The 144,179-nt window shown below is 41.3% G+C and overlaps 1 protein-coding gene across 3 annotated transcripts; it reads right to left on the bottom strand.

The window, feature by feature from the left end:
* Positions 1–49,461: 49,461 nt before the first annotated feature.
* BCAT1 (branched chain amino acid transaminase 1) lies at positions 49,462–142,875 on the bottom strand. 3 transcript variants are annotated; one of them, XR_008556631.1, is made up of 12 exons: positions 109,112–109,331; positions 107,944–108,015; positions 99,975–100,175; positions 89,929–90,039; positions 86,356–86,475; positions 76,067–76,230; positions 72,399–72,541; positions 65,977–66,062; positions 63,177–63,317; positions 58,905–58,979; positions 50,421–50,522; positions 49,462–49,991 (listed from the first exon to the last, which is right to left on the bottom strand). XR_008556631.1 is itself a non-coding variant. In XM_028144042.2 (11 exons), the coding sequence occupies exons 1-11, from the start codon at positions 142,761–142,763 to the stop codon at positions 50,481–50,483; spliced, it is 1,203 nt and encodes a 400-aa protein (XP_027999843.2). In that variant the 5' UTR covers positions 142,764–142,875; the 3' UTR covers positions 49,462–50,480. The 3 variants fall into 3 exon arrangements, 2 of the variants coding, with proteins under 2 accessions (XP_027999843.2, XP_027999842.2); XM_028144042.2 differs by lacking the exon at positions 109,112–109,331 and adding an exon at positions 142,716–142,875 and having other exon boundaries at positions 49,462–50,522; XM_028144041.2 differs by having other exon boundaries at positions 49,462–50,522.
* Between the last annotated feature and the right edge of the window lie 1,304 nt (positions 142,876–144,179).

Here is a 144,179-nt window from a genome sequence, read left to right as displayed (position 1 = left end):
TAACCTTTAAGACACATGCTGAATTATTTGCAGCTAAATTGAAAAAAGGAAAACCACAATAGCTTTACAGGCAAGATTCCTGTTTTTATATATTAGTTTTGTGTCTTTGGGCCACTTCTCTCACTTTTTTCTCCTATAAATTTAGGAAAATGAAATAAATATATTGCCCAGGATTAGGGGGAAGATTAAATAAGATAGATATGTATAATTGATCCTCATTGTGAATTTCCTACTTGCTAAAATTTATTTGTAACCCCAAAATCAGTTCTTTAGTGCTTTTGTGCTGATTTACAGATAAGCACAGAGCAGCCAAAAAATTGAGTCACCTGACACATGTGTTCCCAACTGAGTTCCAACAAGGTGACACTGGGCTTTTTTTTCTGTTCTCATACTCCAAACAAGTGTCTTTTTCATGGTATATTTAATGCCATGCTTTTTGCATTTTTGTGTTTTTGTTGATGATTTCACTATAATGCCCCCAAGCATAGTGCTGACATGTTGTATAGTGTTCCTATGCACAAGATGGCTATGATGTACCTTACAAAGAAAATGCATGTATTAGATAAGCTTTACTCAGGCATGAATGATAGCATTAGTAACCTTGAGTTCAATGTTAACGAATCAATAATACAATAGTAATGTCTTTAAACAGAAACACACATAAAATGTTGTGACCAGGGGCTTATAGGAACCTTACCTTGTATTTGCCAAAGGTGCAGTTGGTCAGTATTTACTAATTCAGTGTTCATGGCAACTTTATAAAATGTAACTACCACAAATAAAAAGAATCAAGTGTATATAAAAGGCTTAGGCTCATGCCTTTCTTAGAGCAAGTGCTCCACAAATGTTTTCTTCTCTGCCTTTAAGCATTAGAGATCAGACCCAAACCCTGCTCTTCAGACTCATTCTCTGGGTTCTTTATTCCTGACATAGCTCTCCAGACTGTGAGTACATTGTAATGTGTGTAACACACTAATTGATCAAATAGACTTTCATCTAGATGTAGATTTCCCAACTTCCAGTGGATTTTTGTTTATCTGGGGTTACCCTGCTAATCAGAAAGTGTACTAGGCTTGGAATTAAAGAGTCTGGGCCAAGCTACAGCTCTTCTATGAGATGTGTGACCCATGGTCACGTCTCAAGCACCTAGATGTTCTCATTGACTACTACATAAAAAATATAGAATGACTTTGTTCCATTGTAGGAGCTAAAGGTGAGAAATTAATATAATCTGGAGAAGCTAAGGGAACAGTTGAAAAACAAGTTTAAAGCTCTCGTCTCTTCTTATGGAACCATTGTCTGTCCCCACCACGCTGGAGAACTCCTAGGCAAGCTGCATATCTCCCTTTATAATTTCTAAATCCACATTTATTTGAGCTTCTTAATGGGTAAGCCAGAACTACTCAACACCTCAGGATAAACATGCTTTCTGGATCATTAATTTTACTAGAATGTTCATTGAGAAAAATATATTACAATATAATTTATTCAGCTATGGCTCAATAGTTCTACATGGAAGATGAAGTACATCCTTTTGGTGCCCTGCAGTATATCTTCTCCACTTGCCTCAGATTTCAGTAAAGGACAGTTCTCTTGCAAACCAACAGCATCCAAGCCTGAGCACCCAAGAGGCCTCTTAATATTCTGTCTCAAGCCCTTTCCCCAAGCCTTAGGAGCTCAATCAAGCTGCAAGTATGGAAGACCCACAGTGCAGTGTAGTGAATCCCCTGGGGAAAATCTACAACTAATGAGGGATAAGTGCCCACGTCCCTGTCCCAAAGGAACAGTTCTGAGGAATTATGCACATGGTTCCTCAGAGGGTTGAGCTCCAGTTGCCTGCAAGAGGAAGCAGCTCAGTGACGCATCCTATATTGGCTTTTCTCCTTCCTGCCTTTCTCACGCTTCCTACTCTCACCTTCCCAATAAACTACCTGCACCCATGTCCTTATCTCAGGCTCTCCTTCAGGGCTTATGGGGAGCCATTTGGCTGGAAGAATGGACTTGAGCTACATTTGCTCAACAGATATTTGATATAGACTTGAAAGCATAATTCTAAGAAATAAAAGATGTACTAAGAAGTAAAAGATTAAAATACTTCTCTCATAGTAGGTACTTTAGACCATGCTCTAAAGGCCAACCCATTCTTTTCTCTGATTAAGAATCTTGAGTGGAAAATAATAAACCAATTCCAATCTTAATCTTTAATACTCCCCACTCACATAACCAATCAGGAGTGACTATATCTGAATGCCACTGCCAAGGTCTACAGAACTGCTGTTTAGCAGGTGGGCTTGGGATGTTTAAGTGTTTATCTTACTCACTATGAGGCTCAAGGGAACCATATCATAAGAAAAGTCTGCCCTACTTCTCAGGCAAAAGAAAATGGAAGGCTGATTCAATAACCTGGATAACTGTGGCTATATAAGCCACACAAACATAAAAGGAACTTCCTTACAAATCTGGTCAGAAAGCTATATACACTTGGTATGATGCTCTGCTCTGGAGGATTTCAGGAACCATTGCTTAAAAAACATCCATCATGATTAAGACTCTTCCTAAACATAAAAAATATTCACTTCATCCCAATTGGATAAATACATGTATTTTGACACCCTTTCCCTTGCTGGTCATTTGTCCTTGGGAATGGTGGCATAAACATTGTTGCTGCTATTTCAACATAAAACTGAAGAAAGGAAGTGAACAAAAGGAAATTAGTGGCTGGTTTTTAACTTTTAGGCATGTGATTGAATTCCAAGTTATACCTATTAAGCTATTATTCAGGATGCCAGGTTCTCTGATTAAGCATCTTTCAACTGACATTACAATCTGCATTGCATACAGAAGGGTCTTCTCAAAGTTTTATAAAATGCAAGTAAGAACTTTGGCAGGGAGCTCTAAATTGCATTTGCCCTATTGAAGTTCAAGCAAAGCTGCACTGTTTGTACAAGACTTCCATCCTCATCCTCACTGGCTTGGATTTTGTTTTCTTTGGAGAGGGGTGACAAATAAACAAAACTCTCTATCAAAAGCAACGAGGAAGTCACAGTTTACAATTATATTCTCTTTTAAAAATTTAACATCATTACTTTTATTCCTTATATAGCCAGCGATGTGTCCACCCCTGCATCCTTTGAATGTGGAAATCTTAATGGCCTCATATTGGCCTCTGGCAACAAATTAATGGTCCAGTTATGAACATATTGTATGTAAATGAAAACTAGAGTGTTTGCCCCCTCATCTTTTAAAATACAGGGACCCAAACCCTGCTTTTGATGAAAAGTGAAAGCACAGCCATACTAACTGCTACTTATCCATCAGTTTCTCCCAGCATGCCCTGATTTCATGCAGTGCCCAAGCAGTGACCCTTTCCAAACCTGGAGGATGGAATAGAACTGGTGACATGATAAAACCCTACTGATTCACATATATGCTATGTTCTACTACTTTGATTCCATCATCAGAAACCATGGGTCCTGGGCATCAACTATAACTGACTTGTGTAAGAAGAATTACGTAAGTCATATTGACTTTATTTTTCCTTCTTTAAAATGAAAGAGAAGACATCAGAAACTTTCGTGCTTATGCAAGAATATCTCATTCATATTTATATACACCTGAACATAAACCTGTTTCTTTGTGAGTGAATGCAGTTTGAAAATGATAATGTTTCATGTAAATGTCCTTATAATTTTGTTTCTAGAACTCTTCAACTGCCTGTTGGTGGTTGTGTGTTAAAGTTTTTTGCAAGCCTACTTGATGTGAATTGATCTGTAGCTTATACTCATTATATATTATCACCCTTTGCTAAAATCAGCCCAGAGTTTTCTAGGTCCAGCCACTGAGGGAGCCATTAGGGTATGCAGTCCTGGAGCAAAGTGACACATTATGTGGTAAATAAAATGTAGAATTTAACACTGAATTCAGTAACTCATTTATTACTCAAACATTTACTCAGCACCTATTATGTGATCCACACTATATATTCCCTGGGAATTCAAAAGTAATGAAAATAACTAAGAACCTATAGTCCAGTGAGCAAGGTGGGTAAACAGTTATAATCAAAGAGAGAAAGGCTAGCATAGGTTGCACAGAAGGCTAGAAAGATGAATTGACAGATGATGAGGCAGTTGTATTTTATAGTTCCATGAAAAAGTGAACTTGATTTGCATTGCTTCAAGTCCACATGGCCTTCCTCAGAAATATCTTCTCAGAAAATTAAGAAAATTCAATGAGAATTTCTACCTTTTGATACTCAGATGCCCTAGTGTAAGGAAGGGGAGGAAAGTGATTGATTTATGCTCCCATCGCTGCTTGATGGCCATCATCATGGTCTGAGTCAACTCTGAAGCATAACTCACAGTTCTTATCTCGGCAGCTGCACACAGGGCTCTGACTGCTCACACGGGGATGCAAACAGATGATGGAAATCGCTAACAGAAATGTAGGCAAGATGAGCTTGCTATTACTTTAGATTTATTCCCTCTCCCCCTTTTTTTGGCAAGTTCTAAGAAGGATGGACTATAGGCTCCTTATTATGCAGAAATAGCATTTGAGAAAGACTAGAAGGAAGGAAAAAAGAGAAAAGGGAAGGAAGAAAGGGAGGAAAGAAGAAAGGGGACAGGAAGAAATAAAGGCATGAAAGATAGCCATAGTATTTGGAATAAGAAAAATGTTTTTCCTGCTATAGAAAAATAACCACAAGTCACACAACATCAGTTAATGCCGAGAGTAAAGAAATTTTGGGAAATAAATGCTAGCCCACAGTCCTTTCACAAATTGTCTTTATCACTGGATAGTCAGCCATCTATTTTTAAACAGACTGGGTCATTATCACCTTGCCTGCCTGTCTATCCATTAGCAAAAGCTGTGTTAATTTTTCTGGGACCAATTCTGGTGTGTGAAGCATACTAGCCCCACTGGAAAATAATTGAGTCTTTGGAAGCAAATGCCTAACGACCACAGCATGTAGTTCTCCAATTCTACAGAGTACAGATCACATGAATGATGGACATCATACACCATCACATGGACACTTCATAGGGATTAAGGAGGTTCAAAGATTATCTCTGAAGTCCCTTTTAGCAGAGAGAATAACACTTTGTATCTTGGGTCCAGAGTCCCTTCTTAGACATCTCTGGGCTCATAGCATTTCTTTACTATAATCAATCAAAAAATAAATAAATAAAAGGGCATTAACATGTTCTAAGAAGGGAGATTCTCACTCTTAAAATAAGAGACAGGTCTCCTTTCTCTGCTTAATACTTATTGAATGTTTCCCAAGACTTTCAATTTGCTTCAACTCTCTCGTTTTTGTCACAGAGATGAGTTAATACAGTTGTTAAGCACATCAAATAAGATAATTTGCCTGGAGGGAAATCACAGAAGAGCAGAATTGTCAAGAAACTATTTTGGAAGTTTACACTAAACGTTGCTTCTGTGCAGTTAAATAATAAAACTTAAAATGGTAACAACTTTGAGTATCTTCTTTAAATTGGTCTTTCACTTGGAATGTTGTCTCTAATTATGATAATAATGACATTTAATCATTTATTCAATACATATCTATTGAAGACCCACTATGTACAAATCACTGTTCTAGGCTCTGGGGAGAAAATGTAACAAACAACAAAACAAACAAAAATAAGCTCATAGATACAGACAACCTAATGGTGGTTACCAGAGAGGAGGGGGATAGGGGGAGGCAAAAGTGCGTAAAAGGGGTTAAATATATGGCAACGGAAAGAAACTAGACTTCAGGTGGTGAGCACACAATAGAGTATACAGGTGTTGAATTAAGATGTTGTACAAATTAAAATTACATAATGTTATTAACCAATGTTGCCCCAATAAATTAAAAAGATTGCCCTCCCATATGGAGTCTATATTTCATCAGAGAAGATAATAATGTATAAACAAACAATTATATAAGATGATTTCAAATATATATAAGTGCTAGAAAGATAATGATCTATAACAATGGGACAGAGAATGACTGAGTCAGTGTGGGGCACAGAGCCATTTCAGCGTGGTCACACAAGATCTCGGAACTGAGACAAGAGTGACAAAATGAAGGGAAATGTGCAAAGAACTAGGGTAAAAGTATTCCAGGCAGAGGGAACAGGAAGTACAAAGGACTTCAGACCGTTAATATGTTTGTATAGTTCTTTATATCTTAGAACACTTTCATATATATTGTTTCATTTGATCCTCACTACCTGTAGTACCTTGAAGTAAAGATACTACAGGTAATATTATTCTCACCCTCAAATAATAAATCACACATCCAATGGTGGATCAAACAAGGTCTTATGATGCCTCTGCTTCCTAACACATTACGATACTTCCTGTGTCTCAATGATTAGGAAGATTCTATAAGTCATCTGAGCAGGTGGTTTAATAATAGCTCCATTTTTTTCTTCCTTTCATGTAGGAAGTAGAGAAAGCTTGAACTCTGAGTCCAATGGAACTTTATTTGAGTTTCAGTCCTGCCTCAGTTACATATGCTACCTTCCTACCAGTTACCACAGATAGATCATCCACTTGCCTCTTAAAGCCAAACCCTCCCCTTGGACCCAGGATCCCAGTCCCTCTAGCCTACTAAGGACATAACTCCAGAAATTCTCCCTCTCTCTTGCATCATTACATTTTCTTTCTCTACGAGACCATCCTCATCAGCCTATTAATATGTGAGTATTTTTCCCATCAAAGACAAAGTTCTCCCTAACATGCCATCTCTTGGCTCCTCTCTTTTCTAATACTGTCGCCCCCCCCAACCCCCTTGTAAAGCTGTTCATACTTATAGTTACCAATTCTTTTATTCCTGTTCACTATATTCTCCATAGTCTGGTTGATCAGGATAAAAATGTTACCTCTCTCACAATGCTTATCCAATAAGACAGCAAGTCCAATTGGCTTTACCTTCAAAATATATCCAGACTCTAACCACTTTTTACCATGTCCGCTGCACCAATCCTAGTCCAAGCCACCATCATCTCTCGCCTGGATTACTAACAGTCTCCTAACAGGCCTGCCTGCTGCTGCAGTCTATACCCAGTGCAGCAGCCAGAAGGATCCTTTTCAAAAGTAAGCCAGATTGCTCACTCCTTGACTCAAAAATCTCCAGTGGCTCTTATCTTGCTAAGAGATAAATCAAAGTACTTACACTGACCTATGAGGCCCATGTGATCTGACCCCACCCCCAAGCCCTTTTGACCTTATTTCTTACTTCCCTCCCCTTGGGTCACCCAGCTCTTGCCTCACGGACTTCTAACCCCTGACTCATCTCCTAGAATGTGAGCTCCACAAAGTCTTTGTCTGTCAGGGGTCTTTGTCTGTATGGGTCACTCATGTATCCCAAGGGCCTGGAACAGTGCCTGCCACATGGTAGGCATTTAATGTGTATGTGTTGAATGGGTAGTCCACGCCCACCTGACATAAAGTTAGGTGCAGATTTGCTTGGTTTTCAGGTAATCTAATCTTATATAATAAGGGTAATATGCAAATTAACCCTCATGCCCTCACAAGATGGCTGCCTACAACCAGACCGGCAGGGGGATTAGTGAGGGACAACCAAACGACCGAACAAGCAGGCTGTGTGGGGAGACCAGGCCAACAGGGGGGTTAGTGAAGGATGACCAAACAACTGAACAGCAGGCTGAGTGGGGTGACCAGGCCAGCGGGGGACCGTGAGGGGTGACCAGGCCAGTGGGGGGGGGGAGTTGGGGGCCACCAGGCCAGCAGGGGGGGCAGTTGGGGGTGACCAGGCTGGCAGGGACGGGCAGTTAGGGGCAACCAGGCCAGCAGCGGGGAGGCAGTTAGGGGCGACCAGGCAGGCAGGCAGGCAGGTGAGCAGTTAGGAGCCAGCGGTCCCGGATTGTGAGAGGGATGTCTGACTGCCAGTTTAGGCCCGATCCCTAAACTGGCAGTTGGACATCCCCCAAGGGGTCCCAGATTGGAGAGGGTGCAAGCTGGACTGAGGGGACCGCACCGCCTCCCCCCCCCCCCCGTGCACAAATTTCGTGCACCGGGCCTCTAATTGGTATATATAATTCCATCAGATCATATCACAATGCCAATTACTGAATATAGTTCTCTCTTAAATAAATAAAACTACAAATTGTGAAACTCTATCTCCCTATGTTTCACACAGACTTAGCCATTTATTAATATCTCTCATATATTGAAAAGCTGTTTGGTTGGCTGTAACCTTAGTTTCAGAATCTGACCTCCACATTGAGGGAAATATTGCTTCCTATTGTCCAAATTATTGGTTCACCACTACTTAAATAGTTAGAAAATAACCTCAAAATAAGCAATTTATTCCTTCCCAAAGAATCAGAATCAAATCTACTACTGAGTTTCTTTTGGGATTAGTAAAAGCTGCCATGAGAATATTAGTATATAATGTATTTAACTCGTTCATATAAATTGAAAATGGCTCCTTATGAAATAGAAACAAAACAAATATTTCCTTTTAAAACACTTTGTGACTTAATAATTGAACTAGAACTTTCTCTGGATTAATCAAGAATCTTTCCATACACATCAGAGGTGATGATAATAACATATGGTGGTGATAATTTCACAATATATACATGAATTGAATCATTATATTCTACATGTGAAACTAATATAATATTACATATCAATTACATCACAATTTAAAAAAAAACACCAAAGGTGCTCCAATATAGCTAGAGCACCCATATTTGGAAAAGCTGCTCTACTGGCTGCTACCTTAGTTTAAATTATACAAATATATGGCAGGGGAAACATAACATCCTATATAATAAAGAGATAATATGCAAATTGACCATCACTCCAACACACAAGATGGCCACCCCCATGTGGTCAAAGATGGCTGTCCCCATGTGTACACAAAATGGCCACCACAAGATGGCTGGTAGAGGAGGGCAGTTGGGGAGAACCAGGCCTGCAGGGGAGGGCAGTTCAGGGGGACCAAGCCTGCAGGGGAAGGCAGTTGTGGGGGAACCAAGCTTGCAGGGGAGGGCAGTTGTGGGGGGACAGTCCTGCAGGGGAGGGAAGTTAGGGGTGACAAGGCCTGCAGGGGAGGGCAGTTGGTGGTGACCAGGATGGCAGGGGAGGGCAGTTGGGGGTGACCAGGCCTGCAGGGGAGGACAGTTAGGGGCAACCAGGCCTATAGGGGAGGACAGTTGGGGGGTAACAAGCCTGCAGGGGAGGGCAGTTGGGAGGGACCAGGCCTGCAGGGGAGGGCAGTTGGTGGTGACCAGGCCTACAGGGGAGGGCAGTTGGGGGTGACCAGGCCGGCAGGGGAGGGCAGTTACGGGCAACCAGGCTGGCAAGGGAGGGCAGTTGGGGGGGACCAGGCCTGCAGGGGAGGGCAGTTCAGGGGGACCAAACCTGCAGGGGAGGGCAGTTGTGGGGGGACAGTCCTGCAGGGGAGGGAACTTAGGGGTGACTGGGCCTGCAGGGGAGGGCAGTTGGGGGCAATCAGGCCTGCAGGGGAGGGCAGTTGGGGGCAACCAGGCCTGCAGGAGAGGGCAGTTAAGGGTGACCAGGCCAGTAGGGGAGGGCAGTTAGGGGCAATCGGGCCAGCAGGGGAGCAGTTAGTCATCAATCAGGTTGGCAGGGGAGTGGTTAGGGGGTGTTCAGGCTGGCAGACAGAAGCGGTTAGGGGCAATCAGGCAGGCAGGTGAGCGGTTGGGAGCCAGCAGTCCTGGATATTGAGAGGGACCCCAGATTGGAGAGGGTGCAGGCTGGGCTGAGGGACAACCCCTCTCAAGCATGAATTTCATGCACCGGGCCTCTAGTCCTATGTAATAAAAGGCTAATATGCAAATTACCCCCTCAACCGGGAGTTCGACCAGGAGTTTGACCAGGGGGTGGGGCAAACTGCCTGCAATCCCTCTCCTCAGAAGGCCCTGCCCCTGATAAGCCCCCCACCCGGCCAACCTCCTGCAGCCCCTCCCCCTAGCCAGACCCCACCCATGCACAAATTCGTGCACCAGGCCTCTAGTAGATAAATAAAACAATGGAGAAAGTAAAACATTTAAAATAATTAATTACATCTCTGGCTTTGATTTGAATAAAATTATTGTACTGAAGTCTCATAATTACTTCTTTTAACTCTATAACTGGAAACTTTATGGAAATTTTATAGGTTTTTTGCTTAACATTCATGAATTGAGTTCACAATATGAGTCTTTCCTGTATCTCCTGTCGCTTACATATCTTAGGTAAAAATAAATTTATTCTGAGAATGTATTTTACACTCTTCCAAAGTTCTTCTTGGACCTCTCAGAACTTTGAAATTTGGTTATTTGAAGTCTTAATACTTCCCCACACCCTTTTCCTTCTTTCTTAAAGAGAATTCAGTGAGGAGATTTCAAACCCTGGACACGTTCTACTGTCCTCTTCTGGAGCTTTTCTGTGGTATGTGATTCACAGCAGAATATTCAATCGCATCTGGGTGCAGGCTTCCTTAATTAGGCCTATTCCTGCAGGGTTTGCTTTGCTTTGTTTTAAGGAACAGAATTCTCGATTTTCCACAAAGCTTTACAGAGGTGGTTACAATTGGGGACTGAAACCCCAAAACTGATTGCCAAAGAACTCTTTTGGATTTCCTAGTCTTATCTCGGTTCAGTACAGTTCAGTTCAGTCTGACAGACATATATCCAACGTGTGGCCTGGTGCTAAGCATCTTACCAATAAGGCATAACCTAACCCTTTTTCAAATATATATTTTTATTGATTTCAGAGAGGAAAGGAGAGGGAGAGAGAAATAGAAACATCAATGATGAGAATCATTGATCAGCTGCCTCCTGCAAGCCCCACACTGGGGATCAAGCCTATAACCTGGGCAGGTGCCCTGACAAGGAATCAACTGTGACCTCCTGGTTCATAGGTTGATGCTCAACCATTGAGCCATGCCAGCCAGGCAGGCATGACCCTGCTTTTAATACAGTCAAGTGTAGGGGGGGACATAGGTGTTGGGTGCTCGGTAATACAAGCGAGGTGTGCTTGCCTAGCCCCTCAAATCAAGAAAACTTTCTGGACAAAATCATGCTGGGGCCAAACTTTCAGTACAAGTGAAGTATAAACCGGGCAAGACAAGGTGGAAAGGGCATTTACAAATTCCGACAATCCATTTTTACCAATTTGGACAGGAGGAAGGCTGGAACCTAACAATTAAAAGAGGCTTGGTTTAATTTTGCCTCCCGTTGAATAAGGTTCTTCATAAAATGTTAGTTGCCCTGGTCTAAATTTTGAGAGGAAAATGAATATATTCTGGATTAAGTCTGAATAAAAATTCAGTATAAAGACATTCAATTTGAAAATCAGTTTTAAAATTTTGACTGACTGTGGGAGATTTCTGAAGGAAGTATTCAGTTTGAGTTTTGCTTGGCAATATTGGAAGAAATCTAACTTTTTTATTTTAAGGACTGTATTCTGGTTTCTTCAATCCTTTGTTAGTTTGTCTCCATGCACCCACTGTGCTTGTTTCTATCACATGCGACTTTCCACATTAAAGCAAAGCTGTATTTGTTTAAAAAAAAAAAAAAAAAACCACACACACACACACACACAAACAACTTCTGGTTTTAAATTCCAGTTTTTATTCCATGTATACCCTGTTATAAAAAAGGTACAGATCATTGCTATTTTTGCCTAAATTTCTCCCTACAGAAATCCCTTTATTAAGAAATAAGAGTTAATGAAAAGAAAAGTAGGGCTACTGTTTATATGGCTGCAAATATCACTGGGAAAATATTTCATGTTTACATTTTGCTGAACTATTTATAGTGGAGACTCATACTACTGTAAAGCCCTCTTTTCCCCATATAATGGATATCTTTGTGCCTGAATTCTATATACTTATATGGTTTGCACTTTTATCCAGTATGACCACATTTCATTCCACATTACTTTGTCCTTCCAAGCCTCGCTATATTATAGCAACACCTTCTGGCAGAACAGAAACACTGAAAATCTAGTAAAATAAAACAGTGCCTAACAGGGTCTTAGCAGAAAACACAAGCAAAATGTCACTACTTAACAAATTTCTCATATCAATTATTAGGTTATTTTTCTATCCCCACTGGTGGTCTTGAAATCTCTCAATTTTAAGCATCTGAGTTTCTTCCGCTGAATTAATGCCTAATAGCTATTGCTGTAGTTTATAGTTTAACTCTTTACCATGGTGTATTCATAAATCTAAGTCTCCTAACATAAAACATTTCTTGCCTGAAGTACTGTATTGATAAATGAACTTTGGAGTCCCTCTGGTGGTCAGTCAAGTCAGTTTTAAATGAGATATTTCTTACAACCTCTCTTAACCACCAGCCTTACCCACCTGCCCTTTTATCTCTGTACCCCTACACCCAGCTACCCTATGCCAGCCCTACTCCTTGCCACACACAATAAGTATATTAATACAATGTGAATAACTTCTATAAATTCCTAATAGTGGGTTTTGAGAACATTTTGCCCATGACATTGGATTTACAACAAAATACTCTCACATTTTATGACACCGCTAGAAGTCAAAACTATTGCCAGTTCCCTGGTTCCTCCAATAGAAATCACAGCTCTGGCTTTTCCCTTACTTAAATAAATTTTAGAAATTCATCTTAATCTTTAAAGAATATCTTTCTTCATTTGCATGGCCCTTGATGACTTGCGTCTTCATTCAGTCACCAGACTGGGTTCCTTCCAACATTCCTTTAATTTCACTAAGATCCCAAGCAGAGAACAATTTTGCTCAGAGTAAACAGTATCTTTGGACAGTCACTGTGCAAATGTCTTTCCTTTGGCTCCTTTTTACCCACATGGGAGTGAAGTCTTCCTGGGACTGGCCCTTGAGCGATGAAGGAAGCTTTCAAATAGAAAAAGTCTTGAACTGTGCTTAGAGGAGATTAAGAAGTTATTTACCTAAACAGAAATGAGATGTCTCGTTGACACTACATGTTGTTCCCTTGCTGCTTGTGTCATTACCTGTGGTTCTAGTCAATGGTCTCAGAATTTCAGAGCATTCAGCATTCATTTCCTATGAGTTTGTGGTTATTCTGAGTGGATGTATATTGCCTGCCTTCACTCTCAGTTGAAAGAAATTCATTCATCTTTCAGGAATGTGTTTGCTTTTACTCAGAAAATGAGTATATTTAATTTACTGTTTAGAAGAGGAAAGGAATGAAAGTAGTTGACTGTATTGATACTGAGATCATCAAGACTCTTAAATCTTTCCAAACACATGGCTCCCTGAACACCTCTGAATTTACCCTCTTTCCCTCTTATTATGATAGATTTAATTAAGTACCAAAATGCCTCATTATGCATCACTAGTCATCAAATTTGATGTATCAACCACCCATCTTATTAGACAGGAGAATTCAGTGTACTACTTTGGTGAAAATATTATCATAGCACAGATCATGCTTTTTAAAATCATAATAATCAAATATCATAAACCCACATATACACACATTTTATATTATTAAAAATAGTCAAAGAGATAAAATGTCCACTAGAAGCTAAATATCGTGCATGTGTAGAGTCCGGCCGGATCAGGCTGGGCCTGTCTGGAGGAGATGGTGGGAGGTTGGCGAGCTGGCCTGGGTTACTGGGGGAAGGGGCCGCCGGTGATTGGCCGGCAGGCCCTGCCCCGAATGGGGTGGGGGTGCTGATGGGGAGGTCAGCAGCCTGGGGGAGGGGCCATTGGTGGTTGGCCAGCTGGCCCTGCCCCTGATTGGGGTGGGGGGGGAAGAGGGGGGCTGATCTGGGGTGGGACTCGGTGGGGGGAGGGGCTGCAGGAGGTTGACCACTGGGCCTGCTCCTTATTGGGGTGGGGGGTACGATCAGGGGTGGGCAGCCAGGGGAAGGGGCTGTAGGAGGTTGGTCTCCCAGCCCCGCCCCCTATTGGGGTGGGGGTGGTGCGATCAGGGGTGGGCCGGTTGGGAGGAGAGCCTATGGGGGTGGGACTTGCGGGGGGGGGGGGGGGGGGAGGGGATGTTTGGCTGGCGGCCTGCTCTTGATTGGGGTGGGAGAGTCCAATCAGTGGCAGGCCAGCAGGGGGGAGGGGTCACGAGGTTGGCCAGCCAGCCCCACCCCCTGATCGGGCAGGTTCGCTGGCCATAGTGGGCGTCATAGTGACTAGTCATTAGGGTCATTATGGCTGTTATGGTCACTGGCTTTTTATATATATAGATGGTGCATTTGTTCAAAGTCAGCACTAATAAATATAGTAAAAAAATTTGCAAGGAAAAGGATGAATGGCATCTGTCACTGCCTTTTCTTAATTGTTGCACCACAGCACATATGAATAAAAACAAACAACAGCAGCATAACTTATTTTGCAGACACTTTTTCCCTGTGGTTTCTGATCTCCAATTCACTTTCATATACTGTGCGGCCTCAGGGTGTTCAATGTTTTTGAAGGTGTGTTGGAATTCACACCTTCAATTTGAAGGTGTGTTTTAATATTTTTAAAGGGGTGTAAGCAATTCGATATAGCAAATAAAAGATATGTCCCATTGCTGTTTGGCTTTTTAATAAGTAGTTACTCTTGAATTATAGCAACCCAATCTCCAACATCCTGGTGTTTGTCACTACTTGGTGAAGGTTTTCTGAGTCTGAAACGATGTGAGTTGTAGACTTTTAGGAGTAACTGCTTCAATTGTTGTCATGTGGTCTTAATTACTTCCAATTGGAGGATCTGGCTGACAATACTAGAAACATGGATGCTTAGCACCATCTATTGTTCAAGAACAAAACAACTGGATGATAAATAAAGGGGAAAGTCATTCTCAAGATAGTACTTTTAAAGGGAGTTTGTATTAGTTTTCTATTACTGCTATAACAAATTATCACAAGCTTATTGGCTCAAAACAACACAAACTTATTATCTACAAGTTCTATAGGATAGAAATCTGCAACAGGTCTCACTGGGCTCCAATCAAGGTGTCAGCAGGACAGCATTCCTTCCTAGGGGAGAAGCTGCTTCCTTGCCCTTCCTAGCTTGTAGAGGACACAGCTTTTAAAGGTTATCCACATTCCTTGGTTCACCTTCAAAGCCAGCCATACTGCATTTATACAACCATTCTTCCATAATCACATCTCCCTCTGATTCTGACCTCAGCTGGGAAAGGTTCTCTGCTTTTAAGGACTCATGTCATTAGCTTGGGCCCACCCACCCAACCTAACCAGAATAATTTCCCCATCTCAAGGTTCTTAATGACATCTACAAATCCCCTTTTTCCATGTAGAGTAACATAAGCACAGATTGCAAGGATTAAAAACCAGATATCTTTGGGGAGTCATTATTCTGCCTACCCCAGGGTCTGAGAGTTAGAGCATTAATTAAAAATCTTGTGCAAATATCCCAAATTCAAGTCCTTGTTGGATGCAGGAAAGAGGAAGGCTGCAGCATTTGTCATTTTTATCATATTAGTTCTTATTAACTCAGGTTACAATTGTTAATTTTCTCTTACTAATGCATGGTAGGTATTTTTTAAATGGTCATCTCTTAAGAACCTTTTATGTTTAATTCCTTAGAGGAAGTATCAGTCATTATTTCTTATCTTTCAACACCCAACCTTTTTCCCTCACCCCACCCCACCCTTCAACTTGGTCAGCAATGCACATGTCACAGGTACACACACGTCTACAAACATTAACACGTTCAATAAATGTTGTTATTTTCTAATGTTTAATTTCTATTCTACTGAGGGGCTCTGATTTGAATGTCTCTTTTATAACATACAATATACCACCCTTATTCATGGATGATATAATCCAAGACTCTCAGTGGATGCCTGAAATTCATAGCAAGTACCAAACCATATACACACATATGCTCTTTTTTCCTATACAGACATGCCTATGATAAAGTTTAATTTGTAAATTAGGCTCAGTAAAAGATTAGAGCAATAACAAATAATAAAATAAAAAAATTATAACAATATCCTATATAATAAAAGGGTAATATGAAAATTGACCCTAATGGCGGAATGACCAGGAACGACCAGTCGCTATAATGTGCACTGACCACCAGAGAGGAGACACTCAATGCAGGAACTGCCCCCTGGTGGTCAGTGCACTCCCACAGGGGGAGCTCTGCTCAGCCACAAGCCAGGTTGACAGCTGCAAGCACAGCAGCAGTGGAGGGAGCCTGTCCTGCCTCCTCAGCAGTGCTAAGGATGTCCAACTGACAGCTTAGGCTGCTCCCCAGGCTGCCAGAGGGATGTCTGACTGCCAGCTTAGGCCCAATCCCCCGGAAAGTGGGCCTAAGCTGGCAGGTGGACATCCCGCAATGGGTCCCGGACTGCGAGAGGGTGCAGGCTGGGCTGAGGGATCACCCTCCCGGGTGCATGAATTTTTGTGCACTGGGCCTCTAGTACTGTAATAAAAGTTATGTGAATATGGTCTCTCAAATAGCACATGTACTCTACTCAAATTTTCTTGTAAGGAAAACCCTTTACGGCTTCTCTTTGGCGTATTCAAATTGCCAGCATCACTACTGTTATGTTCTGGGGCCATTATTGAGTAAAATAAAATAAGGATTACTTGAACACAAGCACTGTGATACCTAGACAGTAAATTTGATAACCTAGATGGCTACTAAATAACTAAAGGTTGGGGAGTATATGCAGTGTGGATACGTCCAGCAAAGAGATGCGTCACATCCAAGGTGGGATGGATCAAGATATCACGAGATTTCATCACACTAGTCAGAATGGTATGCAATTCAAACTTATGAACTGTCTATTTCTAAAATTTTCCATTTAATATTTTCGGACCATTTTTTACTATGGGGTACTAAAACTGCAGAAAGCGAAACTTCAGGTAAGGGGTGACTAACTATATAAATAACATTCTCAGCCACCTTACAACATTGAAATTATATTTGTGATTATTCTCATTTCTTTTCTCTAGTCATATTATTGATATGTTAGTGATAGACAGCTTTGATAATCAGTACTTAACATCCAGTGTTATTGTATTTATAGCAGTAAAACACACATATGAGCTACTGGACTGTCAGGATGCTGCAGGCATTCCATTGCTAATCTAGAAAAACAGGCAAAGGGCTGATGCTAATGGGATGGCCAACAGATTGACCATATCTTCCCTGACCAGGAGGCATTGGTAGCATTTGAAAACAGAAGGCACCTTTTGGCTGGCAACCTTATTTATAGTCCTCACACATCTATAACTGGTGCCCACCACTGTGAGATCTCTGGGTGAGGAACTACCTGGAAAATAGTTTGCTCTGGCCACATTCACTCTGAGATGTACTTGATGCTTCTCACTTCAGGATGGAAACCAGAGACATTTTGGAAAATAGCAGTATCTCTTTGTAATTTCTCCAATTTGGTGAAAAATAAAGGCACTGAGTTTTTGCAAGAACTTAAAACTATGACCAGCCTGGCTGGTGTGGCTCCGTGGTTGAATCAGTTTAAAAAAACAAACTATGAACAAATTCCTATGCACACTGCACATATCTTATTTTGAAGTAAAAAAACAAAACGGCAAAAATACCCGCATGTGGCCTGTGGGCCGTAGTTTGAGGACGCCTGGTATATATGTTGAGTGTATACAACTACTACTCCAAATAGTAGGCTTATTATACAAGCTAGAAATGTATTTCCCTGACATGTGATGGTCCTGTCATAGGTGGTCCTGGACTGCTGGGCTGTCAGCAACAGAGGCTCCTTCAATGTTCTGCTCTGGAATCCCTCAAGCAGTGGTTCCCAAACTCCCACCCCCTGAAATTCATTTTTGATTGACCCACAGTATAACCTGGGCACTGGAATTTTTATAAAGCTCCCTAGGTAATTCAAATGTGCAGAAAATGGATCTAACATTTCAGTAGGGCAGTTGACTATTTCAAAATGCTAAAACATGTCTTAAAGTCATCAACCCAAAATTTCCACTGTAAATTATGTGTTCTAAGGAAAAGTTTAAGAATGTGAACAAAGACTGAAATAAAGTGGTGTGCATCTCCAAGTTGTTTATGATAGCAATAAATTGGAAATAACCTATGGCAGAAACCGCTAGATATTCAGCAAAACCTGCTTCCCCTGCCTCCTGGACACAGCAGGATTACATTTCCCAGCCTCTTCTGCTGGTAGAGGTGATTATAGGATTGCATTCTGGGTGGTGGAATATGGACAGAAGTGATACAAACAGCTCTAAGTTTTAGTCCAAAAATGCCTCCTAAGTGATCCTCCATGCTCTCTTGCCCTGATGTTCATGAGATACAAAAATTCAGTGAAGAAACCCAAAGCTCTAAATTATGATAAAACTGCTAGGGGAAGGAGCCTGGATCCTTCCTGGAATGTCCCTGAGGAGAATATTCCCGACCAAGAACATACAGATTATGCATGCTTCATGTAAGGAAGAGATAAGCTTTTACTGGATAAGACACTGAGAATTTTAGTGTACAACAGTTGAAGTTGACCCTAATATAAAATTTAGATGCCAAATAATAAAGAAACTAGTCAAATAAACTTAAGTGAATTTCTTGCAACATAGACTTTCTTTGGATGACTTATTGACTGCAATCTGGGCAGTAGCCAAACCAGAATAGATATAAAAGCATGCATTTCCATTCTGCTTTATTATCATTGATTCTAATACCAGACTATTAGATTAATGCACTATTATTCATTTGACCACAATCATCTTTGTGTGGCTGAGTTGGGGTTGTTCAGTTTTACATCTTTGTTTTTGATACTATAAGAGGTAGCCCCACCCCTCAAAGAAAGTCTCCTGTAACTAAATCTTTTAAAAATTAAATGACATTCTGACCAGTGATTTGCCATGGAGTCATAGAATTGGAGAATTAAGATGAATCAAGGGTTGGTTAAACCAATCACTCAGATGGTTTGAATTCCAGCCACAACATTCAATCAAGGAGGCAACTGCCTTTTCCTTTAATACCTCTGATTATGGGTACTCAATGAAAATAGAAAAAAAGTAGCTTAGGGTTTTTGTGCCTGTTTTGCAGAACTAATAGAAAAGATAAAAAGAGGAAAGTAGGCAAGAAGACAAGCTGGCATTTATTGAATGTCTATTGACGAGGTCCTGGGTGTAGTACATCCATACATATTATTTCACTTCATCTTCACAACAACCCTGTAGGGTTGGTGTGCCCATTTCTCAGAAGACTTGAAGCTTGTTGAGTTGAAATAATTCATATATCTGCCAAGTTCATGTATCTGCCAAAGTGATAGATGCAGTGCTTACCCCACCAGAATATGCCACCTCCTGAACCTTGAAAGAGGAAAATAGGAAATGGCAGAGGATAAAAAAAAAATTGGTTAATGATTGGCGAGATTACATTTGACATTTGTTTCCCTGGAGGACTGGGCAAAATAGATCCCAGTAGGCACATGGCTTCTAGAGTAAGACTGCTGGGATTTACATCCAACTTCTTCTGTTTTCTAGTAGTGTAGCCTTGGAAAAGCTTCCTAACATCTCTAGGCCTCAGACTCCTTATCTGTATGTACATTGGGATAATGTGTAATAGCCACAACCTGTCATTATATTGAGGATGGTTTGAGATAATGCCCATAAAGTTCTTTGCATGATGATGTTTCACAGATGGTGGTGTTTGATGCACAGAGAAGGGGAGGGTGGCAATAGTAGCATCAGTTAAGATGCCGTTTTCTCAGAGAAGTATAAATAGATATGAATATGATATGAATGCACATTATAATTTTAAATTGCATATGTTTTATTTCAAGTCCATATAATTCTTATCAGGCAAAAATTCTGAAATATCCTGTGCTCTGTATGTGAACATGATGTTATTGGTGTATTCTCTTTGAAATACACCTCTAGCCATCATCATGAATTTGTACTTGGTATTTTCCACTCTTCTTCCTTAGACATTCCTTAGTTAATTCCTTAAAATAAGAACCTACAATCTTATGTATGCAGTTTATAATCATTAAACACTGGGGAGGGGGGAATAAAGTTTCCTTAAATAGCAGAAACCATTACTTAGGATAGTAACCTCAGCTTTCATGTACACTTGACTCAGGTTTTGAATATTATGTCAACATAATTAAATACTTCTTTTGGTTTCAGAACATATTAATATAAATAACAAACATAAACAAGGTCACATAGATATATGTTAATCTGTTCAAAGAAAACTGGGAAGTTTTCTTTGAGTGTTTTCATTTTGTAATTATATGCATGCAATGATTTCAGTGCCGAAAGAAAAGTGAAGGCGTGAATGTCTAATTGGGGTTATTGATAGTTCACTTCCAGTTGTCTCAGAATCAGGAGGAGATGGAATGCAACTTTGAAAGAAGTGTCCTGGTGAGCTGCAAAAGACAAGCAGAACTTCATGCTGGTGCTGAGGAATGAGACAGAAAGTTATATGGAACTGAGGAGAATTATTTGATTAGAGAATGGTAATGGGGGTGCGGGGGAAGCAGTGGATTCTTTTAGCAAATAAAATCCAGTGGAACCCTATTGTATGAACAAGCTAAAAATGGAGGTGCTCTGTTGAAGGTATGCAGAACATCATCTAATAAATATCTCCTCTGTTGAAACCTGGTCTCTTCAGACTACAGTTTGGAGATAAGTACCTACCTGAAAGCATAATAATCACCTGGGGATGCTTGTTGAAAATGCATATGTCCAGGTCTCAAACCCACAAATTCTGATTCAGTAGGTCTTTGTGAATGTGGGAATATTTATTACTGAAATACCCTCCTATGGATTGTGATGTCCAAAGAAGTTTGGAAAGTGTTAATCAAGCTCTTGAAGCTAAGGCTGTTTAAAAAAATTCTACAAATATTGTACCTCTTTGGGTATTTAACAAAGTCAAGCCATGTTAGAGAATGAAATAGATTTGATGCTCTATATTAGCCTCAATCAAATAATGGAGGCATTGGAAACAGTTAAAGTTATATAGATAACGGGTGACCAAAGCTTGGCCAGAGGGCTTGGCAAAAATGAAAAGGCAATACAAATGCCCTCAAAGAGAAAAGAGTATCATCTCATCTATCCTACACAGCAGTCACACCAAGTGGCTAAGCAGCATGGACTCCTCATTCAATTCCTCAGCATGAATTCTGCTCTTCCACTCAGCTGTTTGACCTTGGCCAAGTTATTTAATCAGGACACAAGGAAGTACAGGGATTACAGGAAAGCTTCCACCGTTGATCTGCATCCACCTGTGGCACCACACTGGATAACGCCCAGGAGGAGCCCAGAAGCCAAAGGGAGCCACCATGGATGATCTTGGCTGCCACAAGAATGATGGCTCTTCCTTTCTGTACTTTTAAAACCTTATGGAAATATCTGTCATTTAGCAGAATTTAAACCAGAAGCACATTGGAAAGGTTTCTGAGAAGTATATTTCTGGAATTCTCCTCTGAAGATGAAAATGTAGAAGGGACATGGGTGAAGCTACATTGCTAACAGACAATCCAGCATCCCCATGTTTCAATGTTTTCTGACTCTGCTCACCCGCCCACCATGTTCTCTCCTGCTCCTGGTACTCCTTAAGAGTCCAGAATTTGCCATAGCCAAATGTTGGTACGTTGCCAACTATAAATATGAATGCTACAGAAGTCTGGCAAGAATACATTTGAAACGCAAGAAATGCCATACTAACTTTATAAGAGCTTACTACATGACTTCTGTGAAGATGACCTGATTTCTCTCAGGGCTCGTGGGCACATAGTAATTTCCTCAGCTAACTGATACTAAATTCTTTTTATCTTCTCAGACAAAGAGAAGTCCATTTTGAGAAAATTTCATAGCAACACTGCCTTGGGCCACTTGAAATACATAAATCAATGGTTCCTTGACCATGTATAATTGGTACTAACTTAACTCACTCCTCTATGTCCTTCCCACCCTGCCCCAGCATTATGCAAATACACACAAAAACAGTAATGTTTGGAAATGAGAGAGAGATTATTATAACATAAGATTTTTATAGGTAAGTCCAGATCCTCATCTTCCTTAAGGCCATGTTCTAAAATAGAATTAAATTGACATCCTATTCCTTTTGGAAGAAGGCTGATGCACTTACTGATATAGAGTTCTATATAAGGAAATATCCAGGAACTCTCAAATCCATGTTAGAGTTCTACTTAGATAATTAGTTGGCAATTAAGTCCTCCTGGGAAATAAAAAAAATTCCCCAGAGTATAGACAAAAAATAAAACCATAAGAAATGATAAACGAAGCCATGTCCATATTAGAAAGAGATTCAAATATACTCAGGAACCTAAAGATACAAAGTGTCTATAAAGAAAACTTCCAAAATATGTTTCTTTCTAAATTTTTTCACGAAATATTTTAAAAATAGAAGACATTTCTAGAGACATGCACACACATGAGCCTGGCACTGAAACCACCAAAAAAAAAAATTTAATGTCATATGAGATTTTTTTTTCAAATTGCTACATTTAACTTTAAAATGACTAAAATAATACATCATACAATAAAGAGAGCACACCTATCTTAAAAACCAGCTAGTGAGAAAAGAATTCAGAAGGTATAATTCTTATTTGTAGCAACAGAAAGTATATGTTAATTTTTAAATGTTTAACTTCATGGAACAAGAAAAAATGGCAGCATTCTTCAATGAAATTCAAGGAATGCTGCTCCTTTGCCTTTAATCATTGCTTGCTACACAAAAGATTAGTGATGACATTTCTTTGGTTAAGTTGTCCTTGTTTCCATCCCAAAGGTTAATATTATCAAACTAGTGGCCCGATGCATGAATGAAGATTCGTGCAAGAATGGGCCTTCTTTCTCCTGGCTGCCAGCACTGCCTTTGCTTTGGCCGGGGCAGCCTTTCCACTCCGGCCCAGAGCCGCCTTTCTGCCTTCCCACGCTGCCCAGAGGCCTGTAGCAGCTGGGGTGGTGCAGAACGCCTGTGTCGTCACCATGGTGATGAGGCAGACATCCCACCCTGTGTTTGGTACCTACATATGCAAATTAACCCACCATATTTGTTGGGTTAATTTGCCTACTCACTCCTGATTGGCTGGTGGGCATTGCGAAGGTACAGTCAATTAGCATGTTACTCTTTTATTAGGTAGATCACTTGAGAAGTACAATCACACTCTTTTAGAATTTGCTTTTCCCCCTTCTTTTTCTACAAGTGTAGTGATAATATACAAGTTAGTGTATATATGTGAATTTACAGCTATAGTTTAGAGTATAGCTGGATCGATAACTTCCTAGAGTTTCTCACTTATTTCTCAGAATATTGTAAGATTATATATATATATATATATATATATATATATATATATATATTCATTCATTCATCAAAATTTAGCTAAAAAATAATCAACTATTGAATATTCTAAGTGAAATCTTATATATATACATATATATATCACAATATTTTGAGTTTAAATAATTCCTCTTCATTTCTATATCAATGTGACAATAGTTATTAGATTGAAAAGAACAAAATTAACATTTTTTGGAGACTAAAAGAAATCTCTAATCTTTCCTTAACAATAGTCAAATGGGTCCTATTTATTAAACTATCTCCAGAAATTAACCAATGCTTCTGGTTTATACTTAAAATATTTCTAAAATTCCCTCATGAACCAATTAACTCATTTTAAAAATGTAAGGCAAAATCAAGACAATTTAAAGACAGAGATCATACATTGATAAGCCTTGGACTTGTTCAATATCTGGTTTGCAAAAGTGAATCAAGAAAATAGTATAGGCCTTAGAAGATGCAGTGAGAGAAGAATGCTAAAGAGAAAATATTTTAATTTCCATAAGTTGACCCCTATATATCTCAACCACTCTCAACCATTCTCTCAACCCATTAGAGAAAATACTTTCTTTTTTAAATATTTATCCACAAAACTTGTGATTAATGGGCATTAGCAAACATTCTGTTCAAAAATTTACTCTAGCCTGGCTGGTGTGGCTCAGTGGTTGAGCATCGACCTATGAACCAGGAAGTCCCAGTCAGGGCACATGCCCAGGTTGTGGGCTGATCCCCAGTGTGGGGTATGCAGAAGGCAGTTGATCAAAGATTCTCTCTCATCACTGATGTTTCTATTTCTCTATCCCTCTTCTTTCCTTCCTGAAACCAATAAAAATATTTTTTTTAAAAAGAACTTACTCTCTTACTTCTCATTCAACCAAAGAATGTCCATCTAACATGAAATTACAAAATCACATTGATAAAACTAGATCGTTTGAACTTTTCTGTATTTACCAAAGGATGAAAAAAAATGCATCTATATTTAACTAGAAAGTTCTTATTTCCAACCTACAAAACTACCATCATATCAGTTTATCTTCAGTTCCCTATCAGGGTTGCAAAGTCAACATTGATACATATAGGAAATAGGCTGAACAAATCTTCCAATATTCTGAGGAAGTGAGGAATCTCTAGGAAATTATCAATCCAGCTATACTTCTAAACTATAGCTATAAATTTACATGGTCTAAGAAGCATTCCCAAATTAATCCTACCCATTTTTTTAAATATATTTTTTTACTGATTTCAGAAAGGAAGGGAGAGGTAGAAACAATCAACGATGAGGGAGAATCATTGATCGGCTGCCTCTTGCATGCCCCAACTCCCCTCCCCTCCTACCCCCCGGGGACCAAGCCTGCAAGCCAGGCATATGCCCCAACTAGGAATCGAACTGGAATTGAACCAGAATCAAACCGGTGGCCTCCTGGTTCCTGGGTTGAAGATCAATTGCTGCACCACACCCAGCTGGACAATCCTCCCAGTCTTAACAAGCTCAGGTATTATGTGACTTCCCCTACCAATCTTCCCCATATAAAATCTTAAGTTTCTTTAGAAAATGACTCATTTTCTGTTTACTAGGCTGTAAGAATTCTCAGGCACTTGCTGTGAATGAATAAAATTTAAAGATAGAAAAGGGGGTACTAAGGGAAGTCACTGATGAGGAGGAGTGAGAACAGACAGCAGGAGTAATATTCCTTTGTATTGAGTAGAAACAAATCAGAACTCACAGCTAATTTAAGCCAGGAAGAATAGGCCTACATGGCATTTAGAAAGTGAAAAAGTAATTGTGTCTCCCTAAGAAAAACAAAACCTATGCAAAGTCTGATGTCAAGAAAAATCCAGAGTGTTTCTGGCAGCCAAAATCAATGAGGACCTCTCTAATCACTGGAGACAAGTTTAAAACGTTAAGTGAAATGAGTAAGAGTTGAAAAGTGCATTTTATTAGGAAATGTATGTTCAAGCTACTCAAGCAATGAAAATTAGATTATTTTAGAAAAGCCAAAATAAGGAGAAGATAAAAGTGAAAGTAATGGGTTGCCTGGAAAGGCTGCAGAATAAAACATTAATTTAAACTCTATGGAAGAAGGTACAGAAACTATAATTTATAAAATATTCATCATCTTCTGCACATTTTAAAGAATGCAGATTTCTCTAGTAAAGAACTGATTTTTATGAGAGCAGATTTTGCTCTCTTAAGAGAACAAAATTACTCTTTTACCTTTAAAAAGCCCAAAATATCAAGTTGTGAGGTAAGCTATAGTATTAGTAAATATAGTACTTTTTAGTACCATGTTAAAAATTCAAGCATTTAGGAGCGTAACATCCAAAACCAAATCAAACTAATCTGGTAAGAATGACAATGCTACAAACAACACCTAGGAATTCACAGGTAAGACTGCCATACAGCTGTAACAAGTAAAGGAGAAATGAGAACAAGCAGTTCAACCCAAAGCCATGAAAGGGTCAATATTGAACACAGAGAGGAAAATTAATCCATATTGTTAGAACTATAAATGACACTATACTAGGTTCTATCTATCTATCTATCTATCTATCTATCATCTATCCATCCATCCATCTATCCATCCATCTATCTCTATATCTATCTACCTATCTATCTATTTATCTATCCATCCATCCATCTCTGTATCTCTGTATCTATCTATTTATCTATCCATCTATATGTTATAATCCAGGTATTTGCTTAGTTAACAAGTAATACTAAAGAAGGTGTGTGTACGTGTGTGGGGGGGGTGGGGGTGGGGGAGGGAGGCACTCAGATTAAATGCCCTATATAAGAGGATCTAAGAGAAAACTATAGAATGATTCCCCTAACTTTCAACTTCCAAAGGTAAGAGATTTACTTCAAAGAAGCTTATTTTTCTTAGCATAACTAATGCTGATATTATTGTTTGGCAATTTATCAAAAGCGTTTTTGCCTTAATACAGTCATAAGTTCCACCTTTTTCATTTTTCAGAGTAAAGTTTCATGTCCATTTACTCATAAGAAAAAAGATCTGTTATATAATTAAAAAGAAAATAACTGACTTTAAGCTTCAATGGGTTTCAAGGCAAAGTAAGCTAAGATTTACCAAAATAGCTTTAACCTTTGTGCCAGGAAAAATTTAAATCTGGAAAAACTAAACCAACTGGGACAATGCAAGTTGAAAAGAATAGTTGGGAAGATAGAAATTATCATATTTAAAGCGATATTAGATGTCAGTAGTTTTCTGGGTATTCTTCTCAACTAACAACCAGTTGATTGATAGAATGTGGAATCTGAAGAGGACCTGGAGATTATTTGTTAAAACCCCCACATCTTTTTTTTTTTTTTCCAAGAGGAGAATTTGGGACAATTCTCAGGGGGAGGAGGGGGACCACTGCAATGTAAAACACAATATTTTCAATAAGAATAAATGAGAAGTAATCCAGAATATATGGGTAAGGCTGCTGAAAGAAGCAATACTAACCAGGAGAAAAACTAAATTCAGTGGCTTGGGTTACTTTCAGATGATTTAATGACTTAATGTCCTATTTAGTGTATTAAAAATACTCCACAAGCGTTCAGAGCTACCACCATGGGGAGAGTGCGAATGGTACTGATCATAAATACCTGATCTGTAAAGCATACATTTAAAAACACAATTTATCATTTTAAGAGTAAGAATAGAAATCTACATATTTACTAGAGGCCGGTTGCACGATATTCATGCAAGAATAGGCCTTCCTTCCCCTGGCTTCACTCCCGGCCACCTGGGAGCCTGCAAGTCCTCTCTCCCAGATGCCCAGGAGCCTGCAAGTCCTCACTGCCGGCCAGAGCACCGCTCCTGTAGTCCCTCCATCGCCCCCCCTCCCTCTCATAGCAGGCATCCCGCCCCTCCTCGCCTGTATATGCAAATTAACCCGCCACCTTTATCGGGTTAATTTGCATGCTCACTCCTGATTGGCTGTGGGCGTAGTGGAGGTATGGTCAATTTACATGCTTGTCTATTATTAGGTAAGATACTCAGTAAAAATTCCCTGCAGGAGCTTATTCTCATATTTGAATTCAAAGAACTTTTAAAATTTTGGTTTAACATACCAGTTCTGGGAACACCACAAGCATGCTCATGCTGGTAATTTTCTGTCATAAGTGATTAAGGAGAGAGGAGCCTGGTTAACAAAAGCCCTTTCGAAGGAAAACAAATCATATGTTATTTCAATTCTTTGAAGCTGAAAGAGAGCAGTTTTTATCTAAAACTTCTAAGCAATGTGAATATCTTCAACAGGTGAAAAGGCATTCCCCAACCGTTCCTAGATGGAAAGGCACTCATCAGTTGTAAGAATTAGAAAGTTGGGCAATAAGGAAATTCCCAAGATATAGCTGTTTATGGGAACAAAATGTTTTACAAACAGGGTATGAAATGCCTCTGCTAAAGTGGAGTTGAAAGGAAGTTGCCTAATACATACAGGCCACCACTGTGTGGAGCAATAATGACTCATTCATTTTTCTTGCTGCAAATACATCTGTGGCATTTAAATCCAACGAAGCCGAATCCTCAGTAGAGCCTGTTGTTCTGTTTTAGATCTGGGCAGTTCATTTTGGGAGTGAGACTGCCCATGATGTATGATTAATCATCTCTTGTTGGGAATGTGTCTTGTAGAGCTGGTGACCCTCTCATCAAAAGACGTTTTGTTTGCTGTCTCGAAAGGCTTAGGTCTTGGGCAAAATAATGCCCTGCTGTGGCTTACTGAAATGTCTCTTCTGGAAATTTTGAGCGGACATGGAGAGTGAGGTGATGGTGATAACCCTAAAGTGAAAAATTATGATAGGAGGTTTCCTAATCACCAGTTTGAAGCACTGAGGCACTCAATTCATTTCTTTCTCCTTCTATAACCACCATACCTGGACCACTCCTAACAAAACTAAGGAAGAAAGTTCTCTGAGAACATTTAAGTCTCATTCCATATTCAAATTTCCCCAAAGGCCTTGACCACCGATGTGATCTGTGAACCCGCATCACTGCTGCTCCGTGTCTCACCGCCTTGCAAATCTTAACGACCCCTGTAAACCACCTCCACCTTCACTCCCATCGTTTTAAATTGAAATTGTTATGAAGGTCGTTGCAGATTCACAGGCTACATGTAAGCGATAACGCACAGGCCCCGCACATGGCGAGCCCCCGAGGGGGCGGACGAAGGCTCACCTGGCACGTGCAGCTTCGGAAACAGCTCGTTGGCCACATGCACGGCCCCACGTTTCCTAGGATGCCGTGGACGGCCAGGACAGAAGCCTCCAGTAGTTGGACGTGGTTTCACAGAGCTCCCGTCCAGCTGATGGAGCTGCTGCAGGAATGGGCGCTGAACAGCGGTCCTTGGAGCCCAAGCAGCGCACAGGCATCTGCTCCAGCACCTCCCACTTCTGCCCGCCCGCTGCTTCCGGGCGGGAACCGGCAGGAACCTGAACCACCACCTGTGCCCACGGGGTTCGCCTCCGGGCGCCAGGCAGCTGGTGGGGGAGGACACAGGCCCCAGGTGTTAGGTCTGACCATCACTGGACACCCCCTCTCCTGGGAACTGACCTTAGGCCGCTTCACAATGGACACTGCCTCTCGCTTAGACCACAGTCCACGTGCTACGACCATTATCCTTCCCCTCCCCACCTGCCCAGGATCGGACCCACCTGGCCAATGCTCCGCCCAGAGAAAGCCCTCCCAGAGTCCTTTGGCACGCCCGACTCCCGGCCCTGGGTGCTGGCGCCATTTTGGGGCTCCCCGCCGCCTGGTCTCCAGATGGCCTAAACCGTGGTGGGCAAACTGCGGCTCGCGAGCCACATGCGGCTCTTTGGCCCCTTGAGTGTGGCTCTTCCACAAAATACCACGGCCTGGGCGAGTCTATTTTGAAGAAGTGGCGTGAGAAGAAGTTTAAGTTTAAAAAAATTTGGCTCTCAAAAGGCATTTCAATCGTTGTACTGTTGATATTTGGCTCTGTTGACTAATGAGTTTGCCGACCACTGGTACATTTATAATCCCTCACCACTTTGGCCTCCTGCGTTCTTCCTTCGGGGACCCTAACAGCTGGCAAGAGTGGAAATAACGGCTCTGAGAAGGAAAGGGTCCTCGCTGGAAAGAAGCCGCCGCCCTCAGTCCCCCCCACCCCCCCGCCCCATGGCGACCGGAAACAAGGAGGCCCCGGCCCCACAGCCATGCCCTTTGGGAATATTCTATTTCATCTTCACCCCAAAAAAACAAAACTCTGTGTGACCCTGAAGGAAAAGGAAAAGCTCCCAAAGCACTTGAAGGCCCAGAGGCTGGTGATGCGGAGGCTGCCCCGCAGCCCGGGAGCCCACAGACGGGGCGGCCGGCCAGGCAGGGCCACAGCCAGAGCAGCAGAGCTGAGCGCTGTTCAGAGTTCTTTTTATGCCTAATCTCAATTAATGCTCATGTTAAGTCCTACTCTTCGCCCCTCCCCCCCTTTACAGTTGAGAGAGGCTAAGTGACTTGGCAATGGCAAAGCCGGGCCAGTTCACTTACCTGCCCACCACACGTGTCTCATTCTTTCAGAGCACCTCTCGGTACACAACTACAGCCTTACAGAACTAGACTGTGTCCTGAGGGGAGTGCGGCTGGGAACACAGTTTTAAAATAGCTACAAAAGCCATGGTGTCTTCTAGGGGATTTTTAGGGCAGTGATAAAGTCTAATAAAGACTATTAATTAAAAAAAAAATTTTAAGTCAATGACTCTTTCAGATGGACCCAACTAACAAAATAACTGAAAATACTTTCTCTTTAGAAATTTCCAAACTGTGGTCACTGAGCATTTGTACTTCACCAGCTGCCTCGCATTATCTGAAGTGGCAGGAAAATGGTGACAAAAACTCGGGCACTTAGCCGGTGCTCTGGGGACATATGTGGCTTTTTCCCCTTCCACACCGACCACCTCCACAGCTGAGCAGGGTGAGGGCAAACAGAGGAGAGTGTCTGTAATTCCCATCCAGGCCTGGGCCCTGTGGAATTTGAACATAAGCTTGCTGCCTTGTCACTTGAACATTAAATCTTACATGTGAAGATACTCTTCAAGGCAGAGGACTTCAACACGGTATCCCAAAATCTCTTTTCCATACTTTTTGGCAGCTCTAAAAGAAAATTTTGCTACTGCTTTCAAAAATATTGTTTTCCAGTTCTTGCGGAAATTCGCAACGGGAATATTATGTTTCATCTTTACCACAAGCAGAAATACTTACTTCTAATGGAATAATGTTAGACAGGAATATGGTGGAAAATATGATCTACACTTTCATATCAGGTAAGAATTTCATCCTGCGTCTAAAGAGCCTTGCACACCAAGGGCAATCAGGAAAATGGCCCAGGACTGCCCACTGCGGAACTTGCCCCTTTGACAAACATGCTATGCTCCCACACAAACTGTACCACCACACATTATCACACAAAACCAGAGACAAACGAATCTTAACAGCTATGTGGAGGAAGACATCTGAACACGCCTCACCCTCCTCTGCCCCAAATCACAATCCAATATTAACTCATAATCTTTTTCATCGGCTTTGGTAATTGTACCCTTTGAAGACAATCTATGAATATGCATATGGCCTTTAGGCACTTTAGTTGCCATCTCATCCAATTAACGGGTAATTAAAAAGGCTCTGTCTGAGTATCTTTTCCCCTTTCCTTTTATCGCCAAAGAGTGAGCAGAGTCTGTGAGGAGGATGTGCAGGAAGCAGTCCACATCAGTGACTGGTCAGGTGCATCAAAGGCAAACACAGCCAACTTCCTTCCTTCTCCAAATCCTTAGGTTTGGTGATAGCTATTCCCCAAGGTGCCGTGTGTTCAAAGAGTTATTTTCATGTAGAGTCTCATGGGCAGATCATTTTTAGAGCAAACAGGAAGCAAATCAAACTTATGACTAAATTAGAGGCCTGGTGCATGAATTCGTGCACAGGTGGGGTCCCTCAGCCTGGCCAGTGATCAGGGCCAATTGGGGCTGGCTGGGGGGAGGGACCACGGGAGGTTGGCCGGCTGTGGGAGGTTAGCTGTGGGAGTGCACTGATCACCAGGGGGCAGCTCCTGCATTGAGCATATGCCCCCTGGTGGTCAGTGCATGTCATAGCGACCAGTCGACTGGTCATTCAGTTAACTGGACATAACTGGACATTGCTTAGGCTTTTATATATATAGATTGGTAGTGTAACCAATAGATAGTGTAACCAGCTTTTTACATACTCATCAATGAGAGGAAATGGTATATCTAAGCTCAAGAAGTAGAACTTGATAGAATAATCAAATAAATATATTTCATGTGTTTTTTTATAACAATCAAGATGGGCTATGTTATGAATTAGCATATGATAATAAAGTGACCCTCAAATCTCAATAACTCCATCCAGTGTTATTTCTCATTCAGGCAACATGTCCAACATGGGTCAGCAGGGGTCTCTGCTTAATTTAGTCTCTCAGGGACCCAGGATGACAGAGGCCTCATGCTTCCATGATCACTGCAGCAGGAAAAAGGAAGTTTGCCATGAGCACCACCAATTAAATGTTTCCACATGGAAGTGACACAGGTCACTTCCACTCACAGCTTACTGGCTGGAGCAAGTCACTGGCCAAGCTTAACTTCAAAGGGTCAGGAAATTGCATTCTTAACCAGGCCTCCACAAGAGGAAAACCAGAATATTTGGGAATAGCTCTAATTATTACCATGCTGCCTATTCCCTGTGATTGACCCAGAGGAGATTAATAATTCAGTGCAGTTCGGTGAAGTTTGAGAATTTAGCATTGAGTGTTTCAACTATATGTGAGTGACCCCAAAAGTCTCTAATAATGTCAAGTGGGAGGTAGGTAGTTAGTCAATGAGTTAGTTTTGTGGTTCTCTACCTGTTTTCACATTTGCTGCAATTTCAGGAAGTGATAAAAACTGTATCTCTTTAAAGCATACTTAGTTGCCCCTTATAAAAATTTTTTATTGTTTTATCTACTAAAAAAAGTCTTTGTCTACCCTCTGAAGGGTTTGTTTTTTCCCCTTATAAATAATTAGAATCTGTTGACTTGTAGAGAACCAGGTTATAAACTTTGAAATAGCCCTGATTAACATATTTTCTTAGAGCTTTTAACCTCATTTGTAATTAATTTTAAAATAATGATATATACTCATCCTCTTTGTGGAAGAGATGGAGAATAAATAAAGAATATGAATTGGGGGAAAAATCTGTCACTGTTAAAAAAACAATAGTTTTCCTGGTTATGATATACTATGGTAATGCAAGATGTTACCACTGCAGGAAATGGGTGAGGGATATAAAGGATTCCTGTGAATTATTTCTTACAAGTGCATGTGAACCTATAATTATCTCAAAGTAAAAAAAAAAAAAAAATTAACCTACAATTAAAAAAACAACAACTACAATAGCCCCCAAAGATGGTTGACTGCTAGTACTAGTGCTTCAAGTCTTTTAAAAGGACTTGAAAATGCCAAGATTCTCTTTCAAACCAATAATTTAATGAAGAAATGCCCAATTTACCAAGCAATAGAAATCATGTGGCACAGACTTGCAACCACAGTCAATGAGTTAGTAAAAATAAAATATGGCCAAAAAAAAATGAATACATAAAGTGCATGCTCTTTCATTCCCTCCCTTCCTTTCTCCATGTCTCCCTTCCTTCCTCTCTTCCTTCCCCTTCCTTCCTTCCTTCCTTCCTTCCTTTCTTTCTTTCTTTCTCTCTCTCTCTCTCTCTCTTTCTTTCTTTCTTTCTCTCTCTCTCCCTGTTTCCCCTTTTCTTTCTTTTTTCCTTTTTTATTTTCTTTTAAAAGATACAATTAAGTCCCTCCTGTTGCTAAGGCCTAGGGTAAGTAATTGATAAATAACCCTGAAAAAGTGTCTGCCCACCTAGTGCTTATATTTTAATGGAAGAGACCATAATTCTGCAATTGTGGTGCCTGCTTTGAAGAAAACAAAGAATGCTAAGATGAGAATAATGGGGGTGAAGAGTCACTCTAGATAATGTGGATATCTGAGGAGATGAAGGAGAAGAAATGTGCTGTGAAGGGCAGGATGGGAGTATTCCCAGCAGAAGGAACAGCATGTGCACAAGGTCTTGGAAGGAGGTGGATCTGCAGCATTTGAGAACCTAGAAGTTGGCCAGTATGGCTGACAAGTGGTAAACAAGGACAAGGCAAGAGGTGATATTGAAAACATTGTGGGCAGAACACCAGTCTAATAATTCCAAATGTGTTATAGGTAACTGTCAGGTAGGAATGACATAATTACTGATGTTTGTTTTAAATTAAACAAATTCCTTATTAAACTAATGGAAGCTAAAGTTGTTCTTCTTTGTCTCTCTGCTGTATAAATCATTACTATTCCCCATATTCTTCCATATTCAATTTCTAATGAGAAAGCTAATGAACAGGGAAACTAAGCAAATACAAAATGGTAAAGTCAGAATCATAACTGTTGCTGCATATGCAAATAAAGTACGAGTGACAGGGAAAATCGATTTGATGATATACATAAGACAAAATATAAGTATATTGTGATTCTCAGGGCCAGCTATTACCACTGGGAAGGATACTCTGCTCCCTACATCTTTTCCATTGGTCAAAAATTCTGCTAAAGACTTATGCAATCTATTTTATTACTAGAGATTAGGCTTGAATTACAGTATCCCTTGCAGGGTTAACACTACAACATCCTACCTAATAAAAGAATAATATGCTAATTGACCATACCTTCTCTACGCCCACAGCCAATCAGGGGTGCTATGCAAATTAACTCAGCAAAGATGGCGGGGGGAGGGAGCAGCACCTGCTGCAGCTGTTGGGACCCAAGTCCCGATGGCGGACCGAGGCAGGCGGGGTGTGGGTCAGCACCTGCTGCCGCAGGTGGGCACTGTCCCAAGCCCTGATTGCAGACCCAAGCCCTGAGCATAGACCGGGGCAGGCGGGGCTTGGGTCAGCGCCTGCAGTGGGGGCTGGTTGAGTTCCCAATCACGGACCCAACCAGTGAGAGGCCCCAACTGCGGGTCCCAGTCCATCAGGGGTCGGGGGAGGCGGGGTGGGCAGCCCCAGGCCCTGCCTGCAAAGTCCCGTTCCATGTGGGGCCCGGGGAGGTGGGGTGAGCAGCGCCAGAGCCTGCCTGCAAAGTCCTGTTTCATCGGGGCCTGGGGAGTAGGGGCGGGCAGCACTAGGCCCCAACTGAGGGTCCAAGTCCAATCACAGGCCCAGGAAAGTGGGGTGAGCAGCTCCAGTCCCTACCTGCAAAGTCCTATATCATCAGGGGTCAAGGGAGGCTGGGCGAGCAGCGCTAGTCCCTGCCCGAAAAGTCCTGTTTCATAGGGGGCCTGGGGAGGCGGGGAGGGTAGCTTGAGACCCCAACCGTGGGGTCCAGGTCCATCAGGGACCCGGGAGGCGGGACAGGCAGTGCCAGGCCCTGCAGGAAAAGTTCCGTTCTGTTGGGGGTCCAGGGAGTCCAGGTGGGCAGCACGAGGCTTTTTAGGCTGCTGTAGGGCATGAGGGAAGGCCTATATTTCCTGCTGTTTCTAGCAACACAATTGTCTATTTATTGTGCCTGAATTCTTCTGCCCCCTTACAAGGACGCTAAATTCCCTTGGGGGTTGATTTTCAATGATAGCTGTTCATGGGAATTACTTGAGGAGTGTGTGTGTGTGTGTGTGCGTGCGTGTGCGTGTGTGTGTGTGTAAAATATTCCAAACAACAAGTCTACTCCTTCAGAAATTAGTGTTCCAATTCTATTCAATTTCCATAGATTCTGATTTTGCTGATTTGGAGAGTATCCAGCCAACAGTAAATTTTAAGTGTCCCTGAATGATTCTAACTTGTGGGTTAGAAGCCACTGCTTATGCTTATGCAAACACAAGAGCCAAATGCCAGGTAAAATACAGAAATCTCAATTGTACAGCTCAATAAATGTTTACCTATGTCTACACCCAGGTAGCCACCATCCAGAATGTTCTGTTGAATCTTTCTCCATTAGCAATAAAGGCAGAACCAGCTACTTATCTTGGAGAGAGGAAAAAGAGAAAACAAAGGAGAATGTGTGGGAATATGTAATAATACCTCAAAATAGTACCTCCCAATAATTTTATTTATCAGATTATAGGCTCTTACTCATCTGTGTTGTACTTATCGGCCATCAGTCAGACATCCCCAAGGGGTTCCAGATTGGAGAGGGTACAGGCCGGGCTGAAGGACTCTTCCCCCCGCCATGCACAAATTTTGTGCACCGGGCCACTAGTAAATTTATATTAAAGATTAAATGACTATTCTGAAGAGTGTTTATCTCCTAAAAGTGGAAAGGCAATTGCAATAGATGAGAGGACAGCCAGAGGATTAAAATTTATGGTAATACTTGGTTAAAGTTGTGAGGTGGATACATGGATGTTGAAGGTATTAATCTTTATAATATTTTGGATTTTATATATATTTCTTAATAGTTTATTCTTTTTAAGTAGAGTATTATTCTTAGATTCTCTCCTGAATAGTTCTTAAGCAAATTATCTACTTATATCACATCTTACTTATATCAGCAAATTGATTTTCCTTGTCACTGGTGCTTTATTTTTATATGTAGGGCTTTAGCAACAGTTCTAATTCTGACTTTTCCATTTTGTATTTGCTTAGCTTCCCTGTTCATTAGCTTTCTCATTGGAAATTGAATATTGAAGGATATGGAAATAATAATGATATAAACAGGACAATTAAGGAGAGGGGTGGGATGGAAAGAATCATGGAAAAGACTGAGTACAGTAAGGACAGGTTCTCAGAGGTAAGAAAGCCTAGAATGAGAAGGGACCTTTGGGGTCAAGCGATTGAATCCCTGTTTTCTGAGGAATCCATCTGTTCAAGGTTATATAGTCAGGGGCAGAGCTGGTGGAGGAGGTAGGGGTCAGAGTCTCAAGTCCAGCACTCCTGACTTCAGTCTGTTGCTCATCATTGCACTACAGCTTTCTTGAGCTTCCTTTGTGTTTTGGCACTAGAGACACCAAATTTCATTTAAGTGATAAAAGGAACATCCAGGGGTTAGAAGTAGACCTCAAAATGACATTTGTTGGTAAGCTGGAGAAAGTATCTTCAACAAGGATAATGAGGGGCATAGGGTCAACCACCATGGCTGAAAAGAAAATGGCTCTGAAGAAATCACTGTAGTTGGTTAATCAGAAAGAGTAAAGTGATGCCACAAATGAGCATCACATCAGGAAGTATAAAAAGAATGCCACTTAAAGGGACTATGTCCTCACCATTGACCAGAATGTTGCTGAAGCTCATTGTCCAGGCCCGAAATCTGAAGAGTGAGAGTAGCAAAGAGCTTTAAGAAGCTGAAAAGAATAGGAACAAAACTTAAAGAAAAAAAGAGAGAGAGACATAGAAAGGAGAATTAGAATTTCAGCTAGGAAAGTGAGAATTATTGATAACATTCTATCATATAGAAGCCTATTACATTGGGCAAAATTAGATTTTTCTTCTGTTTGTAGATGTCTGTCCATAGATAGAATACGAAAATATTTGTGACAACAAAAAGCTTTTAGACTTTAGAGAAAAACATTTTCTAACACTTTAAACATTAGAATGATCTCCTAAAAGGGCCAGGTGCTTCGCCTGTTCTGGTGATAGTTGAAAAGGAAAAAATTCCCATAACTCTGCTGGTTTAGAGGCAATCCAGACCAATGTAAGAATTGCTTCTGCTCTACAATACAACAAGAACCACATTTCTGGTGGAAGCTAAATCCAACTGACTTGACTCTCAGATTCCTAATTTCAGGTTCTAGAAAACTTATTACCTCAGAGCTGGAGAAGGATAACTCCTTGGGATCACTGGGGCCCAGCACCACATCTGAAGTACCTCCTGAGAATACTCAAGTACCACAGATTATCAGCCAACCAAGCGTCATTGGCACAGAACTTACTTTAATGTAAAAGGAAGCACTTATCTAAGTTCGTATTCCAAGAAACTGATAACAGCTGCAACTTGGCTGGGAATCTTGTTTATCTTTTTTATTGTATGTATATGCCCAGAGGCTCTCTAATAGCTCCAAATATAAAGAATAAATAGTGTGCAGGAATTCAGTAATTAAGAGTCTCCCGTTGTTTCCTGTGTGGCAATGTTCACAGAGACCACCATCATGGTGGTCTTACACAAGGCCGAGACAGAAAGGGAGTGCCAGGAGAAACCTCAGAAGGAATTAGCAATTTAGGAGGCAAATTTCATAATCAAACTTGCATATGTTAGGTTTTGAGCAAACTCAAGCCTACTAGTACCTTGAGTTCCATGATGTAAAGTCACTTCAACTTTGGAACAAATGCCTTCATTTATAAAATTGAACCTGCCTTTCAAAGCACTCGTTTCTAACCTCACCAAAGCTTCTTGGTACTATCTCCATTGTATGTGGCTCTGTTCAGCTGAAAAGTGTTTAGAGCCGTGCTTTCACATTGGAAAGTGCAGATGAGTTATCTTGTTAAAATGTGGATTTCTGATTCAGTGGTTGAGCATCAACCTATGAACCAGGAGATCACGGTTCAATTCCCGGTCAGGGTACATGCCTGGGTTGTGGGCTTGATTCCCAGTAGGGGGTGTGCAGGAGGCAGCAGATCAATGATCCTCTCTCATTATTGATGTTTCTATATCTCTCTGCTTCTCCCTTCCTCTCTGAAATCAATAAAAATATATTTTTTAAAATATATACTCTGAAAATAACTAGGCAAAGGGAGCTAGGGTGATTTTCAATGTCAAATGGTTATGCCTCAAGAGCAAGCTGGCAGACAAAAGCAGTGCCAAGCAAGTCTCCAGCCTGTGCAGGAGGTAGAAATCAGCCCAAATCACCATGTCCAAGGGGTTATGGCAAACAGATCTAATCAAGGCCATTTCAAAAAGGAAGAGTTGCAGTCTGGTTGAAAGGGTCCAGAAATAACCATAATGAACAAGAGTCAGTGATTTGTTCCAAAGGTGTCAATCTAGGTTGAAACTGGCTCCATCTATGTATGGGTGACCAGAGATAAAATCCAGGCTTGAGGTGTCTGGTCCCCAATCAAATGGACTGAGACAGTGAGCAGGGTGAGTATTAAAGTGAAGAATTGTACCTGGGCAGAAATCCAGTAAATTAGGATGGATGGACACACAGGTTGAGGGTTAGGGAGAAAGCTCAGTGGGATCACAACAGCTCATCCAAGAGACACTAGATGCTGGGATTAGGACAGCAATGCTAATTTCATGCCCCTGAACCTCAGCTGTTAATGCACTATCAGAGCTGTTTCCAATTAACTCATGAATTGGGTAAGATTGATCCTGAAGAAGAGAATTATTCAACATTTGGAATTAAGTGTACTTTGAGAAAGAAAGGTGTGGAGCTGCCAAATATTGTGTACCTACTAGATGCTAGCACGCTGCTGGGTGCTTAATGATACTGTACTTCTTATACATGATTAAAGTAGGTTTCTCTGGGAAAACAGAATGAATAAAATGCAATCCTTTGAAGAGTTACTAGTTATGTGGGAGAGTCAACCATTGACATAATTACAAGTTCTCACAGTCACCAAGATGAAAGGGGAAGTACAAAAGCAAAACTGTCTGTGGCCATTGTCCGCTTGACTGAATACAAGTCATTCAAATCAATGATTAGCAAGAAGACTAACTGTTGAATAGTATTGGGAGGAGGATTATTGCCATTAAAGAAAGCTTGCATTGAACTGCAGGAAACACCCTTGCATTAACCTCGTGATCATGACAAGAGCAAGCCCAAGAAAAATACTCTTCCTTCTCAGAGGAAGTATGACATCACCTTCTTCTCCCCAGAGAACAAATAAACTGGTGAGAACCTATTTTGGATGATCTCTGTCCCCATCACTTATCCTCATTTGGCTTCTTATTATCTTTTATATTCCCTTGTCAAATCTCATTGGAGAAGCAGACCAATTTATTCTCTTTACTTAGGAGTTAAATATATATATATATTTTGCAAAATATAACTTTAATATATGGGGGAGATAAATAAAAGTCCAAATGATTACAAAGATGATTCCTAAATTGAGTATGATAGTAAGTATGGATTTGAACCTGGTTGTCAGGCAGTGTGAAGTCAGCCCTACATTTAGTAAATCTATGAAACTGAATTTTATCAGGATGGCTGCTTACCTGACTAAATTACCCACCCCTCAAGTACACCAAAAAGGGAGTTCTTTCCACCTACTGTGGTCACATAGTATTTTCAAGGTATGCATTCAGGCCACAAACATTAAGCTAATGATATTTTATGGAGTGTAGTGGCCCAACACTCAGAAATATTTTTCTCATCAGTGCCTGAAATTTCACTGGTGATGTCTGAATTCATTTAGTTAGTGTGGGTTGTACAACTTTACCAGTCCTGGAATTCTTATTTTCTCTTAAGTACTATGCTTATAATTAGAGCAAATTATTGCTGATACCTTATATGATTAACCATTTTATGAACACTGGGTGTGCCTCAAGTTAAATATTTGATTCAAAAGGGAATAAGATTGCACATGATTTTCTTTCTTAGGAAGCCGTAAGTAAGAATATTGTTGTTGTATTAGGCTTCTATAAAGAAACAGAACCAATATATATAGAACTCATATATGTTATATGCTGTATATTTTATGTATATAATGTAGACCTTCCTTATATATTATACACAGTGTGGCAAAAGTAGGTTTACAGTTGTGAGTATGTGAAAGAGTTTATTCTTGAATTTTTATTTATAATTATATTATTTTCCAGGTGAACAACTGTAAGTCTTTTGCTCCAACCTGTATGACAAAGACCTTTGAAGAGCATAATCATGGGTTTCAATATAATAATTAATTAATTTAAATTATCTATATATATAAAAGCCTAATATGCAAAGTGTCCCCTTGGGAGTTTGACCGACCAGGAATTCAATTGCTTGCTATGACATGTGCTGACCACCAGGTAGCAGTGCAGAATGAAAGGAGGCCCCAGCCAGCAGCCGGTAGCCGGCAGCCAGCAGCCACTAGGGACCCTACCCATGTGCGAATTTTGTGCACTGGGCCTCTAGTATTAATATAACATATATATATCTGACAAACAGAAAGAACTGGTTCATGGAATTATGGGAGCTGGCAAATCCATTATTCATAAGGCAGGCTGACAGGCTGGAAATTAGATGAGATGTTTCTGTCTTGAGTCTGAAATCTACACCACAAGCCAAGAAGGCTGGTGACTCAGGCAAGGTTTCTATGTTACAATCTTAAGTCTGAATTCCTCCTTTTTTGGGAAATCTGTCTTAAGGCCCTCAACTGATTGGAATGAGACCCACCCTCATTATGGAGCGCAATCTGTCTTACTCAAATTCTATCAATTTAATTAATCACATCTGAAAAAATAGCTTCCAGTCCTGGCCTGTTGGCTCAGCTGGTTGCAGTGCCATTCTGTACAACAAAAGATTTTGGGTTCAATTCCCAGTCACAGCACACACCTATGTCGTGCATTCCTGGGCTGGGCACTTATGGGAGGCAACTGATCAATGTTTCTCTCTCTCTCTCTCTCTCTCTCTCTCTCTCTCTCTCTCGCTCTCTCTTAAAATCAATTAAAACACATATCCTTGGATGAGGATTTAAAAAAAAATACCTTCTGCATAGCAACATCTAGGCTAATGTTTGGTTGAACAACTGAGCACCATGGCCTAATCAAGTTGATGCATAAAATTAACCGTTACAGTTATATTCATGTGGTATATGAAACTTAACTCATATTTGTAAAAACTAAAAACATCTAATTACTTCTTAATAATTTTATCAATCATTGTTTAAACTAGACCTGGCTTTTACACCTGGGCTTGAGCTTCAGTAGATCACACATTTCTAGTTCTCCCCCCTCCCTGCCTCCCCTCCCCCTACCCAAGCACTTTGGGGAAGCTAGATTATGCCACTTGTCCTGTGGCAAATATTTGTGCTCTGGATGTAGGAACATTCACCATCTCCACCAGGCACAGAGGAAGGGGCTGATCACCACAGCATCTATTTGTGAGGTACCTATTTGCCCTGACTTTGGGTTCATTCACTTATCCTGTATAATAAAAGCCTACTATGCAAAGCAACCAAACGGCGGAATGACTGGTCGGCGGGGGGCAGGGCTGATGAGTGGGCAGCACCAGACCAGCCAAAGCAGATGCCAATGGGAAGAGGGAGGGGATGGCAATCAGGGGGCAGTGGTGACCAGTGGCAGTGAAGGGGCAATTGGGGGGCAGGGCTGAGTGGCCAGCCCTGCCCCCTGATCACCCCTCCAGTGGCCTCCTGCAGAGGGAGACCACCAGCGGCTGTGGCAGAGCAATGGGGGGTAAGGCCAGAGCTGCCCCCTGGTGGTCAGTGTGCTCCCACTTGGGGAGCGCCAGTCAGCCACAAGCTGGGCTGACAGCTGGTGAGCACAGGGACAGTGGCGGGAGCCTCTCCCACCTCCACAGCAGCACTAAGGATGTCCTACTGGACTAAGCCATCAGTTGGATATCCCCTGAGGGCTCCTGGACTGCAAGAGGGTGCAAGCCAGGCTGAGGGACCTTCCCCCCCACCCGTAAGTGCATGATTTTTGTGCACCAGGCCTCTAGTTTTGAATAAAATTCCATCAGTTTACACTTTACACATAAACTGTTATCAATTTTTTTATAATATTAACTCATTAATCCTTATCACCCATGAGATTGGTACTATTATGATCTCAAGTACAAGTAACTGATTCAAGATCATAGTGTCAATTGATGGCTCTTAACCATTTTCTTAATTATTAGACAAACTGAATAGCATCAGCTAAGCAGAAAAAAAATTTAAAGGTTGAAAATTCACCCTTGCCCCCAGCCCTCCCCCTCCCCACTTTTTTGCTTGTTAGTAAACCAATGTAGGAGAGACACATTCTACCATGAAGGAGACTGCTGTCTCACCTGATAAATCAGAGAAGCTCCAGTGAACATATGTCATCACCCTCAGGAATGACAAGTCTATCTTTGTCACTCTTGTGGGATTTGGGAGTTGACACTGTAAGAAACTTGACTAACAACCTTTTCCTGGGCCTTCCAAACTCTGCACGCAACTTCTTGACAAAGATCTTCATAAAGACCAATATTTTCCGTTTGACAGGGTTTGGAGAAGGTCTTTGAGCACTTTTACACTTTTACATCATTGATAGTAACTCCTTGAAAAACCTTAGGCTTTGCTGCACTTGCAATTACTGAGCCAAATCATTTTAAAAAATGAATATGAAATATGTGACCCTCAAATATACGGCTCTTGGCTTTATTCTCTCAAAGATATATGCGTATGAGGGCAATTTACACATACATGGTTTGAATAAAAGGGCACATAATTGATGTTCACTAAGTTTAGATCAAATACCTTTTACTTTATAGTGTCTTTTATTCTAAAGCTGGCTAGCCATATAGGAGTGTGTTGTATTTTCAACGAAGTAGATTAATTATAACAGTGAATGGGAAGAAGTGATCTATTCCCCTATTCTGTGCAAAATTACAAAGACAAAACTAAACTTCACTAAAGACAGATTCACACCTAAAAGAAAGGACAGGCCTAGCTGGTTTGGCTCAACAGATACAGCATCGGCCTACGGACTGAAGGGTCCCAGGTTCCATTCCAGTCAAGGGCACATGCCCGGGTTGCGGGCTCAATCCCTGGTAGGGGTCATGCAGTAGGCAGCTGATCAGTGATTCTCTCTCATCATTGATGTTTCTATCTCTCTCTCCCTCTCCCTTCCTCCCTGAAATCAATAAAAAAAATACATTAAAAAAGGGAAAATCTCCAATGCACATTGTATTTCTTATCCAAATGTTTGAAAATATGAGACACATTAATACTCTGCCCTGTTGTATGGTTTCAAGTCTTTCTGGTGTACTCAATTCTTTTCATTCCCTCAATGTCATTTTGGTTTTAAAAACACCACACTACATTTGCATCCCATCACCAAAAACCTTGGACCAGTATGAAAATGATAAGTAGGCATTATTATTTCATGCATCTAACATTGCCAATTTCAAGGGACTACACAAACAAGATTCCTTTAGGTTTTATTTATGACAGAGGCAATGCATAATTAAAGATCTGAAGAGGAATCTGCAACAATGAAGAATGTGTCTGTTGCCAGCAAAATACAATTATTCTAGGTCCTTTAGACATTACAAAGTTCTTTCACACCAGATGGTTCCTATGTAACAAAGCCATTTTGTAAGGTTTAATTGTGCTTCTACAAAACCTTCAAAGAATGAGGTCATTTCCTTTACCCCCTACATTTTCCACAATTCCATCATTACGCTTTTAGTGAGCTTAAGTCCTTTTAATATAACCTATAAACAATTTTTCATGAAAGCCAACTCTTATTTACAAAGTGTTTATTTCTTTTTACTTGGTTTTTTCTTAAAGAGAATTTCAAGACTCACTACACTAGACAAATTTGAGACTAGCAATGGCTATGGTTTTTCATTACAATCAAATTTAGATGTGAGAACATGTTCTAAAAATTCCATAGTTAAGCTGAGATTATCTTTCTCTATCTTTAAATTCTGATTTTAAAACTACTTCCTCAAACAACTTATTTTCTCTCAGCCACCATAACAAATAAGCACAAATTCTTCAGAACTGAGGGTTGGGCTCCATGTATTAGCTAGTTGAGTGCACTGGAGGGTCATTCATTCTCATAGATCAACATGGAAATAATTTATAGATGCAAACAGAGTAGTCCGCTTATTTTTAAGATAATCCAAAATCTGCTTGCAGCCATACTCTTAAGAGAATCCCTGCACTCTAAAAACTCATCAATGAAGGAGAAATTGAAGCAGGTATCTAAATTCCTTTCTTAACCCTGAGAATGACTTTCATGGCTACATGAAGTTAGCTTAAGGAAACTGCATGTTGTTGCACATTTTAGTTAAAAACTAAATGATAAGCAATTAATTTCTAAATCGGTAATATTTGCCAAGGAAAAGAGATAGTGGTAAATACTATTTCTAAGGAGGAAAAATAGTCAGTCTATTTCAGTCACAGTCTACTCCTGTCACTTATTTTTTTATTCAGCCTCAAGAAGCTTCACAGATCTTGGAATAAAATGATTGAAGAATGACCCAACAGATCTTGTAGAATATCCTATCTAATAAAGAGGGAATATGCTAATTGACACTCATGCTGTCACAAAGATGGCGCCCACAGCCAATAAGGAGGGAATATGCTAATTGACTGTGATGCCTTCAAAGATGGCGGCGCCCACAGCCACAAGATGGCGGTGCCCAGTCCCCTCAGCTCTGCCGGGGAGGCAGGCGCAGGGCGGCTCCACATGCCTGTCTCTGGAGTCCCCCAGGCCCCTCAGCCCCCGAGCTGTCCAGGGCCGCCCGAGGCTCAGGTAACCAAGGCCAGCTGAGGCTTGTGCTGCCGGCAGTGGCAGCAGCAGAGGTGTGATGGGGTGTCACCTTCCCCTGATCGCTGGGTCGCCTCCTGCCCCTGAGGGCTCCTGGACTGTGAAAGGGGATAGGCCAGGCTGAGGGACCCCCCCCACTCCAGTGCATGAATTTTCATGCACCGGGCCTCTAGTGCAATTATAAAACGAATTCTTACTCAAATAGGTAGTAATCTAAAGTGGTTTCCATGTGACAGAACTCTCATCTTATTACCTGATGGCAATGGCCTAATTCTAATATCTGTAATATCTGATGCACTGCCACTCTATTTGGTTACTTCCCAATTGGCACTATTTATATTTGCCACCTGTTGAAAGCTGAAGATCCCTATGGCTGGCAGAATAAGAAAAAAAGCTCCTTTGGAGAATGCAGAAGCAAGCTTGGTTCTTTTTTTCTCCTATCATTCTTTTCTTTCTCTACCTCCAGTTGTTCTTCCCCTGACATCTTCTCTAGATAAATGTTTCTCCATCATTCAATAATGGGTAATGAAGAACCTAGCCATTGTGATAGTGGATATGCAGGGAAATTTGTCAATGAAACTACATTTTAATTCATTCCCATACCACAACTAAGAGTTGATTCTTACCATCCCGACAGCAGATTCCATAAGTCAAACTCTAGTTTCAGGCCCTACTAACTGGATCTACACTGTGGTGAAAAATATATTTTCAGACAGAATAAGATTACTTAAAACTTCAATACTTGTACCCAGCAGATTTTAAAGACCACTTCATTTTCTAAGACTAAATTATATGCCTTTATCATTCATTAAATCAAATGTTTACGTATATCTGATTCCAAGAAATTATTTAACTACAAACATTACTTTTTCCTGTTGCTATGTTTCTTTACCAACCGCCACCCCCCCCCAAAAAAAAAAATATGAGAAGTCTCTTAATGTATGCTGAAGATGAAAAATAAATCACTTTCTTCTAACTCTGTAGATTTAAAAGAGCTTTTTGGCAAGGATGAAAATGAATCTCTTTGCAATAGTTTAAGTGGCCTTTCTTTTAGATCTCAAACTGTGAAAAATCATTATTAAAGATAGTTTCCCACCTGCTTTTTTCTGAGTAGCTGAACCCACTATTTTCAAGCTAACTTTCTAAACACTTTGATTCATAATAGACATTTAAAAAAATCACTGTAGGAACATTTTATTTGAGTATTATCTGACTTTAAGATCAGCAAAGATGCTGTAATTTGAAGTATTCCCTTGTTAGATGTACCATGACAACTCAACAATGTTCCAAAAGAATGCAGTTAACAAGTGGACTATAGGTTGGCAGTAAGTAGTAAACCAGGAGGAGGTAATTCACATCTCACAGGCAGTGGCTGAATGACCCCTAACTACCAACTAGACTGAGTAGTTCTGACTAGAGGAAAGAAAGGAATGGAGAAAACGATAATTATCCTTTAAAAATGAGATGAAAATATTTGTGATTTCTTGTTAACAGATGTGCCCTGGTTTTTGACCCCTTGTTATCTAGCTGCATTAAATGCTACATTTATACCTAAATTTTTGTTAAGTAGTGTATAAATAGCATGAGGGTAATATATGTATATATACCATTTATTTTCTAAAACTAACTTTCTAATCCCTATAGCAAGTTGTGTTAGATGTACATTTGTGAGAATTCAACCAACATTTATCAAATTAACTGATTAAATTAGCTGTAATCTCCATGATCCTTGTCAATTAATAGGTTATGATTATTGGGAAGCTGGTACCCTTTGTCACGTCTTTGGGGAAGATACCTGGAAAAGAAATAGCTGAACAAATTCTACTTGTAGCAAAGCAAAGTGAGAGGTGTTATCAAGTGTCCTCTAAAATTACTTGCCAGCATTACTATTTGTAACTTAGTTTTTTTTTGCAAATCCACATTACAAGGAAGAATTGTTTGATCATATTTAGAATCAGGACATGAAATAAGGGATCCTTACACTGTTCCTCTAACCCCTGTCTAAGCCTTTCACTTTAAGACATCCAATGAATATTTACGGCCCTAATATTTTCAATATCAGTCATTAAAAGTGAACAAATGCTATCATTTTCTGTTTAAAACACATTTTCCCGAATCATAAGGATAAACTGAACATATATTTTTAAAAAGAAATGTTTTTAAGAAATAAAGAATGGAGTGATTGCACAGAGTGGGAAAATAAATAAGCTGCTTTGGCAGCTGATTTCACAGCAAAAAGCCTTAAAGCAGAGTCCAAACTGCAGCTTCAAAAAAGGGTACCTACAATTACTTTGACTAAGATATTTATCAATTGCCTTCAAGTGCCCCAAACTGGTCTGATTTGAGAAAAGCAAGATTCCTTGCTTAGATACAACTATATCAAGCAACACAGCTGATATGGTGACGAACTTTAACCAGGGTGTATAACGTAGGCTGCCCGTATCTTCAAGGCATGCTGACATGACATGTCATATAGTTGACGTTATACTGCACTTTCTTGCTGCTACCTCTGACCTTTTTCTTTTCTTACAAAAATAAAACCTATATATATATATATATAAAACCCTAATATGCAAATAGAACAAGCGAACAACCGATCACTATGATGTGCACTGACAACCAGGGGGCGTGCATGGAACATGGTAGGCATCGGCCGCAGCAGGATGGGGGAACAGATGAGCAGGGGTGCCAGACCAAAGCAGGGCACTGGTCACTGTCATCAGGGTGAGCCTCTGGTGGTTACTGAAAATTCTTTGCTCCAGCATGCTGCAGTCCCACCCGGCACTCGCACCTGCTGCTGGCGCCTGGCACCGGCCCCAATCGCTTGGTGCCGTCAGCAGGTGTGAGCAGTGGCTGCCGGCCCTGATCACCCCTGAGGGCTTCTCCACCTCCCCCTGCTCCTGAGGGGCTATCAGAGCAGCAGCCACTGCTCACACCTGCTGCTGGTGCTGGCCCCAATTGCTCCACACTATCAGCAGGTGCGAGTGGCGGCAGCGGGAACAGGGCTGCAGGCAGAGAGGGGACAGGGGGCCGCAGGAGGAGGGGCCGGGTGGGGTGCGGAGGATGGGCCTGAGACCTGCCCCTGTGCCCACCGCAGCCTTGCGGCCCACAGTTCCTTTCAAGATGCATGAATTCATGCACTAGGCCTCTAGTAAAAAATAAAAAAACCTTTTGAGAAAAGAATAAAGGCTGTTTACCAGGAAGAAAAAACTCGATTCTCTAACAAATTTTCTTGGTCACTTTGTAGACTCTTGCTTTGGTGGACCACGAGTTAATCCTTAATAAATCACTATAACTTAGGACATTTCTAATAGCAACTATTTTTAGGAAATGCTCATGTTGTGTCTATGTTGGAATGCTTCCTTTTAAAATCTTGGTTTCTACTGATGTGCTTTGGAAAAAGCTTACAAACTTGGTCTGAAATGAAAAAAGAACCTGGGAAAATGTGGGAGGAAGAGAACATGCAAAATAAGTTAATCATTATCATTTCAAGTGCCACCAGTTCTGTTTATATTCATGTTCATGTGAATTGCTGAATCTCATTTGATCAACCAATTAAACATTAAATAGTTGCAGCCAATTATGCAAATATCAGCAACAATATTAATTTGTTGATCTTTTTGAGCGATTAGCCTTACATGTTCCTATGCTAAACTATCTTACTCCTTAAATGATCAATTAGTGTTACAATAACTAAGTCTTGAAGAATGGATAATTGCCTAGTTATAATGTGCCACTCTTGCTGTATTAATCCACTGCAATTAAATAAAATAGTACACAAGGAAAAAGGATGTGCAGATGTTCCCTTTAAATCTATTTCACAAATTAACATCAAGGTCAATTTCTTGTCTTATTACTTAAAGAGGAATGGCAGATTGTGTTTTCTGTTATATGAGACCTTCTGTGTCTTTAAATATATATTCTCAAACGTCACAAGTCTGATGGGAAGGGCTTAAAATGCTCTTAAATTTTGAGAAATCATACAGACGTAATGTCAAAACATTGTTCTCTAGCTTTTGTAATGGACATGTCTTGCCATACTAAATTTAGGGATGCAAAGTATAAAAAGCATTTATAGCAAACAAAGGATTTCCATTTCTCTTAGGAATGTGAGTCTGGTCATTTATGTGCTACTTGACAAGTTAAAATTACTGGGAAGTCTTTTCTAGAATACTGTATTAAAAATGAGGTCCCAGGCTAAATCCTTAGAGTGCTACGTGGGGAAGGAGTGTAGAGGACAGAAAAAACTCTTGAGGGTTGAAAAGAACACTCTCCCAAGACTTCAGATCAACAATTAAAAGCCCCCTAAGAGATATTTTTACCATTCTTTTTCATCTTATACTTCCCTAATTTTCATTTTACCATTCCTATCTAAAAAGACCCCATGGCCAAAAGTCTTGGGAAAGAATCAAAGTCCCATTTGCTATGTGCTGCTAAATGCCTTAAGGAAAAATTTTCAGTGCATCAAACTTTTAGAATGTTATTTTTCCTTGCTTTGAAAAGAGAATAAAATATGATCAGCAAGATGAAAAGTTATTAGTACCAAAGGAAACCAAAATAGAATGTCTGAGAGCTGACCTTCCAAGGGTAAATGTTTGCTATTTTACTTTTACTTTCCCCTAGATAACCAGGATACAATTTTAACTCAGAGTTCCTAAACGAGGAAAATATCATCTATAATTGCTCTCCCTGTGCCCTAACCACGTGCTCATCCAATCCCCATTCAACCAAAAAGATCAACTGTAAAACCAAATGTATAAAAACCAGAGCATACCTCTCTTTGCTTCCGACTAAAAACAAACAAACAAGAAAACCTCATTATGATGATTTATTTTTTATTTTACACATAACATTTGTCATTTGCATTTGGTAGGAATGATATCATGACTTCTCTGTAGAGTTATACTTTCAATTCCAAGACAGTCTTTACACATGAAGTAATTCCTCCAAGGAACTGTGCCTCTGAGTATCTCTAATGACTTAGCAGTCCATGGAAAACAAATGGCAATAAGAGGTAAATATACACGATGTCAGGATCAATCACCATTCTAATAAAGAGGTTTCATAATATAGAAACAAAGAAGGTTCACTTCTATAGAAGGTAAATATTCACTTATTCATTATTTACTGAGTACCTACTATGTGCCAGGCATTGGGGATACAAAGATCTCTAAGGCACAAGGTCCTCAGTGTTGTTGTGGAGCCTAACAAGCAGCCAATTACAATACAATGTGAAAAGGCAGTGGTGGAAATGTGCACGCATCTTGCTGACGCACAAGGAGAGCTTAGAGCAAACTGCGACGTCAGGAAGAAGGGAGACATTGACTTAAGATGGACTTGGGGGCCTGCAAAAAAAAAATGAGACATGAGGAAATCCAGTTTTTCAAAGATTTTGATTAAAAACAAAACAAAACACTTTCTGAGGATGAAAACATGTCAGAGGAAGTGTGACCTATAAAATGTACTCAGATCAGCTTTCAAACACACACACAAAAATTCATTTGGTTGAGGAGCAGAATATAACCTATGCTAAAGAATAAACAAACATTATTGTATCTGAGTGACATACGAAGGGAGACACTAAATTACTGAGGGAATGCTATGCTATATGGCTTACTAAGGGAAGGTCAGATAAGCTTCTACTACCAAGTTTACAAAATGCCATTTGATGGTTGCAATTCATTTTCTCTGGCATAAGGAAACAATCACCCTGCTAACACTGATAATATATACTACATTATGCACAACTAAAAACAGCTAGCCAAAGAATCTACCATAATTCAAAAACAACAGTCTGTCCCATTAGCACACAGAAAATATCCTGTATTTTCTATTCAGGATAGGATGATTGTCCAGTCGCTCTCTTCTCTTCCGTACTGCAACAAAAACAAGAAAACCTGTTTCAGTTTATAAGCTAACAATGCTGGAATAGTTTATAAATAAACTCAAAATAAACAACACGTACGAAATTTTCACTTCTGTTTTGAACATAAAAAATATATTCACATGCAAAGTAAGATTAGACAGTCCTAGATGGTTTGGCTCAGTGGATAGAGCATTGGCCTGTGAATGGAAGGGTCCCGGGTTCAATTCTGGTCAAGGGCACATGCCTGGCTGGTGGGATCGATCCCTAGTAGGGAGCATGCAGGAGGCAGCCAATCAATGACTCTCTCATCATTGATGTTTCTATCTCTCTCTCTCCCTCTCCCTTCCTCGCTGAAATCAATAAAAATATATTTAAAAAATAAGATTAGACAGAAACAACCAAATATCTGGAAAGAATCACAAATCTTATAATTGTTGTTGAACTAAAATTTACAGTTGATGTGGGTTCCTTATATGCTTACTTGCATGCCATTTCATTACCATTCTGTATTTAGCTTCTGCTCTCCAAATGGCATAACTGGGTTTAACTATGTCATCTTTACTCTGAAGAAGTGATGCTCCAAGTATATTCTCCAGATCAGTAGCATTGGTGTCACCTGGCAACATGTTAGAAATGCAAAATCCCAAGCACCACCCCAGTCTTCCTGAATCAGAAACGGGCAGGTGTGTCCCAGCAGCCTGTGTTTCAGCAAGCACTTCGGGCGATTGATGGAAGCTATGGTTTGAGAATGACTGTTCTAGCATCCCCCTTCTCAAGAGCCTTTTATGTTCATGGACAAAAATATTACATTGACAAGCCCAGTGGGTCTGAACAATGCCTTTGTTTTCTAAATGAAAGTTGTTTGTGTTATGTTAGCATCCCAATTTTTCTTATCCCTTCGAAAATCATGGACCTGCATCATAATCACAATTAGATTATCTGCATCAGCAAGTTAGCTTTCGCAGACCTAAATTTTCATATTTGAAACGGAATTAAATGAAACATTAAGATACTCCAGATGTCAGAAACAGGAAGCCAATCCCATATTCATGTGTTCATTCATTCGTTCAACAAACATGTGTTTAAATGAGCATTCACCCTTTGAGCAAGTACTGCATGCCAGTACCCCTGTGCCAAGAGCCTTACAGGCTTACTACCTCAGTTATTCATTCCCACAGTAACCCCAGATAGTAGGTGCTATTGTCAATCCCATTTTATGAATGAGAAAACTGTATATCGCCGAAACCGGTTTGGCTCAGTGGATAGAGCGTCGGCCTGCGGACTCAAGGGTCCCAGGTTCGATTCCGGTCAAGGGCATGTACCTTGGTTGCGGGCACATCCCCAGTAGGGGGTGTGCAAGAGGCAGCCGATCGATGTTTCTCTCTCATCGATGTTTCTAACTCTCTATCCCTCTCTCTTCCTCTCTATAAAAAATCAATAAAATATATTTTTAAAAAAAACTGTATATCAGGGAGATGAAATAACTTTCTTAAGGGTGTGGTTAGTAAATGGTAGAGTCCAGACTCCAGCCAAGGTCTCTCTCACACCAAAGACCAGGTTATTGGCCACCATCTTGATTTCCCTGCACATGTTCACATAGTCATGTGTGGAGACAGACCTGGAACAGACCCTCCCTACCCAAGTAACATGCCATGAAGTCTGCCACTAGGCATTTGCCTACATCAGAGGATGCTCCCTTTTCACACGAATTGGCTCTGTAATCCTATTATCACTCGGCTGAAATTAATACAAAACATCTGAAAATTCTGAATTGGACAGAACCTTAATAATCTTATTTGGATGAACCCAATAAGTGGGGCTCTGGTTTTTACTTCTTCACTTCAGAATAATTCCACTTTGATTGGTTTTGTGTACTGGGATTCCAGGAAAGATTCCTTTTGCAGAAAGTACTGCTGCTTAAAAATCAACTGTGAACTCATAAGCCAAGCTTCTCATTGTATATATGAGGACACTAAGGCTCTAGGAGACTCGTAATCGCAAGCTCAGTTCTCCTACGTCACATGGTCCATGTGCTGTGACCAAGACCTCAGTGAGCAGAAACTACCGAATTGGAAAAATTACTGGGAGCCAAGAAAGGGCCTACCTACAACCTTCTGGTTTACATGAAAAGGAGAGTGAAGGAAGCCCAGTGACTGACTATGTTGACCTGCTTAATCCACATCAGAAATGGATACCTAAAGAGTGTGGCCTCCACTATTGACTCTTGATTCATGGTGAATACTGGATAAAACATTGCCAGATTCTGCCTGATTTATGTATGGTGTCAACTTGATGTAAGGTAAGAGCAAAATACATGTTTTATTTTTCTTATTTGCAATCCCATTAATACATTAGACACTTTTCCCATTAATAACATTTGGATGTCAGCATATTGACATTTTAGCAGATCTGTAGAACTGTGATTCATGACCACTATAATTTCATCTTCAATCTCATCAGTTAAAGTAAATTTGCGTTCAATTAGTTGTCTTAGTTTTAGAACCAGTGGAAAATCAATTTTGGTTACAATAATAGTCATAGTCCATATTGCTCTGTGAACCTGCCTAATATGTATTAAGTTTTACCCCTCTCATCCTGCAATTTATGCTCTTATGTAAAATCATAGCATTCTGAGATGTATCCCATAGATCGGATAATATGGGTAATTCACAACGTCTAGACTTAGGCAATTAGCAATCAAACTTTTCATGTGCGTGATGGATAATTCAATTTAACTTTGCAAGGGAAAGCAATTCAAAGTAGAGATGGCAGATTTTAGCAGAGATAACAAATTGTATGTTTTCCCCAAGAGTAGGTGTCCCGAGGAGGAGGGGAAAGAGAACACATGCCTGCCTGGGCTAGGCTGTCCTTTTACCATTGTCAGTGTCATTACAAACCACAGCAGCAGGCCCACCCCTTCAGCATTGGGCAGGCCTTCTGTAAGTCGCATTTACTGGATTTTGTTCATTGGAATCAAAGACGGGGCTTTGGGATGGTACTTTGAGACAATGTGGAAAACTATCTGTGTGATATGCAGAATTTTCACCTTTCACAAATGCCAGTTAGAACCCTCAACCAAAATGTCAAGTTCATTACTTCATAATCAATGTATGATGGCAAATAATTTTACAGGGCCCTTGCTAAAATGTCTTTATATTCAGCAGAAAAAAATTCTTAATTCTTAGCAACACAAAAGGATAACCTGTATACCATGTACTTACTTTCTACAATGCCATAAAAATATAATAAGTACTGCCTACCAGGTAATCTGTCATTCTTCTTCAAATCCTATTCAATGGCCTTGCAAAGGTCTGTAATGCCATAGCATGTGGAGAAGTGTGCATTAGGAAACAAGGAGAGGCTGAGAGCTGGTCACAGGACCGCATCATTAAAGCAACCTGGAAATGTTCACTTAGAATGCACACACTCTGAAGGACAGCTCAGGACATCTGCAGGGAAAAGAGGTGGAGCTCTACCTTCTCACTGAAAACTGAACCGCATCAAACTGTTCCACTGAAAACAAGAAAAATTCCATAACCACAAAGGGTCTTTCTGTAGCCTCTAGTGAGAAAATAGATTTTTTAATTCTGTCAAGCTTTTCCTTTTTCTTTTACTTTTTTTTAAACAGACTACCTTTTTTTTATTAATCCTCACCTGAGGCTATGTTTGTTTTGTTGTTGATTTTTAGAAAGAGGGGAAGGGAGAGAGAGACAGAGAAAAACTTTGATATGAGAGAAATATCAATCAGTTGCCTCCCAAAACCCAGGTATGTTGTGCCCTGACTGATAATCAATCCCACAACCTGTTGGTGTATGGGACAATGCTCCAATCACCTGAGCCACCTGGACAGGGCTAAACAAACTATCTTGAAGTTAATTTATCTATTTTTCAAGTTAAATTTATCGGGGTGACATAGGTTTCAAGTGCACATTTCTATGATACATCATCTGTACCTTACATTGCGTTTTTCTGAACTACTTACGACATCCACCTCTTGGTCTTTGCAGTCACTACTTTCTACCTCCGGAAACCTCAGAAGCAGCACTGCCAGTTACTCAGACATGCTACCCCTCAGAGTTAAGTCCTGAGTTCCAGCTTCTAGCTAATTTCGACACCAGTATCGATGTGTATGTCATTTTGCAAAATTCTAAACCAGATTCTCCGAAATTTTTTTGAAGAATAATTTGACATTTTTCAAGACCTCCTCTCACCTCCTCTCAGGATGTGTTAATATACAAGAGCAACCTGTTTTTGCTCTCTGGTATGTGCTTGGTCTGTTCCTCACCATTTATCCCTTGATTCATTTAATCAGGAAACATTCTTAAGTATGTACTATGGCCCAAACTTTGTGCTGATGACTGGAGTTACAAAAAGAGAATTAATCCCTACATTCAAATAAGCCCAGCTCATAATTTAAAGGCCATAATGTGATAATCATAGGTAATATGGAAGCTGGAGGAAGAAGCAGCATTGAAGTGGGTGAATGTATGTTTGTACTGAGGGAAAGGGACATTGTTCAAGAGAGATTTCAAAGCTTCCTAAAGAACATGTGTCTTAAGGACAACCAGTGCCTTACCAAGTGGGCACATTGGAGAAGGTACAGAGGCAGGAGGAAGCAGCAGACAGCAGAGCATATTGGAAAACAGAGAAGACCCCAAATGGTCAGAGCAGGTGAATAGGGTGGTGAGTAACTGGCGTAGCCAAGAGTAACGGGAGGGAAAGGGATCATGGGCAACATGGAGAATGCTGTCCAAGTTTAAGTTTGGTTAAGTGTGAACACAGAAGTGTTTTTCTTTGTTGTTTAAAAAGAGAAAAAGAGAAAACAAGAAAAAAGAAAATGCCATTTGAAATGTTCCCCTCCAAAGAGGTATTGGTAGTGTGATCTAAGACCCAGAAAACTCTCTGAATGTTTAGCCAAATGGGATGAATATTTAGCTTCAGAGATTCTTACTCATATACAAAAGTACACAGGTTAAACGACAATCAGATCTATAGTTAAGAAGGAATTCCCCCCACCCCCACCCCCAATTACCTTGGAAAGAATACGAAGGGTTTTTTTTTGGCTGTTGCTATTCTCCTTCAATTTATCAGAGCCTTTTGTAGTTAATGTCCATGTTTCCATGTAATGTCAAAGAGGTCAAATGTGAAATGTGACACAATTCTATGCTTTTCCCTCAATAGTTACTTAAATTATTTCTTTTGGAGAGAAACAGACAACCTAGTAGCTGGGCTGACAGCACTAATTTGCCACCTAGTAAGAGAATAATTGTGAAATTTTGGGGTTTGTGTCCACAAACAAAATAATTGAAGAGGAAAGATGCGGTCTCAGATTCCGCATGATGGTCCTTTGTTACTTAACAGTTTGGTGCAGTGTTGGTGGTTTTGGTTTGTGATTGAATTCAGAATCATTTGTATAATCTCATGTGTTCTATAACTGTCTCCTTTAGTTTCTTTGTTCAGTCTCAGCTCTGAATGAATCGTTAGTTTTTAGTGTTACTACCATTATCCATTATACATTACTACCTAGGGTAAAAAGCACAATTATTAACTTCTTCGCCACAGACACTAAAGTATATAGAGAAAATACAGGTAAAAAGAAAATACGTTTCTTCTCTGCTCTCTATATTTATCTATTTTTAAATCTTTTTACATGGTGTCGCATGAAAATTGAATATTAATTTTGTCCTTCTATATCAGTGTGCTTCGACTGCACTAATTATTTGTCCCTTTTTTTAACTACTAACACCAGCACTTGAACAGCCTGTTTGTGATTAATACATATATTTGTTGAAAGAATGAATGAGTGAATGAATGAATAAAAAAATCACTTTTGTAACCTATACACTTGGAGTCCATAATTTTACTCTCAAAAATGCTCTAAGAATTTTTGCAATGGCTTCCCATCTTGTCCCAAAATTCTGTCTTTGGGTTTCTCTTTTACTCATACTTTAGGGCTCTGATGCATTATTGTTCGACCATCTCAATGATGATGCACTTTTCTGTTCTTCGCCCTCCTTATCCAAAGCTTCATGATTATATTTGTTGAACACCTTCACTTAGAACTTTCTTTCAATTCAAATTTAACCTGATTTTTCCCTCAGCCTAACTGACTACTTTTCCTTTCCATCCTTTATAACCAAATCAAGTCAGTTCAAAATTTCATATGTCATATAATCTCCAAGAGGTAACCTTCATATCTCATTGTGTATTAACTGCTATAAAATATAACATTCTCTCTGTACAATTTGTTCAAGAAAGTTTTCCAAATTAGTTTTTGTTTCTTATCACTATAATGCACTTCCTCCCCTCTTAAAAATTTCTCAACTTCTGTTTTGGATAAAGGTTTTTATAATCTAGCAAATTATATATTTTAGTTTTGTTTATATTTTTGATTTGAGAAAATCTCTAATAACATTACTTCCATCAGATTTACTCAGACAACTCTAAAAAATATAGTGTGTCCTCCCAAAAATGTATACATATACTTTAAGTATAAAAGCAGTGTTTATTAAAATACATTTTATTTTCAAAATTGAGCTATCAGCTGTTAAAAGTGTGCATATATTTGGGGGTGGGGGGAGAGACACCAAAATATAAACACCTGAAACACCAATAAAAAAAGTTTCATTATATTTCTTCAAATTACTTCTAATTGTTTCTATGTACAAATGTAGAAAACAGCTCTGAATAGATTTTATGTCTTCAAAATTAAGATATTCCTTTATTTGATTTGCAGAAAATTCCTATAGAAAATGTTTGTTAAAGGGTGGAAGTAATATAGCTCATTGATGAAAAAACACTATTATTCTTTCCTTTTATAAATACTATGAGTTTTACATAAAAGTTGCTAAGTATTCAAAAATACCATTTTTATCATTATCCGAGGACCTCAATTGCTCTGCAGGATCTGCTGCTTTCCCAACCAACTGAATCTCTGCTTAGTTTTTTTTTGTTTTTTTTGTTTTTGTTTTTGTTTTTTTTAAAATATATTTTATTGATTTTTTACAGAGAGGAAGAGAGAGGGATAGAGAGTTAGAAACATCGATGAGAGAGAAACATCGATCAGCTGCCTCTTGCACCCCCCCCCACTGGGGATGTGCCCGCAACCAAGGTACGTGCCCTTGACCGGAATCGAACCTGGGACCTTTCAGTCTGCAGGCCGATGCTCTATCCACTGAGCCAAACCGGTTTCGGCAGAATCTCTGCTTAGTTTTAAGACCCAGCACCACCTGATGTCACCAAAACTATCAAACTTCATTTTATGTTTCAGTATCTCAGTTCCCCTTGGTTATTTCCACCGACTGGCAATCATGGGCTCAACAAAATCTTCAAATAACTTTCGAAGTATTTACAAATTATAGAACAGTCTTGAACTTCCTGGTATTTGATATGCCTGCCTAGAAAGATGCTTAAGTACCTTGTGAGATGTTGGATTGCTGCTTAAAAAAAAAAAAAAGGCAAAACAAAGGTAGCATCTAAAAAAAAAAATAGGTGTGCACACCCTTTGACCCAACAATTACAATTCCAGGAATTTATCCCAAGGAAATAATAAAAAACGTACTGTTTATAATAGTAAAAGAAGCACTAACAAAATCAATGTACAATAGGTTTCTTTAAAACTTTGGTGCATAGGCATAATAGAATTCAATTTAACTTCATATATGGAATTAAAATTATTTTGAAAAAGCAAATGACTTATTAAATGAAGAAAGCAGATAAAAATTATGTATAATTCCACTTTGTTAGAAAACAAATTTCTCTAAAAATATATAAATGCTTACAAAATATTAAAAGTTGACATATTGAAAATTAACAGTAGTTATAACTCAGTGTTGGAATCACATATGATATTAATTTTCTTCTGTGCTTTCTTCTACTTTCAAGATTTTTATAAAAGTATACATTTTAATGAGATTTATAGATTTATCAAAATTTATATATATATTTTTAAATTTTTTAATTAATTTTTTATAGAGAGAGACAAAAAGAGAAACATCGATTTTGCTGTTCCACCTACCCATGCCTCCACGGTTGCCCCTTGCATGTGTCAAGACTGGGAATCAAACCCCCAACCCTGGACAACCTTGGTACAACCCTGGTGCATCAGGACAATGCTGCAACCAATTAAGCTACCGGGCCAGGGCGCTCTCTCTATTTTTTCTAATGTTAAGTAATTTAGATTCCCTAACAATTATTTTCTTTCTTTCCTTTTTAAAAAAATATGTCTTTTCTTCCCCATTTCTGTATTGCTTATGCCCATACATACTATCAGGAACATCTTCCTTAGATTTAATTTGTTGACCCCAAATGGCAGTATTTACTCTCTTCTTGCCATTAAAATATGATTTGGTTCTAAGTGCTGATTAAAATAAGATGACAAAATACACCTTACCTGAATATCAGTCAATTTGTCCAATATCCGAGTTGCAAGCTTAGTCCCATTCTCCACAGACGGAATGTGTAGGGTCTATAAAGAAAACCAGACACGAGATAATGAGGATATTCATGTATACTGTGCCACAAGTAAGACACTCAGTGATGCCACTGTATGAAGGCACCTCCTGGAAAGAAGAAATGGCTCTATTATAATCTGACTAGAGGCCCAGTGCATAAAATTCGTGCATGGGGGGGTCGGGAGGGTCCCCACAGCACAGCCTGCATCCTCTCCAATCCAGGACCCCTCAGGGGATAACCAGCAGTCAGACATCCCTCTCACAATCTGGGACCACTGGCTCCTAACTGCTCACCTGCCTGCCTGCTTGATCGCCCCTAAGTGCCCCCACAGCTTGCCTGGTCACTCTCAGCTGCCCCCCCTGCCAGCCTAATCACCCCCAACTGCCCCCCCCCCTGCCAGACTGGTCACCCCTAACTGCACCCCCACTGGCCTGGTGGCCCCTCACTGCTCCCCTCTGCCAGTTTGGTCACCCCTCACTGCCCCCCTGCTGGCCTGGTAACCCCCAACTGCCCCCCCTGCTGCTCTGGTTGCCCCACACAGCCTGCTTGTTCAGTTGTTTGGTCATCCCTCACTAGCCCCCCTGCCGGCCTGGTCGCCCCACGCAGCCTGCTGCTAGTCCTGTGGTCATTCCTCACTAACCCCCCTGTCAGCCTGGTCACCCCACACAGCCTGTTCAGGCTGGTCGCTTAGGCTTTTATATAGATAGATTATTTTAGCTTCAAAGCCTATTTTCTATTCTAAATTTGAGTAAAAAGTAACTAGCCAATGATAGGTTTTCCATTGCCTACCAACTGATTTTAGGGCACAACTTGTTTATATGCCAGTCTTCGGGATAACTTGAGAAACAAATGAGAAGCTATGGGTGGCTAAAACAGTGGCTAAACTTAACCTTTTGCACTCGGATGTCAAGTGTGACTCGACACAGTTAGCATTAGAATAAAGGAATTGAGAAAAAAGCAAGCGAGTGCAAAGGGTTAAGAAACCCTACCTCTTCCAGCACTCCTTCCAAATCAACGAAGATAAGTCATTGGCTTCCATATCTAACCCTCTCAGCAAGAAATAAGAACTCAAAGATATTTTGCATTAGAGTAAATCATTTGGGGACATAAATTAAAATAAGTTTATGCCTTCGCAAAAGGGGCTTCTAAACCTATATATATCTGTTACAAGCCAAACTTCCAGGAGCCACAACCTTCATAATCTTGGATCACATGGTTAAATTCAGGGCTGAAAAAGATTTAATGACCCTAATTTATATTTCAGTCATGTCCATTCATGCCTCGCTGGCTTGCAGGCATGATAGTCTGATTTTAGTATATAGTCCATGTTCTCACCTTTCTTATTATGCCCTTTAGTATAATAGGATAATTAGATGTACCTTTTGGCTCCAAATGCCCTCTAACACAAAACCATTAAAAACATGTTAAATTTTATAAACTTCTTATTTTTATAGGTGAAATAATAATTGGACTTAAAGGTATCTGACCTAATGACAACCACAGTTCATTAAAAAAGTAACCAATGTCTAGATACTACCACAATGAAATATGAAACAGTAGCTTTATAATCAGTAAAAGCACTAAATGATAATAGAGTCATTCTTCTCTCTTGAAAGTCTGTAGATGGAATTAGGTCAAGAGCCATTCCCTAAAAGCAAGTTTAAAATTCTCAAGCAATGAAGCAGCCACCATTAAAATAAGCAGAGAAAAAAAACATCTGCCAGCTGAGAAAAAAATATTATGGTGTTGAATATTAAATTTCTAGAATTTATATTTAATATAAGTGACTTAAGCCATCTGACATTTTAAGAATAATACTCAAATGACTTTAAGTTACAAAGTTAGCTGTTGATGTTAATCATAAGTATTGACTCTTTGTTATAAAGGGGAAAGCAGAAAAACTAACCAAAAAATGGAATTAAAGCACATATAAAATCAGACTGGTTTATTGGGGGGAAATATTTCTTCCAACTAAATGCTTGAATTTTTTTCTGGAAGATTTTAGTAAATGTACCAGATTTGCCAAATAAAAAAATTGTTGCAAAATGGTCTAAATAAAAACATCAATAATATTAAGAGTAATAAATGTAGGAATTGATCGTTCAAATGAATTTCCCATAACTATTTGCCATTCCTACTCCAGGAGATGGAACTACTTTTGGCAACCAGAAATTGAAATCTAACTACCTGCAGAACCTTCTGTACAAAGCTAGCAGAAAGTAATGAGTGGAAGTCTAGTGACACATTTCAAAACCCGAAATTGACAAAAGGCAGATATCCTTGTCCAAGGACAAAATTGACCTCCCACCTTGTTGGAGCTTACACAAACTCACTGAGAAGAGGAGAGTGTTGTATCGTAAATCAGCAGGTGAGATACAAGATGCCTTAATGAGCCAATTAATTAGGAGTCATTTATTGCATGTGGCCCAGAGGGAGGTGTCTCTTCCAAATCTCTGAGCAACACATACAGGAAGTTTCCCGTATTTATACTTTTGAAGCGTCTTTGTTTGCAGATATTACAAAGAACTCTGTGTGTGTTATTGTTACAGACAGTTGTAACCTTGAATACATAATGAGTTAGTAGTTGGCATAAGAATATGGGAATTATTATCAGTATACTATCGATTAAAATAACAATATGCAAATTGACCATACCTCCACTACACCCACAAGCCACGCCCACCAGCCAATCAGGAGCGAGTAGGAGGCTTGGGTTTCACTGGCAATGGAGGAAGCCAAGCTTTCCGCACACCCTGGCTGGCCCTGGACTCCACTCAAGGCTACAAAGTCTCAATTATACAAGATAAATAAATCCCAACAAAAATGGCGGCAGCCACAGAGCTGGAGAGAGCAGGAGGCGTGAGTTGCCCCCGGCGATGGAGGAAGCCAAGCTTCCACAGCCCTGGCCTGCCTTGGCCTCTGCTCAAGGCTACAAAGTTTCAATTATAGAAGATAAATAAATCCCAGATACCAGGGCCTCCGTTTGGGTTGCCAGGGGGGCGTGGCCGGCCGGCAAACCACCACAGGCCCCTTGCCCAGGCTGCCCCGCGCCCCACTCCCCAAGGGAACCCCCACCCTGACCCGGGACACCCTTCAGGGCAAACCAGCTGGCCGCCACCCATGCACCAGGCCTCTATCCTATTTAATAAAAGAGTAATATGCAAATTGACCAACACTCCATCACACAAGATGGCTGCCCCTATGTGGTCAAAGATGGCTTCCCCCATGTGGACACAGATGCTGCCACAAGATGGCCAGCAGGGGAGGGCAGTTGTGGGTGATCAGGCCAGCAGGGGAGGGCAGTTGGGAGGGACCAGGCCTACAAGGGAGGGCAATTGGGGGCGATCAAGCCTGCAGGGGAGGGCAGTTAGGGGTGACCAGGTCAGCAGAGGAGGGAAGTTGGTGGCGACTGGGCTTGCAGGGACCCAGGCCTGCAGGGGAGAGCAGTTGGCGGGGACAAGGCCTTGCAGGGGAGGGCAGTTAGGGATGACCAGGCCTGAAGAGGAGGGCAGTTAGGGGCAAACAGGCTGGCAGGGGCATGGTTAGGAGTTGATCAGGCTGGCAGGCAAAAGTGGTTAGGAGCAATTAGAAAGGCAGGCAGGCGAGCATTTGGGAGCCAGCAGTCCTGGATTGTGAGAGGAATGTCCGACTGCCCGTTTAGGCCCAATCCTACAGGGATTGGGCCTAAACATGCAGTCAGACATCCCTCGAGGGGTCCCAGATTAGAGAGGGTGCAGGCTGGGCTGAGGGACACACACCCCCGTGCACGAATTTTGTGCACCGGGCCTCTAGTTAGTCTATATTAGTCTATTACATTGGATGGCTAGCTTACAAGGACAGTTAAGTTTATCTTTTTCTCTATTATTTGAACTAAAAACAAAGTCATTTTATAGAATAAGAGACTGTCTTAAAGTGACAGTTTACAATGACAGAGTTTACAGGACTAGGGACTATCTAACAATAGCAGAGAGTTTCAAACAGCAGTTTTTTATACAAGATGGAGGTGACTATGCTTCAAGAGTAAGCAATTTGCTAATAATACAGGCTCATGAGGTCAATCCGCCCCAGTTAACGAAATGCCAAGCTACCAAAAAAAAAAAAAAAAGAAAGAAAAAGAAAATCCTTTGCATTCTGAGTCCAACTAGTAATTTGTTCAGACGTTAAAAAATTAAATTATAGGCAAATGCTTAGAAATGGCAGGCTGTCTTACCTCGCCCTTGAACAGGATATCAGAAACTGGGCAGACAATGCAGGCGGTGCCAGAGCCAAACATCTCCTTCACTCGGTTCTGCTCCAAGGCTGTTGTCAAGTCACCCATGGTGAGGTACCGCTCCGACACCTTAAATTCACCCTGTTTGCAATATATATATAAAAAAAGTGATACATATTTTTAAGGAAAAGGCATGGGGGAAAATGCCCTGTAGTACTGCCTTTCTATTTTACATTCTTAGAGGGGAAAGCTGTAGAAAGCAACACCATCTTACGGGTAAAACACAGTGAGGTGTTAAGCCACCTACTCCAAGGTCACCGGCTCTCTAAATGAGAGGATCAGAATATAAAACATAAGATTATCAGCATAAAATGCATGGCATATTTTTAAGACATGTGTGCTTTTTTTTTTGGCCTTTTATTTGTTGTCATGGCTAAAGCCAAAAGGTTGACGTACACTGGTGCTACTTAATGTGTACTCTAAGCTGACAGTGTTTTAAGTGCTATTTACCATAAAAGAGAATACATTATCATAACATTAATAATTATAGCTACCATTTATTGAGCATCCATTGCATGCCAACTTCTCTGATTTTTAAGGTGGATATTATCATCCCCCTTTTACAGATGAAGAAATAAAGGTTCAAGGAAGTTGAGTGACTCCCCCTAAGGCCACACAGATAGTAAATGGCAGAAGGTGGACCTGAATTCAGGTTTAATCCAACTTCCTCCCAATTTGGTCCTTTTTCTATTGTGTCTTTTATGGAATAAAAACATAGACTGAGTTTAAACATCTGGAAGATTTCATTACTTTAAAATAGTGAAAGTATATTTGGACTTTATTTGAGAAATTGCATTGTATATTTTTTTCTTCCTAAATTAAACTCACTGATTCAGTTGACTTTACCGCAGTAATCCTCTCCCTTACTCTTAGAATCATATTAGATTTTCATCACAGAATTATAACCTCATCGACTTCTGCTGAACTATTGGAACATTTTATTTGCTCCAGGATAGGAAATAAAAACAAAAATATTCTGATTTTTTAAAGTTATCTGGTTAAACTATCTACTTAGTACACATTCTCTCATCTGTTTAATTCTCATTCTTTTATGTTAGTGGTTAAAGCTCAAAGTTTGTCAACAGGCTATTTGAATTAAGGACAACAAAAAATGGACAGATTTTTTAAATAAAATAAGAGTATTTTTTAAAACCTGCAAATCTACAATAGATAAAAATGGAAATCACAGCTCTTGGCAAGATTCAAAACATTAGAAGAATGCATAATGCTGTAAGCATATATTTGGAAGGGTAGGAAAATATGCCTGTGATAGAAATATGGCTTTTTGCAAGTTTCAATTTATCTCAGTCTGTAATTGCAATTATGTTGTTCAAAGGTAAATAAATTCCAGAAAATCAGCCAAGTTAACTGAAAACAAGCTGAGCTCTGTGTTCTGGAAAAGGGGAAAAAAAAAAATCTTGTAAATAAACAGAATTGTTTTTACTCTGCTCACCCTTACTTATCTTTGGACAATTTCCCCTGTCTGGCAAGTAATGGTAACCCCCCACATGGCTCTTGGCATTTATGTCTCACTGTTTTAGAGTAGCTTTTAAAATAAATTACAGCTAAGGAGTCAAGAAAAAACTTCCTCCATAATAACCTATTTTCATGCTAGCAAATCATTAGTGTGGGAAAGCATTTCCACTTGCAACTTGTCATCAACCCTTCTGTACTTGGTTGAATTTTTTCTCTAATAAAACAAAAATTACTGAGCTTTGAAAATACATCTTTGCAACTGCAAACATATTTAGGACAGGGCAAGCTGTTTGAAATTATACAAACAGTTTGTAAATGCCATGCCCAACGTGCCAGCCAGCATGTGGCAGCTGTGCTATAAATAATTCTACAAAACCCCGAAGTAGACAAGGCCCATTTCCTCTATTTCCAAAGCCTTTTTCCAGAGGAAATGTACTAGTACTCTCCTAGATAATGTGTGCTTCTAAACGTTTGCCTTATTAGTACTTTAGTACCGTTTGACCACAGAATGCTCACAGCCTTTTCATGTCCCTTGGACATCAGTTAAACACATGGGTCAAAAGTTCCATCCAAAAACCTTTGCCAGATAACCAACTCATTCAACATTCATCTTAAGTATGTTATAATGTCATTTCCACCACTAAATAGTTTAGCATGCTTGCCTGTGTCACATGAATCAGAAAGTCTACTGAAAATAATTTTACACTTGCTTGAGTGTTTTGATTTTAAAATAAGCATGTATGGGAATTTGGAAGGACAGGGAGCATGAAGGAAGGGGGGAAAAAGGCAGCCAAACTAATAATGTTATGTTAGTAAATACTTATGCCAGTAGAATTCCTTAATTTCTATGATAACCATGGCTATGCTGGAATAAACAGAGGAAGGGGAGAACTACAAATCATTGCCATGTAAAAACAATAGACTTAGACGTGAAAAGTTAAGGACTGGCTAAATGGAAGCACACAAATTTTAAACCAGGTGAGTTGGTGGGAGACACCTGATATAGAGCTTGAGACTAGTACTAAAATACTTCTTCACCAGGACAACTTGACAAACTGGTTTCTCTCTGCCCTCCCTATAAACAATGCTTATTTGATAGTCTTGCCAAGACAGTTCTTCTAGAAGAGTTCTTTTCACTCAAGTTAAGATTAAAGATTAGATAACATTGGTTGCAACTTCAGGATATTATTTCAACACAAAGCTGGGCTTATTTTGATTACTTTTTGTTTCATGCTGAGAAAAGTTGCTCATGTCAAAAACCCACCCACTTGCGTGCCAGGTCCAGAATGCTCTGCCTTGTCACTCCCGGAAGAATGATGCCATCTAGTGGAGGAGTTGCCAGTTCTTCTTCTGTCAATTAGAAATCGGAATATTTTCAAACTTTAACTATATTAGCCATGCCTTATACCAATAGCCATTAAAAACAACAACAACAAACACCTGTGTCTTGCAACTTGGCTAGTAATAAACATGAAGATGTTACTGTTCTGCATTGTCAAATTTCTCAACTCAATTCACACTTCAGGTAGATTTCTATTTGAAGAAAAAGATGAAGGAGAAGGAGGAGGAGGGAAGAAGGAGGAGGAGGAGAAGGAAAAGAAAAGAAAAAAAAAAGAAAGGAAGGAAGGGAGGAAGAAAGAATGAGAGAGAGGAAAGGAGGAGGGAGGGGGGGGGGAGGAAAGGAAGGAAGGAAGGAAGGGAAAGGAAGGGAGGAAGGAAGGAAGGAAGGGATACTACTCATCTATTCATCTCCAATGTACCCTTAACCAGTAAAAAATGAGATGGTTTTCCACTAACAAACAGCAAGAGTTATAGACTACTCTTAGGAGGAACACTGTGAAGTCAAAATTTAGTGGGTTAAAGCTGGTTAGTAATTAGAATAATGTAGATAGGGTCATACTTGGGAACACTGGTCATTAGCAAACCTTTTAAGAATACTGTGGAGGAGCCCACCCCCAAGAAGAGTGGGTGCCTACTCAGGCCAGCCACTGCTCCCACACTACCCCTTGATAAATCTCTCTAGAGTGATTTTCAAACTGTAAAGTGAGTATCCACATCATATATAGAATCGCTGACCTCACCCGCTGAGTTTCAAATGTAATAGGCTCAGGAGGGGCTCAAGCACGTATTGGCTAACAAAAAAGAAAGAAGGAAAAAAGAAATCCAAAAAGCAAAACAAAATTCTACAGGTGACTCATAGAGAGCCAAGGCTGAGACACTGGTCTACTTCAGCATGATCCCCGGCACTCCAAACCACCGTTCGGTCTGGCATGACTCTCCGTCTGCAAGAGCCAGTGTGGCCCATGATCCACAAACACCCCTTACATAAGGAAACCTCTGGTACTCAACATCCCCTTCTCCTCCCCACCTCTGGCACCCAGGAATCTGCATCTTGTGAGAAATTCAATCCTTAAATCATTGCTTTATCAAGATGTTGAAGCTTGTAACAGACCATATGTTGCCCAGCATGTGTTTTTAGAGGAATTCACAAGGTATGCTTGAAAGAATCACTAGGTAACAAAGGCTGTGCAGAAATCACACCGGTGACTCTGAGCTCCCCAAGTCATGTTATGCAGCTAAAAGGGACTTTGGAAACCACCTAGTGCAATCCTTACTTTACAGAAGAAACTGAGGCCCTACAAACATAAGTGACTTGCAAGGTTGGTGACAGTGGAGGACAGTCAGGACCAGACCTTCAGGGTCCCAACACTGGGGTCTTTCCCTTCCTGATAGGATACTGGGGTCTGGGCTCACCTGTCGCACTGTGGGTACATCACACATCCCCAACAAACAAGCTGTCTGGAAGACCAAAACTCTAAATTCATTCCTGTGTCCCCAAAACTCAGCATTCTGCCTGGCTCAGAATGGATGTAATAAGTGCTTTTGAGTAAAAAAATAAATGAATAATCTCTTTGCTAGGATATAGCAGTATGATTTTTTTTTTTTAATGTGTCTAAAAATCATCTCAAAGATGCTTTCGGGAAAGAGGAAAACTTGGTTTTGGCAACGTCCTTGGGGCTACTTTGAAATGTTGCTCTCAAAATAAACCTGTGTTTTGCAATAGCTAGCTAGCTAGACACATAAATGTATGGATCTACATGTGTGTGTATATATATATATGCACACACTCCACACATAGAGACAAACATACTTCCAGTGCCCCCAAACTGGACCCTTTCCTAGAGCTTGCTGAGCTCTAAGATTCCATCAAGTTAAATGAAAACGGCGGCCCCGCCTGTGCAAACGCAGTTTTGTGAAATATATTTAACACCCAAACTGTAACCACTAGCCTGAGGTCAAGGAACAGAACATCTGTTTCTCTGGTTGCCAGACAGAGATGATGACATGACAACATTTGGGTGAGAAATATTCATTTTCCTCTGCAACCACAAACATGCTTATGAGAGCCAGAACCAGCTCCAGATGGCCCAACATGAGGAAAACAGAGCCTACAAATGCAGCTTGTTTTTGACAGAGGAATCATTTTTAGAAGCTGAAGGATTTAGAAGCAACAACAGCAGGATTCATCTGTGACATCCCAAAGTCAAGCACTAATGGGAACCAGGAATGTGGGTTTGCGTAAGAGCCCTAAACATCATCAGCACAATTATTCATTTATTCAACAAATATACAGACAGGCCTGGCCTAACAATGCTTTGACATGATTTTTTTTTACTTTTAAGATGGTGTGAAAGTGATACTTAGTCAGGAAAAACCAAACTTTGAATTTTGAGCTTCTCCCAGACTGCAGATGTTCAGTCCGATGCTCTCATGGATGCTGGGCAGTGGCAGCGAATTGCACCTCCCAGTCAGCCTCGTGATCTCCAGGATAAACAACTGATAGATACTCTGTGTACTGTGTTGCCAGCGTTTTTGGATACTGGGTTCTAAGCACAATTAAGGTAGGCTAGGCTAAGCCTTGATGGTTGGTAGGTTAGGTGTATTAAATACATTTTTGATTTATGACATTTTCAATTTAACGACGGGTTTATCAGGCTGCAACTCCATCATAACAAGCATCTGTGTATTGAGTGCCCACCCTATGCAGTTGGCTTATCTCTATACCCAGGATAAAGCTGTGAACAGAACCGACATAACTCCCTGCTTACTTTCTAATAGGCAGAGGCAAACAATTGTTATGTTAAATAGTGTATTAGACCATGAAAGGAAAAAAAGGGAAAGGTGATAAATGCTGGGACATGGAGAGAGGAGTTTGCAAATGTTTTTAAGTGTATTTTTATTGATTTCAGAGAAAGAGGGAGAGGGGGAGAAAGAGAGAGAACCATCAATGACGAAAGAGAATCATTGATCGGCTGCCTCCTGCACACCCCCTTTTGGGGATTGAGCCTCCAACTCAGGCATGTGCCCTGACTGGAATCAAACAGTGACCTCCTAATTCATAGATTGATGCTCAACCACTGAACCACACGGGATGGGCGAGTTTGCAATTTTTAGTAAGGTGCTCAGGAAAGCCTTACTGAGAATGGGATATGTGGGCAAAGACTGGAAGGCGGGATAGGAGCATGCCAACAGACATATGAACAGATTATCTACTTTAGTGACCTTTCAAAGCGGCTGAGAGAGTGGGTGCTCATGACAGACAGCAGGTTATTGCTAAAAGAACTCTGCATATACCTGCTGTTGGTAACGTTTGTGAAAATCAAAATTTTGCTGATTTCCAACTTATTATTCTTTAGATTTCCTTTTTCTTTTTCTAATCCTCACCAGAGGATATTTTCCCATTGATTTTTAAGAGAGAGTGGAAGGGAGGGGGAGAGACAGAGAGAAACATCGATGTGAGAAAGACACATCGACTGGTTGCCTCATGCACGCACTCCGACCAGGGCCGGGATGGAGCCTGCAACAAGGTACATGCCCTTGACAGAATCAAACCAGGGACCCTTCAGTCCTCAGGCTGATGCTCTATCCACTGAGCCAAACTGGCTAGGGCTCTTTATATTTTCTTAAAGCCACATGGTCTAAACCAAAGTTACTATAGAGTTGCCTCAATGTCTTCTTCTAGTTTTAGTCCAAAGGTTATTCCTGGTATGCTACTGCATTTTCTCATAGTACTATCCAAACATTTATTCCATTTCCTTTCTCCTTGCTTTAATTTGTATTTAATCTGTTAGATGAACACCCTCCAACTGAAGGGGTACATTCACATTAAAACTAAAGTGATCTCAGGCAACCATAATCTGAATAATAACTCTCAAGGTCTTGTATATTTTGTAAGAGTCAGAAGACAAATTCACTCATTTCTATTCTGACCTTTAAAAGCCATAGTGGAAATGGTCCATGACAATTGTTTGGATAAGGCGTAATTTTTCACTAGGACTGTTCCTGGTTAAATCATGTAGCTCTGATTTAGACTGTGCTTAAATCCTGACATCTCCCATCCTTAAATGATGATGTTGACACTTCTGACTGATGTCATTGTTTTTGTTTGGAGTAGTGTGGGTTTTTGGGGAGATGATGGTGGGAGTGGACCAGTGGGAAGAATGAGTTGAATCAATCTATTATCTCCTAAGTGCAGAGTGCAACACTGGCTGTCATCTTTCAAGCACAGCTTATGTCATATGCAAGAAACTCAAATTTAGAAATCACAAATAGTCCAGTAAAATTTTTGTTTTTAAATAGTGCCAAGTACAAACAGCAGGGATGGAAGAATGAGCATGATCTGTATTTGCCTTTTCATGTGCCAAAGATTACCAATGGCCAATCCCAGGATAAGTGTCCTCACCACACCTACTATTCTACCTCTCACTGGAATGTAAGGCTCAATCTTATTAGCCTCTGCCACTAATGCTCAAATCAGTGTAGAGCTCTAATGTCAGCCACATGTGACCATGTTCCTCTATTTGTAGCCAAATGACAAAAGAGCTACTTTAAAATAAACATTTCATTTAAAATTTCAAGTAAAACCAATAGAGATGTTTTAAGTATTTGGAAACTTAATATTTTACATTTCTACACTTAGTACTATGAAATGAAAACCCTAAGAATGCAAACAAGCCTAAAAATTTCTTAAAAATTTTTATGACTATTAAAATTCTAGTAGAAATAAATGCATACATCTGCATTATTGGGCATTTAATTCAATACTACAGACATTGAACTTCAATGAACTCCTATGGTCTCTGACAACTAAGAACAACAACAACAAAAGCAAGTTGCAGGGGAGGTGGAAGAGGGCATAGAAAGGATAAATGGTTATGAAAAAAAATGAAATTTAAAAAAATAAAGAGAAAAAGTAGCAAAGAGAAATAATGAGCATTCAGGATATTAAAAGTAGTAAAGAAGTACTGATTTTTATAGTAGATATCTTATATAATAAAGAGGTAATATGCAAATTAACCCTCACACCCTCACAAGATGCCTGCCTATTGCCAGGCTGGTGGAGGGTTAGTGAAGGACGACCAAACAACTGAACAGCAGGCTGCATGGGGTGAACAGGCCGGCGGGGCGGGGGGGGGGGGGGGGAGAGGAAGTTGGGAGCGACCAGGCCAGCAGAGGGGGGGTCAGTTGCAGGCAATTAGGCTGGCAGGGGGGACAGTGAGGAGTGACTAGGTTGGCAGGGGGGGCAGTTGGGAGTGACCAGGCTGGCAGGGGGAGCATTTAGGGGCAACCAGGCCGGCAGGGGGGGGGGCAGTTGGGGGCGATTAGACTGGAAGGGGGGGGCAGTAAGAGGTAACCAGGCCGGTGGGGGAGGGGCAGTTAGGAGTGACCAGGCTGGCAAGGAGGGGCAGTTCGGGGTGACCTGGCTGGCAGCGGGGGACAGTTAGGGGTGACCAGGCCGGCAGAGGGTGCAGTTAGGGGCAACCAGGCAGGTGAGCGATTAGGAGCCAGTGGCCCAGGATTGTGAGAGGGATGTCCAACTGCCGGTTTAGGCCCCATCCTGGGGTCAGACATCCCTTGAGGGGTCCTGGATTGGAGAGGGTGCAGGCTGGGCTGAGGGACACCCCCCCTGCCGTGCACAAATTTTGTGCACCAGGCCTCTAGTATATTAATAAACTTGAATGAACCAGGATCTAAGTACAATTCCAAGATAGAGCAGTATATTCTTAACCTTTTGCACTCAGATGTCGAGTGTGACTCGACATGGTTAACATCGGTAGCAGCTCAAGAAAAAAGCAAGCGAGTGCAAAGGGTTAAAATTACTATGTTCCAATTAAAGTGAGCTCCAGAGTAAACCTGGAAGGCTTTTGATATATTATCAAAATATGTATAAAGTGCAACAATTTTTGAAATTATAGCAAGGGAGTATACTAAATTTCATATCAGTAAAATCAGTAGGCTATGTTTATTACTATAGCATTTTATACATACTATACGGTGTATGACTATTGAATTGATCTGAGCCCGAACTCCAAGTGCAAGGGATTTCCGATAAGAAAAATGTTAGGAATAAGGTAGCAAATCTTCAAATTGTGGAGATTCCAATTCCTTAAGTTGACATCTTAATAATACATACATATAGAGCCAAAAAACAAAACCTTTAGAAATTCTGTAAACTTGAACTCATGTCTACTTGGACAGCAAAAGCACAGTATGTACTTAGATATTGGAATTGTGCTGCTTATTTCTTTGTTCTAAATTCCAAGTTCTTTTCTTTCCAATCCCACTGAAAATGATTGAAGGAAAAGAAAAATAAAAAAGCAAGGAGCTGAAATCTGAGTGGATTACCTCCATCTTCATTAATCCAGTAAAGGAAAAGATTCATAGTTCCTACTTCCGTTATCTGATTGTCCTCTCCATGGAGCCACAGAACTTGCTGACAACCATTATCCACTGCTTCACATTGGGCAAAGAGAGAGGAGCCATAATTCCTTTTAAGAAACAGGAAACATACTGATTATAAATATACACTTATCCCAACTTCCACACCAAAATACTAAAGTCTTTAATTCACATGTGCATGTAATCAATGTATTATGTTCTTAATATGCACTATGTTCTTAATATGTTAACTTTCTAGTTAACAGCATAACATTAAATTGGAACCTAAATGATCTAATTGCACTCATCTGAGAGAAGGAGCACACACAAAGCAAAATTGTGGAATTCTAACTTGAAAAGTAGAGATATGAGAACACAGATAAATAACCAAGTTAATAACAGTTAAAGGTTATTGAATATATATATTTTTTTCACTTTCCAAGCAATTTTACATGAATTATTTCATTTAAACCTCACACGAGTATTGAATTAGCCTTCAGGATCATTTCCATTATTCAGATGGAAAACTGAGGCTTAGAGAAGTAACTTGGCAACAACAATTTGAGACCCCAAAAGATCCACTGTTACCACCCTACTTAAGATCAGTCCCTTTACTACTTAAGATGGCTTGAGTTGGTTTTCTGACTTGCAACTGAAAGAATATTGACTCATAACTAAAATATTCTAGAAAGCTATGAGAAATAGGCTTTAGACTACACGGCTACAGCAATCTGGGCAATGATGAAGTTTACTCAAATGGAGGTAATGTAAGAGTCATTAAAAGACCTTCACAACACAGATAATAAAATATAAATTATCGGTTAATCTAAAGACAATACAATCCTGGTATATGAGGCTTTTATTTAATAAAAAGTCAGATAATCTTTATTCAGAATTGATGTTGATAGGCAATAACTGAGTTAATTTATGAATATTTTTAAATAATGAGTATTAACCCGACTTTACGAGGCAGTCCAGTAGAAAGGGCATGGGTTTGGGGCCAGCAGGCTAAGGGAAGCTCCTGCCCTACTACTATTAGGCTCTATGTGAACTTAGGTCAGTTCACATTATTGCCTCACCCAATTCATCTGGCAAATAAAAACTCTTGTTATATACTGCATAGTGTTGGGTAGAAAAAATAAAATGATAACAATAAAAGCTGAGAAACAGGTTATATAAGCCTCTTCTATGCCAGTGAAATTCATTTAAAAAATAACTATTATATGCCTAGCTGGGGCTCAGTGGTTGAGCATCAACCTATGGACCAGGAGGTCATGGTTCGATTCCTAGTCAAGGCACATGCCCAGGTTGCGGGTTTGATCCCCAGTAGGGCATGCAGGAGGCAGCCAATGAATGATTCTCTATCATCATTGATGTTTTTTATTATATTTATTTAATTACTTTATTGATTAAGGTATCACATATTTGTCCTCAACCCCCCCCCTCCCATTCCCATCCCAAACCCCTCCACACACATGCCCCCACCCCCCTGTTGTCCGTGATCACTGGTTAGGCTCATATGCCATCATTGATGTTTTTATCTCTCTCCCTTCCTCTCTGAAATCAATAAAAATATATTTAAAAAATAAAATTATAAAAAAATAACTATTATAATGGACTTTTCTCTAGTTCACAGACACAGCTGTTGAGATTTTTTCCATATCTAACAATAGAAAAATGATTTATCTCATAAGAAAAATTCCCTTTACTCTATTAAAAATATACAAAATTTTCACAGTTTGAAAACAAACAGACACACACTTTTGAGAGTGTGGAAGAATTAAAACTATGATTCCTTAGCAACATCAAGTTACTTGGGCAGGAAAGAGAATTAAAGCTGACTGTTTCAGGCATTGAAAGGAAAAGGGGTTTTATTTGTTTGGTTTGTTTAATTATCATATTCCATCAGTGGATTTTTTTCCTCAAAATTCTCTCAGGCGTAAGCTATATCATTAATGTCCACAGGGTAAGTGATACCATAGTAATTTATTTGGTTCATTCCCATATGCTGCTAATATTCAGAAGAGAAACATATTTCCTTGGAGGAAAGAGAAAAATGAAAAAAAAAAAAGGGAAAACTGTCTACATAGAAATGTTTTAATATAATTTTAAATGGAATAAATATCTGAGAAAAGATATATTAAGTACACCTCTCCAAGAGTAAATTCTGTTGTATAAAATCCAATTGATTGCTCCTAAGATAGAGTCAAGGAGATGATTAAGAAAGCACCTCATATCAACTATGGTCTGTTGAGAGACTCCTACCTGCCAGAGTACTAGGTACTTAATCCTCTACTAGAGATCAAGCCCACAACCTGGACATGTGCCCTGACCCAAAATCGAACCGTGACCTCCTGGTTCACAGATCGATGCTCAACCACTGAGCCACATCAGCCAGACCCCACTATTTCCCAATGTACCCATGTTATCTTTTCCCTAGACAGGTCGGGGGAGCTAGAAAGCAAGATATAAAGAAGATAAACTATTTTAAATTATTACCTCTTTATCAAGATTGTTGATTTACTTCAATATGCACTCTAAAAGAAGTTTTAACAAAGTAATACAGATGGTGTGCAGTGCATATGAAGAAGTCTGAATGAGTAAATGAGAAATCAGGAGAGTAAACAGAAGCAATTTCAGCCTGGCTGGCCTAGGACACATTCAGGAAGGAGTGCGCTCAACCAGAAGGAAAAGAAAGGGACTTCTTATTTTAACAAACTGTGCTAGGATTTCTCTATCCATTGACAGAATGCAGTTGCTGAGACTACAAGCAGGGATGACAGGTCATAGACTTTTATAACTTTTTTTTTTGTGTGTGTGTAGAAATAGAGATAGACTACCTGAGGGTCAAAGCTGGCTTCAATGTCTCTCTCACATCCCAGCAACACATCATTCGATTCTCCCACGATTTCCTGACTCTGCATTTTGTACGAGGGCCCAGGAGCCTGCCACTGAGCCACCTTCCAGGGCTGCTACTGCCCGGAGATGTGACCACATCAGCACTCGGTATTCATAAAGGAAAAGCCCATGCCGGTTAACGCAGCTATTCTTGCTCGCCCACAGGGGCATTCCCCATTCACGGCCAAGTCCACCCCTGAAATTGTCTAACACTTCTCAGATGCTCTTTTCTTCCCAGCCAGCTACATATGGCCTATGAGACTGGCCTGCCGGCGCCAAAGCAGGGCTGTCCTTCAGCCAATTGGCAGCAGGTATGGATGGCTACAATCTGTAGCAATGAAGACAGCACTTCAATGAAGCAGGCACCTTCCCCAGACAGGACCCCTTGGAGCCATCGGAGGGCCTTGGCCCCAGCACCAGACACTCTTTAATGCCAGCCGACAGCCTGCAGCCAGAGGGCCAGCGTCCAAGGGCAGTTCATTCAAATCACTGATTGGATTCCTCTTTTGATTACTTATTTCAATTCATGGCTATGCATATATCCAATGTTTCTCCCAATAGGGGGCGACAGGTTATTACTTTAAACGACGAGTTCGGTGAAAACATGAAAACTAAACCCAAAACAAAATCGAGCATTATGATCGGAATATTCATATATGTACAGGGATAGAGGTGAAATGGCAACTCAGTGACGGTGAGGAACTCTTTCCTTTAGACAGAAACACAGACTTACTTACCCTCCCATCTTGCAGTCCCCAGTCCCACCTTTCCAGGCTCTTACAAACTTCGGATTGGCCCACAGGGAGACGGGATTTAAGGTTTCCTTCGAAAAGTAAGATCCCACTGGGCTCAAGATCACAAAGATCATGGCTTTGGTAGGCTTCTTGACTCCAAGAGAAGGCTGCAATAAATTAAACGTACACACAACTGTTCATTTAAAATGCACACACCAGCCTCAAAGCCTGGAATAAAGCTGTAACTGTCTCCCAAAGGGGCCAGCAAAGGACAGGGACTGTTACTTCTCACAGTGAGTGACACAAAGCCCAATGGTCTTCTAAGAAGAAAACACAGAGAACGGAGTACGTACGTTTCATTATGCTTTGCTTTCTGAGTTGTTTTGCTTTTTAGAGGAAAAGCAAGTATGTCCCCTTTTGGTTAGTAGGGTTTTTAGTGAAGTGTATTTTTTAACAGCCAGCTATATAACACCCTTCAATGTTGCATTGATTGGAAATGGAAAAAGGGAAGAACTCAGATATAATTTTAGTCTTTGGGGGTGAAAAATATAATATTTGCTTCTTCTTTTCTTTTGTTTGTTAATACTCACCAGAGGATATTTTTCCATTTATTATTTATTTATTTATTTATTTATTTTTTTAGAGAGAGGTAGAGGGAGAGGGAGAGACAGAGAGAGAAACATAGATCAGAGCTGGGGATTGAGCCTGCAACCGAGGTACGTGCCCTTGACTGGAATCAAACCTGGGACCCTTCAGTCCACAGGCCAACGCTCTATCCAATGAGCCAAACCAGCTAGGGCTAATATTTGGTTCTTTAACCTCCCCTTCTGTTTTCCTAGACATGCCAGGGGCTCCAGCAGCAGGGAGATATAGGAAACTGTGCATTACCAGGCCTCACTGTGACGGGTACAGACAGCAAGGGTGTAGCGGCGCTAGAGGCAAACACCAGACAAGATAAATGTAACTCCCCAAAAGGCAGAGGATGACAAAGACAGAAGATGGCCTTTCCCACCAACATTCACCATAAGCCAACAGTGCAAAATCATATGCATTCCTTCAGCACAATGGCAGTTACAAGCCATTAGTGTCAGTTGTTTATTAAGGAGAAAAATTGAGAGGCTGGGAGTTTTGAAGGCTACCTATCATTTAGGCAACAGAGGTCACAGGGCCATTCTGTGCCACTCAGGAAATAAGAAAACAAGTCAGGACTCTTCCGTAGAGAGTCCTGGGATATAAAATGCTTGTGTCGAGTCTTCACTAGAGCCTGGTTGGCTGGATGGGGGTAGAAATCTGCCAGGGAAAGAATGAGAGGAAATTCAATTCCAGTGGATTCTGTGGCTTTTGTATTGTTTGGTGAAACAGGCTGAAAGTGGATCTGGTGATATACTTCTTTTTCTGAGTTTTAATTATATTTCCCACTGCCCTCCCTAGGCCTTGTTCCCCCTACTTATGCACACATCATCAAGAATCAAGTAGGTAGCCCTGGCCAGGTAGCTCAGTTGGTTGGAGCATTGTCCCCTGCACCAAAAGGTTGCAGGTTTTTTTTGTTTTGTTTTTCAAATATTTTTATTGATTTTAGAGAGAGAAGGGAAGAGGGATAGAGTGAGAGAAACATTGCTGAGAAACACCCAGCAGCTGCCACCTGCACGCCCCCTACTGGAGATTAAGCCTGCAACCCAGGCATGTAACCCAGGCATGTGCTCTGACCAGGAATTGAACCGGTGACCTCTTGGTTCAGGAGTCGATGCTCAAACACTGAGCACACCAGCTGGGCAAAAGGTTGCAGATATGATCCCCAGTCAGGGCACATACAGGAGGCAACTGATCAGTTTCTCACATTGATGCCTCTCTCTCTCTCTCTCTCCCCCTTCCTTTCTCTCCAAAATCAATAAAAACATATCTTGGGTATTATTTTTAAAAAAGAAGAATCTGGTAAGCAAAATATTCATGAGCATAAAAAAATGTGTCTGTATCGGGTCACACTGATGCCATCTGAAAGGCATGCCCCCCTGAAGAAAAGGGAAGATGATTCTACTCACATTCCATGTAAAAATGAGGACCATGCCTGGTGGCCACAGAGGAAATGACACTATGACGGGTAGCCAAGTTAAAGAAATGAGTCAATAAATAACAGATTTTTGGTTTTTGCTCGCTTGTGTTTGTTCTTTAACAGAGGCGGAACAGAGCTCCCCCACCAATACAGAGCGAAGAGCCTTAAAGCTTCATTTGCCTTTTTGTTTGTTTGTTTGTTTCATTGTTTGGGAGAGAACACCTTAGAATACAGGCATCTGCCTTTCTTCCCAGCTTGGATAAAAATTGACTATCTCATCTCTGCATTTTTACTTACCTGTCAGTTTAAGTACAATGATCCCTTCCTAGCAAAGGAGCTTTGAAGCTTAATATTTTAAATTTTTATGGAGCCTCATTTGATAAATTAAGAGAATCCTCTGAACATAATTTAGAACTACAATAGGCAAGACAGTATCTGTGACTTATCCAGCTTCTAGGTTTCTGAATAAAATAGCTTTATTTGTGGACAAGCATTTTATTAGATATCACATGAATTCCTGGGCTTTCTTCACTCTGAGCTCATGTGTTTTTTGCAACCTGCATTATTACTAAAAAAGTAACAGTAACTCATCATCATGGAAAATTTTTTCCAAGATATATTTCATCTTATTCTTTTCCTTCTCCCATTGTAAACCCACAGGCAAAGTTCATATATTCCACTAGGTGGTGGTAAAGAGAGCACCAATGGGAAATGGAGTAAATCTACTTCTGGGGGAAAATATCCCAGTAAATCTTTAAGTGATACTTCTATTCTTGGCAAGCAAGTAAATTACACACTAGAACTTTTCAATGCTGAGAGAAAATGTGTTTATGTGTACTGGCATTTTATTTTCTGAAATTTAGGCAAGGTCAACTGATGTTTTACAAGTATAACTGAGTTGCCTTCATCCTCAAATGATAACTCATATTGACTGTCTTTCTAAGAAAAGAACTCTGTGGCTTTACTGGAAAAGGTCACAGTGCTTTAAGAGTGGAGATAAATAAAATGTAACTCCATTAGGAAGGGAGCTTGCTGGTTGGGTTTCTAGCCTCAGGAACCATTCTTTGTCTTAATTCTCCCTTTTATCCTCAAAGGCAATTTAAATTCTGTGCAACAGCTACAGCTGAGAGCAGTTTGTTATATAATATAAGTCAAACAGCATAAACATAATTTTATAATGACAAGGTCAGGCTTCTGATCAAATAAAGCAGAAGCTATGAAAATAGAAGTAATGAAAGATAACAGCTGATAAGTTGTGTACATCAGTTTCAATGTCTCATTTCCTTATGAGGACTTTAATTTTTTCATTCTTCTCTACTTGCTTCTTTTGATTGTTTTCATACATAATTAATTGAGGAGGGCATTTAAAGAAAACACCCCATCGTCTGCTTGGTGTGTCTCAGTTGTTGAGTGTCGACCCATGAACCAGGAGGTCCCGGTTTGATTTCCAGTCAGGGCACATGCCCGGGTTGTGAGCTCCGTCCCCAGTAGGGGACATATAGGAGGCAGCCAATTGATGATTCTCTCTCATCAATGATGTTTGTATCCCTCTCTCCCTCTTCCTTCCTCTCTCTGACATCAATAAAAATATATTAATATAAAAAATTTTAAAAAACACATGGAAAATGAGAAATATAAATCTCAGATGCAGAGTCTATAACTTCTCAAGGGACCACAATGAATTTGAAATTGAAATTCTGATGTGTACAAAACAAGAAAGACTTTTCTTACTTTATATTACACCTCACAAACACATATACAAGGCTATTGAATACATACATGTTTTGCACAGAATAACACGGCACTTGGGAGTGATGAAAAATAAAGAGAGCTGTCACAGAGAAAATTACCACTCTGTCTAAAAAGGCAGGATTTCAGAGATACTGTGAACCACGGCAGAAAGAGCTTAGTGAGCTGAGGAAAGCAATAACAGTCACACGTTTTGGCCTGGAGGACAGAAAAGCACGGTGGCAGTGAGGCTTGAGAATAATTCTGTCTAGGCAATGCACATAGGACAGAGAAGAAATAGGATAATTGGGAATAACAAGAACATTTTTTCAGAAAGGGCAGCATGACTTTTTTTTATTTTAATCCAAAGAACAACCTGTCTTTGTTTTTGTTTTTTCAATTTTGCCAGTTCTTTTGAAAGATAAGCAAAGAAAACAGTAAAGAATATTGGACTCCGGGGTGGTCCATGCAGGGCCTTGAGAGTGTATCACAAAAGGAAGGGATAACAAATCCACCCACGCAGTGTTTTTGTAGAGAAAACTAGTTGGTTTGGTGAAAGGTTTTAAAAAAAAAAAAATCCTCAGTAATTATATAGCACTTTTTTGTTCCTACGACATTTCACAGTCATTATCTCCTCTCAGCCAACAATCCAGGAAGTTAAGGGTTATAGCATGACTATTTTTAAGTTGGAGAAACTGAGGCTCAAAACAAATGATTTCCCCAAGGTTTCAGAGTTATTAAACTCTAGATCTTCTCCTGTTAATTCAGAGCTCTTTTAACAATGTAAAAGTTTAAGGTGGGGGAGGGAATCAGTGGGGTACCTAAGATTTCCTAACCTGAAGAGTTCAACCTGGGGCTCACTTCCCTGCATCCCCAGCCTTCACCACAGAGCTCACACTCTAAGCATCTTAAGCTCCAACCACAGGGAATCCTTTTCCCTTTGGATTCCTCCTTACCTTCCTACCTCTGGATACTTTCCTGTCCTACCCCCTTTACCTGGAATACTCTCCTTCCATCCTCTCCCCATTATGAACTGAAATGTATCTCTGCCCCCCCCTCCCCCCTGCCGCCATATAGAGCGGTTATATGTTGCCGCTCTAACCACCAACCCACAGTACTAGGAGATAAATAAAGCCTTTAAGAAGGTAATGAAGGTTAAATGAGGTCAAAAGAGTGGGAGGGCTGTGATCTCTCTTTAGAAGAAGAAGAGACACAGAATGATGAGCCTCAGCTCCCTGCCCTCCCCTCCAGCCCCCCCTTTTCTTCTCCTCACACCCAGAAGGCCCTGTAAGGACACAGTGAGAAGGTGGACATCTACAGGGAGGCCTCACCAGACACCATCCCTGTTGGCACTTTGATCTTGGACTTTCAGGCTCCAGAATTATAAGAAAATAAATTCTGGTGTTTAAGATACCCAGTCTGTGGTATTCAGTCGTGGCAGCCAGAGCAGACTAAGACATCCCCTCTCTCTCCTAAGTAATACAAACACTTCCATCTCCACTTAAGTGTCATTGAAATATTACTTCAGGAAATGAGACCTCTAGACAAGGTTAAGTACTCGTGTTATGTGCTGTTACAGCATCCTGCACTTCCTTAGGTTTAGATAAAATGCCTATCACACTTTCTTACAACGGTTTAATGTTCTGCCTCTTGCTAATCGGTACACTTCACACAGTGCAAGACCACCTTTGTCCCCTATACATAGCATCGCACATTATTATACCAAGTTAACTAAAGATTTGCCAAAGGACTATACATTTTAATAAGATGCTGTTTATAGAAAAGGGCTATAAAAACAACCTAAATGACTATTTACCATACTTGAATTATTTTGATTTTTTTATTTATTTCATACAAAACCTAATATATTACATTGACACCAGAGAAAAAAATGATCCTTGTCTCTTTCCTGGTTTCCTTTAGTGCACCTCTAGACTAACAGATGATTAATATGTGGACATTGAAAGAATTATGGGGGAAGCTAAAATCCGGACTCTACTGAGACTTGTTCTAAGATGGGTAAGGGACAGGGCTAAGTTTATTTCTCAGTCTGTTCAAAGAGAAAGATAGTGCAAATTTAACTGAGCACTCAACTCTCTTTTAGTTTTTAAATAAGAATGATCTTAAAATTTATTTTTACAAAAGCGTAAGTTTTAAGGGAAACTAAAGATAAGGTGAAATAGACAAAAAGAATGTTTAACTTTCTTACCTAACATGTGAAGGCAGTAATGCCTGCTCACAGGGTCAGGATAAGGACTGCATTAAATAATCTGTGGAAAACGCCCAGGGCCTGATCTTTTTCTAATAATTTAAGAAAGAGCAATTGTTATTTTTGTTTTTATAAATAATTATTGATAATAGTAACAATGGTGAGTCCATGCCAATACACAGAGAGTTAAGATGACTGCCGATGTGACCACAGAACTATATTCCGCACTTAATGTTGGAACTGTGGAGAATAAGTATTTGGGAAAAAGACAAGAAATATTATACAGATGACCTGGGAAATACAGGTTGGTAAATTTGAAATCAACAGAAATGTTAGCCTGGGTGATTACACAAGTCCTCAAGACTACTCGATGGGGAAGCACTCAGGAAGAGCCAGAATGAGTCAGCCTCGGAAAAGCCATGCTTCACTTCCCTTTCTGAAAGGACTCCAGATCAGAGCCAGAACTTCAGCCTATTGCCCATTTGTTAAAAAGTTGTATTGGAATGTGCGCGTTCATTCACGTGTTGCCTGCTGCTGTTTTTGTGATCCAAAGGCAGAGTTGAGAGTTGAGTGGCTACCTAGCCCTTCACAGACAGGTTTGCCAGTCCCTCCTCCAGATGATAAGAAATTCCTTGTATCATCACTGAGCCTCAAAACCAGAATCTCCTCATGGACCTAGCCTCAGCACTCAGACCGACTGTGTGATTCCATCCAGCTTGGTTCCATGGGCTGGGCCAAGTACAGCACTGTGCCTGAAATAGAGACAGATAAGACCAACACGGAGAGCTGACAACTACAATTAATAGAACAGTCTCACTCCAGGCAACCATGTGAGGAAGAGGATCCTGAATGGGCTGCCGAAGGGGAAAGGATGTTACGTAATTCCCTGGGTTGTATATTTTCAAACTGCTTGTTGCTGTATTACATGAAGTAACAGGGAAATGGAATCCCAGTAAAGGAACTGGGGCAAAGTGTGGTAGATGTCCAGCATTAAATACTATGCAGCAGTGAAAAGTAATGGACTGGAAATACTCAGAGTAAACTGGATAGAAAGAAAAAACAGTGCTGAGGGAAAAAGTTAAGAAACACAATGAGATCTACAGGACAAAATCCTTTATATAAACTAAAATTTCAGACATACAAAGGAATAAGAGAATACTTAAAAACACATACAAACCAAAAGAATATTCACTCAATACATGAGAATAATTTCCAATGAAGGAAGAGGAGAGGAGTGGGAAATGAAGACAAAGGGAAATAAAACAACAACGAGAGGGACTTCATACAACCTGTGACAACAATTGCCATGAACTGAGGGGTGTCATTAGTAACCAGGTACACCATGACTCCAAAAAATAAAATTAAAGATAATAACAGTCATCCCCTGTGATAAAGTTGAAATGGACAGGAATAGACTCAAGAGGGTTTCCACTGGTAGGAGTGGTAGGAGTGGCCTGATAAAAGAAGCTGATTATCAAGGCTTTAATCAATGCAAATAAGCTGATCTCTAAAAACAGATGCAAGGTCTGAAGATTCTAGAATAGGGCTATTAATATGTGCAAATGACAACTTAATGTTGTTTATAAGCACTCAAATGAATATATATATATATATGTATATATATATATATATATATATATATACATATATATATATATATATATATCAAATAAGGTTACAGAAGAATACATTAAAAGTGTGAGCAAAACCCAAGTTAATGATTACAAATTGCTGCTGTAACACCTAGTTTGCAAATCTATTCAGCTTCTTCAGTGCAATAGAGGCTAATTGTGAAAAGATAAGATATAAATAAACAAAGGCTATGAATAAAGACAATTCTCTCCATGGAACTGTTTGATTATTGATTAAATTATATGCGAAATGATTTTACAAGGTGATAAAAGGAAAAGGAAGGCATGTCTATAAAATGTATAAGCCCTTAAACTCCCTGTGGAGCGAACAAGAAATCAAGGAGTGGACCATTTGGCAGCAAGATTTTTAATGTGAGCTCTCATGAAAATTTCATCCAGAAAGATTTCCAATGGAGTCGTGAATGGGGAAACTGTTTATATGAAGTGACTTAAAATGTTTCTGCATTATTCAGATTGTATTCTGTGCATCTAAAGTTAGTATTCACCAAAAGCAAACTGTTTCTCTAGTTGAGCTCAACTCCAGAAGTGTGTTTAGGGGCACTCCAATGTGGGAGCAAACGAGTTAACTGAGTATGAGGAATTAATCAACTTCCACGAGAGCCAAGGAAGGGCAGCTGAAAAGTCGAATCTGCTGGTAGCTTGCATATCTGTGGCGACAGCCTGAGATCTGGTCAAAGGGGCAGAGTGAGCTGACTCCTGACAGCCTGGAGGGTTGTCCCTACCATCAGACTCAACCCCTCTAATGACACTTATTCTCAGCCCTGATATTATTTAGTGCTGTCTCCCTCCACCACCTCTCTAATGGAGAGAGTGATGAAATCTGACTGATTGAAAAAGTGGAAGGCCAGGAGCAATGATCAAAGGAATTTCAGAAGTTGTGGTTGTGCATAGTTTGCTGTTGACTATGGTCAAAGCACCTGTACACTGATAAGAATCACTGAAAAAATAGTGTGCATGAACACATGTGTGTGTGTGTGTGTGTGTGTGTGTGTGTGTGTGTGTGTGTGTGTGTTCATATAGCTGAACCTGCCTGGAGTTACTAAATAGGGTGAAGTTGGATAAAACAGGTGACAAAATCAGCAAACGCTGGCTTTTTTAGATGTAGAGTTATAAGGTATCCAGTATTGAACCTAACCATCTGAGAATCATCTAATTTTAGCTTCTTGTCTGGAAAAGAAAAAAATTTGGAAACTATTTGTGTAGATGTTCTTTATTAAAATATTTTTATTTCAGATTTTACCTTAATTTGCAATTAAAGCACTCAAGCTTTTAGTTTCTCATAAAGTTTTTGACTTCCTATAAAGAAGTGTTTCAGAAGATATTGATTAAAATGATACTGACATTCTTTTATTACAAGAAATATTTTGGTAATATATATGATTTTGTCCTTTAATTTAAGTGTTTTACAGGAGGTCATTGTATTGATGTTTAGTATTTTGTTTAATAATGTGAACTTTATAGAGCAATTGTTTTTCAAATTTTCACCCACTGAAAATGTAGTATTTTTATTAACAACTAGAGGCCCGGTGCACAAAAATTCATGCACTCGGGAGGCGGGGGGTCCCTCAGCCTGGCCTGCACCCTCTCGCAGTCTGGGACCCCTCAGGGCAGCAGTAGCCAACTGGTGGTCTGTGGACCACTGGTGGTCTGTGAGGTCTGAAAGGTCGGCGACCACTGGTTTAAGGAAACCTTTGGAGCAGCGGTCACCAACCGGTGGTCCGTGGACCACTGGTGGTTCGTGAAGTCCGAAAGGTTGGCGACCGTTGCCTCAGGGGATGTCCACCTGCCAGCTTAGGCCCAATACTCAGGGGATCAGGCCTAAGCTGGCAGTCAGACATCCCTCTGGCAGCCCAGGAGCCCTTGAGGGATGTCCACCTGCCAGCTTAGGCCCGGTCCCTGGACATCCTTAGTGCTGCTAAGGAGGCAAGAGAGGCTCCCGCCACCGCCGCTGCACTCGCAGCCATCAGCCCGGCTTGTGGCTGAACAGAGCTCCCCCTGTGGGAGTGCACTGACCACCAGGGGTCAGCTCCTGTGTTGAGCATCTGCCCCCTGGTGGTCAGAGTGCATCCTAGTGACCGGTCATTCTGCTGTTAGGGTCAATTTGCATATTACCCTTTTATTATATAGGATTCCTACTCACTGGTTATAGGGGAAGAAGGCCCTTCACTCCCATTCCTTACCCAAGGAGCAATCCCAAGACTTCAGGAAAATGAAAATAAAAAGTAGCAGCTCTCCTTCCTTTAAATTTCAAAATCATTTCTAGTTCTAGACCTGAAGAAGTGCATCAGGAGCAGAGGCACTACACTGGTAAACTGAGGAAATAATGGTTAGTCTTAATTATAGGCAGGCAACAACCTCATTACTTGCTCATTCCTTTACTCATTTGTGTTCATATCCATGGCTACTTTTGTGCTATATAATGGACGAGTTGAGTATTTGTGACTGAAACTAGATGGCCCACAAAGCCTAAACTATTTACTCTCTGGCCCTTTAAGAAAATGTTTGCTGACACCTGGTCTTGATTATCAGAAGAAAGGAGTCATTAGTGATGCTATTGGGAATGATTTCACACCCCACACTAGAAGTTTCACACAAGAATAAACAATGATAACTTCCCCACCAAAGTATCCCCAAACAGGGAGTCAGTTGGTACCTCAGTTCCAATGAGTGTAGGACGGATATATAGACTAGCAGATGTTGAATATGGAACCCATTCTTGATCCAATTTCACAAGCTGTTTAATACACTCCATAAGCTCTTCTTTGTCAAATCCCTGAAGAAATGAAAAACATAATGAATAATGGAATTTTCTTCATTTGTAGCAATAGAATAAAATCCTCAAGAAAGCGTCAGACTGTTAAAAAAGTAATAAAACCAAATAAAAAAATTTAGTGGTATTTCCTACCCAATTATGATAGGATAATGGCCTATCCATATGCGGAAAATGTAAAATTGGATCCCTACCTCTTACCACACCCCAAATATCTAATCTAATAATAGACAAATATGCAAATTGACCATACCTCCGACACACCCACAAGCCACGCCCACAAGCCACGCCCACCATCCAATCAGAGCAAGTATGCAAATTAACCCAAACCAAGATGGCTACAGCCACAGAGAGCAAGGTTCCCTAGGTAACAGAGGAGGCCAAGCTTTCCGCCTGCCATTTCCAGGCCTAAGCCTCCACTCAAGCTACAAAGTTTCAATTATAGAAGGTAAACAAATTCAAACAAATGGCGGCAGAATGGAGCTTGAGAGAGCAGGCCAGGGTTGCTGCCGGCAACAGGGGAAGCAAAGCTTTCCACACACCCTGGCCGGGCCCACCCACTTAAGGCAACAAAGTTTCAATTATAACCCCAACACAAATGGCTTAGGGCCTCGGAGGGATCCCCAGGCTTGGCTCTGCTCCAGGCTACAAAGTTTCAATTGTAGAAGGAAAATAAATTCCAGATACCAGGGCCTCTGCTTGAGTTGCCAGGGGGCGTGGCCGGCCTGCAAACCACCACAGGCCCCTCACTCAGGCCACCCCACGCCCCCAGGGTACCCCACCCTGATCTGAGACACCCTTCAGGGCAAACCAGCTGGCCCCCACCCCTGTACCAGGCCTCTATCCTATCTAATAAAAGAGTAATCTGCAGATTGATCATCACTGCAACACACAATATAGCTGCCCCCATGTGGTCAAAGATCCTGCCCCCATGTGGACACAAGATGGCCACCACAAGATGGCCAGCAGGAGAGGGCAGTTGGGAGGCACCCGGCCTGCAAGGGAGGGCAGTTGAGAGGGACCAAGCCTGCAAGGGAGGGCAGTTGGAGGTGATCAACCCTGCAGGAGAGGGCAGTTAGGGGTGACCAGGCCAGCAGAGGAGGGAAGTTGGGGGCAAACAGGCTGGAAGCAGAGTGGTTAGGGGGTGATCAGGCTGGCAGGCAGAAGCGGTTAGGGGCAATCAGGAAGGCAGGCAGGCAAGCAGTTGGGAGCCAGCGGTCCTGGATTGTGAGAGGCAGGCAGAAGTGGTTAGGGGCAATCAGGAAGGCAGGCAGGCAAGCAGCTGGGAGCCAGCAGTCCTGGATTGTGAGAGGGATGCCCGACTGCCCGTTTAGGCCCAATCCTAGGGATCGGGCCTAAACGGGCAGTCGGACATCCCTTGGGGGGTCCCAGATTGGAGAGGGTACAGGCTGGGCTAAGGGACAACCCCCCCTCCGTGCACGAATTTCGTGCACTGGGCCTCTAGTCAACTATAATTGGATCATACACTTAAATGTGTAAAACATAAGACTTTTTATTTAAAGAAAATACAAAATTTGGTGTCACCTTAAGGTAGAAAAGAATTCTTAAATAAGAGACATAAAGCACAAATCATAAGGAAAATATGAATAAAATTTGACTACTTAAAACATAAGGATTTCTATTCTTCAAAATATGTTAGAAGCAGGAAACTGGGTGAAGTTATTTGTAACATAACCAACAAAGATCTTACTGGAATATGTTACAATATTCTGAAAATTAAGTAAGAAAAAGACAGATTACCCAGTAGGAAAATGGACAAAAGCTAAGAACAGTTTATTTCTATGGAGGAACAGATTCTCATATACTAAATGAGTGACAATCTATAATAATAAAAGGGTAATATGCTTATTAGATCGGATGTCCTTCTAGACATCCAGAACGAAAACGGGGCCAGAGTGTAGCCTCTGGTCCCAGTTGCCTGCCGGCGGCCAGAGGGAATCCTCGCGGGTCCCGGGTGTCGGAGGGAAGCCAGTGCCGGCAGCTGGGGGAAGGCCTACTCTTGCACGAATTTTTCATGCATCGGGCCTCTAGTTTGTAAAATAAGTAGTTTCTACTCACTTGGAAGGATAGAGAAACATGCTTTCAGAATGTGATAGGTTATCCAAAGTAGAAATAAGTCAGAAATATGCATCTGAATAGAGCTCATAACATCAGGATTTGGCTATTTAAATACTGATTTTTAACAGCAGTCACAGTGTAATAATATTACATAAATTGAGATTGCCAATCATATAGGACATACCCACCATCCGCCCCCCATACACCTGCTTGGATCTCTGGTACTGCTGTCTAGACAATGTTTAGTGGAAAGGGAACCTGACTAGGACTTTAAAAACGTGCACCCACTTTCTTACCCTTCATGCTGTGTGACTTTAGGCAAGTCATTTAACCTCTCTAGGCTCGAGTGTTCCTCTCTGTACATAGGTGCTACTAAAATTTACAATACATACACCTTCTTGACAATGGCTTACTGTTATGATTAACCAGGTGAAGAATGTAAAACCACATAACAGTTTGTGGCATAGTTGCTATCCAATAAATATTACTGCCTTTCCTTCTGTCCCATTTTAAAGTTTTCCCCAGTGATCCGTCTGTAATGGTAGAAGAATGAAACTAGGACCAAGTCCAAAGAACTTACCTTAATTTCCCTTCTGCTATCATATTATGGCCTTAGAAGGAGGAAGCATGGGTCACAAAAACAGAAAGAAGAAGGAAGAGCCTAGCTAATAAGGAGTAGTTACTTGGGTTTAGCCATTCTGGGGTTCCTAAATGCACAGCTTGGGCTAGGTTTCTAGAGGCTAAGTACTCAGAATATAGAAATGGCAGCTGGTCACATCGCAGGGAATGAAAGTAATCAACATCATTTCCACCTACATGTGAAGTTTAGCATCTAAATCTAACCCACCTTATAATGAATTCTGCTCCATAACAAAGTCATAGCCAGGATCCAATGGCCATGAAAAACCGTTTTGATATCATTGTGCATCTTTTTAAAATAAAACTTGGGGTAAAATATCAAAATAATGACTTAAATAACTGTATACTTGCTAGTGTCTAAGGCAATTAGGCAAAATATCCCCCAAATACCTATGTGGCACCCCATGTTTTCCTTTTTTCAATGTTATAATTTCATACAGACTTTAAATTTTATTTCCTTTTGTTTGAGGCATGTTTTTATTCCTTATCCTTTTATGTCCCACATACACGTTAATCCCCCACAGACACTCTAAGAAATAGATTGAGGAATTGCCAAATGGTATTGGTTACTGCCTTACATTTTTACCTCACTAATTACAAAGTAAATCAGATACAACTTCAGTGTTCATATGGTCTGTACTGAATATATAAGTATTCCGAAGTTATTTTTTTGGTGGTAAACTCACAGTGAATCATTGAGTCAAGAAAAACACAAAAGAAATCCCTAAATTTACCTACCGGCAAAGTTGCCCTCAGAGCAGATCGGTGCATTCTATCCATGTTGAGGTTTGGCCGGAAGAGTCGAATTTTATTATCTACGTCTCGAAATGCCTTCATTCCTTCAAATAACTGAAGATGAAAGAGAGATCAATCTTAGAGGTTAAGTAAATGAAAACAATCCCTGTGTTCAAAGGAATGACTTGTCTGTGGGTGCTCATCTCCTTCATCCTGTAAAGCTGTTGACCCCGACCTCACCCAGAGATTCCTAAATCTAGAAATGCAAACTGACAGATTGGTAACAGTAATTGCGATAGAAACAAGTTATTTTATTACCAAAATCTGGTGGGGATGCAGTTATCCTGTGCTTAGATAGAGCCATATTGCTAAATAATATAGTTATGGGGATTAAAAGAAAACCATCCCCAATCCCACAACATGGACCAACTGCCTAGACAACAGAGGCAGAGACCAAAGGCCCCAGGGGCGCCCCTCAAAATACCCCTGTATCTTTTCATTGAATCTGGCTCATTCAGACTCTGGATAGTAGATAATCTAGATGTGACCAGAGCTGGTTAAGTTCCAAGAACCATAAAAACCAACCAGGTCAAGACATATTATGTTGGGGCTATGTCACGTTTCTAAATGTGCTGCCCCAGACAAATCACTACGCAGAGATGTGAAAAGACTGAGAAGCAGGTATGTACTGGCAAATACAAAAGAAAGGGGGAAATCAGTCATGTTAGTGGGAAATTTTAACACAGGTTCTCTAGGTAACCAGCAGAAAAACAGGCTAAACTCAATAAAGGTATGAAAGACTTGAGAAAGAACAACAAACTAACCCACAGGACAAAGCCCAGCCCACACCACCTGCACAATGCATGGTGTTTTCACATGTTCTCCACCAGAAGATAAGCCACAAATCAATACGAGAAATATAACTAGAAAATGTCCATAGTTTGGAAAAGAAGAAAACCATTACAAAACAAAGCATGAGATAAAGAAGAACAATAATGAAAATGAGAAAATACGTTGAACTGAATGGTAATGAAAAGTAGGGCTGTTAAGAGGCTGCTGGCCTTAAAGCTTACATGAGAAAAGAGAAGAAATATAAATCATGTAGCACAATTAAAAAGCACAAAATTCAATGTTGCAAGGGCAAATATAGGAGTAATTTATTAAATATAATCAGAGTAAAGTTTCAGTTAAAAGATAAGGCTATCAAATTGGACTCACTAAAAAACATCTGAAACAAAAAGATATAGAAAGCAATATATCATACAAATACTTTCTAAAATAGAGCTGGCAGGTGTAAGTAGTAGATAAATAAGCCTTAAATATTTAATGGACAGCATAGTGATCATAAATAATACTGTACTATAAACTGCAAATGGCTAAAAAACTGGATCTTAACTGTTCCCACCACAACAAAGAAGTGATAATTATGTGACATGATAGAGAAATTAGCTAAGGCTACAGTGACAATTGTACTGCAATATACATAATGCACACCTTAAGCTTATAGAATGTTATATGTCAATTATATATTTTTTAAAAACTGGTGGGTTATATTACTAAATACAAAATAAAATAGGTAACCGGTCTTATTTACTTCACAATTCTTAAATTGTATGCATTTAATATAGGTTCAAATAGATGTAAAGATTATATAATAATATTGAGTAAAATAGATGCAAAATATACAAAAGGATAACATAATATGACTAATTGGGACTTATCCCAGGAAGAGAGATTGGAAAATCAACTAATGAGATTTATTATGTTAAGTGTATGTGGGAACCAAGGGGGTGGAAATATATGGTCTTCTCATTAGATGTGGTAAATGCATCTGATAAAATCAAACATTCATTTATGATTTTTAAAAATTTCCCCGATAATTAAGAGGAAAAGGGAGCTTTCTTACATGACAAAGGATATCTAAAATAAACTTGCAGAAAACATTATACTTAATGGTAAAACTTAGAGCTTGCCTTTTTGGATTGGGAACATCATAAATTGTCTGCTTGTGACTACTTAAGTTCAATACTCTACAGCCAGTATAATAAGGCAGGAATAATAAAATAAAATGCATTCAATTTAAAGAAGGAAAAAATAAAACTGTCCTAGAGCATGAAATATAGAAAAGATTAAATATCTAGAGAATCCAGAAAAAACTGACACAACCTCTTGAAATAATTTGTTTAGGCAAGGTAGCCAGATGCAAAATTATACTTCTATGGAACAGCAGCAGTTCAAAGATAAAAACTATCTTTATATATAAAGAGGTAATGTGAAAATTAGGCCAGGATGCCGTAACGGTCACGACCAGCTCAGGAGGAGGGGCCTGGCGCAGGCCCAGAGCCTGAGAGAACAACAGACAGGGCAGCCCCGGAGCCAGAGAGAACAACACGCAGAGGGGCCTACCCCCAGCCCCTGGGCTGCTGCGGCCGGAGCGGAGACACAAATCCACAGGGGGGCCGGGTTCAATTCTGATCAAGGGCATGTATCTAGGTTGCAGGCTCCTCCCTAGCCGGGGCCCAGGTCAGGGCTCGTGCAAGGAGGCAACCAATAGAAGTGTGCCTCTCACATTGATGTTTCTCTCTGTCTTTCCCTCTCTCTTCCACGCTCTCTAGGAGAATGAAGAGGAGGAGGAGGAGGAGGAGGAGGAGGGGGAAGAGGAGGAAGAGGGGGAGGAAGAGAAGAAGAAGAAGAAGAAGAAGAAGAAGAAGAAGAAGAAGAAGAAGAAGAAGAAGAAGAAGAAGAAGAAAAAGAAGAAGGAAGAGGAGGAGAAGAAGAAGAAAAAACAGAACCTACTTCATATACAAACCAATCTAGGATTAAAGACCTAACTGTGAAAGACAAAAACCAATAATATACCAGTAGGAGGATATCTTCATAATCTAGAGGTAAAAGAATCTTTAAACAAGATACAAAAGTATCCTATCTAATAAAGAGGGAATATGCTAATTGACCATCACTCCATCACAGAGGTGGCTGCACCCACAGCTGAGGCCAAGTTTCCATAAAGAGCCTTAATGAGCAATCAGCAGGGACCTGAAGCTACACCCTCCCCTGATCCCGTGGGCTTGACAGGGGACCTCAGGCCACATCCCCCCGCCCTGGCATCAGGCTGGGGGACCTCAGGTGCACTTCCTGTCCTGGTGCTGGGCTAGGGGACCTCAGGCTGCTCCCCCCGCTCCAGCACCAGGCCTGGGGACCTCAGGCCATGCCCCCCACCAGGTGGGGCTTGACAGGGGACTTCAGTCCGTGCCCCCACCCCGGCACCAGGCCAGGGGACCTCAAACCGCACTCCCCACCTGGTGGGGCTTGATGGTGGACCTCAGGCCATGCCCCCCACCCAGCAGGGCTTGACAGGGGACCTCAAGGCATGCCCCCGCTCCGGTCTGGGCTGGGGGACCTCAGGCCATGCCCCCCATCCTGGCACCAGGCCAGGGGACCTGAGGCTACGCCCCCTGCCCGGCGGGGCTTGACAAGGGTGGGACTGGCTGGGTCTGGATCTAGCCCAATGGGTGGGGGGGGGGGGGGTGGTGGCCAGGTCTGGGTCTCACGCGATTTTGAAGCACATGTGGGTGGGTGGGGACTTGACTCTGGGTCCCGTGGTGCGCCCCAGACTCTGACAGGAGGAAGATTTTCATATATATTTTACTAATTTTCTTTCATCTCCAACACTTCTATTATAGAGAAAGGGCAAATAGCAATATTAAATTATCTCCTCTAATTAATCCCCTTTTAATGTGCACAAATTTCATGCACCGGGCCACTAGTCAAATATAAAGCAAAGACTGATAAATTCAAATTTTAAAAAACAATGTATTTCTCATCATCAAAATATTATATACAGATGCAGGAGAAAAGTGTCCTTGCCCTTTCTGTCTGTCTGATTGTGGCAGACAAGACTGAATGGGGGAATAGAAGAGAAAAAAAAAATTATACAGAGTAAAAAGAGTGAAGATATGTAAAACTCATATAACTGACAAAGAACCCATATCCAAAATACTTCTACAAATCCAAAAGAAAGACAACACAATAGAAAAAGGAACAAAAGATTCAAACAAGCAGGCCCTTCAAATAAGAAGATATTCAATTGACCATTAAACATGAAAAAGTGTGTATAAATTAATATCAAAATAAGATGCCATTACACTAAATTGGTTAAGCTTTTAAAATCTGACTTTACTAAGATGTAAAAAGTTAGTAAAACAATAGAAACATTTATTCATGGCAAGTGGGTATAAAAATGGTCAAAACCACTATGGAAAATAATTTCCCTATGCCTGTAAAATGGAAGATATATCTATCCTATGACCAGTAGCACCATTCCTAGGTGTATCCTTAAGCAGCATTTCTCAATTTTTGTTGGTCAGGATGCCTTAAAACTTATATTCTTAAAAGTTATGAAGATTCCAAAGAGCTTTTACTTACGATGTTTTTCTGTCAATACCATATTAAAAATCAGAAGTAAGAAATTTACTTATTTATAATTCTAAATCATGACATGTTAAAATATTTTAATGAAAAATACCTCAATTTTTCCAAAAGAATTAGTATGAAGTGTGGTACTATTTTCAATTATTACAGATCTTTCATGTTTGGCTCAACAGAAGACAACTGGATCCTCATATCTGTTTCTGCATTCAATTTTTTTGCAGGATATTATTTTAATTGAAGCACATACACAAAAGAAAACCCAATTTCACACAGATATGCAGTTGAGACAGGGAGAGGTATTTCTGGTAGCCTTTTTTAGAGAATTATGTGTATTCTTCTCTGTTATCATTCCTAAACTTGTCAAGGGATGGTTCCTTAAAGGTTAGTTGTAATGTAGAATCTGAAACCATATCAATGAAGTGCTCATATTTTGTTAATTTATTAAAATCCAATTGTCTACCAGACAGCGTTCAACTAGAGAAGCAGAACCAGCAGGAAATATATGTAATATTAACAGACTTATTAGAAGAAATTGGCCAATGAAATTGGACTCACTGACGAGGTGAGTCCAAAATCTGTAGGATAGGCAGCCAGAAAAAGGTCACAAACAGGCTGGACCCTCAGGTGCGAGCCGCAGCTCACCCACATGGGGCAGTCAGGAAGGGACACATGGGGTGGTCAGGAAGGGAGAGGCAGAGGAAAAGAGGGCACATGCAGGTCTAGCTAATGTGTGGGGTCTCTGACCTCATGAAATCCTAAGGTCAGGCTCACCCAGAATTCTCTCCCTTCTGATTTTCTTTAAATCAAACAATTAGGGACTTAAGTCACATCTGACAAATTCCTTCACAACAGCACCTACACTGGTGTTTGATGGCAGGTGTGTGTATGCAATAAAACAACCACGGCTTCCCTCTGCACACAAGAGACTGCCTTATAGTCCATTCTAACCAAAAGGAAGCTAAAAATGGAATTCTGGGGACTGTAGTTCAGACAAGCCAAATTGACATATCAAAAGCCATCATGTGTTAACTAACGTTATTGTAGTAATTATCTTGCAATTAATAGGTGTATCAAATCATTACGTTGTCTATCTTAAATATGGTCATATGTCAATTACATCTCAATAAAGCTGGAGACAAAAATTTAAAAAAGCCATCGGAGCCTATCTGCACTTTGAATCTTAACTTGTGCAAAAACCTGTCAGGTCATGCAATGGCCATTTAGAAAATGTTGGTTCAATGAGCTATGCACATCTTCCCAAAGCTAACATCTCTTTCACGTATTTTTTAAAACCTATTAACATCACCACTAACATCACCAGAAAATTACAGGGTGTATCAAAAGTAGGTATAGAGTTGTTCATATGGAAAATACAATATACAATTACAACAAAATACAAAACAACAAAAACACAGTAATAAATAATCATACAAGAATAAACTCTGTGCTTCACATGTTCACAACTGTAAACCTACTTTTGCCCACCCTGGATTTAACAGCAGAAAGGGTTACGTTCACAGTGGTAAATCCAAGTTTTCTAAAATTCTAATTTTTACTTGAGGGCTACAATGCTAGCATTGGCTCCAAACAGAGTCCTTTGATTCACTTGAAGTCACAGGTTCCCTTTGTTCATTTTTCAAGAAAACACACACAATATAACCCCATTTTACAAAAAGTTCATACAAGGTTAATAGAAAAGTGAGGATAAACGTTGCCAAAAGACACAGGATTTATGATGTGAAAGGGACACTTGAAGGCTTCTGGGGTGCTTAAGTGGTCTCTTTCTTTACCTAGATGAGCATTCATTTATAAGTATTCATTAAATAGTATGTATATATTGGTCATTTTTTTCAAATTATATTTTATTTCACTAAATATTTATTTCAACCAGAAAAAGAAGTGCCAGTTATCATTTTCATTTTATTTTATCCATATCCCCTACTCATAGTTTACATTTCTCTCCTTCACTATTTGAAACTTTCACTTATTTATCTATCAAAAATTTGCAGTATTAAAAAAACCTACATGTAGTTGTAGATCTCGAAGTAAAATGGATTCTAAAATCAATAGGGCTGATGAGTGGAAGAGACAGATGGTCAAGAAAATCACTCTTATATTTACTTTTGTATTAAAAAATACAATTATTGAACTTAAAAAATCATGTTGGCATACAATAACATAAGTGTGTCAGTAAAAGAGAAAATGTTTCGCATAACATTTAGGAAGGAAACATTTGAAATTAAGTATCTGCCTAACTTTCTCAGTGTGTGTTTAAAAAAAAGAAAAGAATCCTGAGGGCAAGATCATGGCTAGTTTGTTTACCATCCTATCCCGAGCACTTTGCACAGTCCCAAGCACATAGTAGGCACTCAACAGCCATTGAATGAGTGAACAGGAAATGGAACTAATATGCCTCGTGAGAAAATTCAGGGACCTTGAGGTTCTCCGCACGTGGCCATCACACTTCCTAAAGTCCTATGATACTCTCCTAGTATCTTTCCTGTTAACTTAGTGCCCATCATATGAAGAGGTAACCTAACACATCGCTTTATCTCCCCATTTATCACCGATACATGTTGCAGATTATATTTTCCAAAAATAGCCACACAATCTTTCCAGTCCCTCATGATCTTCTAGAACTTTGACATTCCTCATCGGGAGGTGAAGGGTATATATTCCCTCCTGATGAATGTGGGCAGGCCTTTGTGATCACCATGACAACAGAGTATGGCAGAAGTAATGCTGTGATTTTGATTCTAGGTCATAAAAAGCACAGAGCTTCTATCAGGGCTCAGTTGCTTGTGACAAAAAGCTTTGGAGCTCAAGTCACAGAGGACAAAGTTTAGCTCTTCTCAGAACACCATATTTGGCACACCACATGGACAAAGAGTGATGCCAAGAAAGCCCCAGCATTTCACCAATCACCTCTTTGAGTTTCACCAGACATATGTGTCAGGAAGCTTTTGAGCCAACTCCAATCCCAGCCACTATCTGACAGCAACCACATAGGAGACAACAAACCAAGAACTACCAGCCCTCCTAGTCAACTCCCAGAATCATGCAAGATATAAAATGACAGTGGCTGTTCCAAGCTATTAATTTTGTTATGTTGCAATAGATAACTAATGTAAAACACGGTCCAGATCTTAATGCAAAACAGCCCCTGTGTTTATATTATTCATGGAAGACTAATAATACAGATTTCAGTTTTTACTTAACAAAGGATAACAGCAATTAAAGGTTTTTGAAAAACTATCCTGGTCACCAAAATCTACATTGGCAAAACTAGTCAACTCATTTAAATAGATTTCCAGTGAGTTTTAAAAACCAATGGCCATCAAAATATTTTTTTTAACTTTCAAAATGACCTTAATTCTTTCTTGTTTACTTCCCACAAGCCAGTGATTCACAAAATGTAGTTTCGAGGGTATTAAGATGACATGGGAACTTAGAAATCAGAGCCTCGAGGGTGGAACCCGGTGATTCTAATGAAAGCTGTGTGAGAATCACTGCCAGATTCCTTCTTTCAAGTTCATAAGCATTTTATTTCATTTGTTCGTCACTGTACATAATGGCATAGGCCAGGGCAGCTACCATTCTTATTTTATAATTAAAGAAACTGAGGCTTGGACTAAATAATGTAAGAACTCATCGAAGTTGGTACAGTTAAAACACAAAGATGGGAATGGAAGCTTAGACTTCTAAATTCAACATTTAGTGTATACATTGGGGCAGCTAATATATTTCCGATTATTTGAATTTATAATTTTGAACAAGTTAACTGGACAGGCCTTTTTGTAATTTTAGTGTATATGTTTGGGGAAAACATCACAGGGAGTATGAGCTTGCCATTTGAACCCTGACTCCTCCCTAAATGCTATACAATTTTGAACAAGAAACTTAACTTTTCTGAACCTGCTTCTATAATAGGTGATAATAATGCTTCAAGAGACAGTAATAATAGCTAATAACAAGGCTCTCATTATGCATTAGGTATAGCTCTATATGCTTAAATGAACCACCTTACCTTCTTCTTATAATAACACTATGAGGTAGGTATAATCACCACCTCAATTCACCAGTAAAAAAATTGAAGCATACAGTCATTAAATTAGTTTCCCAAGTCACCGAGTACCCTTTAGAGCAACAGAGACAGAATTTGAGCCCAGAAAGTCTGAATCCAGAAATATATGCTTTCTCACTTAAAATAATAACATGAGATGACCCATTATAAAGTACCTAGTGCAGGACACACTGCAGGAATTCAATTTAAAAAATTCATTATTGTTATGAATATTTACTATTACCATCTTTTAGTCCCTTAATAGGTAGTCTATTGCTTATTTTAAGCATCCCAATATTCTGAGTATGTCTAACACATTACAAGTAAGTAAAATAAAATCAAGGTCGCCTTAGCCAGCTTGGCTCAGTGGATAGAGCATTAGCCTGCAGACTGAAGAGTCCCAAGTTCGATTCCAGCCAAGGCACATGCCTAGGTTGCAGACTCGATCCCCAGTGGGGGGCGTGCAGGAAGCAGCTGATCAGTGATTGTCTCTCATCATTGATGTTTCTATCTCTCTCTCATTCTCCCTTCCTCTCTGAAATCAATAAAGAAATATCCTACCTAATAAAAGGGAAGTATGCAAATAACCATCACTCCGCTACGCCCACGACTGGGCCGGCCGCAGGCTGGGGGCGGGATTTGGGGTGGCCAATTGGGCTGACAGGATGAGCCCCATTCCTCCCGTAGGCCCCGACGGCCGGCACTGCAGGAGGACCGATGGAGCCGGCGGAAGGCGCAGGTGGCGGACTCGGGGTGGCCGATTGCATGGCTGCCAGCACCAGTTTTCCGCCAGCAGCAGTTTTCCTCTGGCCACCCGCCGATTGGAGAGTTCCTCTTGGGGTAGCAGATCGCACTGGCAGGAGGTGCTCCAATCGGAGGGTGGCCAGAGGAAAACTGCTGCTGGTGGAAAACTGGTGCCGGCAGCCAGGTGAAGAAAGGTCTATTGCACGAAACTTCATGCAACGGGCTTCTAGTATATTTTTTTTTTTAAAATCAGGGTCAAGGGAAAGGGGAGTGTATTGTATATCTGGCTAAGCGTGAATCCTATGAAGGACCAGAGAAAGCATCTCTAAATATTTAATGCTTATGATTATTCCCCTCATGCCTGAAGGATGACCTTTAATTACATGTCCCTCAACATGCATAACTACACATTGCTGGTCATAAAAACATGAACTTAGCATTAAAATCTAACCAAATCATTGTACTCAATGGCTTCTTCTCAATCATTAGAAGATCTGAGAAGACAGGTGCCTTGGTAAAATATTAAAAGTACATTCTTTTTTTATTGCAAATTTTCTTACCAACTGTCCTTCCTATTTGCTAAATGATTTTTATGGATGTTATAGAAAACTCAAGTATATCTAAAAAAATTAGTTGTTAAGACTTAGCTGCAATGAGACTGTCTACAGGAAAAGTTTCAAAGACATTTATGAGTTCCTGTAGTAAATATGATCAAGTCCACGCTGCCCAAAAGCTATTGTAGCAGAGGGAGCTACTTGGTGCCCCCAATGAAGAGCAAGCATGTTACCACCCTTCAGTGCAGTGTACTTACCTCCACTGCATAGTGCAGAGCCGACGAGGCAGGGTGCAACGACAGGTTCTGAAAAGGCTTGATGTGTGGTTTCTCCCATCCAAACTCTGAGGACCACTCGATTGTCAACATGTGGTCTGTGAAAACGGTTCCAAAAACCACAGTATTTGGGTCAGGTTTCTCCTTTAAAACGGTGGCTGGTGTGATTATTAGATCTTTAGCCTAGGGGGAAAAAATCAGCTCCATTAAAGAAGAGTAACGGAACAGCTACTAGCTACAAATAAAGAGGGTAAAAAAAACCAAACACATAAAATTTAAGTCATTAGCTATTGAAAATTTAAATCGCTTGACTCTTTTTTTTCTATCCCCCAAATTTATTTATCTTATAATTGGAACTGTGTACCTTTTGATCACCTTCACCCATTTCCCCTATCCCCACTTGATTTTTATTTTATTTTTTATTGATTTGAGAGAGAGAGAGAGAAAAATTTGTTGTTCCACTTATTTATGCATTGATTGTCTGATTCTTGTATGTGCCTTGACTGGGGACCAAACCCGAAACCTTGGTATATTAACTAACTGAGCTACCCAGCCACAGACCCCGTTTGACTTTTATTTTATTTTATTTTGTTTTATTTTATGTATGTATTTATTTATTCCTAAAGAAAGACAGACTGCCACATATAGTGCCTCATATGTGTTTTTATTTTTTTTAAATGTGTTTTCTATTTATTTCAGAGAGGAAGAGAGAGGGATAGAAATATCAATGATGAGAGAGAATCATTGATCGGCTGCCTCCTGTATTCCCCCAATGGGAATCAAGCCAGCATGTGCCCTGACTAGGAATCCAACCATGACTTCCTGGTTCATAGGTCGACACTCAACCACTGAGCCACACCAGCCGGGTGTAGCACGTCATTTGGATGTGTCTGAAGTCTTGGAAGCTTGACTACCCTATATTCTCCTACAAATGGACCTTAAGAGCTTGTTTGAGGTTCTAGCAGAGGAGCACAGCTACTGTATACTCTTGATCGAAGACCAGTCCTCTCCTCTGGGGAAAAGGTCGTCCACTTGATTAAGCGTGCAACTTTGGGAGGAAAGCACCTGGATTGCACATGGATCAGTGAGGGAGGGAGGAAGGGGACACCTATCTAGCCAGCCAGATCAGTTGAATCAACCCTGGTGGTCAAAGAGGTGACAGATGTTGCAGCCAGATCGCCCTCACATCCCCCACTTGACTTTTAAATGTTGGCAACTGACTCAGAAATTTAACAGTATATGAGCCAAACAAACCATGCCTGCATTCAGAATCCAGCCTGTTGTTTGAAATCTCAGTGATGTATACTGCCTAATAAGGATCAGAACCAAAATTCAGTGATATATAGAAACAGGGACAAAAATAGCAGATGGAGTACAATGATGAAAAAGGAGAACGCACCCCCTTTTTGTTATCATCATAGGGCTCATGTTCAGCACTTGGCAAAGAAGAAAGGGAGATCATCTCTAATAAATATAGCAACACCAGCAATAACTTGTTAAACTAAAATGAATGTCTTTAAGAACTAAACATCTTGCCAAAACCGGTTTGGCTCAGTGGATGGAGCATCGGCCTGCGGACTGAAGGGTCCCAGGTTCGATTCCGGTCAAGGGCATGTACCTTGGTTGCGGGCATATCCCCAGTGGGAGGTGTGCAGGAGGCAGCTGATCGATGTCTCTCTCTCATCGATGTTTCTGACTCTCTATCCCTCTCCCTTCCTCTCTGTAAAAAATCAATAAAATGTATTTAAAAAAAAAAAAAAAAAGAACTAAACATCTTGGTGATGGTTATACTTCCAACTCCCCCAAAGAAGTCTTGGATAAGCCTTACCCCCACACACACCTCCTGGGAGGAACTGTAGAAGCAATGAGCAGAACGAAGCAACTGTGCTCCTCTTTAAACACAGAGAAGCAGAAAATGAACAACCACATATTAATCCTCTGTGCTGCACTGAGGAAACAATGAACAAAGGGAGCTCTAAGAGAAAGATAAATGGGAGTAATAGGAAATAATCTCACACATCAGTATTTCACCAACATGCCACATAGCCAGCTTGTCCATTACAAATGACCAAACACAAAACATGCAAGCCACAGACAACACCATCAGTAACTTTTTAATAGCTATAGAATACTGATAAAAACCATGGGTGAAGGAAGGTTTTGACCAGTTATAAAACAATATTAACTAGGCACAGGTTCAACCTGTTAACAAGCTGTAAGGAAGGTCAAACTCCACTTATTTAAACACAAAAAGTACTTATCCATCCCCCCACACCCCAAAATCAAATATAGGTCTTCACTTTATATCATCAGCTCTTATCATTATTTTTAAATGATCTACTTACTTTTGATTAATTCACTGCCTTACAGCTGCCTTAATCATTTGGTTATATTATACATGATAACCAGTTATATTTTTAGAATAATATTCAGGCTGAAATGTATTCTAAAACAAAAGCTCATTACAAATCTAAAATGGAACATAACATGTCCTCCAAAACTGGTCTCTATTTCTAACATTCATATTATTTTCTACTTCTTTTCTTTTTACCCCTTAATATGTTGAATAAGGGCAATGCATGTTTATTATTTTACTTAAAAATTTGACTGTAAAGAAGGGAAGAAAAATGAAAAGTATAAAATCCCCAACTACTTTCCAGGCCACCGAATGCCCACTCCCCGGAGATGACCTTCACTAACAAATTCCTTTGTGTATTTTTCTGTATTTTCTGTGCACCGTTGTTACTTCCAAGGTCATTTACCATTCTATATTCTCACAACCCTACGTTTCCCACATCAGTCACTGAACCGAGAAACTTGTCCTTTCAAGTATTTCTTTATTAGGTCTAATTCCTCAATTGCTACTACCCCCTCAGTAGCAAATACTCTGTATCTTCTTCCTGTTCAATGTCCAAGAACAGTTAAATGGCTACAGATTCAAGTCCAAATAATTTAGCCCAACTCCCTTTTTCAAGTCTACCTCTCACTAATTAATGTACCCGTCTTTTACTTATCATTTATTAATGCTTTCAGCAGCACATAAATCAAAAACTAATAGGAGTTGGTTTTCTCACATACCAAGTCTGGAGGAGCCAGGCCTGGCAGTGTTCTGGAACCCCATGGTTCTGTTATTTTTCTTGGCTTCTCCTCAGGGTTAAAAAAGGCTTCTGCAGCGGTAGCTTCCGTTTTAATGATCTAACCAAAGTCTAGAGGAAGAGTGGAGAGGACGATGGCAGACTTTTCTGTTCCCTTTAATCACAAAAGCAAAATTTTGCCAGAGTATCCCTTATGCCTTATTGAATAGAAATGTGTCACGTGGATCTCTCTAGCTGCAAGGAAGGCGAGGAATGCAAGGATGTCACCTAGGGCCGGTCAGTGAACTGCAAACAAAATCAAGGTTCTGTACCAAGGGACAAGAGGCTGGTGGGACTGTATTTTGGGTACATATCAGCCCAGTGCCAGAAAACAGTACCAGTCCTTAAGAATTCTGGTTTGCATACCTTTGTCTAACATGGAAGGAAAGACAGAAGGACTAAAACATGGCTACAGAAGCCCTCTCCTTCACCCCTTTTTTCTCCCTACCATTTCCTCCACTTGTAGCATGGGACATGAGATGCCCCCAGTTTACCCAAACTCTCTTCTTTCTTGCTCCAGCAGTGAGTGTGGAAACTGGCACCCCAATCTGGCTCAAGTAACCTGTTGCAGTATCCTCAGCTTTCAAACTCCCTAGCACTTGCTTTACTTACTGTTCATACAACCTCTCTCTATAGACAGCTTACCCTGTAAAAGGCTTAGTTTGACTTCATAAAATACTTTTAACTGATATGAACAAACAATTGGGAAATGGGAGTCATATTTCTTTCTTGTATTGGCCTCTCATTTAGCAGAGTAACTGTTATACATATCACTTATGTCTGATTAATTCAGTTCTAAACTTCACAGAACTTGAATTGATCTTCATGGTTTGGATACTGACAATAGACTGATACAGTTTTGTTTTTCTTTAAATGTACTTACCATAGCTCATAAAAGACCTTTAGTTGTTAGAAACCCTTAAAGAATTAATGCCCATTATATAATTTTTACTTTTCTAAAAACTCTTTTTTTTAATATATTTTTATTGATTTTAGAGAGGAAGGGAGAGAGAGAGGTAGAAACATCAATGATGAGAGAGAATCATTGATTGGCTGCCTCCTGCATGCCTCCCCCCCCCCACCCCCGCCCCGCCCAGCACTGGGGATCTAGCCCTGAAACTTGGGGATGTGCCCTGACTGGGAATTGAACCATGACCTCCTGGTTCATAGGTAGATGCTCAACCACTGAGCCACACCCATTTGAGCTGAAAACTCTTCAAATACCTCTGGACCACCCATGATGAGCCATTGGTCTAGAGCAGTGGTCGGCAAACCACGGCTCGCGAGCCACCTGCAGCTCTTTGGCCCCTTGAGTGTGGCTCTTCCACAAAATACCATGGCCTGGGCGAGTCTATTTTGAAGAAGTGGCGTTAGAAGAAGTTTTAAGTTTAAAAAATTTGGCTCTCAAAAGAAATTTCAATCGTTGTACTGTTGATATTTGGCTCTGTTGACTAATGAGTTTGCCGACCACTGGCCTAGAGAAACCTACTTAGTTAATGACAAAACAGAGATATTGAATAAGGTGTTTTTATGCTCAACTTAGTGCTCTTATAGTAAGAACTTGCTAGTCCTAGTTAAGTTTCTGGAAAGTGAATATAAAAAATTATATTACCAGGTAAACCACTACATTCTTTTGTAAGACATGCAATTTCTTATGATGTGAATAGGAGCCCTCTAACTTTCTGCATAAGGATTGTCCTCCATGCAGTTTTTCAAAGTAACGCACTATTTGGTGACTTTAGAATTTCATCAATATTTTCCAATTGTCTTTTATTTGAGAAAATTCCTGCAATTCTGGAAACTAAAAATAAGAGCTGTTAAACTGAGTTGAAAAAGAAATTACCCAAGAATACTAAATTTAAAAAATTAGGTGATACAGTTGAATGAAGTTGAAAAGTAAACAACATTAACTAAAGGTGTGTGATAGGTTTTGAGTAGGTATGGAATGAAGTTCTAAGGTTAAAAAAAATCACTGACATGAAAGAAACAGATTTCATAAACAATTTTTACCTGTGTTCTTTAAAAACCAATTTCTTTTTCCTACATTTCCTTTCAGAAGATGGATAAACGTTAGCTATTTGTAAAATGATACTTTCTCCTGCATAATTAATCTGTCTGTTTTTGATGCCCCATGACTCCTGATGACTTCCAGTCAGGATGTTTCATACCATATGCTTGTGGAAAATTTGGAAGGCCACCATGACTGGATTGTGACATGATAAGAAATACTGGCAAAAACAGAGCATATTAAAAAACAACAATTTCCTAACTCAAAACATGTGCTTGGGTAACTCTTTTCTCTGAAATGGGGAAGCCTATAGCAGGCTAATGCAATTTGGCTGAGAGCTCTGAGGACTGTGTTAGCCAGCACTCCTCTGCTTCTGCTCGCCACTTACCACTGCATCTGCAAGTCTCTGCATTGGCCACAACACTTCAACTATCAAAGACTATCTCCGCATTACAACTGCATCAGAAATTGCATAATTTTGTTCTACCATAAGTGCATTTTTTTTCTCTATTGGGAAAGTGTTAGGTGTTCTGTTCATTATCTCCTAGAGACACTCAAAAGCCAATTAGGAGGCATGCAGAGAAGAATTACAGATTTGGAGTGTCACATTCTGGGATCTGTAAAGCAGGGGAATGGGAAGAAAAAGACAGTTGACCTTTTGGAAACAAAGAAGACTCTGGGGTCCACAAAAAGATTCCCTAGGATGCCTCAGTAATAAGGCATCTCATAGCTGGACCCTGCTGAAAAACTGCATTCTCACTGTAAAACGGCCACTTCAAAATGAGAGAGAGGATGCAATATGAAAACTATCCACAAGAGACCCACTAGCAACTTAAAAGTCATAAATGGGGTTAATCGAGAAAGAGAGCTCTAGCCAGTTTGGCTTAGTGAATAAAGCATTGGGCCACGGACTGAAGGGTCGGGGTTCGAGTCTGATCAAGGGCATGTACCTCTATTGCAGGCTCGATCCCCAGCCCTGGTCAGGGCGTGTGGGGGAGGCAACCAATTGATGTGTCTCTCACATTGATGTTTCTTTCTTCTCTCTCTCTCTCTCTCTCTCTCTCTCTCTCTCTCTCTCTCTCTCTCCTCCCCCCCCTACTTCCTCCCTTCCACTCTCTCTATAAATCAATGTAAAAATATTCTTGGATGAGATTTTAAAAAAAGAGAGAGATTAAAAAATAGGTCAAAAGCAAAGATGGTCCTATAAAATCCACCATTTCCTCCCCCAAATTATCCATTTCATTTACAAGCACCATTAGAACACATGTTTTGACAGGTAAATACATGAATGTAGAATGTCAATATGCACCCTCCCCCAACTAAGATCTTATACATGGAAGTCTAAATTAACAAATAAAGACATAATTTACTTTGTGAATTCTTTACTTTGCAAAAAAAAAAAAAATTATTCTATGTTTAAAGTTTAAAGAGTGTGTTCCACCTCCCAGGAGCATGCTCATGCCTTTCCCTTCCCTCTCTCCTTCCCCCACAGGCATGCATCTCCTAAACACTGAGGGTCCTAGGAGACTAGCAACCAGGAGAGTAATGGGCAGTGGCAGCAAGTCCTGGGCTAACCCCTACACTTGTCTCCAAGGCCCACTTTTCATTTTCTGTGACTTCTCAGTGAGCCAAAGCAGCCCCACCTAGACTCTCTCCTGTTGCTTCTTCTACCCTCAGCCCTTCCTTGTTTCACTGTCCCCAGCTTTAAAAAACATACTCTCAAAAAAAAAAATGTATAATGAACTTTTGGGGAAAGTTGTATTTATCTATAGCCTTTGAAGAATTTATTTACTGTATAAGATAACCCTTAGAGATGATCAAGTATGAGTCCCCTTTATCTCACTCTCTCAAAAACCTATCTCAATATCTAAGTTCCCAAAATGGATTAGAGGCAGATTGGCTACAAGGTTGCAGGGGATATTATCTCTAAAGGACCAGAAATAATATGGACAACTAAAATTCACAAACTTATTTTAATGAGGAAATGACTATATTCTAACGTTTTGGTTTTTAAATAAAACCTGAGAGCAGAGACTTTATCTTGACTGTATTTCTGGATATCCACTGTCCAGCACAGTGCCTGGTACACAGTAAGAGTTGGGTGTGTGTGTAAAATTGATGAGTCAAGGTTCACTCCCTCTCTGAATCCTGCCAGGATGTGAGGTCATGAGGACACGCTGTGCTATGGTTGACAATGTGACTGAAACAGGCAGCAGGAGGCAGAACCAGCCTAAAGAGAAGAAGCAAAACCCTCCAGGGTTGGGGAGGGAATATAGTGATTTACAGAGAAAGTAATACTTCACATTTGTAGTTTTCTGATTTTCAAAGTACTTTAATAAGATTCTTTCTCAGTTGCTCCTCGCTATTCCTCTGTGAAGTATGAGATTTAATACATAAACCCATAATTCAGAGAGGAAAGAAGAAAATACAACACTTTTAATATAAAATATTAGGTGCTGCTTAAAAAAAAACAATTATGATAAATCTTTCCAGAAGTGGAGTAAGGGTTACACTTATTATACAATCATATAAACTTTTAGGTGGATAGTCATGAATTGAATACTTGCCAAGAAAAAGTTATGATTTATGAAATACTGTAAGGAGTGAACTGCCCTGTAGTTTTAGATGTGATGAATGTACTCCTGTTCCCGAAATCATTTTCCCCCTAAGAGTGGGATTTAAAATGCATAGCAGCATATCAAACTCCTGTATAACCCGCACAGTGAAAAAATGCCCCAAAATGTCAACAAGCAATGAACTTTTATTCAGTGGAATTGTTGTTTCACTGAATCCCTGGCACAGGACTTACCTTCAAAGTTCCCATGACCGGATTTGATCCTGCTTCTCTGATACTCTCTTCCAAGCATCCATTATTGCAGTCCTTAAAGAAGAATTACACCCATTAAGCAAAGCCAGGTGGGTAACTGGGGCCTGGGGTATTCAATAGCACTCACCATTGCAAGGTGGGCTCCGCAGCGGTGCCCAAACAAACAGGAAGCGGAGGATGGAACACCCAGGCAGGGCCCCCAAGGAGAGCGCTGCCCTTCACCCCCCACCCTGCCCGAGGTCGCGGCTGTTTTTGGCCTCCGCCGCTGGCTTAGAGCAGGCAGCTTCAAATCCAGGTTCACCAGCAACGAACAGGAAGGTAATTGTGTCCCTTATATCCGAGTAAATCGTCTAGACTAGGGTTTTAAGCCATTTATAGAAAAATCTCCCGGGCGCGCCAGCCTCGTGGTCTTGTCAATCACAGGCGCACAATAGCCAGCCTGGAAAAGGGGCAGGGAGGAGGGTGAGCCCTTCTCTCCCCGGCAGGGTCCTCCGAGGCAGGCGCGCACACACACACACCAAACCCACACGCCAAGGACAAAACCTCCTGGAGTTGGGAGTCATTTAAAAGATCCTTAGGGGCGCCAGGGAAGAAGGGCGAACTGAGAAAAGATGCAGACCTTTAAAAAATAAATGAAATAAACTAGATACAGCCTAATCTGCTAAGTCACTGCGGCAGAAAGGGAAGAAAGGGATTCAAAGAGGCAGAAGGCTGCGGGCAAGATATGTTGGGGTGGCGAAGGCACGCGGGACGTGGCTGTCCGTTCAGGCAGCCCAGAAATCCTGCTCCCGCCTCCTTCCCCCAAAGCTCCTTCCCCAAAGCGACTTCCATGGCGACCCTCCCTCCCCCAGCGGCTGTGGGCGCTGGCGGGTCACTGTGGGGCTCTAGACTTGGTTGGCGGGGGGCCTCTCCGAGGCGCAGTTCACCCGCTGGGACCCTAGATGTCAGGCAGGGCTGCGGCTGCAGGGCTGCGGCTGCGGGAAGAGGAGATGCCTCGGTGGAGGCGGCACGGCGACGCAAGGTGAAGCAGGATGTTGCAGGCAAGGGCAGCGATGAGCCCAGCCAGGCCCGCGCGCTTCCGAGACCCAGAGTCTAATCTGTCCCCTTTCCTCAAAGCCCCCCCTTCCTCAAACGCCCCGGATCGAGGTACCTGGGGCAGGCTGGCCATGGGGAGCCTCCGGGAGCGCGGGGCAGCAAGGAGCGGCGGTGGCGGCGCGCAGGGCGCAGCTGGATGTGAAAGCGGGCGGCGCGACCCAGCTCTGGCGCACGGACCGCCTGGCACCGGCTGCCACCGGGGCTGCCACCGCCAGGAGCCTGGCGCAAGGGCAAGACGCAAGGAGCCACACAGCCGCTCCAGCATCCCTGGGAAAGGAGCCTCCACCCGTCTGGTCCCTCTTCGGGCGGGAAAACCAAAGCCCTAACCCCTGCCACTGAGTCTCTGGCAGGGGCACAAGAGTTCAGTTCGTGCCGGCAGGGAGCGCCTTATTTATTAAACCACCCCCGGGGGAGCGCCCCGAACGCCCCTCGGCTACGGCAAAGGCAACCTCGAGGAAATATATTTACACAGGGCAAATTTTCCTTTGGCAAACAGACAAAAGGCAGTCCTGTCCCATCCCCGACCCCAACCCCCGCCCCTCGCCCCCACGAGAGTTTGTGCCAGGTTCGGGCAGTTTGCATGGGCTCTTGTCTGCCACCGACCTCCTTGTGCAAACTTAGTCCGGTTCATAACTCCGGGTGCCGCGGGGCTACCAGGCTCATATTCCCTGAGAGCTGTGTCTACCCAGAGACCTCGATGCCACTTGGATCCACACATCCATCATCTTCAGGCAAAACGGACTATCAAGGGCTCCCAATGAAACCGTTTTGACAGTTTTCCGATATAGGCCTGGGAGAGCGATCTTTAGAAAGAGGGCTAGGAAAGGGATGCTTGAACTACTACTGGAATAGAAAGAGAAAAAAAATATTGTAATACCTATTGTCTCCTCTGGTGTGTCCCCTCGGCAAATAGGAAACGGAGGATAGGGTAATGTCACCCTAAATTATGAGCCTTCAACAAGGCTTTTAAAGTAATAGGAAGTGATGACTTGGGCTGACTTGAACTAGGGAAGGGAGGAGGGCAGTTTATTTTGGGTAAAAGCAATTAAACCCTGTCTGGTTTTAGAATTGACTATACAACCCTAAGGATAATACAGCTGTAATCTTACCAAAACACAACATTCCCTTCTTCCTCTCCCCCTCTCCCCACCCCTCACCCCCTATTTACACAAGGCACAGAAAAGCCTCTTTTACTGGGGTGGAGTCCCAAGCTCCAAGGACCATAGAGCCCAGGCAAGTCACATCATCAAAATGTGTCACTGGAAACCTGGAGTCCCTTCTTAAAGAAATTTAAAATCATATCTATCTATATATATAAAAGCCTAAGCAACCCGCCAACCAGCAGACCCTCTGGTAGCTATGACACGCACTGACCACCAGAGGGCAGATGTTCAATGCAGGAGCTGCCGAGCGATGGCAACTTTGCAGAGTGCCCTCTTGCACCCCAGGACCCCTCAGGGGATATCGAACTACCGGTTTCGGCCCGATCCCCACAGGCCAGACCAAGGGACCCCACCAGTGCATGAATCTGTGCACTGGGCCTCTAGTTTTAAAATAAAAAGACTATGTAAACACTAGAGCTGCCAGTTTGAGACTCCTGCCCAAAGCTTAAGAATAAGAAACTCTTGCCCTGCCCGTGTCTTCAATTGCTAGAGCGTGGGCCCACATACTACCTGGTTAGATTCCAGGTCAATGACAGGTACCTGGGATGCATGTTCATCCCCAGCGCCATCAGTGTGCTTGTATGCAGGAGGCGACCAACTCATGTGTATCACTCATATGATCTCTCTCTCTTTCTCTCTCTCTCTCCCTGCCTCTCTTTCTCTCTTCCCCCACTCTCCTCCTCCCTTCCACTCTCTCTAAAAAATAAAGATCAATGGAAAAAATATCCTCGGGTGAGGATTAACAAAAAAAAAAAACAAAAGAAAAAAAAGAAAGAAAGAAACCCTTGGTTGAATAATTATAAACAACTTATTTGCATTCAGAAGATTGATTTAAATGTCTACATCAGACATTAATTCAGAGCCTGTGATTGTTTTAAAGGTAGCCACTACACAACTTTATTTTTTTTTCATTTTTATTGCTATTTTTAAATATATTTTTATTTATTTCAAAATGGAAATGAAAGGAGAGAGAGAGAGAAACATCAATGATGAGAGAGACTCATTGATCAGCTGCCTTCCGCATGCCCTCTAGTGGGGATTGAGCCTGAGACCTGGGCATGTGCCCTGACCAGAATCAAACAGTGACCTCCCAGTTCATAGGTTGATGCTCAACCATTGAGCAACACCAGCAGGACAAATTTCTTGCTATTTTAAAAGTTACCTATAAATCCACCCTTTTCAGTCAAGAAAGTGTACATAATACAAGACTGGTGTTATGAAAGAATAAGCACAGTGCCATCTCTACCTTTCCTCCCTTTCAGAGCCCAAATCTTTGAAAGTGCCACCTGTATTAACTGCTCCTACTGCCTCCCCCTTCAAGTGACTATAGTTTGACGTTTGTCCAATGATTCCACCTAAACAAGGTTCCTAATAGCCTTCATTTTGCTCAACCCAATGGCATTGCTTCCTGTACATTTTCATGGTTGTATCTATACATTGATGACTCCTAAATACAGTATATACTTTTTCATTCTACCTCTTTCCTGAGCAGTAAGTACTTAACAGTAAAAACATCTATCTAACATATTTTGATATATGTAACATGTGTGAAGGCCCTGGCCTAGGTACTGGGGATGCAATGTGAATCTACATCCATCCCTTTATCATGAATTGCCCCCAGCCAGGTAGAAAAATGTTACTGATGTAACTAATCTTACAAAGGTAAAATTGCAAATGTAAAGTGCCACTTACGCTTTCAGAGCCTCTAATAATGGAATGTAACACATTTAGAGAAAGGCTTTCCATCAAGAGATTCTTAAGCAAAGATCTGGAGGATAAAATTTATATTATTATATTATATTATATTATACTATACTAGAGGCCTGGTGCACAAAATTCGTGCACTTGGGGTGGAGGGGCATCCCTCCTCCTGACAGGCCCGGCCCTGATCTGCCCCTATTGTGGCCAGGCCGGCCGGACCCCACCCTTGCACAAATTTGTGCACTGGGCCTCTAGTAATGTAATAATAATATATGGTGTCAGGTGGGTGCAAGACTTATTAGGGTGATCACTATCACTTTGGAAGGTATATAAATGTCTAATCATTATATTGTACACCTGAAACTAATATTGTATGTGAACTGTAATTGAAAAATAAATTAAAAATGGAAAACCATTGAAAAGTTAGGGTTAGGTAGGGACTGGAGGTGGGAGGATTGAAGTGCACTCTGATTACAGTTTGGAGGTTGGAGGTTGGAGGGGGGCCTGAGTGGGAAGAAATGGGTTTATGAGGAAGCAATTACAAAACCCACATGAGATGATCCTAGTGGATGGACTTGATAGGTGGTAGGTGACACAGATGCAGAGAAGCAGTCAGATTTCAGTAATCTTTAGAAAAATGGATGTGAGAAGGAATATGGAAGAGAGAGGTGCCAAGGAGAGCTCCTTGGATTCTGGCTTGCTCCACTGGTTGGCAATATTAACTGAGAAAAAAAAATGGAACACTATAAAATAATGAAGGGATGAGCAAGAGTCTGACTGGGGCCACACTGAGTTTTGAGGTGCCTCTGAGACTGGCTATTAGTTCAAATGAGAGGTCTGGATTTGATGAGTCACTAGGATGTAGGGAGAAGCTGAAGCTATGGGTGTGGATGAGAATGTCTTACCCATGTCTCAGTTTTCTCACCTATAAAATGGGACAACAGGAACACTCCGTGTTTGCCAGTTGGGAGGGATTATCATAATGTATGTCAATTACTTAGTACCTCGTCTGGTGAGTCTTGCTCCCTCAGTAAATGTAGGTAATGATTATCTACCGCAGTTGGCTCACATTTTCATAAAGAGCCAAATACTGATTATTTTAGGTGCTGAGGACCATGTGGTCTCTGCTGCAACTATTCAATTCTGTTTCTATATCACAAAAGCAGCCATCAACCATATGTAAAAGCATGGGCATGGCTGTGTATATATAAATGGGACATAGTGGGTTTAGCCCTGTGGTTTTTAGGTGCTGACCCCTACTCTATGCAGTCGCCCTAGTGAGAAACATAAGGAGCATCCATTTCTCCAGCCATATTACCACTATCCTGGTACCAAATCTCTTCACATAGCCTCTCTGCCCTCCAGCCTTGCTTCTTTTTAAGCCACTCTTAGCATGGAGACCAGATAAGTCATGTCAAAATGGAAACTGAATATACCTCTTTCTTGGCTGAAAAATCTTCAAGGCTTTACATCACCCTGACAAAATATTTTCACAAGCTTCCTTACCCTCCCAAGTTCTGGCTCCTAACCCCTGACTCTCCGTTTTAGCTTTTGCTATTCTCTCTCTCTTCAACTACACATTTTTTAGAGAGAAGAAGGGAGCGGGAGAGAGAGAGAAACTTCAATATGAGAGCATAACATGGATCTGCTGCCTCCTGCATGCCCCCTACTGAGGATTGGGCATGTACACAGACCAGGAATCGAGCTGGCAGCTTTTCAGTCCACTGCATGACGCCCAACCAGGATGATGCCCATCCAACTAAGCCACACTGGCCAGGGCCAATTTGACCTCATTTTAACTTGATTACATCTGTAAAGACCCTATTTCCAAATAAGATCACATTCACAGGTATTGGGGTTTAGGCCTCCAAATTATCTCTTTGTGGGGGATACAATTCGATCCACAACAGTTAACTGAGTTTAAATGTAATGCTCATGATATCTTTCTTGTTTTCTACTTTGAACAATACCTTTTACCAATAAAATTAATTGATTTACAAAATATGTGACTTTCACACAACTTTTCATTAAGATTTTATGATTACCTGGGAATAGGTTCTTAATAAAATTTATTCATAGTCTACAAAAGATTGATCACAAAAACATGACTCTAGATTTTCCCTTTTCCCTTTCCACTCCATTCAGTAAGTCACCAAGTCACACTAGATTTCTGCCTGCATGTTTCTCTTCTCTACCCACTTCTCTCCTTCACAGCTGCTCCTCTCTCTCCCAGGTGGTCCCCCAGCTCCCTTCTTCATCTTCCACCTCTTCCCCTAGCTCAGTGGTCGGCAAACTCATTAGCCAACAGAGCCAAATATCAAATATCAGAATTATTCCACCGAGGTGGAGACTGCGGTGGTGGAGGCTGCGGTCACCCGCCTGGCCAGCCTGCACCTGCGGCCCCCCGCACCTACCTCTCTCTGGGCTTCTGTTTCGCCTGATGATGTGGCTCTCGAGGGCGGGGGCCGCTTCTTCTGCGAGTTGGCGTGCATCGCTCAAAATTTCTTTTGAGATCCAAATTTTTTAAACTTTAACTTCTTCTAACGCCACTTCTTCAAAATAGACTCGCCCAGGCCGTGGTATTTTGTGGAAGAGCCACACTCAAGGGGCCAAAGAGCTGCATGTGGCTCACGAGCCGCAGTTTGCCGACCACGGCCCTAACTGATATATCCCCCATGCTGTTATCTAAGTGTTCACTTTTCAAAACTTTTTTCTAAGCCAGTCACTTCCCAACTCACAGCCAGAATAATACCTGCCAGTGGCTCAGCCAGTTATGATATTCTGGGCACTTTGGTACACATTTCTTATCTAATACTCCAAAGAGCCCCCCTCCATCACCACCACCACACACCATAGGTTCTATTTTATAGATTTCCAGAGAGGTCGGCTCCGTTTCCCAAGATCAAACAGCTGTAGGTCAAGTCAGTTTGACCACAAGGTTGGTCATCTTGCCTACAGTTCCAACGACTCCAAATTTTATGTTTCTGCACCCCTATCAATAATAATTGGAGCGTGCGTGGCATATTCTATTTTCCAAAGATCAGAATGCATTTTCCAAAGATAGCTCCAACCTTTTATCTTTCATTGCCTATGCTCTTCTGCTCAACCCCATCATGGGGTGGTTTATTTCCCCCACCCTTCTGAATCTAGGCGGGCCCTGTGACTCTCTGACGGATAGAATATAGCAGAAGTGTAGAAGTGGTGCTGTACCAAGTCTAGACGTACACTTTAACTAGCCAGGGAGCTTTTTTGCTTTCTTCCTCTTGAAGGCTCTTGAGACTTCCCCATTTGGAACCCAGCCACCAGGCTGTAAGAAGCCCAAGCCCCATGGAGAGCCATGTGCAGGCTCACTAGTCACCAGTCCCAGATAAGCTCCCAGCCAACATCCAGCATCAACTGCCAACCATGTGAAATGTCTGTCTTGAACATTCAGTACACTTAAGCCTTCAGATGACTGAAACCACATGGTAGACCCCAGACTAAAACTACTCAGCTGAGCCCAGACAATCCACCAGATCAATTTTACAGCAATGTGAACCAGAACAGCATGCAAGCCTAACATGTTTATTCTGTTCTTTAATAACTGAATACATGTCATACACAAAAATAAGAATAAAAAAGATGAGAGAATCATGAAATGATTAGCATTTTAAAATATCTTCCTAATTCTGATTGTTTTCTGGTACCATCCTTGGCTAAAGGCACAGGACCAAGGAATTATAAATGATAATAAATATACCTTTTAAACAGTCTTATTGATGATACCAATATCTTGTGGCCCACTGTTTGTCAGTTCTGACTACATCATTGCTATTTTTATCTCAGAACATGGGTCATGAAGAACTTATACTAAGAAATGGAAAAATATTAGCTGTCTTATTTTTTTTTTTTTCTGGTTTTTATATGACTAATATTTTATTCAGGTTTTCTGCTGTTACTTTTTGTTTGTTTTGTTTGCAGCAACCTTTTAAAGCCAGTTGTCCCTTTTGTAAGGATTATCAATGAACACAGGCCGACGTAATCTGTAAATCTCCTTAACCAGGTTCCCATAATCACAATCACAACCTGCTAAGAGAGTGTGACCGCACAGGCTGCACAGGGACCTCTCAGAGCAGGGACACAGCACCCCCCCGCCCCGCCCCCGTACACAGCTCAGAGTCTGTGACCGTGTGATAACCTGACAGACTGCGCAGAGGGTGCCCATGTCAGCCATTGTGAGTTAAACTGTAAGTACCATTTAATTTTTTCCTACATGTTGGAGAAAACATAGACATATATAATGAATGCGTCTGACACCCTACTGGTCTCTGTTCCACATCCCAGGTGCACGCACTCCACTTTGAAACCATTGTCTCAAAGTGCAACCTCCTGAGCTCATTCTGTGGGGTTCTACATGCTCCGGAGCTGCCTGTCTGTCAGAACTTTCTCTTGCTTTATCTGTCCCTGCCTGACCTTCCCCTTGTCCTCATCTGCACTCCCCGTGCCCTTTGTACACAGAAGAAACCCTTACCCGTACAAGTGCCTCGGTCATCTCCAGGTACCCTGAAAAGGAGTGACGGTGGACAGAGAAACAGACAACCAAGGGTTCTACATAGAAAGATTAGAAATTTCATGTTTGGAAACAATTTAGTTTATGTTTTTTTAGGTGTTTTTTTTTTTTTTTTGGGGGGGGGCTTTTGTTTTGTGTTGTTTGTGTTGTTTTTTTTTACAGAAATATAATCACACAATTTCTGGGAGGGAGAAATTAATCCTAATTAAATGAGACTTGTTTTTTAACATCCAGGGTATTATATCCTGGATTGCTTTGGAGAACATTTTGTTCTACACCAGAACATAAGTAGCTGCTCTGCTTTTAAGAGTGCAGGTTAATTTACTTGGAGGAAATTATTTGTAGTAGAATCCACAACATACTCCTATTAAGAAAAACTAAAAGGTAGGCACCAATGGAAAATTAGATATTTTGGAATGCTGTAATCTTCTGGGAAAAGTTAATGGAAATGATTTTCCTGCCCTAGCCGGTTGCTCAGTGGTTAGAGCGTTGGCCCACGGAATGAAGAGTCCTGGGTTCAATTCCGGTCAAGGGCATGTACTTCAGTTGCAGGCTCGATCCCTGACACCGGTTGAGGTGCATGCCAGAGGCAACCAATCGATGTGTCTCTCTCACATTGATATTTTTCTCTCTCTCTTTCTCTCCACTTCCCTCCCACTTCCTCTAAAAAAAAAATCAATGGAAAAAAAAATATCCTCAGGTGAGGATTAACAAAGAAATAATAATTAAAAAAAACAACACGCTTTTCCTGTGAGTGTCATATATGTTCAAGAAACTATAAAATACCAACTTCTCTGTGTCCCTTTTGCTCCATCAGAAGTAACCAGGGCCCTTATCACCTCCTCCTCTTTGAGATCATTCCAAGTGTGCAACAGAGACGCAGATGGATGAGACAGTCCATCAAGCTTTCTCATGGTGCAAGTGCCAAGGGCACACCTCACCTCTGATGTTTGTCATCCCTGGCACGCCTTTTGGGAACCTCAAATACTCAAATACTGATATGGAGCAATAGTCCTGGAGCCATACCATAGACCTGTCACCTGGATGAAATAAGGGCTGCCATCATCACTGCTCTGGTGATTTGCAGACCACAGTCAAGGGCGTGGAAGAAGGCTGGGGCTGTAAAAATGTGCCCTCGCTCCTGCTGCTTCTGAATGGAGAGTATCCCACGCACACCAAAACTTTCCGTTTCTAGTGTCCTACTCCACCTGCGAGGGAGTGTGAAACAGCAGGAAGACAAAGACAGGATGCCCGATAACGGGTTTGTGGTGACTTGAATGGAAGAGGTCTTACTGACACAGTGATCTGACCCACCCCTTTCTTTAGCCCTGGTGGTTTTGCCGCGTGCTGGACAATTTAGAGGGGATGAAAGAAAAGCATTTATTTTGTAGAGTGTGAGAGATGGGTGTTAGGAAGAGGGAGGTGGGAAAAGACTACTGGCAAGATGCTTCCTGCGGCAGGCAAGATTTGGGAAAGACGTAGATGAAGGTTGGCAGCCTGGAAGCTGATTGGCTTCCTAACGCTTGCCTGTCCTGTGTGCCGCTTTGGAAAGTTTTCCTGTATGAGTTCTGCAGGTTGGAGACACTACTTTAACCCGCCGTTTACTGAATCAGCTATGACACCTGAGGGTTGCCCGGCTGGTTGGTGTGCCAGGCCCCTCCTGTCCGGGCAATAAGTTTATTCTCTTTTGGATTTCCAGTGCTTAGTACAGTCAGGCAAATGTGAACCTCAAAAGTTTTTTTTTAAATAAATTGATTGAATGTATAAATTCACCATGTTTTTGATTAAATTAAAAACTGATTGCCCTGGCCGGTATGGCTCAGTTAGTAGAGCATCATCCCATGCACCAGAAGGTTACCGGTTCAATTCCTGGTCAAGGCACATGCCCAGCACATGCCCGGGTTTCGGGCTTGATCCCCAGTAAGGGATGTATAGAAGGCAGGTGATCAATGTTCCTCTCCCTCTCCCTCCCCTTTCCTCTCTCTCTAAAAATCAATAAAATAAAATTGGTAGATGAGCTGATATGTTTTACACACATACACATACACATACATACATACATACATACATCGTGAGAGAGAGCAGAAAACAGATACCTATATAAACTCATTATGTTAGGAATAAACAAATCAAAACTAGATTTTCAATATGGCCATTTGTTCAGGCTCTGTGTCTGAGATATATTGAACCTTACTAAAAATGCCTTCATCTATTCACAACGTATTTTGCCTGTCTCCTCTAACTTCCACATACCTCTGGATAGACATTGAAATGCCCCTTAGAATTTTTCCTAAATCTCATTAAACTGTGAGCTCTGGTCTCACTGCCGGATTTGTTTCAAGCCCTACCTCCATTATCTAGTAGATTTATGACCTTGGGCAAATCACCTAATGTCTCCAAACCTTACATTACTGACTCTGAACCTCAGCTGCCTTCGCTATAAAGGTAAAAAGGAAATGTGTAAGTTAGAGTATTTTACAAACTACTGAACGGAATATGTCTCAATTGTTTCTTTTTTTTCTAACATACTGTTATCAAGCTGATAGGCAAACCGTGTAATGCAGCAGTGAAGCATCTAGCTTCTGGAGTGACATTGCCAGATTCAATAGCTTTGCAAGCTTGGTCTAATTACTTAATCTCTCTGTGTCTTCATTTCTCCATTTGTGAAATGCTATGAATAATAGAGTTTTTGTGAGTACTAACTGAGAGAATTCACATAAAGCCTGTGCTAGTACCTAGCGAACTCTTAATCTATGTTAGCTATAATTATTACAGTGCAGATTTGTATTAGATCTGAAGGATTTTTTCTTTGAGAAAATTTTGCATCTATTAAACTTAAATTATTTATGATTTTAGTGAGAAGAAAGGATTCAGATACTTCACCTCTCTATAAATTTGTGCTATGGTGTCCTTACAACCCTGCTTGCTGCCCAGCTGGGTTCCAAGTGGTAGTTTGACCTTAGATGCTCCAAAAATCCTCTTGGCAATCTGACCACCCCAGATGGCCAGCACTTCTACCCGTGTACTAGCAGGTCCACTAGCTTTGCAGCCTTTCCTCAGATTACTGGAGCAACATGCAGAAAAAGCCATCTTCCACTGGGGTTCTTTCGACATTTGGATTTGGTGCAGTCCTCAAGCGAGTTATAACCCGCTTCCTCCAAGAGTCTGGTTAATGTATATCTCTATTTTTAAAAATTGGTTTGGAGGCTCTTTCTCACTAATGATGGCATCCATTTCCTCCCACTATAAGCAAGCCCAATATATGACAGTCTTAATTTGCAAAACAGATATATCACAGGATTTCTAATATGCAAATGTATTGCCACAAATGGTTTTTAAATAGTCAATTCACTTTGTGCATGAGTGTAATCACTTTACAAAGTAAAAAATAGATCTTGTAAATTTATAATAATGCAATCACCAATTATATAAAAATAGGTTCAACGGTAAAGAACTATGTTTCTCCCTACCAGTCTATCTTCTGCTAGAGAAAAAGAAGGCTTTGCCCGACCAGCATGGCTCAGTGGTTGAGTATCAACCTATAAACCAGGAGGATATGGTTGGATTCCGATTCCCAGTCAGGGCACATGCCCGGGTTGTGGGTTTGATCCCCAGTGTAGAGAGTGCAGGAGGCAGCCAACCAAACATCACTGATGTTTCTATCTTTCACTCCCTCTCCCTTCCTCTATGAAATCAATAAAACTATATTTTTCAAAAAAGAAAAAGGTTTTAGAATTGTGAGCATATGTATGTGTGTTTTATGTTTACATGTTTTATCCCCCAGTGATTCCAGCTACTTCAATCTATCAGGATAATACCCTATTTGGTCATTAATTATTTATGATGAAATAAAACATTCTATGACAGGTCTAAATTGCAATGCATCATCATATGACTCTTTAAAGCAGGTAGCGGTAAACAGTAAGTAAGGTTTAGAAATAGGAAGTTTGGGGTGCCCTTGGCAGTCCCTGATCTGTCTGTTGCTTCAACAGTGTTTGGATGGCACAGACCCAGGGATGCCCCTTCTCCCAGCCTCCGGCCACTCTCCTGCGTCTTACCCAGTCACCACCTCAGAACCACCTCCAGGACCAGCCAACACACCGGGTTTTTTCCTACCTTAACTCCTTATTGCCGAACAACCACGAGCTCCCAAATTGGTCAGAATTATTCCACCAAGGTGGAGGCTGCGGTGGTGGAGGCTGCGGTCACCCGCCTGGGCAGCCTGCACCTGCGGCCCCCCGCACCTACCTCTCTCTGGGCTTCTATTTCGCCTGATGATGTGGCTCTTGAGGGTGGGGGCCGCTTCTTCTGTGAGTTGGCGTGCATCGCTTAAAACTGCAAAACCAGGGGGCAGCCGCCTTCTCTTCCAGGACGTGCTGAGGCCTCCCAGGATGAGTGGGCAAAACTCAGGGCCATGGAAGCCGCCCTGGCCTTGGAGAGGGGCCTAAACCAGGCCCTTTTGGAGCTGCAGGCCCTGGGTTCTACCCGCACAGACCCTCATCCTGTGATTACTGCAGAACCACTTCCGGGGTGAGGGGGTGAAACTCATCAAGAAGATGGGCAACACCTGAATCACCTCCGCAGGCTGGCTGGCCCTCAGGCTGGGCTGGGCGAGTATCTCTTCGAAAGACTCACTCTCAAGCATGACTATGAGCCTTTGGAGCCCAGAGGCCTTTGAGGGGCCCCTCTGCATTTCCCTGGTGTCCGGCTTTTACCTGAGCCTCTTCCCAAAACTACTAGTCATTCTTTTAACCACCCTGAAGGCCTCTCCCATGCATCCGACCAAATGAAACAATAAAACTTTTTGCAGCAAAAAAGAAATAGGAAGTTTGGGAAATATAAGATAAAGGAGACTAATGAGAACTAATTTAAGGAGACAGTATGAGGATTATTAAAGAAACTAGTGGCCTGGTGCACAAAATTCGTACACGGGGGAGGGGCTGTTCCTCAGCCCAGCCTGCACCCTCTCCAATCTGGGACCCCTCGAAGGATGTCCTACTGCCGGTTTACAAGGATCGGGCCTAAACCAGCAGTCGGATATCCCTCTCGCAATCCAGGACTGCTGGCTCTTAACCACTCTGCCTGCTCGCCCCCAACTGCCCCCCACCACTGGCCTGCTTGCCCCCAAATGCCCCCCTGCCAGCTTGATCACCCCCAACTGCCCCCGTGCCAGTGTGCTCGCCCCCAACTGCTCCCCTGCCGGCCTACTCACCCCCAACTGCCCCCCCTGCTGGCCTGCTGGCCCCCAGCTCCCCTCCCCACTGGCCTGCTTGCTCCTAACTGCCCCCCTGCTGGCCTGCTCACTCTAAACTGCCCCCCCCACTGTCCTGATCACCTCCAACTGACCCCCACTGATGGCCTGCTTGCCCCCAACTGGCCCTCCTGCTGGTCTGCTACCCCCAATGGCCCCACCCCCCACCAGCCTAATCACCCACAATTGCCCTCCCCTCTTGGCCTCTAACCACCTCTACCTCGGCCCCACCACCATGGCTTTGTCCAGAAGAACATCCGGAAGGTCTCCCAGTCTAATTAGCATATTACCTTTTTATTAGTATAGATAGAGGCCTGGTGCACGAGGTGGGGACCAGCTGGTTTGCACTGAAGGTTGTCCTGGATCAGGGTGGGGGTTCCCTTGGGGCATGGGGTGGCCTGGGCAAGGGGCCTGTGGTGGTTTGCAGGCTGGCCATGCCCCCATGGGATGAGGATCCCTCCTGCGGGGGGCGGGGGGGGGGGCGGTGGCCAGCCTGGGTGAGGGGCTGAGGGCTGTTTTCAAGCTGGCCACACTCCCTTCATGGTGGGGGTCCCCGCTGGGGTGCCTGGCCATCTTGGGTGAGGGGCTGATGGCTGTTTGCAGGCTGGCCATGCCCCCGGAGACCCAAGCTCCCAGCCTCTCCTTTTTTTCTTTTATTTTTTCAGTGCCTCCTTGAGTGGAGGCCAGGGCCGGCTGGAAGCAGGTATCTGGGATTTATTTATCTTCTATAATTAAAACTTTGTAGCCTTCAGCGGAGGCCAGGGCCGGCCAGGGCAGGTGGGAAGCTTGGCTTCTTCCATCACCAGGGGCAACCCAAGCCTCCTGCTTGCTGCAGCTCCGTGGTTGCTGCCATCTTGGTTGGTTTAATTTGCATACTCACTCTTGATTGGCTGGTGGGTGTGGCTTGTGGCGTAGCAGAGGTACGGTCAATTTGCATGTTTCTCTTTTATTAGATAGGATTGTATGCCAATAATTTATTCTATGGGCAATGAAAAACTTTTGATTCAAGAAATTCTATGTGATATCATTCTCCTAACAATATACAGAATGGGTTGAAGCAAAAGGAAGTGGAAAAAGGAGTGTGTGTCAATGTCCTGGGGCCTAACCCAGAAAATAGGAGCAGACAATGAAGGGCCCTCTTTTGGGTTGCAGACTTGTCATCATGTCCTCAGTGGTGGAAGGGGCAAGGGATCTCTCTAACACCCCATTCTTCCCTCATCATGTCTTAAATATGCAAGCATTAATGGACAGTTCCCAAGGATGGATAACTCTTTCAATGTGAGACTGTTCTAAACCTGGAGCCACATAGCCATGAGCCAGTATGGCCTTGGACTTCTACCTTGAACTGGTGTGATCTATACTTTTCTTGTAAGCCAGCTTTCGTGCAATACACTGCTTGCGGTGTTCAGGCATGTTACCTACCAGCTGGTATGTATTCTCAGTGGTTTGATCTCTTGATCATAAGAGAGATCACATACCTTGGAGATTTTTATACTCTTTAATAAGGCATTCAGCAACATTCCTCCACCTCAAGGCAGCCAAAGGACAAACTTTGTAAAGAAAATAGTTGTAGAGTGAGCAAAGTTTTATGTGATGTGTCTTTGGTGCATTTTGTTTTAATAGCTTCCACTAGTCACAACTTAATAAACTACTGTCAAGTTCCTCTCTAATTCCACTCCATGCCCCTTCCTCAATTCTGCAACTTTCAGCCGTTAGAAATAGCTGTGTACTATTTTTACAGGCTTCCAGGGGCACATCATAGGATAGCATGAAGAAAAGGAAAGGGAAACCATCTTAGTTTGTTCAGGCTACTATAACAAAACGGGCAAGGCACCACTTAGACAGCAAACATTATTTTCTCATAGTTCTGCAGGCTGGATCATGGTGCCAGCATGCCTAACGGGGGTCCTCTTTTGGGTTGCAGACTTTTTGTTACGTCCTCAGGGACTAAGAAGGGTGAATTATCCCTCTGGAGCCTCTTTTATGAGGCACTAATCCTAGTCCTGAGAGACTAGTCACTCTCAAAGGCCCCACCTCCGCAAACCATCACATTTGGGGATTAGGATTCAACATGTGAATTTTGACCAAACAAACAAAAAGAATTCATGTCATGCCTGTTAAGTGAAGAAACTAACACACACACACACACACACACACACACACACACACACACATATGCACTTTAGTGAAAGAACCAGGGGTCTTTATAAGCTGGCATGTGAGCCTGTGTCATCAAATGTGTCATCCAAGATTTGAGAGTTAATTTACTTGAGCGGATATGCCAGTGTTACCCTGACAAAAAGACAGGAGCATGTACACACAAACACAAGATGTTCTTTACATGAACATACTCCAGAATAACAATCACTCTCTATCAGATGCATCCTACATCGGGCCCTTCATTCCACACATGTTTCATACTCATCACACCACTTATAAGGTAGATATTATTATCATAAACCCCATCTGACAGATTAGAAAATTGGCCACAGTGCTGACAGCTGAGATTTATTTGAGGCGAGGCAAACCAGGGAAAAGGTAAATGGGACGAAGTCCAGAGGAAACCAGATACAAACTTCTAGGAGTTCTCTCCCTGAAGTCACACAGGATGCTCTTCATTCCTCCACCAACAAGTTAAAACAACGCATGCAAAATGTTGTCTACCATAGAAGCTCATTAGAGATTCAGTGCTCAGGTTTTTATTGGGGGAGGGCTGTCCTGAAGGCACCCTATACCTAGCACATACCAAAACTTCCGACTCCCAGAACAGAAGCAGATGTTCAACAGAAACCACATTGTTTGTGTAAATAGTTTAGGCACAGTGAGCCACTCCTATCAGGGAATTGTGGGAACCCCCTACAAACCCAAATTCCCAGACACCAACCAAGGGCCAGCCTTGAAGCAGACCTTTGCAAGTCTAGCAGGCTCAGGCGTACTATGTTAACGCTTTTCTGCACAGGAGTAGACTGAGAGGATGTTTGGTGCTGGTCTCAGTCTATCAAAAGTAATGCTATTGACTAGAAATGCCTGCGGGTCACTCAGCTGGGCCCAGTAAGTTTCCCACTTACATCTCTTCTTTCTAAACCAATGTTACAAATGGACCAACCCTTGTGGGTCTTAATGTGATTTTTGCAAGACATCCTTCAGCAATAGCCTTCAAGAAACTTTAAAGAAAAAAAGTTGATCGCTTATAGGCCCTAGCATGACAAGAGTTTATCATGCTAGGGCAGTGGTCGGCAAACATGTGGCTCGCGAGCCGCAGTTTGCCGACCACTGTGCTAGGGCATCAGGGGAAGGGCCTATGGGGAAAGAGGAAATAGACATTTGGGATTCTGCTTTTATTAGGATGAAGGATAGGGGCCAAAGGTTTCATGGGTGCACTCTTTTTTGATGAATTTAAAACATAAGAGCGGGAATTTAGAGCTTGGAAAGAGAGAAAAAGAAACAGACAGGTAGTCCAAATGGCTAGCTAGTCAGAATCAACCAGTATCTCTTAAAACAAAGGCGACTCAGTGGGAGGGAGGTGCCCTGGCTCTTTATCTAGTCCTGAGGCGGGCAATGTGTTTATTGGAAATAACCGTCCTAGAAGTGGATGCCTCTTTCAAAGGATGCCTCAGCAAGCAAAACGTAAGTCAGGCACCTGCGTCCCAAAAAGAAGAGCCATCTATCAGGGCTTACACGAGAGGCCTTAACAGTGGCGAAGCAACAGGTAGGAGCTGCCATTAAGGACAAGGAACAAGAAGCATTCAAGTTTAGTATTCACCACATCCCTACGCCTAAGTCAATTAAGGATCACATAGATGATGGTGGGTCCCACGAGATTATAATGGGGCCGAAAAATTACTCTAAACTAATGATGATGTAACCATCATAGCATGAAACACACCTTACACAAATCCTGGTGCCCTTGTCGTGAGCCAGCTACTAATAATAGGAGAGGAGCAAAGGGAAGGCCAGACATTATGGGGATGTCATTTGGGCAGCTTCACCAAGAAGCTGCAACTTTGCACTCACCCCCTTCCCTACAAAACACGGAAAGAAGGTGTCCAACAAAGGGGAGATCGTCGGTGCACACACAGTGCAGTTGTGGTGGCTAGGGAAGGTGTCTGTCTGTCCGTCACACCTGGGAACAGAGATCACTGGCCCAAAGGGATGTGGTGACTGCAAACCCGTGAAAATTTGAGAATCCATAATCGAAGGAATTCTTTCTCGGGCTCTTGACACTCTTCTCTTGGCTCACTCTTGGTTTCCTTGCGTTCACGGCCATGCGGACCCCACATACAGTGTAATGATGGACTGCAGCTGGAAAGAGATATTAAGCCAGCTCGATGCTGGATTGGGAAATGCATCCCAGTTTCCATGGGATGGAAACTCTGGACACTGGCTCGGATTTTAACACTACTAAAGCCTCAGCTACATGTCTTTTATGGCGGGACTGGGGGAGAGGGAACCTTGGAAACTCAAGTCGTTTAATCCCATGCAAATAAAAATCACTTGTTCTCCTGTGTGAGTCTCAGAAAATTCTTTTTCTTGGGATATCACAAGAATTCCACTCCCACGAGCAACAGGTGGGGATGAGGACCTCTCCCCACTGATAACAACACCACTGTTGCAATTGCCTACAATATAATATTTAGTATGGTGACATGTTGTATAGGTTTGTAGACTATGAGTTATAGGGGAACAGAAGTTGTTTCCCCAAAATATGTCTCTGGCATAAGGATTATTTGGGCTGGTTAATTTTAAGAAACAGCAGACATGGGAGAAGCTCTGAAAACCAAGAAGAAGTTACCCTTTTTACAGCTACCTTTGTAAGGAAAATCTCCATTTGTAAGGGAGTATCCCTGCCCTACCTGGAAGAGGGGGATAACCTTACCTCCAGAAACTCTTATCAATACAGAAGTAAATCCTTGTTGGCTGTGCTTTTCTTCCAATAACAGACTCCTCCCACCCCCAACATCTTTTCTCTTCAGGTAAAAGTGGTATTAAGAATGTGGCCTCAGCCATTTTGGTGAGTTACTCCACTTTCCTGGAGCTCCCTTGTGTACACAGGAGGTCTACAGCTTAGTAAACTTTTGTTTGTTTTTCTCCTGTCAATCTGTCTTTTGTTACATTGATCTATCTGCTAAGAACCCAGGAGAATAGAGGAAAAATTATTTTTCCTCCCCTACAGAGCAATAGGCTAGAGTCTAGAGCCGCTAGAGCATGTAGTCTTGGTGTGTGGAAGGCTATACCACCAGATTTGTGTGGGCAGGTCTCCATGCCCACCAGCACAGCCAGGTAACTATTCTTTTCTGTCTGCGGCAGGACATAGCAGGTTTATTCACTGGAGAGATGAGCCACAAAAGATCCAGGCTTGAGGGAATCTAAACACTGTTTTCGGGGAGATTAAGTGAAAATCCATACACTAAGGAGTGAAATATCTAGTCTCCTACCGCTGGGGGACCACAGGACAATGGCAGGAAGTCCTATGCAGGTTGGGTGATTCTTCCTGCAAAATTAATAACACCCTAAGTCAGTGGTCGGCAAACTGCGGCTCGCGAGCCACAGGCAGCTCTTTGGCCCCTTGAGTGTGGCTCTTCCACAAAATACCACGTGCGGGCGCGCACGTACAGTGCGATTGAAACTTCGTGGCCCATGCGCAGAAGTCGGTTTTCGGCTCTCAAAAGAAATTTCAATCGTCGTACTGTTGATAATTTGGCTCTGTTGACTAATGAGTTTGCCGACCACTGCCCTAAGTGAAGAAAGACATAGAGTTAAAAACATTTAGGAGTCCTCAACAGAACGGCCTAGTCACTTCCATGTAGATAGACATGAGCAGAGCAAGGACCATGGGCCAGGTACAGAAGGTCACCAGGGCAGAAAGCAACAGACAATGGTAAGGTCACCCCCAGGGTGACTTTTCTCCCCTAGATTTCAATGGTCATTTGATTAGGACCAGGATGCCCTAGACCTTTCCTCCCTAGAGATAAATCTATGCCTCAAGCCTTAGGACCAGCTGCACTGAATTATGACCCCCTGCCCTGGTGCCGGCCATTCAATCAGTGGAGAACTAGACCCTGAACGTGATGACCAGACCAGAACTGTGAGCCGAGGTATTTCCCCCGAGGTCGTATCTCCTGATGCCAAAGAATGATCTCCATGGACCAGAAGATTTAAGCAAACGTGTGGAAAATTTATTACAAGCAGATTCAGACTCCCCGCAAGGGGAGGGGGCCCAATAATGGGCTGCCCCCCTCAAGCCTGGTAGTCCAGGGGTATATATTTGCTACAAACCTGCTTCTGTATCTATCCCTGTTGTCACCTGATGGATTCCCTCCATTGTTCTTGCCCACATGGACCTGAACTTGCCCTGGTTCTATGTTCTTTCTCTGTCCCTGTGCTGAGCTTTCTCTGTTTCTGTGTCAGTACACCCTATTGTTGCAGGCCCTCCCTTGTTTTCCCAGGCCTCCTGCTTTGAGTCCAGAAACATTTTATGACTTCTGCATGGTTGGCTTCTGTGATGAGGCTGCTCAAACTGCCGTGTCTGCCCCTGCCTTTGTTTCCTATGGAACCCCTGCCCTGTCTGCCTGCATTTGAAGTTAACCCTCTCAGAAGGACACACCTGGAAAGCTGCTGAATATGCTATTGCGATCTTCCCCGGGGACCTCCCCTAAAATCTCAACCCTTAAAACCCTAGGATAGAGGAACCAGTGCCTTTCCGTTCCCCCGCCCTGCCCCAGGCACCTTACCATCACCTTCTTCACTCCCCAGCCCCCAGGGCCCGTCCTTTACCTCCGTAACTCGTTTCCTAAGCCCATTTCTTCGAGGAATTACTTTTTCTACCTCTGTGATTTACCAAATGAATGTGCTCTTACAGTTTGGGTCTTGGCTCTGAATTCTTTCCTAGCCAGAACCCAAGTACCAAGGTTGATGAATCCAGGTCTGGCCTGACCCCACCAGGCAGATGCCTTGGGCCATTCCCGCTATCTACACCAGTCATGTAACAAGAGCAAAGCGCATGTACAGAGTTTCCTATAGGCTTCTTAGTGGCCCATTCTTAAATATAATGGATTGATGTATAGTACAGAATAGGGAACAGAGCAATATTGTAATAACTATGTATGGTGCCAGGTGGGTACTGGAAACATCAGGGGGATCACTTTGTAAAGTATATGATTGTCTACCACTATGCTGTATACCTGAAACTACTACAAAATAATACTGAATGTAAACTTAAATTGAAAAATAAAATTTAAAAAAACACACATATATATCCTATCTAATAAAAGGGCAATATGCAAATTGACCCTAACAGTGGAACAACCAGAACAACTGTTCGACCAGTCACTATGAGGCGCACTGACCACCTCTTGGTCCCTTTCCCCAGCCGGCAGGCTCCCATCGCCCGAACCAGGGGTGGGTGGCGGGGGACATGGGCAGCGCCAGGCCAAGATCCCCACCTCACCCATTGCCCCACACACAGAGGGCAACCTACAGCATGGGCGGGGCTGGCGAGCGGGTGGGGCTGGCTGACCTTTTGGTCCCTCTCCCCCTCCCTCCCCCCCCCGGCCAGCAGGCTCCGATCACCCAAACCAGGGTTGGGTGGTGGTGGGGAGTAGGGGCAGCTGCCAGAAGCCGGGGAAGGTGGCCCTGATTTCAGGCCAGGCCTAGGGACCATACCCACATATGAATTTCATGCATCGGGCCTCTAGTATGTATATAAATGGATCAACACAAGTCACCAGATGGCCTCCAACATGAAAGGTACCACCTACCAAAAGAAACAGAAACAAAGAGATGTGGGGGAGGGACAATGCAAAGAACAGAAGAAAACAGTTTCAGTTGTAATTATTTTCCTCAGAAATATAGGTTTTAATTATAATTAATGTGTTCAGAAATATAGGGAAGTTACTTCATCCGTGAAACAAGAACATGATCATTTTAAAAAGAGAATTTTAAAAGCTCTTAGAAATATGGAGGCTAACATTTTAAATGAAAGAAAAAGGTTGGAATATAACATAGGTAAAATCTTCCTCCTGAGACAGGCAAGCAAGCCAGGACAAATGAAATGGAACCTGAGACAGTTCAATGGACAAGCAGTTTACAGCCATCTACTAAACTGCAGCATCTTATCTTCCCTAACCAAGGACACTTAGGAGTAAATGGTTCACACTTCTCCCTAACCAGAGGATAAATAGCTTAAATTACCCTACTGGGGAGATAGATAGCAGAAATCCAATTAGTGTCATTTGTTCCAACCACACCAAAGGGTGGATGAAGTAAGGGGAATAAATCTCATTTTGAATTATCAGCATAAAGCTGATGACTATTCTATTGAGATCCTCCCATAAGAACTCCCCTACACTCCCAGCCTTTAAAACCCTCAAGAGGGAGGACCCAAGACATGTTCTCCCTCTAGGGAGCAAGTCAGAGCCTTTCCCTTCCCCCTCATCCCCTCCCCCCCCCCCCTCCACCCACCCAAAAGTGTTACCTTTGCCTTTCTCCTAATCTCCAGGGGCCCTTCTTGAGCTTCTGTAACTTGTTTCCTGAGCCTATGCAGCCCAGATGGCTCATTCTACTACCTCTGTAACTTTCTAAATAAACTTTCTCTTATAATTTGAATTCTTGGCTCGGAATTATTTCGTTGCCAAACTCAAGAACTGAGGTCCAGTTTCACTGCCATCACCACCAGTAACACCCCGACCCAGAAAATTGAACACAAGGAGAGAAAAATGTTTTAAATGATAGGAACAATCAAGGAGGTCTAATATCAAGCAAACAGTTTAATAAAAACAACAACAACAAATACCAAGGAAACAAAATAAGAAATTATCAAAGATATATGACCAGAAGATTTCCTAGCTTAAAAAGAGATGCTTAATATATCAAGAAAGAATAGAAAACAGGTCATAGGTAAAAAGGATGTGAAATAAGAGTGTCTTGGACTTCTCATTAGTGACGCACAGGAAACTAGAAAACAATAACGCAATTCCTTTAAAATTCTGATGAAAAATCATTTCTAACCTAGAAGGCTATTCACAAATATCAAACTAGTGTGATAGTAGAACAAAAGTATTTCAGGAATGCAAGAATCAAAATATTTAACTCTCATGCACTCTTTATTTGGTGACTATTGCAGAAAATGCTCCACATGAAGGAGGAAGTAAACTAAGGAAGAGGAAGCCATGAGACTCAGAAATCTGGAGACCTAATAAAGACAAGAGGATAATAAATAAAGAGGGTGGCAAGGAGAAGTCTTAGAAAGACAATTCTGCAGCTGGCCTGGAGAGAAACCAGGACAGATTGGAGTAAGAACAAGAAAAGTAGCAGGGGGGGAAAAAAAAAAAGAGTACAGAAGAAAAAATAAGGAACTAACAGATAAGTGGACATACTAGTATTTGACCTATGCAAAATTATATTGAGGCTACTAGATATTTGAGAAGAATTAACAATAAATACATAGCAAAGTGAGCAAATGGAAGAAAAGAATGCAAAAACTAAATGTTGCGCAAGAAAAGAAATGTAACCATTGTGTACTACTTGACTCAGCAGTGAATTTTAAAAATTTCCATCTACTTCTCCAAACTCTCCAGGGACATACCACTGCACTTGGAATAAATTCTATACTCCTTAGCATGGTCTAAAGGAGATTTTAGGATGTGGCCCACACCTGCAATTTTTCCCTTTACTCACTGAACCCCTGGAAGTCTCATTTGCTGCTTCCTATACCAGGGACACTACCTCCAGATCACCCTGTGGGGTTTTGGTTTTCTTTGTATTTTTTTGGTGGTACTTAGTTTACTATTCAGTGAAGCTTTCCCTGACCAGCCAGTATGAATTAGTACCAGCTTTCCCTCAATTCTGCCACTGTTATATATTTTATATCATTTTATTTTTAATATTTTATTTTCTTCCTGTTGCATCACTAATTGAAATATTTTGTTACTATAGTCATGCATCATTTAACAACGGGGATATATTCTGAGAAATGCACTGATAGGTAATTTCCTTGGTCTGCGAATCTCACAGAGTGCACTTACATCTACATGGTATAGCCGACTACACAACGGATTTTCCTCTACCCTTTTGGGTTCTTGAATGACACATCCGGCAGTGCAATGTGACCAGAGTGTCATTACACAACACATGAGTGTATATAAGAGTACATGTGACAATCCTATCTAATAAAAGAGTGATATGCAAATTGACCGTCACTCCAAGACACAAGATGGCTGCCCCCATATGGTCAAAGATGGCTGCCCCCATTTGGACACAAGATGGCCACCACAAGATGGCCTGCAGGGGAGGGCAGTTGTGGGCAGTTAGGGGTGACCAGGCCAGCAGAGGAGGACAGTTGGGGGCAATTGGGCTGGCAGGGAAGGGCAGTTGGGGGCGACTGGGCCTTCAGGGGAAGGCAGTTGGGGGGTACCAGACCTGCAGGAGAGGGCAGTTAGGGATGACCAGGCAGTCAGGGGAGTGACTAGGGGGTAATCAGGCTGGCAGGCAGGCGAGCAGTTGGGAGCCAGCAGTGCTGGTTTGTGAGAGGGATGTCTGACTGTCCCTGTGGGATCAACCTAAACCAGCAGTCTGACATCCCCTGAGGGTTCCCAGATTGGAGAGGGTGCAGGCTGGGTTGAGGGACACACACCCCCATGCACAAATTTCGTGCACTGGGCCTCTAGTATATCATACAAAAGGCTAATACGTAAAGTGTCCCCTCAGGAGTTCAACAGGGAGACCGGGAGTTCGATCACTTGCTATGATGTTTGCTGACCACCAGGGGGTGGCGTGGGACAAAGGAAGGCCCCAATCACCAGCCAGGCATAGGGACCCTATCCATGCATGAATTTCGTGCACCGGGCCTCTAGTTTATAGATAAGAAAACTGAGCAAAGCTGGGATTCACACCCTGCAGTCTGGCCCCAGTTTGTGCTGAAACCTTTCCTTGCAAATGTCATGATAATAGAGACTTCACCTCCTCTTCATCCTTGTAGCCTCAAGATCTTATGCAGTTACTGATGAGTACTTACATGGTGAGTACTCTTCAAATATTTGCTCAGTAAATGCATTACAGTAATCAGAGGTCATTATCCCAAGGGCAATGAAAAGAAGGGGAGACTATTTGTCCTCCTTTGCTACTAGATGTACCAGTGAACACATCTCAGCTTTGCCTGCCTTTCAGTACCAGCTACTCTGGTTCTTCTGGATTTCCAGTCTCTTGACCAAGTTACTTCTGTCTTTATAGGCTTCAGGCCATTTTGTTGCTTTAGCACTTGTTCTCTGCCCAGTGACTGGAGGACATGATGGTCCCACTCCCTGGGCTGTCCCAAGGTGCAATGAGTATAATGGTGATTTTCCCATGGACCAAGTGGATCCAGTAAGTTTCCTAAAGAATACCAGAAGACTCATTGGGGAGTCTTGGAAAGAGCAGAAAGCTACGGACTACTCCTCACTGGATCCTTAGCCAAGCATAAATTGTTGCTGATGTATATAAGCAAAAGAAAAAGGAAATAAGTTAATTACCAGAAAACTTTTAAATAGTGAACATAGTAGGTGGCAGAATTTTCAACAGAAGATTTGGAGAATCTTAGTTCCTAAGGAATAGAATTGAAAGTTAGAGAAATAAGGTCAAAAGAACAATGCTTCTTTGGCAGAAGTAAATGCCTAAAATGACCTAATAGATTTTTCCTTTCAAAATTTCAGTATTCAATGAACAGTGCCTCTGAGTGCCTCTTTTGTTAGATTTGTTTGTCAGTGTATGCATTAATTAGTTTGCTTAAAAACAGCATTGTTTGCAACAAAAGAAAACCATGTTAACCAGTATTGGAATTGGTTAACATCCCCAGACACATGACTTTGTTCTATAGTGTAAGTCAGTTCCTTGGGATGTAACGTGGCTATTTCCTTTACCTATTGCCTAATCTAGAAATGCTGATGACTTAGTAGATCGGCATTACTGGGTTTGTTTCTTATAATCTTCATGGTATTCAGTTCATATTGCTATGTTGCAGCTTTTTGTATGAACTTTCCCAGAAATATTTACAATTTATGCTTACAGTCGTTATACAGTTTCACCACTGACGTTCTTTAAAAATCAATGAGAAAATAGCAGCTCTCTAAGATGAATTTGGCAATAGGCATCATAATTTACTGTTCTCTATTTTTTATAAGCCTCTATCTTGTAGGAGTCAATTGAACTCCAAACAAATCCAGACATGGAAAAATGTAACTGCTGTTCAAAAACAAGTATAAAACCGAAAATAATTAGCTTCCCAGACAAGAAAAAGCTGAAGGAGTTCATCACCACCAAACCAATATTACAAGAAATATTAAAGGGACTTCTTTAAGAAGAAAATTAAAAAATATGAGTATGAAAACAGCACAAAGAAAAAAATTCTCACTGACAAAGGCAAACACATAATAAAAGCAGTGTGAGTCAACCAATACTAAAGGTAGTACAAAAGTCACAAGGCAAAAGTAGGAAGATCATGTTAATTATAATTATCTCTTTTTAAGAGATACACACAAAAACATACAAGAAGTAAAAAATATAATAATAATGACAAAAACATAAACACAGAGGGAGTCAGTAAAAATGGTAGTGTTTTTAGAATGTTCAAATTTAAGTGACCATCAACTTAAAATAGACTGTTATAAACATAGCTTGATATATATGAAACACATGTTAACCACAAACCAAAAATCTACAAGAAATAAAAAGAAAGGAATCCAAACACAACTCTACAAAAAGTCATCAACATACAAGAAAAGAGAGCAAGAGAACAAAAAAGGGAGAACTATAAAAACAATAGGAAACAATAATATGGCAATAACTACATACCTATTAATAATTACTTTAAATGTAAATGAAGTAAATGTTCCAATCAAAATACAAATGGATAAAAAAGTTGTACATATATACAATGGAATATTACTTGGCCATAGAAAAGATTGAATTTTTACCATTTATGACAACATGGATGTAACCTAGAGGTTTTTATGCTGAGTGAAATAAGACAGAAAAAGACAAATACTGAATGATTTCACTTACATGTAGAATATAAAATATAAAATAAACAGAACAGAAACAGACTCATAGATACAGAGAACAAACTGATGGTTGCCAGAGGGGAGGGGAGTTGGGGGTGCTGAGTGAAAAAGGTGAAGGGATTAAGAAGGACAAATTGGTAGTCACAAAACAGTCAAGGGTGTAAAATACAACATAGGGAATGTAGTCAATAATATTGTAATGATTACATATGGTGTCAGGTAGGTGCAAAAAATATCAGTTATATAAATGTCTAAGCACTATGTTGTATACATGAAACTAATATACTAGTAATATTGAAGTCAACTGTAACTGAGAAATAAAACTTTAATGAAAAGAAAAAAAATCTATATCTAGAAGTATGGAAATAGGTAGTTGATGTAGCTCAATTAATACTGTAAAGCACCATTAAAAGTGCAAGGTTTGTGCAGAGGAACCATAAGTACAGAGAGATTGCAAGATGTGATTAATATCTTATTTCCTGACTTCAAAAGTTTACCCTACTCTGACCTTCCCCACCTTCCACTCATATTCATTCCACTGTAAAATATAGTCACTGTTCTCAAAAAATACCTGGGAATGAGTGAGCCTCATGGTGAGTGGCATGATGGAGGGTATAGATGGAGAAGAGGTAAAACTGGGAGGAAGGAGTTAGAAACATACATATGGAAATGTGAGAGCTCATTTTCAGTAATAGTAAATCCTCCATTAAGACCATACAGGAATGCATGCACACAGAAGAACGCTGGGACAATAGATTAGAAAAACACCTCATGTAGTAAGCTAAATTCAGTAGACACGGGGGGAAGCCACAGAGGTATTTTGAGTGGGGGAATGAAATAATCAAAATAGTACCTTAGGAAAATAAAAAAAAATTAAGCTTGAGATCATTTGAGAGAAATTTGAAATAATTCAAGCAAGAAGTGCTCTAGCCAGTTTGGTTCAGTGGATAGAGCCTCAGCCTGCGGACTGAAGGGTCCTGGCTTTGATTCCTGTCAAGGGCACATACTTTGGTTGCAGGATCAATCCCAGGCCCTGGCCGGGCATGTGCAGGAGGCAACCAATTGCTGTGTCTCTCTCACATTGATGTTTCTCTCTCTCTGTCTCTCCCTCTCCCCCCACTCTCCCTAAAAAGCAAAGGAAAAATATTCTTGGGTGAGGATTAACAAATAAAAAAAAAAAGAAGTAATGAGAGCATAAATTAGTACTCTAGCAATGGAAATGAGAGCACACATAGATATAGAGAAAACAGAATCCACAGGATATGATACTAATTAAATGTGGGGGCAAGAGAGTAAGAAAGAAGTAAAAGATGGCTGCACTTTGGTCAAATATGCACCCTTGCTACAATCAGCTGTGGCTGAGGTGGGGTAACCTGTCAGGAACACAGATAGCCAAGTAGGCCTGTCCCTTTGACAGGAACAACACGTAGGGACATTATCTAAGAAATGGGAAGGCTAGCCACCCCAAACTACTAAACTCAGTACTATATTATGCCTGTTTAACAAAACAACCAGGCACATACTTCAAAACAAAATTAAAATTAAAAAATGAGAGTGCAGATTCTGTGAATCAACTCCCAGAGCTGATTCTGTGACTATTGCAGGGGATCAAAATGTTCCACTTTGGCATAAGAATCAGTTAGAGCTGAAGGCACTTAAGATCCAACAGATGCAGAAGGAAGCCTTCGTGTAGCTTCCTTCTCTGACTATAAGCAGAAACCTCAGAAATGAGGACTGCCATAAATCTTCTTTCCTGGGAAAGGTTTATGGCTGAAGAAGGCGGAAAGTCAGCAATGAGTTGGACCTTCACAAACAAACCTTGTCCTGTTAGTTTTCCCATATATTTACCTTCCCACAGTTTGCCACCCTTGAAAGCGTAAAGCCTTTACCTTCATCTTGTCACTTCTCCACAAATGTATTGAGAAGCTATGTAACCCCAAGTTCTATCACCCCTTTGTATTACTAATCCCTGAATTTCTCCCATGTATATGCATGCTGCGCACAATAAAAACCCCTGGTTTTTCTCTTGTTAATCTGTCTTTTTTCAGTCTAATTTGCAGGATCCCAGGCAATAAACCTAAGAGGATTGAGAAAAAATGTTGTTCCTTCCTCAGACTATCCTATATAATAAAAGGCTAATATGCAAATAGACCAAACGGTGGAATGACCGGTCGCTATGACACGCACTGACCACCGGGGCAGATGCTCAACGCAAGAGCTGCCCCTTGGTGGTCAGTGCACTCCCACGAGCGGAGGGCTGCTCAGCCAGAATCCGGGCTCACGGCTGGGGAGCGCAGTGACGATGGTGGGAGCCTCTCCACCTCCACAGCAGCGCTAAGGATGTCCGACTGCTAGCAGTGCAAGAATTTCGTGCACTGGGCCTCTTGTTAAAACATAAAGAAGAAAGTGATAATTCATGTGCTGATAAAAAAAAAAAAACCAACATCAACAGCAACAAAAAACCATTGGTTGCCTTTCTGTTTGAACTAAAGGCAGATGAGTGGGCTTTTCAATATTCAAAGGGCAGTGTGGATCATTTGCTTATATAGTTTTACATTTTCAGGTGACCACATAGGCAAGAGACAATGGCTCTTTGCTGCTCTAAATAACTAGATCACTTCAGTATTTTCTAACAGCCTTCCATGGACTCCATTGTTTTGATTTTAGTAACACATAATTTAGATATAAAATACTGTGCCTATGTATGTTTGTACATTTTTCTGGGGAGATTTTCCTACTTTTCATAAGATTTACAAAGTGATGTCAGATCAAAGAGTGTCTAGAATCCCTAGTGAGGTGGAAAGCAGACTGGATTAGGAGTCTCTAGTGTCTCATTGTGCTTTGCTATTTCTAATCTTAAGCAATTCTAGTAAGTTTTTAATTTTCATTTTTCCTCATGTGTAAAATGGGGCTAATCATAGCTGCAATGCTTTCCTCATACAAATGTTTTGAGGTTACAATTCAATGTTATGTAATTTACATAGAATTTAAACATAGAAAGCATCATTATCTTAGTTAAGCCAAGAAGTCTTTCCTCAAGCCTGGATGTGTTCTCTTATAAACACCAGAGTTACTAACCTTGTGAATGTACAGAACATTCACCAACACTGACAACCATGGAATCCCCAGGTAATGCATTATGCTTGCCCATGTAGACTTTATAACTCTACCTTTTGTCTTCAACGTTCAAAGAAACAGTTATTGTGATTCCAGATTCCTGAACAAACATCTAGTAAGTACTAAAATCAAAACAATTTAACTTTGAATCGGAATCTGAAAAAAGGGAGTAAAATGCACATGGCAAAAGTTACCATAAAATGTACGTGGCAAAACTACCCTTTAATGTGGTGCAGAATTCTAACAAATGCTAAGTGGCCATCCTGTGCAAATCCACCCTGGGCCTCAGGCCCAAACTGTGTTGTCTTTGTTAGAGACATCTGTGGAATGTTTGGCCAAGAACATCCCAACAGGTGCTCTTCCTGTCTAGATTTATAAGGCGTCAGACATAATTTGAACTCTCAAATTACACCCTAAGCTTCTTAGGGCTTCCGAAGGCAAATAACCAACTATGGTCAAAAGAGTTAAAAACATTTCTCAAACTAAGGGATAGACTGTAAATGCAATTGGTCAAATATTCAGATCTACATATCAAAATAAAGAACTAATAAGTTGGTTCTTTTTAGATGAAATACAATACTCTTACTAATGGAATTAACTAATTTTACAAGTGTTTCACAATTTTTCAATCACAAAGAAGCATGTGTCTTTTAGTATGATTTATCTGGATGATTGCTTTCTGTAGTGTTATTTCTTCTATTTGTTAAACATTTTTCTCCTTTCATCTTGACTGTTTTCTATATGTTTGGAGCATGGATCTCTTTAAGATTTTCCTTCTCTCATTAACCACTGAACATAAGAAAAATGTTTTGCAAAATTAATTTTTCCCACAAAAAGGCATGGCCTATTATGACAATAGGAAAATGTTTATGTAATGTGCTATCCTGTATTAATGTGGTGATCTAATTCCTAAGTTATTTTAAGGACATAATTTCTCGGTTTCTAGAGGTAATATTATCAGCTTGTGAATTTAAGGGGGCTAATTGGAAGCATAGGTGTTCCAGAAAAGACCAATTCTGCTTTGGCTTTGCATTCACCATTGACATTATGAATCATAGACTACAGCTTATGATAAAAATGTTTGCATATATTTGCAAAGTTATGTTTATGAATCAGAGCATTCCTAGTCCTTAATGTTGCAACATTTCAAAACTTTCAGTTGCACCTCACCCTTATGTCTCGGTTGATTTCTATAGAATCCAACTTTAGAGTCCTCAGTTGAGGGCACTGACATTTATTATCAAACTAGAGGCCCGATGCATGAAATTCCTGCAAGGGGCTCGGCCCCTGCCACCCCGGAGGCTGCCTCTGCCTCGGCCCCGCCCACCACAGCTTCCTCCGGAAGAACATCAGGTCAAATTAGCATATTACGCTTTTATTTTTATAGATGGGCTACAGAGGCTCAGGAAAGCCCATCAGCAGGAATGTTTACCATAAGTCACATCAAATATTTAGCACTTTGGGGCAGCTGTTGAGGGGATAAAGTTACAACACAAAGGCTGCTCACATTTACAACTGTATCGTGAGCAGACTAGTCAGTTTCCTTCTGTGCTCAAAAAGAATGATAGTATCACACAGGAAGTAGAGGATGCCTTTTCTATCTTAAAAAGTCCCAGATCCTCACTCTGATATGGTAACGAAATCCCCTTGGGCGGCGTAAGGCTGTGCATGCAATGGGTTTTCATAGGGTGGTGGTTGCCAAGCCTAAAGAGAAACAGAGAAAGCGCTTCTCTTTTCCATCTTCCTACTCCCATTAAGAGGCATTCAAAGAAGCAGACAACATAAAGTCCCAAAAGATATAACCAATCCAAACCCTCAGGATGCCCACAGTTTAGAAACAAGCCTTCTTTAATACACAGAAATAGTTTACTAATAAGCCCAGACCTCCCTGGCCTATATCTTGATATTAGAAATGAAGAACTAAAGGGGAGCAGCATATGCCAGCCGAGCAATGTCTGAGTGGCTGCAGACGCAGGAGAATCTCTGACAGCAGAGAAGTTGCCCTTCTCTTACACTTACAAGGGAAATCTCCATTTGTAAGGGTGTCTCCCTCTCTGTGCCAGAAAGAGGAAGACAACAAAATCTCTTCTAGAATCTTACCAATAGAGAAGGCGCCTACTTAAATCCGAATAACAACCTTACTCTTGTTTACTGTGCTTTCCCTGATAACTTTCCCCCCAACACTGGTGTTTTCTTTTTTTCTTTAGCTGAAGATGTAAAGGGGTAGCTTGGCCCATTTCAGGGAGTCCCTCGGTTTTGCAGGGCATCACCCATGTATAGTGGAGGTATACATGCTATTAAATTTCTGTTGTTTTTCTCTTCTTAATCTGTGTTTTATAACAGGGAAATCTCAGCCAAGAACCTAGAGGGGTAGAAGTAAATTATTTTTCTTCCCCTGTAGAACTAAAAGTCTGGACCTGAACTAAGGGACAATATCTAAAATTATGGCCCTAGCCGGTTTTGCTCAGTGGATAGAGCATCGGCCTGCGGACTAAAGGGTCTCAGGTCCGATTCCGGTCAAGGGCCCATGCCCAGGTTGCAGGCTCGATCCCCGGGGGGGGAGGGGGGGGGCGTGCAGGAGGCAACCAATCAATGGTTCTCTCTCATCATTGATGTTTCTATCTCTCTCTCCCTTAACCTGCATCTCTGAAATCAATAAAAATATATTTTAAAAAATCTAAAATTATGAAAACAATTGAGATGAGATACACAGCTATTGAATAAAACCATCATTTGGTTTCAATTATGAGCACAAACCTCTGTAATAACCAAATGACTGTTTTCAACTTTCTTTCATTAAGGTTTTAAATCCATTTCACATAATTAGACCTTCTCAGTTTCCATGAGCTGACAGGCAAGAGAAATTTTTATATACAAATGGAAATTTTTCTTAACTCTTCTTCCTTTCTCTCCATAGTTCTAAAGTCAAATGAAGTTATTCATTACAGAAGCTCACTAGATGAAAGATTAGCAAAATTAAATTGCCCCGCCCCCCCCCCCTTTTTCCTTTTTTCTCACCATCACATGTTCCATCAATGCCCTTTACTTAGGTCAGCTCAAGTAGCTCTGTATTGCTGAGCCTTGCCTGCAGGGCCACACCCTGTGTCTGGAATGGGAACCCCTCTCACAATCAGGCCTCAAGTTCTGCCCCCTGTCGTTCACTTACCCAGACAATGTGTTGTCTTATCTGTCCCTTTAGGGTATGTGTCTCTTTAAAATCTCCACCATAAATATCTAGCAAAACATAATATGTACATATCATTTTTATACACATGCTATTCAATATATGTACCCATTCTGTGCATGTCTATCTTTAAATATAAACTCCCAGGCCAGACCATGTCTTGAGAATCTGCAGAGGACAGAACTTATCATGGTGCCATGTGTAAAGAATGTTTTAGAAAATAAATTGTGATGATGACAGCAATACTTAGGTAAAAGTAGGAAGGCTTTTGAGATAATAAAAGCAAACTTAAAAGAAACCTCACGTACTCCTTAGATCACACCTAGAGTACAATCCTTTCTTTCCAGATCTTAGTAATGTTTCAGAAAACAGAACTGAGACTACCTGAAGATATCCTCTAGTTTGCTGCATATAAAACTACCTTGTAAAAGAGACAGCGGTTTTTGAACCCATGTTAAAGGCCCCATGAACTTAGAAAAATGAATAATCAACCACAACTCTATGTAAGAGAGAAAAGCTGGGAAAGTAAGGCTGTTTATTCTCATAATTTCCCCCTTTTACTCATTAACACTATACTCATTGAAGTGTATTTTCCAGCTGCAATTAAACAGACATCAGCAAGCCAGAAATAGAATATCTAACTATAGAAAGAAAAAAAAAAAGATTGCTACATGTTTTCACTGTGGCACATTTGCATGATCTCTTTTTAAAACAAAACAGTGTTTCCATTCAGTTCTGCTTAATCTTAGTGGGCATTTTTGTTTGATAAAAAAAAAAAAAAGGCACCATTTACTTATTATTTCTTGTAGGTGAGACTGTGGCTAAGCACAGTTGAGAACCACTTGAAGCATGGCTTTATTTCTCCTAAAAGTTCAGACTGCATGAAGCAATCTCTTACTTCCTACATGTTAGATTTGACTCTCCTTTTTAAAAGCTTCTCTTCAGTTTCCAGGGTCCTAGCAGGGTTCCCATGGGGTAAAACCAGGAAAACGGAAGGGTTAGGGTTCATTCCAACCCTAAATCGTCAAAAGTTTCAAGAGCTAATTAGCCTTGATTAGCATAAGAATGACAGCCATTAGGGGGCTCCGTTTCTTGAAGATGCCCTCGGGTTATATGATTTGTGATTCCTAGAAGCTTCAATTTTCACAAGGTACAAAATAAGAGACTTCTGCTTTCCCGGGCGATGAGACAGATGAGACCGTGTTCCGTCCCCCAGCCACCATCGTCACCTAGGGGTCCATCCCTCCTTCATTAGGCACCCCCCAGCCGAAAACCCCGGTCTACAGCCAGGGACAGCCCCAGGCCTCCTCTCCAAAGCCCCCCCGCCTCCCGCGCATCTCAGACGCGGAGAAAAGCTTCCTCTTCCTCTGCAAACTCCGTCACCGGCAGGGAAGGAGGCGCCGGCAGCCTTGCGTCTCCGTTCACACATGCAGCTGTGAAAACGCCTGAAGAGGCGCATCCTGTGAGCGGGGGCCCAACAGACGTCTGAAAAGCATGCAAGGTCCCGTCCAGCCGCGACCGACAAAGAAGACAGCCCAGCACCGACCACGGCGCTGCACCGCCCGTCCCCTTTCTGCCCTCCGGGTCTCTGAGGAATCGCCGGCTCCATCCACACACACACTTTTTTTTTTGGAAAATAAGAGTCAAAATCATAAGCAGATACCTTCATTGTCCCGGCGGCTGTGGGGATGGCTGGAGCTGAGCGGAGCATCCACCCCAAGTGTCCCAACCTCGGTGCCTGCTGGGTCGTGGGCTGCGGAGCGTCTGGGGAGGCAGCCGGGGCGGTGGCGGCTACACGTGGCGGCGGGACTGCGGTCCGGCCCTGGCTCGGAGAGATGCTGGCTCTCGGGCTGATTGCATCAGCAGGAAGAGCGGTGAGGGTGTGTTTCCCCCAGACCGCCCCCTGAGGGTATAGCTCGCTCCCAGCACGAAAACTCCTGATCCCCGGCCCAGCTCTGAGCCTCGCCCACCCACCGCTCACCGCTGGGACTTGGCCATTTCCAGGGCAGAGCACGCTGTGGTCGCCACCACCAAGCACGGCAACGTTTCAGGGCCCATTCCTGGCTTTACAGTTTCCAGTTGACTTTGGTTCGTGCTGCGTACGTTCCAGGTCCCATTGCATGTGCGGCGCAGCGTCGTGATCTTCCTTTCGCCTTTGGGTACAGCAGCCGCTCGACATCCTTTTGGCTTTGGTCAAGTTGCATCTGTAGCAACAAGGCTTTGGGTATTTACTTGTTCTCCGTTCTTCCCTGGGAACTGAGTGCTTTCCAACCTGGGAGTCCCCTCTTGCAGCAATACCGTCACCGCCAGCCACCGGGGCCCAGTTGAAATGTGGCTAAGTGTGACTGGGGAACTGAATAGTATTTTATTTTATTTCACTTAAATTTATTTTGTAAAATATACTTTTATTGATTTCAGAGAGGAAGGGAAAGGGAAGAGAGAAAAAAAGCAGTGGGCTGCCTCCTGCACGCCTCCTACTGGGATGGAGCCCACAACCCAGGCATGTGCCCTGATGTAGAATCAAACAGTGACCTCCCGGTTCATAGGTCAAACATCAACCACGAAGCCATACGGCCAGGCTAATTTAAATAGCCACTGGTGGGCAGCATAGATAATTATGTAAGTTCAAATTCTTACAAAACCGCTGGTGTGGCTCCAGAAAATGGGTGCTGTACAGCCTGGTCAGTGGAGGTCTCCATGATCACAGCTTTGTGGGTCCATGGATAGCAGTCAGGATGTGCATTCAGACGGGCTTATTTCCTCAGGTTTAGGAAATAGAAAGCTGGATCGATATACATGGGATCATATTTAAATCCACTTGGGGAAACATTTTTTAAAAAATAGGCAACACTTCATTGTTTTTTCTCTCTCTTTCTAAAATAGGCAACATTTCAGACATTATGGGTCCCCAGGAGATTTAGAAACCAATCCCGCACCTGGAAAAGGTAGATTCTTAGGGGTCTTGGACTGTGGATTCTGAGAGAGATTAGATTGCTGCAGTGTTTATTCTGGAACAGAACAGGCTGTATCTTAAATACTGTGAAGGAAGTTTCTAGGTTTGAATGTTACTCTCTTAGATTATTCCAAAGATAGCTGAATTTCAACTTGTTGGCTTTCTAAATGGATT

This window comes from Eptesicus fuscus, chromosome 7 (genome assembly GCF_027574615.1).
Source record: "Eptesicus fuscus isolate TK198812 chromosome 7, DD_ASM_mEF_20220401, whole genome shotgun sequence".
Lineage (NCBI taxonomy): Eukaryota > Metazoa > Chordata > Mammalia > Chiroptera > Vespertilionidae > Eptesicus > Eptesicus fuscus.
This window is presented reverse-complemented; position numbering and strand designations above follow the sequence as displayed.

What these genes read in the sequence shown, in the direction of transcription:
- BCAT1 (XM_028144041.2), bottom strand. Translation starts at nt 109,321, where the DNA reads ATGCTGGAGCGGCTGTGTGGCTCCTTGCGTCTTGCCCTTGCGCCAGGC. An exon ending in GGGGACTGCAAGATGGGAGG is followed by an intron (nt 72,542 to 76,066) that starts GTAAGTAAGTCT and finishes GTTTCTTAAAAG; the next exon opens with GAATTATGGCTCCTCTCTCT. An exon ending in ACAAATTGACTGATATTCAG is followed by an intron (nt 50,523 to 58,904) that starts GTAAGGTGTATT and finishes TTTTTGTTGCAG; the next exon opens with TACGGAAGAGAAGAGAGCGA.